General features: G+C 41.4%; 2 long non-coding RNA genes across 3 annotated transcripts; one reads left to right on the top strand and one right to left on the bottom strand.

Moving 5' to 3' along the window:
• Positions 1 to 26953: 26953 nt before the first annotated feature.
• LOC142101392 (uncharacterized) lies at positions 26954 to 68771 on the bottom strand. Of its 2 annotated transcripts, XR_012679000.1 has the most exons (5): positions 68630 to 68771; positions 65868 to 66075; positions 63101 to 63516; positions 62832 to 62950; positions 26954 to 27615 (listed from the first exon to the last, which is right to left on the bottom strand). It is a non-coding gene; the product is annotated as an uncharacterized LOC142101392 (long non-coding RNA). The 2 variants fall into 2 exon arrangements; XR_012678999.1 differs by lacking the exon at positions 26954 to 27615 and having other exon boundaries at positions 62751 to 62950.
• LOC142101393 (uncharacterized) lies at positions 68637 to 73421 on the top strand. The gene is made up of 3 exons (XR_012679001.1): positions 68637 to 68838; positions 69015 to 69087; positions 73282 to 73421. It is a non-coding gene; the product is annotated as an uncharacterized LOC142101393 (long non-coding RNA).
• Positions 73422 to 144179: the final 70758 nt, after the last annotated feature.

The raw sequence follows: 144179 nt of genomic DNA, 5'->3' as shown, positions 1-144179 counted from the left end.
AAGTGGCCTATGTGATTTCGTTATTGTCCGGTCAAGCTTTAGCATGGGCTTCCCCCTTGTGGGAGAGGGACGACCCCATTCTACATAACTTCAACCTCTTCTTGTCCACCTTCAAGAAAATATTTGATGAGCCAGGAAGGGTGTCCAATGCCGCTTCCGGCTTACTACGTCTCCGCCAGGGAAACCAGTCTGTGGGGCAGTATGCGGTCCTCTTCAGAACCATGGCCTCTGAACTTCGCTGGAACGATGAGGCTCTAGTAGCTACATTCTGGCAGGGCCTTTCAGACCGAATCAAAGACGAGTTGGTATCCCAGGAACTCCCTACGTCTTTGGACGACATTATCTCCCTCTGTGTCAAAGTTGATTTGCGTTTCAAGGAACGTAATTCTGAGAAGGAACAGTCGCGGCGTAGCATGATTCGCTTAGCCCCCAACTTCCAAACCCCTGTTCTTCCCCCTGAAGAGCCCATGCAACTTGGGAGGACCCGCTTATCAGCCGAAGAGAGGGAGAGGAGATTTCGGAACAAGCTGTGTTTATATTGTGGAGAGAGTGGCCATCTTCTGAGTTCTTGTCCCAAACGCTCGGGAAACGACAGGGCCTAACGAGTTCTGGAGCTGTGTCGTTGGGCCTCTTTTCTCAGTGTCAGTCAGTTCCCAATAGTAATGATTGCCTGTCTATTCCCATTTCCCTTCAGTTAGGACAAAAGACCTTCCCGCAGTCGGCTCTTCTAGATTCCGGAGCCGCAGGAAATTTCATTTCCGCCACAGTAGTTAAACAATTCGCTATTCCCACACAAGCCTTGGAACAACCCATCTCTCTGATGGCCATTGATGGGGGAAGAATCCCTGAGGGGTCCATCCTGGTACGCACTATTCCCCTTCTACTTCAGATAGGAGCACTTCATCGGGAGAAGATTTCTTTTTTAGTAATACAAAGATCTACCAACCCAGTCATCTTAGGACTTCCTTGGTTTCGTGCCCACTCTCCCACCTTGGACTGGAAATCTGGTCACATATTGTCCTGGGGACAGTCCTGCTTCTCTCGCTGCCTACAGAGAGTGGTTCCCCCGAATAGTCCCAGACGTACCCAAGAATTTCCTGTGACTCTCCTGCCTGAGCCATACCAAACCTTCTCTGATGTTTTCTGTCAACAAGAGGCCACTAGACTTCCCCCTCACAGAATCTGGGACTGTGGCATTGATCTGATACCTGGTAAACCCATTCCCAGGGGCCGTGTTTACCCCCTTTCCCTCCCGGAATCTAAGGCTATGGAGGAGTACATCCAAGAAAATCTAAACAGGGGCTTCATCTGCAAGTCTGCCTCCCCAGCTGGGGCTGGCTTCTTCTTCGTAAAAAAGAAAGATGGGGGCCTCCGCCCTTGCATTGATTACAGAGGCCTGAATGCCATTACCGTTAAAAATCGGTATCCACTGCCACTGATTTCTGAACTATTCGACCGGATCAAGGGTGCCACCATCTTTTCTAAACTTGACCTCAGAGGAGCGTATAACCTTATACGCATTAAGGAGGGGGATGAATGGAAGACGGCGTTTAACACCCGAGACGGCCACTTTGAATATCTGGTCATGCCTTTCGGGCTATGCAATGCCCCAGCCATATTTCAGAGCTTTATGAATGAGCTGTTTCAAGACCTCTTGTACCAATCTGTAGTCATCTACTTGGACGACATTCTCATCTTTTCTCAAGATCTAGCATCTCATCGTACTCATGTATTGGAGGTCCTCTCTCGTATCCGAAGAAATCAGTTATTTTGCAAATTGGAGAAATGCACCTTCGAGCAGAAACAAATTCCCTTCCTGGGATATATTATTTCGGGCACCGGTCTACAGATGGATCCCACAAAATTGAAAGCCATACTTGACTGGCCCCAACCTTCAGGCCTTAAAGCCACTCAACGCTTCCTAGGATTCTCCAACTATTATCGTCAATTTATCAAGGGGTACTCCTCTCTCGTGGCTCCCATCACAGCATTGACCCGCAAATCTGCGGATGCTGGTATTTGGTCCTCTGAGGCTATCCAAGCCTTCATATTATTAAAGTCTCTCTTTTCATCCGCACCCATTCTTCAACAGCCAGATTGTTCTCGTCCCTTTGTCCTGGAGGTAGACGCCTCTTCTGTTGGCACAGGAGCCGTACTATCACAGCGAGGTCCTTCTGGAAAACTTCATCCCTGCGGATTCTTTTCCCGTCGCTTTTTACCTGCTGAGAGGAATTATGGGATTGGCGACAAAGAGCTCCTGGCCATCAAATTGGCTCTCTCCGAATGGAGACATTTACTAGAAGGAGCGCAATTCCCTATCACCATATATACCGACCATAAGAATTTGCTTTACTTACGCACTGCCCGATGTCTAAATCCTCGTCAAGCAAGGTGGTCCTTATTCTTCTCACGCTTTGATTTCAACATCACTTTTCACTCAGGATCTAAGAACACGAAAGCAGACGCCTTATCTCGCTCTTTTGATCCAGCTGACATGGAATCCTCGGAAGATAAAAAATTCATTGTAAATCCATGTCAAGTATTGGCAGCTACACACCTAAAAAAGGGTTGTCCTCCAGGCAAAACATTCATCTTGCCACATCTACGCACCCGGCTCCTTCACTGGGCTCATCACTCACTCTTCTCTGGGCATGCTGGCATTCGCAAGACCTGGGACTTATTGTCCCGAAGCTACTGGTGGCCTTCCTTGCTGGAGGATGTGAAGAGATTTGTTGCTGCTTGTTCCAAATGTGCTCAACACAAGACCTCTAGGAAGAAGCCTTATGGATGCTTGCTCCCATTACCCATTCCTGATTACCCTTGGTCACAGATCTCCATGGATTTTATCACGGACCTTCCCCCTTCCAAATCCTGTACTGTAGTGCTTGTGGTCACGGATCGCTTCTCTAAAACAGCCCACTTTATTGCTCTCAAAGGCCTTCCTTCTTCCTCCTCCTTAGCCGATATTTTTATTAAAGAAATATTTCGCCTCCATGGCTGTCCTCAACATATTGTCTCCGATAGGGGATCACAATTCATATCAAAATTTTGGCGGTCTTTTTGCAATAAATCCGGGATCAAGCTTGACTTCTCTTCCGCATATCATCCCCAGTCCAATGGGGCTACTGAGAGAACCAACCAAGAATTAGAGAAGTTTCTAAGAATATTTATCTCTAGTAACCAAGACAACTGGGTGGACCTTCTCCCTTGGGCCGAGTTCGCCCATAACAACCATTTTCATGAGGCCATCTCTAACTCCCCCTTTTTTGTCCTGTATGGCTGCCATCCTAGACTACCCACCTTCTCTCAAGTCTCATCTTCGGAAGTTCCAGCAGTGGACTCTCTGGTTCGTAACTTCTCTGATATTTGGGAACAAACCAAGACAAACTTAAAACAAGCAACTACTCGTTCCAAAAAATTCTACGATAAAAGGAGAAGAATGACTCCAAGTTTTGCAGTTGGTGACAGGGTATGGCTATCCACCCAGAACATTCGTTTAAAGGTTCCCAGTAAAAAATTTGCTCCCAAGTTTATTGGCCCATTTGCTATATCTGAGATTATTAATCCCGTAGCCTTTAGATTGAGTCTGCCTCCCTCCTTACGCATACCCAATGTCTTCCATGTCTCCTTGTTAAAACCGATGGTAACCAACAGATTCTCCACCTCATCCAGAACTCCTCCTCCTGCTGTGGATCGGGATCAAGTGGAATACGAGATTAAAACTATCCTAGATTCTCGTAAAGTTCAAGGTGCCATACAGTTCTTGGTGGATTGGAAGGGTTACGGCCCTGAGGAGCGCTCATGGGTAAGAGCCATTGACCTACATGCTCCCCGTCTACTTAAATCCTTCCATAAAAAATTTCCTTTGAAACCCTATTAGGTGTTCGGAGTCCACCTTTATGGCAGGGGGTACTGTTACGGACTTACCTTATCCCCGCCGCTCCGTCCAGCCGCACTTCCGCATTCAGGACCATGTGACCGCACCCGGAGGCGGTCACATGACCACAACCTAGAGGCGGGGATTTTGAATCCCCTTCTGCATAAAAACCTCACTCTGACACTCGCTGAGTGTCAGAGCAACACTTACCTGTTCCTGGCTCCTGCTCTTCGTGGATTGCAGTGTCTTCCTGTTCCTGTGTCTCCTGTGTGCTGATCTCTGCCTGTTTGACTTCCCTGGCTCTCTATTCCCTGTGTACCGACCCGGCTTGCTGACCATTCTCCTATTCTTGTGACCCGTGTACCGAACCTGGCTTGTTGACTCCGAGTTGCCTTCTGATTCTGCCTGACTCCATTCCTGTGTACCGAACCGGCTCGTTGACTCCGCTACCACCGCTTCACTCCGCTGTACTACATCTTGAGGCGAACCTGGGGACCGCGACCTGCGACTCCTGGCAGCGAAGCCCACCCCGCCTTGCGGCGGTTCTTGGTGAACACCGGGGAGATCGTTAGACTCCGCACCTCAGGTAAGCCAGCGCTAATCAAGATTAGTAATATAGTATCCAGAATCTGTTACAGCAGGAGTGCAGATGCACAGAAAGAAGACCTGGCACAAATATGATGAGCTTCTCTATTACATCCTGAGGTACCTGAAGTACGATAATGAGGACATCAACCTGCAGGCCATCATCTTGTATGATGAAATAGTGCTCAGGTACAGGGTCTATCCCTGCAGCCATATCACCGCCACAGTGAAGGAGCAGTGCCTGACATTGATGGTCCTGCTGCACAGCTCCAATGCAGATATATCATCGGCTGCAGCTGTCTGCCTCTCCAAGTGCATCCAACATCTAGGCTGCAAGGCCATAGCACTGGATGGAGGCAGTGATTGGAGACATGCCATCTATAGTGCCCTGGCAAGGAAACATCTACTCAAACCACTGCTTATTGAAGGACTGCGAGGCCTCTCCATATTTATGGACAATGGGGCACTAGTTAGATTCATAGTAGAAGTACATGACTACGTGGGTGACAACGAGTTGAGTACATCAGACTGTAACAAAATACATAAGTGCCTTGAGAAAGCACGCAGTCACCCACACAGAGATATCAATAAACCTGCAAAGACAGCCACCATGTTCCTGGAAAGGAAGTGGAAGTGCCTGAGACCAGCGGTTGAAACAATGGCGAGTCATAGAGGACCCTGATGGAAGAGATGGAAGGTGAATAATGTGGAAAGGGACCAACTTCCCATTAAATGAGTAAAAAAGACAAAGAACTTGGAGATGCCAGGACCCTCTTCTATAATATGGCAATGCCAACAAGATTCTGACTCCTTACATTGCTTATATATACAATGACAGTGACCGCTGTACATGTCTCTAGATGTGACCTGGTGTCTGGCTATATACAATACCGCCAGCAGGGGGCTCTGTGTCAGTGACCGCTGTACCTGTCTCTATATACTCCTGGGGGATTCATTCTAATAATTGTAGAAAGATGGGTATGAAGAGCCGATTCTTAATAATAGTGGAGAACGTTTCCCACTTTGAGGAGAGGTTCCAGGAGGGACTGTGGAGGTTACATGATTATCCCCCCAGACTGTTAGTCTAGGAACACTGAGATAGGTAGGTCAGTTCTCATGAATCATTCTGCCTCATAAATGGTAAAATACATTTGCCCCAGAGAGCCAGAGGTCACTTAGTATACAGAACAGGGGCTAATTCAGAACTGAAGATTGGGCGTCAACAGGACCTCCAGCACACAGCCATAGGTCACCTACCTATAATGTACAGTATACAGAACTGGGACTAACTGAGGACTGAGGGTGAGGTGCCAACAGGACCTACACCAGACAGTCACAGGTCACCTACCTATAATGTACAGTATACAGTACAGAAGCTAACTGAGGACTGAGGGTGAGGTGCCAACAGGACCTCCAGCACACAATCACAAGTCACCTACCTATAATGTACAGTATACAGAACAGGGGCTAACTGAGGACTGAGGGAGAGGTGCCAACATGACCCACACCAGACAGTCACAGTTCATCTACCTATAATGTACAGTATACAGAAAAGGGGCTAACTGAGGACTGAGGGAGAGGTGCCAACAAGACCTACACCAGACAGTCACAGGTCACCTACCTATAATGTACAGTATACAGAACAGGAGCTAACTGAGGACTGAGGGTGAGCTGCCAACATAACCTACACCAGACAGTCTCAGGTCACCTACCTATAATGTACAGTATACAGAACAGGAGCTAACTAAGGACTGAGGGAGAGGAGCCAACATGACCTACACCAGACAGTCACAGGTCACCTACCTATAATGTACAGTATACAGAATAGGGACTAACTGAGGACTGAGGGAGAGGTGCCAACATGACCTACACCAGACAGTCACAGGTCACCTACCTATAATGTACAGTATACAGAACAGGGGCTAACTGAGGACTGAGGGAGAGGTACCAACATGACCTACACCAGACAGTCACAGGTCACCTACCTATAATGTACAGTATACAGAACAGGGGCTAACTGAGGACTGAGGGAGAGGTGCCAACATGACCTACACCAGACAGTCACAGGTCACCTACCTATAATATACAGTATACAGAACAGGGGCTAGCTGAGGACTGAGGGTAAGGTGCCAACATGACCTACACCAGACAGTCACAGGTCATCTACCTATAATGTACAGTATACAGAACAGGAGCTAACTGAGGACTGAGGGTGAGGTGCCAACATGACCTACACCAGACAGTCACAGGTAATCTACCTATATTGTACAGTATACAGAACAGGAGCTAACTGAGGACTGAGGGTGAGGTGCCAACATGACCTACACCAGACAGTCACAGGTAATCTACCTATATTGTACAGTATACAGAACAGGCGCTAACTGAGGACTGAGGGAGAGGAGCCAACATGGCCTACACCAGACAGTCACAGGTCATCTACCTATAATGTACAGTATAGAGAACAGGCGCTAACTGAGGACTGAGGGAGAGGAGCCAACATGACCTACACCAGACAGTCACAGGTCACCTACCTATAATGTACAGTATACAAAACAGGGGCTAACTGAGGACTGAGGGAGAGGTGCCAACATGACCTACACCAGACAGTTACAGGTCATCTACCTATAATGTACAGTATACACTATAGCACTATTACCAGATCTCAAGGACGTTTAAGGTGTCATCACCGTTACAGCGGTATAGGCAGCTAAATGGTGAGTACCCCTATTTCAGACGTCTATCTTATGGATAACCCAGGATTTGCTGGAGTTTGTTCTGTTGAGCAATAGATGTCATATGATAGCTACAAACATCTCTTATTATACAGGACAGGATTGGGCACTTTGGCTTTCTCCAGTTATTGTTGAACCACAATGTCCAGAGTTCTTCACCAGTTTACTTTCCCCAGATGTAAACGATTAAAGCAATATATCTATATTCCCATGTTCCATCCAATCCATTCATGTCATTGACTTGCAGATTAGCCAGCCTTCGTCATATTCAGTTGCGCATCAGTTCCATGCGTTGATAACAAGTTTTCCAATAAATTCATCTAGTCGACAACGGCTGTCGTATATCTAACACAACAATATTTTGTAATTGTGTATTTTCGCGCGTGACAGCAAGAATTTATATTTAACAGATCCTATCAATGTCCTCATTTCAAATTCTCTCCGTGCGTTTGATAAAGTTGCCATAATTGTGGAACAGAATCCACAGATTTCATCTCTCGGGCTTTGAATGACAATGTAGGTAAATACCGTTGACATAGACGTCTCTTGGCTCCGGCGCGGGCTTCGGTCTACGGAGAAGCTGCCTCCAGACAGACACTTGGCTTCATCGGGCAGTGGATTAGATTCCTGGCAATATTAACAAGAACAGGTGGGATCTGAATGAAATCAAGAACAATGATTCACAAAAAGAAAACAAGTCGGCTAAAAAACAGATCAATATGTTTTACTGGGTAATTTTATTCATATAAATATGTCTCTCGCCCTTCTCATAGTTCTTGAGATTTTTCAGCAAAGTTATGGAGTTTCCTTTCTACTTAAACCTAGAAATTATGACTGAGACAAGTTAAGGGATCCTAAATGGTCCAATCTAATGGATTACTCACCATCTATCTTCTATCACAATAGGTCTATTTTTTGCAATGGAAACCTAATGACCTAACTTTTGCCTTGCGGTATTTATATGGTTAACAATAGATTTCGGTTTGCTGGATGTTTAATAAACTGCATACGAGCGACCAGCTAGTCTGGTGCATTGTTCCCATCTTCGGAATAGTCTGAGAAATGGTCCTTGGTCTACTCGTCACACCGTAGAGGCTGTGATACGAATGTCGGCATTGCACGTTTTCAGCAACTTTCGTGATCACATTCATTTTCAAAATACATAGTTGCCAAGAGTACAATTTCAATGACTGTTTTCTGGGAACTTTGTCAACAAAAACCAGGAAGATTCATGGAAATGATGAACACAGAAGAGATTGTTTTTACTGCCCTATAGATGGCCCTGTGTGTTCATTTAGCTTACCAGTTTACATGCTTTAGACCAAGTTATCTTGTGTCAATCGTTCCTGGCCTAAAAGCCATTGGCTATTGCTATGATAGATAACCTGTGGCATTCCCTCCACTAATTCTCAGCTTTTATTAACCTACAGCATTGTATGAACTAAATCTAAGATCATTTCTATATTAACCTACTGTACAATGTTCCTTCCATTAATTCCAAACAAAGTTATATTAACCTATAGTGTTCTCCACTAATTACTAGCTATATTATATTACCTATAGCATCCTCTCTGCTCATTCTAAGATACCATGTATTAAAGTATATTGTTCCACTCACTTAGTGTATGCTAACTTATATATATACTTATCGCGTTTTCTCCCCTAATTCCAAGTGAAGTTATATTAACCCATATTGTTCCCTTGGTTAATTCCAAGCAACGTTTTATTATCCTATAATGTTCGCTCCACTAATTCCAAGCCAAGTTATATCAACCTATAACATTTCCTTCACTAACTCCAAGTGAACGTATATTAACCTATAGGGCCTCATTTCGAAGTTAATCCAGCTGGATGGTGCAAGTTTACTCATTGGCAAATCCATGGTGCGCTGCAGGGGAGGGGGCAAATTTAAAATGAGTGAACAGTTTTAGATTTGGGAGGGGGTGAACCCTAGCCCACCTTTAAATTGCTTTGTAAAAATGAAGTAGCAAAATTTGTGTATTACCTGCAAAAGAAGCCAGGATTTTCTTGCATGCAAAAATTAAAATAAAAATGCGTTTACCCCCCTTGTATCACCCCATGATCTGTCCAGGAGCAAATGTACACCTTTTAGCTTATTCCAAAATATATTAAACCTATATTGTCCCCCACTTAGTCCCAGCTAAGTTATATATTAACCTATAGCACTAATCCTAAAATAACATATATTAACCTATACTGATCCCTATACTAATTCTAAGTGACGTTATTTTAAGCTATACCATTTCCTCCACTAATTTGAAGCTAATTTATATATTAACGCTTAATATACCCTCCATTAATTCTAAGTGATGTTATTTTAGCCTGTAATGTTACGTCCATTGATTCTAAGATATATAATAATATATTCACTTATACTGCTCACTCCTGACCTGTCTGTATACAAGTTCTGTGTCTGCACTCTTTATTGTACCCTAATAAACCACCTGCATTGCTACATGTCACCATGGAAGTCACCGGGCTTTGTGGTCTGGAATAAACATTAATCAGTTACCCCTGAAACACTTTCAATTGCCTTAACTTCGAAATACAGTCAAATGACCTTTTCCAAACAGCTCCAGCCAAGTTGCTAATTATTATCACACCCCTAGTTAGGTAATAGCAGGAACATAGATGTGTCCAGTGAGATATATTTCCCGATGATGATAACATTCACGGAGCAGAAAATAAAAGGGAAAAATAAAGAAAATGATACACGTTACTATTGATTAAACAAAGATCCCCATCACCCTACCAGCTAACATATACATGTCCCAAATTCTAGGGAAAGTAGTCCAAGATCTTTCTCTTTAAAGTGCATTTATCCAAATAGAAGCAGGATTTAGACACTGAGAGAAGCTCAATACAAACAATACAAAAACGCGTTATACAAAAATCCCTTTTCTTGTTGTCCCTCTCAGAAAGAATCAAGTCAAGTAGAGCAACTATCTTAGGCTAAGTACGCACTGCAAGAACATTCTCCCGATGTGATAGTTTCACCAATTTTAGCAACAACAAAAAAAAAAAGAAGAAAAGTTTCGTTCAGCAGCCGATTCCTGTGAACACACTCTAACCATTATATAGCGATATGTGCTCTTCATCTGTCATTTGATTTGACACTTGTCTGTAAGTGAACGGAACTGGTCGAGGTACGTCAGTGCATTTGAGTGCTGCTGGGTCTGTGCTGTCAGTGTACAGGAGGTCTGTGCTGTCAGTATACAGGAGGTCTGTGCTGTCAGTGTACAGGGGGTCTGTGCTGTCAGTGTACAAGGGGTCTGTGCTGTCAGTGTACAGGGGGTCTGTGCTGTAGGACTGTCAGTGTACAGGAGGTCTGTGCTGTCAGTGTACAGGAGGTCTGTGCTGTCAGTGTACAGGGGGTCTGTGCTGTCAGTGTACAGGGGGTCTGTGCTGTCAGTGTACAGGGGGTCTGTGCTGTCGGTGTACAGGGGGTCTGTGCTGTCGGTGTACAGGGGGTCTGTGCTGTAGGACTGTCAGTGTACAGGAGGTCTGTGCTGTCAGTGTACAGGCGCTCTGTGCTGTCAGTGTACAGGGGGTCTGTGCTGTCGGTGTACAGGAGCTCTGTGCTGTCAGTGTACAGATGGTCTGTGCTGTCAGTGTACAGGGGGTCTGTGCTGTCAGTGTACAGGAGGTCTGTGCTGTCAGTGTACAGGGGGTCTGTGCTGTCAGTGTACAGGGGGTCTGTGCTGTCGGTGTACAGGAGGTCTGTGCTGTCAGTGTACAGATGGTCTGTGCTGTCAGTGTACAGGGGGTCTGTGCTGTCAGTGTACAGATGGTCTGTGCTGTCAGTGTTCAGGGGGTCTGTGCTGTCAGTGTACAGGGGGTCTGTGCTGTCGGTGTACAGGAGGTCTGTGCTGTCAGTGTACAGATGGTCTGTGCTGTCAGTGTACAGGAGCTCTGTGCTGTCAGTGTACAGGAGGTCTGTGCTGTCAGTGTACAGATGGTCTGTGCTGTCAGTGTTCAGGGGGTCTGTGCTGTCAGTGTACAGGGGGTCTGTGCTGTCGGTGTACAGGGGGTCTGTGCTGTCAGTGTACAGGCGCTCTGTGCTGTCAGTGTACAGATGGTCTGTGCTGTCAGTGTTCAGGGGGTCTGTGCTGTCAGTGTACAGGGGGTCTGTGCTGTCGGTGTACAGGGGGTCTGTGCTGTCAGTGTACAGGCGCTCTGTGCTGTCAGTGTACAGATGGTCTGTGCTGTCAGTGTTCAGGGGGTCTGTGCTGTCAGTGTACAGGGGGTCTGTGCTGTCGGTGTACAGGGGGTCTGTGCTGTCAGTGTACAGATGGTCTGTGCTGTCAGTGTTCAGGGGGTCTGTGCTGTCAGTGTACAGGGGGTCTGTGCTGTCGGTGTACAGGAGGTCTGTGCTGTCAGTGTACAGATGGTCTGTGCTGTCAGTGTACACAGAGCCGTAACTAGGGTGGTGCGGACGGTGCCGTCGCCCCGGGCGCAAGCCCAAGTGGGCGCAGCAGCCGCCCGCTACCTAGCCCTATCTTCTGCCTTTTTACCGTCCACACACGGACATCATGAGAGAGAGAGAGAGATTAACTTTCCGTAGTGGAACGCATGTGCGTTCCACCGACAGGAAGTTCGGCATTTGGAACGCAAAGCGTTCCAAATGCCGAACTTCCTGTCGGTGGAACGCACATGCGTTCCACTGCGGAAAGTTAATCTCTCTCTCTCATGACGTCCGTGTGTATTAGTCCCTTTCAGAAGCTGGATGGAATGCTGCAGTCACGCCAGATCCAGGAGTTAATCACCCTCCAATTTATATAGGAGAGGTAACAAGCTCTGCAGATAGAAACCGGACACGGAAAGGGATATACTGCAACTAACTGTAAGTGAACGTTTCCACTATTCCTGGACACCTATGCCAATATTCAGGATTTACAAACATTAGGAGGAATGTTCATTCAGGACATTGTTTATAAATAGAAGCTTTGTGAATTTTAACTGGTTATCATCTTTTAACCATTTCACATGTTTGCCTCAGTGCTGAACACTGATAAGAAATAACTTTCATTTCATGTGGTGCATAATATTACAGAGATTTATAAATGTATACAATTGTGTTTTATGTATGGTTTTTTTCTGGACAGAATTGTACATTATGTAAGTTGAATTTAACCAAACATTTGAAGTAATATGTAATTAATATCCAATAAAGGATAATGAATTGTACAATCACAGAGCCCTAAACTATGCGAAATGGATTTTTCTGAATGGCTTAGACATTTTTAAGTAATGTGGCCATTTAACAAAAGTCTAACAGGAGATATCGGAGATATCTTCCTCATTAAGCAAATTATCGCACAATCCAGCAGTCCCCATAATACTCAATGGGGACTGGGGTGTCCCATTGGTCTATATATATATATATATATATATATATATATATCTATATATATATATATATATATATATATATATATATATATATATATATATATATATCTCATGCATTTGCAAATATGTGTAACAGAGTTATTTCAGTAAGGTGCTAGCCACACCCCCACATTAGGTTGGCCACACCCACTTGTAAAATGCCACTCCCACTTAGATGGGGGGCGCCGGTGCCTTGTCTCGCCCAGGGCACTAAAATGTCTAGTTACGGCACTGAGTGTACAGGAGCTCTGTGCTGTCAGTGTACAGGAGCTCTGTGCTGTCAGTGTACAGGAGGTCTGTGCTGTCAGTGTACAGATGGTCTGTGCTGTCAGTGTACAAGGGGTCTGTGCTGTCAGTGTACAGGGGGTCTGTGCTGTCAGTGTACAGGGGGTCTGTGCTGTCAGTGTACAGGGGGTCTGTGCTGTCAGTGTACAAGGGGTCTGTGCTGTCAGTGTACAGATGGTCTGTGCTGTCAGTGTTCAGGGGGTCTGTGCTGTCAGTGTACAGGGGGTCTGTGCTGTCAGTGTACAGGGGGTCTGTGCTGTCAGTGTACAGGAGGTCTGTGCTGTCGGTGTACAGGAGGTCTGTGCTGTCAGTGTACAGGGGGTCTGTGCTGTCAGTGTACAGATGGTCTGTGCTGTCAGTGTACAGGGGGTCTGTGCTGTCGGTGTACAGGAGGTCTGTGCTGTCAGTGTACAGGGGGTCTGTGCTGTCAGTGTACAGGGGGTCTGTGCTGTCGGTGTACAGGAGGTCTGTGCTGTCGGTGTACAGGAGGTCTGTGCTGTCAGTGTACAGGGGGTCTGTGCTGTCAGTGTACAGGGGGTCTGTGCTGTCGGTGTACAGGAGGTCTGTGCTGTCGGTGTACAGGGGGTCTGTGCTGTCAGTGTACAGGGGGTCTGTGCTGTCAGTGTACAGGGGGTCTGTGCTGTCAGTGTACAGGAGGTCTGTGCTGTCAGTGTACAAGGGGTCTGTGCTGTCAGTGTACAGGGGGTCTGTGCTGTCAGTGTACAGGGGGTCTGTGCTGTCAGTGTACAGGGGGTCTGTGCTGTCAGTGTACAGGGGGTCTGTGCTGTCGGTGTACAGGAGGTCTGTGCTGTCGGTGTACAGGAGGTCTGTGCTGTCAGTGTACAGGGGGTCTGTGCTGTCAGTGTATTAGAGTATTAGTGTATCTCGGGCAGTAACAGCACAGACGGACATAACAGCTGCAGGGAGATGACAGCGGACACTTACTGAATGAGTCACACTGAGATCCACTATTGGCCGACAGTGGTGTAAGTGCTACATACTGCAGGATCGGAAGGTGATTGGTCGGAAAATATTAAACAGTACGAACAACCAAATGAAACAATGATCTGCACTTTGGGACGACTTTAGGTCATCGTGTCACTATACACACTCACATCATATCTGACCAAGAGGTCGGATGTCCCGATTATTTGCCCAATTATTGGACACACATGCTCACGTGTGTACTCAGCCTAAGTCACTGATCTCTTTAGTAATCAGATGACTGGAATGGGCAGAGCTGAGTCTCTATAACTGTTCCTGCTCTATCAGCCAATGAGCAGCGCTGACAGAGACTGACAGGCGGCTGAGTGTGGGCTGAGCTCGGCTCAGCGGAGAAATTAGCGAAGGTTTGCTGGACACACAAGATGCTGAACTCTCTCTGGGGTGGACAAAGGAGAAGGGAGAGCTCCGTTGTATTATATTATATAACGGTGTTATATACAAATCTAAACAAAAAAATAAAGATTTGGGGTCCCCCTCCACCAAAATCCCCCTTACCTGAAACCGAGAGCTGAAATACTGCAGAGAAAACCTGTGCTCTACAACAGAGGCTTATTATCATCATCATCATCATCATCATCATCACCATTTATTTATATAGCGGGACTAATTCCGCAGCGCTGTACAGAGAACTCACATGAGTCCCTGCCCCATTGGAGCTTACAGTCTATATTCCCTAACACACACACACACACACACACACACACACACACACACACACACACACACACACAGACACACACAGACAGAGAGAGACTAGGGTCATTTTGTTTGCAGCCAATTAACCTACTAGTAGGTTTTTGGGTTGTGGGAGGAAACCAGAGGACCCGGAGGAAACCCACGCAAACACAGGGAGAACATACAAACTCGTCACAGATATGGCCATGGTTGGGAATTGAACTCATGCCCCCAGTGCTGAGAGGCAGAAGTGCTAACCACTAAGCCAAAAAGGTACGGTATGAAGCAGAGTCTATCTTCGGGGGTTTGGGGTTATCCCTCCCCTAGAGAGTTAGAAACAAAAGGCTGCCGGTAATTCCCAGGGATTTGTGTGGATATTGCACCCTTGGATAAATGCTATAGTACAAGTGCCATATATACAGAAGGAGCAGGTTTTAGTACGTCATTTCACTCATCAATTAGCGCAGAATTGAGGAATCACCATCGTACCTCTTCCATGGGAATGCATGGCTGCAGCAATATTACTAAGTGTAATAATAATATACACTAAAGTCTACTCCACCTGCACATCATACTATATATCCTACCTTAGAAGGATGCCCATGTTCCCAGCGTTAGATATAATATAAATATATATTTATTCCACATACAGTGATTTCCCCCTGCACTGTGTCACTGGGCCGAGTGCATTCTCCTGCTACGTTGATTGATACAAGGATTTGTTTCACAGCAAAGAAATAAAACTAAATATATCAAGAGAATTAGAAAATGCTGTCGGGCTGCAGTGAAAGTGGAAAGTGAGAGAGGACAAAGCAACACGTTCTTATCATCTCTCACATTCCACGCAGGAAAAAAAGAAACATTCACCACATGTGTGACCTAGAATCGTCCTTAAGAAACGTTATGCAGATGCCGTACCTGTGGGGCCCCGGGGCCTTTCACGACGAATGGTCATGTTACCAACTGTCTAGGTGAGAAAACAGTGGAATAAATCTGTCCTTGGTAAGTGTAACTCATATTATTATTCCATGGAAATGCCAGGCTGAGGCGTAGAAGCAGAAAGAGCCGCGGGCTCAGGGTCAGGTGAAGGTTAATCAGAGGAAATGACAGGGGAACGGTATTCATGACTCTTGGTAAATTTTTAATCGTTTTACACCCTGTGAAACAATAACGAGTGACTGCCGGCGTCCCCTCCACGAAATCACAGCTCGTCAGACATCGGGGACATCACAAATTGCTCTCTTAGACGTCACTACGGGTCTGAATGACTGCAGTGACGTTACCCCAAACATCTATGAGGTTGTAGAAATGTTACAAATGACAGATTACATTTACTTCTTAATACTGCGCAGAGAAAGTGGCACTTACTTCTAACCATACAAGTTTAGAGTCTCAGTATAATTAAATATATCTGGCAATTATAGTCAAATTTTTGACAAGTTAGTAATTCAAATATTGTTATTTGTAATGACAAGCAACAACGGCAATGAGAAAATAATACAGAAAGATTTTGGGCCTAATTCAACAATGAGTGCAAAGTGCACGTACACTTGTATATAATAATGTAATATAATATAGGTGTAAGCACTTAGACAGACTGAACACACCGCAGGATACACACAATGCATATATATATATATATTTCACATCAGAACGCACCAAGAAAAATAATAGTATCAATAGATTAGTATCATTAGATTAGTATCATTAGATTAGTATCATTAGTATTAGGAGTATCATTTGCGTACGAAGATGAATTGCACGTACTGGCGCTCGCTGGCATTTGGTCCTTTTCTGAGCATGCGCTGAAAAAGTTTACCTAAAATACGGCACGCAGCGGTATTTACGTTCCTTAATGAATCAGACCCTTTGTGCTGAATTCAGCGATATGTCCACTATTGAAAGTGACAATAAATACTATTGGATATGGATGCCCAACATACATTATATTGTGCAGTTTTATGGATTAAATATAACATCAGCATATTCAGTTTATCTGCAGCACTGAGGATTAACTGTTTTTAAAAGTGCAGCAACATTGTAGCAACAATGTAAAATGTACTAATAGACATGTACCAAGTTCTATATTAGTAAATAAGCAACATAAAAGTAAGTCAGAACTCAGACTGTTATTCAATATATGTCTGTTGAGCATAACACAATTGTATTACATTCTATACACACTAAGGGACTACATCTCCCAACAGATTATAATATAATTGTATTACACTCAGTAATCATACATAAATTCTCTTACACATAATACATCACATCCCCAACCTGACCATAATACAGTTCTACCAGTGTATACGGATATAATGTCTCCACTCATTGTCTGTGGACCCAAATGGGGGGTGTCCACTGACACAGAGGGAGGAATGTAACTGGTTGTGTCCCACACAGGATACTTATTATAAAGCATATTGCAACGTCTAATACTGTAACAATAGGCAACCAATCAGATATCAGCTTGTAACAGTGTTGTGTAGACAGATGAATGAAAGGGGATATCTGATTGGTTGCTATAGGTTACAGCACATTATTGCTCTTTGTACCATGTCAATGGTCCAGACAGAATATTGGTGATACAAACCCAAAGCTGGTTTATAGGAGAGGAAAAGGTCTATTCCAAAAACATAATATATTCAGAAGATTTAAAAAAAAAAAAATTTGGCAGAATTGTCAGAAACATATTCTTACATTTATACAATATAACATCCGGTGATTCCTGTATGAGATGAAACAGTGAATACAGAGTAAATGTATTACATGACACAATTGCATTTGGCTGTAGCATTGTTGTAGCACACGAGGAACACTCAGTGGTTTTGCTCCAGTTTGTTGAGTGATACTTTGTGAGTCTCTGCATGTTGACAGAAGCATGGCAGGAGGATGGGGGGGGGGGGGGGGGCTGCTCCCCCAGATTGCGGCTGAGTGACGAGGTGACTACGGATATGGTCTCTGGAGCTCAAAGAGTGAAAACAAAAACACATTAAGATGCTATAAAAACACAGATCAGTCTCAGGATAACATTTGGTTTATTCTACGTGACGAACGCGTCATTCTGACATGAGGACATACATGGCCTCTTAAGAAGAAGGAGACACTGCAGACGCGCAGAGGTCCTACATTATCTCTTACAATCTGTGGACGTTGTACACGTTGGATAATTTACAGAGAAGTCTGTGATTGTTTTCAGCACTGGGAGGAAAGAAATCTCATTAAACAAATTTGTATGCAGCAGATATAAGCAATGGCTCCATTATTATCCTATGTGATTATTATATGAATATATTATCATTGGATGGCACCTGTCACATGGTATGTTTCCCATGTGATATCTATTTGCAATCAGATAGGCCACACATAGGGGGAGGGAGGGATGGATTTGTGGCCACTAGAAGGTAGGTGGCTGGTCCTGGGTTTTAAAAAAAAAAAGTAAACCCCCCCCCCCCCCCCCAAAAAAACCCCCCAAAAAAACAGCAGGCAGCCTCATTAGGTCACCGGCCTATCGGGAAAATTCCAGGTAAGGCCTATGACCAATCCGCCCCTGTATTGTGGTCACTAGGATGCTCTCTCTATTGTATGGCGATCACAAATATGTTCCCTTTATTGCATGGTGATCAGTAGGCTGCTCTCTGCACTGTATATAAGTCCTTAGAGTGCTCTCTGTATTGTATATTAGTCCTTTGAATGTTCTCCGTAACACAAAATATACAACTTTGGTCCAGAGCCATAAAATGTCAATCGCACAAAAAATATTATTTCTATACTCTTGAAGAATCATGGAAAGTGTATGCTTCCTACATTCCCCCCCCCCAGGGCCGGTGCTAGGGTCCATGGCGCCCTAGGCACTTTGTCAAAATCGGCGCCCCCCCGCCGCAGGAACACTTTGAAAATAGGCTCCCTCCCCCCTCCCCACGTCTTTCCTTACCTTGCCTGAACACCGCCGCCTCTCTGCTCCGTCTCCTCTCCTCCACTCACTGACACTGTCGGGCCGTGGTGATGATGTCACGGCCCGACAGTCAGTGAGTGGAGGGGAGGAGACGGAGCAGAGAGGCGGCGGTGGTGAGCAATAGCCTCTTCCCCCCTCCCCCGTGCATCTGAATGCTGTGCGGCGGCCGTGAAAGGTATGGTCAGCGGTCGCCGCACAGTTTTAAAGTAATTTTCATTCTGTGGCGCCCTCCAGAGCCCCGCGCCCTAGGCAAGTGCCTAACCTTGCATAATGGGAGCGCCGGGCCTGCCCACCCCCCCCATACAATGTCTATTCAACATAAAAGACTTATATATATATATATATCATATATTGTACTATACTACCTATAGACAGTCCTATTAGCCATGAATAAATACATTTTAACAACAACTACCTGCACCTAGGCCAAAAATGTTGACAGTATTCCTGGTAAAACTGACACATCACAGATTAGCCAGGTCGTAAGGTTGCAAAAAACAGTCTTCATATATTTTCTGTGATTATCGGCTCACACTTACACTCTCTGCAATAACTTTATTATCAGACGAGGCTGGGAGCCAGAAGAGACAGAATTTGAGAACATTGGCTTTATTAATATCCTAAGGCGACTTGTGACGTATAAACATTTGTGAAGAAAATTATTTTGAATATATTCTGCCAATGTGTAGAACTTTTTTTCCTCCCGTTTTTTCAGGATAATAAGCCATTATGTCTTAAAGAAAATAAAATCTACTATTTATATGTCACAGGCTCCGTGCAAGGCTATTGGTCTCCATGTGACATGATTCAGGCTGACTGCTACAACCTCAGACAACTTATAACACCCCGAGGCACCAACTGCTGGAGTTAGCAGGTCAGCGATTTCCGCGCTGTGGTTTCGAGAAATCTGGCTCCTTGTATCTACTGTGCGGGATTTAGGTTGACACAGTACGGTGCCAAGTGGGTCCTAGACTCAAAACTTAACAAAACATTACGACAATATACTTTTTCATCTATCTTTAAACTTTTATAACACTTCAAAAATTGTATCAGTACAATATGTATAAAAGTGACGTCTCCTCTCTATCATCATCATCATCACCATTTATTTATATAGCGCCACTAATTCCATAGCGCTGTACAGAGAACTCACTCACATCAGTCCCTGCCCCATTGGGGCTTACACGCTAAATTCGCTAACACACACACACACACACACACACACACACAGACAGACAGAGAGAGAGAGAGAGAGAGAGAGAGAGAGACTAGAGTCAATTTTGATAGCAGCCAATTAACCTATTAGTATGTTTTTGGAGTGTGGGAGGAAACCGGAGTATACGGAGGAAACCCACGCAAACACGGGGAGAACATACAAACTCCACACAGATAAGGTCATGGTTGGGGTCAAAGTCATGACCCCAGTGCTGTGAGGCAGAAGTGCTAACCACTGAGCCACCGTGCTGCCCTCTATGTCTGGTTAACAAAGTGTTGTCATATCCATCAGTACCGACCATTGATCACCGTATTCCAAGAGTTAGAGACTTTAGAGACAGTTTGTTACAATTGCAGTAGGATGGTACATTCGGAATCCCCGAGGGTAAAACAAAACACAACAGGAGGATAAGCAGTGGGGGGCAATAGAGGATAATTTATGCCAGCGGGTTAGTTCTTTGACTGTGTCTTCAATTGGAGACATAGAAGCCAAATGGGACTTACCTAACTCAGACATCTCGTGTTCTCTCCAGATAAAGCAATTCCTGAACCCGTAAGAGAACTAGAAAACTAGCAATGACTGAATTGACGTGTTTGTCACCCGCTTGCCCGTTTCACCTACTGACCATCATATATAAATGGGTAGTAGAGAATCTTTTTACTCAATAACAAAAATTCCCAAGGGATTGACAAAGGGACTTGGGTGGTCTAGTTAGACAATTGGCCTAAAATCTTCCTGACAACTCAAGCGTGTTCGGTTAGTACAACGGTAATGGAGACCCAATATAAAGTCCTTAATGGATGACATTGATGTCCTAATCTTCTTGGTGAAATTTAACAAGGGGTTCCAAATACATGCTGGAGATACAACGAGGCCCTGGGGACACTTCTCCACATTTGGTGAGATTGTCCAAGAATCCATCACTTCCGGGATGGAATGATTTCCAACTCAAAAGAAATTCTGGGAGAGGGGGTCCAGGTCAGGTTGTGCTTCTGGCTCCTTAATAAGACAACTTCCCAGTAACCCAGGACAATAAATGTCTATTAAAGCATCTGAGCTGTGCAGCAAAAGCAGAGACCTTGGTCCACTGGACACCTCCTTCCCCTCCAACGTTATAAGAACGGTTTGTGAGGATGGACGATCTTATATTATTCTCCACTCACACAAAGTCTAATTCACTATTTGTGGTAGATACTTGGAATTTGCTGGCGCTATATAAATAAATGTCGGTGACGTTGATGAAGATTTATGAATTCCGTGAAATACCCCTCATTAAAAAATATCCATCCCCTAGTTTGTATCATCCTATATCTCTATTACCCACTTTAACCCTCTTCCTTTCCTTCCTCCCTCTTCCTTTTCTACCCCGGTTACACTTTCTGTTTTCTTTTTAATTTAGTTGTTTTTTGTGTGTTTTTGCTTCCTTTTTGCCGACCTTATTAGTTGTTAGATGTTATTATTTCACAGTTTGTGTGAAGCTCTTTTTTAATTATTTAATGTTAGTTGGTTATTTTGATTCCAATCTGGTTTCCACCTTCATTGATGGCATAGAACTGAAACATTATCTCATATCATTTGTTACATTGTATCATCATTGTGAGGCTTGTTAAGTGCTACGTGGATTAATCCTGATATTACTTTATTGTTTTCTGTTTATTTGTTGACATTGTGTGGCATTGGTTTCTATAAAACTTTAATAAAGAAATATTACATAATTGGGTAAATTATAGACGTAAAATATAAAAAGGAAATAATTCAGCTGGGTATATTGTAGATAAAGGGAAATTACAGAACTATAAGAACACTTTTGGCCACAGAACTAAACCATTTCCCAGCGGTGTAAACAGTTGTGGGGTCTGTAGGATAATATACAGGAGACCTAGCAATGTTCCTGCTCATCCATGTAAATGATTATGTGATACTCTTTCTATATGGACAGCTTATATCCTGCCGATATACCACAGCTTTATTCTCCACTGCAGACTTTACATGTTTAAATAAATTCCATTGAACATTTATGTTTGAATTTTCTGATAATTGTGCATTTTGTTTTCACAAATATTAAATATGTAATATTTATATAGAATTATTGGACAGGGCGTTTTAGCGTTATTCATGAAGTTTATTGCATGAAGCAGAGCCATCCGCTGGAATGTTTCTGTTCATCAGTTTTGTCGCTGTAGTAATGTTTTCTTGGCGTGTTTATGTCCATACAATTCATATACTCTATTACTACAAATCATATCAATAACTAAAGAAAAATCAGTTGCCGTAATTGGAGAGTAGACTCTAATACGAGTCCTCTGACTAACCTAAGCCTGTATATATTACATACATAGTAACATAGTAACATAGTTGATGAGGTTGAAAAAAGACACCAGTCCATCAAGTTCAACCTATTTTGGATCTCCTGCGATCCTGCACTTATATTTGAAATTGATCCAGAGTAAGCAACCACCAATCTGTTTCAATTGTGAAATTCCCCCCCAGACCCAATATTGCAGTCCTATTTTTACCCTATATCCACTACTGTCCTTCATTTTAATTAACGGTCGTATCCCTGGATACACTTTATCACAAAAAATTTGTCTAACCCTTTCTTAAACATATCTATTGAATCTGCCATCACGACCTTCCCTGGCAGTGAATTCCATATCTTGACTGCCCTTACTGTAAAGAACCCCTTCCTTTGCTGGTTGCGAAATTTCCTCTCCTCTAACCTTAGGGGGTGACCGCGTGTCCTGTGTATAAAAGTTGGGGTAAAAAGTTCCCATGAAAGCTCTCTGTATTGAGCCCTAATGTATTTGTACATAGTAATCATATCTCCCCTTAGACGCCTCTTTTCTAAAGTAAACATGCCTAAACTGGCTAACCTTTCCTCATAACTTAATGACTCCATACCCTTTATCAATTTTGACGCCCTTCTCTGAACCCTTTCTAGTTCCAAATTATCTTTTTTATAGAGTGGTGCCCAGAACTGTACTGCATATTCAAGATGAGGTCTTACCAATGATTTATACAGTGGCAAAATTACACTGTCTTCCCTTGCATCTATGCCCCTTTTTATGCATGCCAATACTTTGTTTGCCCTTGTAGCTGCTGCTTGACATTGAGCACTATTGCTAAGTCTACTGTCTACGAGCACTCCCAAATACTTTTCCATTATAGATTCTCCTACATTAATTCCATTTAATTTATAGATGTGTTCTTGTTTTTGATCCCTAAATGCATAACCTTACATTTATCTATGTTAAACCTCATATTCCATTTGGCCGCCCAATCCTCCAGTTTATTTAAGTCCCTCTGTAGAGAAGCTGCATCTTGCTCTGATTTTATTACCTTACAGAGTTTAGTGTCATCTGCAAAAATAGAAACTTTACTCTCTAAACCATCACCAAGGTCATTAATAAATATATTAATAAGGAGTGGCTCCAGCATGGAACCTTGAGGTACTCCGCTTAAAACTTTTGACCATTTAGAAAATGTTCCATTTATTACAACTCTCTGTTCCCAATTCTCTAACCAGTTTTCGATCCAAGTACAAATGTTGCTTCCTAGACCCAGTTCCCATATTTTGTAAACCAACTCTTGTGTGGCACTGTATCAAAGGTATTTGCAAAATCTAAGTAGACCACATCTACTGTGCTGCCCTGGTCTAAGTTCCCACTAACTTCCTCGTAGAAACTAATTAGATTAGTTTGACATGACCTATCCCTCACAAATCCATGTTGATTCCCACTAATAATCTTATTGTGCAACAAGTAATCTGGAATACTGTCCCTTAATATACCTTCCAGTAGTTTCCCCACTATTGATGTCAGGCTTACAGGTCTATAATTCCCTGGTTATGATCTCGTCCCCTTTTTAAACAACATCATCTGCTATTCGCCAATCCCTTGGTACTGAGCCTGATGAGATTGAATCTCTGAAAATTAAGAATAGCGGTCTAACTATTTCTGAGTTTAGCTCCATAAGTACCCTTGGGTGTAGTCACACCTGCTCTTGTGGCGAGCACATCTCTCTGCATAGCATTATGTGTACACTTACTGCACCAGGGAGGTCGGACCTGGATGCTGCTATTATATACCGCATTTTAGCCTATACGTTGTACGGTTTTTGCACAATGTTTCTGTATTTTTAGAAATGTCTCTCATCAATTTCATATCTGCAGTAATACAGGTGTCACAGTGAGATTTGTAATATGTTTATTAGGAGAAACCTTTCTTATCATGTTCAATGTCTCAGCTAAATGAAGTGTTGTTGTTTTAACCTCACATCCTCCAGTTGATTAGATGATTTGCAATTTGTTGCCCTCAATACTTTTATTACCTTAGGGCACATCCAGATTGACTTTTTGAAGGTATTTGGCACTTCAGATAATCTCCTAAAACATCTCTCTGTTCACTTGAATGAGATTCTTAACAAAATATTCCTACACGCCTATTGCGTTTTTCTTTTTTTATTGAAAGATACAAAACGCAACAGTTAAAAGTATAGATTAAATCTGGGCAGCATCTGACCTCCTCTGCAAATTCTCCATCCTCTTATCTCATTTAAATAATTTTATTCCACAAAACAAAAATAACATATTTGGATGTAGATATAACTTCCCTGAGCAAAAAGATATCCAGACTCTCCCAATCCTTCTCATTGCAAACACAACCACACGGAAGCTGCAAATTCAGCCACTTCCTCTAAAACCGGACATAATTAGATGTGTGACGTGGCAGAAAAAACATTTACGCTGCAGTTTTGCATTTTTTTCGGTCTTTATAGACGGCTGATCCTGTATCTGAGCTTATCATCATCATCATCATTTATTTATTTATATAGCGCTACTAATTCCGCAGCGCTGTACAAAGAACTCACTCACGTCAGTCCCTGCCCCAATGGAGCTTGCAGCCGGAATTTCCTAACATGCACACACAAACAAACGCACACACACACACACGCGCACACACACACACGCACACACACGCACACACACACACGCGCACACACACAAACAAACGCACGCACACACGCACATACGCACACACTCACACACACACACACACACACAAACACGCACATGCTGGGTCTATTTGATTGCAGCTAATTAACCTACAAGTATTTTTTTTGGAGAGTGGGAGGAAAGCGGAGCACCCGGATGAGGGTGACATATGGATTCAGACTTATTCACAAGTGTCAGAAATGAGGAGTATTTAGATCTAGGGGTCGGTGGAGGGAACAGAACCAGTCTGGTAACAGAATAAAGTTTACTGACCAGGATTGGATGATTGCAGAAGACTCTCAGGGCTAGATTTACTAAGTAATAATATAGAACTAGTATCCAGCACTCTGAGGGGTAGATTTACTAAGCCGTGGGTTTGAAAAAGTGGGGCTGTTGCCTATAGCAACCAATCAGATTCTAGCTGTCATTTTGTAGAAAGCATTAAATAAATGAAAGCTAGAATCTTATTGGTTGCTATAGGCAACATCCCCACTTTTTCAAACCCACAGCTTAGTAAATCTAGCCTTCAGAGTGCTGGATACTAGTTCTATATTATTACTTAGTATCTAGGACTGAGGATGACAACTTATAACACTGGCACCCGGGTCCAGAGTTACATTCAGGGCCAGTGTAAGCCCTGGGGACGACCTAGGGAACACCCCCTGGCCAATCGGAAGTAGCGCCAACCCCCCTTGGACATTGTACCCCCCACACCCCAGCTTGGCATCATAGCTCAGCACCACAGCCGGCGCTCCATGTGAGGGCTCCACACTGGACGAGAGGCATGATGCCACTCATTCAGAGTTTTGGGCACCCCATAACCATTGGCGGACTAGGTGATCTGGTTACAACAACCTTTTTCACAGAGATAGTCCTGGGGTTTTTTGCTCCCGGGAAGTTATTCTTCTTATAATTCTCTTAAAGACATAATTACCGCTCAATATTCCTAACATGAAGGGTCACAAATATTTTTGTCTCATTGTATTTACTTGAGAGAAGACATAACATTTGTGTCTCAGAGCTTCCAGACCAGTTTGGAACAAGATGACGGCTGGAACGAAGTATTAACACAATGAAGGAATCAGACGAAGGGCGAGCAGAGATCAGCTCTCTGCAGGCAGTAATTGGCACAATTCCATTGTTATACTAATTGATCCCTTTTCTCCCTCTCTGTGATCCACATTTTGTTTTACACAAAATAATATTCTTCCAAAAATAGAAGCGGCCAAACAGAAAATGTCTAAAATCCCCCTGTCCGGATAATAACTGATAACAAGAGGCTGAGTCATTAAGGAGAGCAAAGCATAAAAAGGAGTAACTTTGTACCTATTGAAAACCATGTTGCATTAGAGGGGGAGGTTAATATAAACTGTGAGGACAGATTTATAGTTGGGGTAGGACATGTCCTAGATCAACTTTACATTTTAGTGTAAAAATAAAGCTATCAAGTATTTGTGCTCTACATGGAAAACAGCCGGTATTTACCTTACATCATAGTTGACTACACTCCCGAAATGTCCGGGAGACTCACGAATTTTTGGGAGTACTCCAGGGCTCCAGCGAGAGCAGAGCAACCACCTCTTTGGTGAAGTGGATAGGGGTGGGGCTAATTGAGTCATCCTGCTCCCGCCTCCTGTCATAATAGGCCAAAATTGGTATTGTATAGCAGGAGGCGGGGCCTAATCACACGGCAAACATTGGAGAACTCCTGGAGGGGTGATCTCCAAATTTGGCAAGTATATCTTATGTGCAAAATAATAAATTAAATTTGCACCCCTTGCATTGTAACATGGTTTGTCCTGGAAAATATTTACTCTTTGTTTCTCCTTAATAGTTTTGTAGTTATGTATAGTTCTATAGTTCGTTCACACACTGTACACAGAAATTTCCCCCCAAAGTGATAGAAAGGGTGATCTTTCGGTACAGAAACATAAATGAAGATCGTACAACTAATATATCCAAAGTCTGTATGCGACCGTTGTATACAGTACTTGGGGATCCCGGGTAATATAAGTCATATTTTACGTTTTTTTATGCCTGGCATATCGTCATAGTGTCAAACAATTCATACTTATTATTTATTTTAAAAGAAGAGAGGAAAGTCGCAGTACATATCTACTGATGATTTAATAAAACAATTTTCTAAAAATGTTCATCATTATAAAAGCCGAGATGCCGCATGAAATCGCAGAGTCCTAAGTCAGCGTCCTTGGTTATAGGAGAAGAGTTAGAGCAGATCTGGGTTAGATGTATATTAATTTCATCTCAAGATGTGAAGCTGATTCCCTCAGTATAGATACATTAGCATTCAGTAGCGGATTTGTAGGATAATAGTATTACATGCAACTTCCCGCACTGTTGTCATGGATTCCGCACACCCAGATACTTCTGGCTGTAAACCAACAGTCTTTGCACAATCTCATTTTTTATCTACCAATTTCAATTTAATTATGTCCAAAATTGTTTTTGCCACGCTGGAAATATATATATTTTTTCGCTTCCATCTGAGGAATTACGCTGTAAAGATAGAAAAATAAAAAGAGCGGCACTTTGTAACCCAGGACGGTCTCTTTAATCCCATCAACACGTCTCTCTTACGAGGTTATGAACTGAGCGCAGCTGGAGGCGAATGTGAGGCAAAATGGTGGCGGCGCGGCTAACGCTGGGCGGTCAGAGCTACGTCTGGCTGTAATTTGCTTCTTTGCTCAATCCCAGTATACAGTTTGAAATATATTTTTCCTTGCTTTGTAACAACATCAATACATGGGTGATATTCAATCACACATCATTTATATCGGCATTGATATAGTAGATTGTCAGCTCTTCACATGAGTAATTTCCAGGCTGGGAAAGTGAGGAGTGCAGAGGAAAATTGCTTCCCTGAAAGAAACAAATGAGTTTTAAAACCAAATAATCCATCACTAAAGGTGTAACTTGGAAGTTGCTTTATTACAAAATGATCCCAGCTGTGCGGCAATGGAACAGCGCCCCCCGGTGTGCAAATATTTGCTGTACTTTGCAATTACAATGAATAAATCATATCATTTGTATATGAATACACTGGCATCACAGAGCAAAGGCATCGCTGCACTTGTTTTAGTTGATTAGGGATTATGAGGTTGTAGTGAATTCGGTCGGGACATTATTATACACATTCAGTAATGACAACTACCCCACTGCAGCCTGGAATACGTACCTGGGGCTTCCTCCAGTATTTCCCTGTGGTGCCAGCAGAGATTGCAAAGTAACATCTGTATTCCCAGCGGAAGGAGTACCGTCTAACGGCTGCATGGGCGGAGGGCATCAGCCAGCGGGTTAGCCACCTTCAGTATTCACTGGATACTGCTATTGGAAGCCAGATTCATAGGTCATGTGATCCCCCACCTAATACCACATCTATACATATGTCTCCCCTCCCCCCATCTATATATGAACCCCCACCAGCCCCTGCGTTGCTCAGGGCCCCTCCATCTACTTCATACATCGCAGACCCTTATTTACCGCAAGCTGTATTATTGGTGACACTTATAAAACCAGTGCAAAGGAGACCCGAGTGTCACCAAACCAACCACTTAGACACTTACTTTCACTTTATAAATCGTACAAAAATAATGGCAGAATAGGAAAAGATTATTATGATTGGGGGCGGAGTTTGTGCAGATCTGGGGCGGGGCCCCAATTGTTGTCTTTATAAATGTTGGGAGGTATGAAACAAGATTATCCCTAGGGGGAGAAGCGTGGTTGTTACAGAAGATGTGAGGGACAGAAGATGTCAGTCTTCATAGGCAAACCGAGGAGGGGGGGGGGGTTTCCTAGTGCATGGAAACCCCCTCCAAGCCTGGGGCACTGTATAATTGAGAAGACTGGACCCTGCACCCGCTTCATATGACTCTGCTTGAAAAGGGAGAGCTGCGTGCACCTAACAGTAGTACACGCAGCATTGCCCATGTATATTATAGGGATAGGGAGAGTTGGAGAGCAGCTGAGCAAGGTCTAAAATTATAGCTACGCCCCCATGCATGCTGGTCACGCCCACTACAAATCCTGCATTTGCCCCTGGTCCTGGTCTAATATCTATAGTGCGTTGTCTCCATACGGAGATATTTATATCTACTGAAACTATGCAATAAAACTGGAGCTTACGCCCTATAGCCGACTACTGTCCGCTGATGCCAATAGTTAGATACAAACACAAATCAACCTAAGAATGAATGATTGATAAATAAAACCTAATCATTAATAATTTGTACCATTTTAATAATATTAATTCTCATTTGTACGGTAATCGTTATTTGTTTACTGATTTCTTCATTAAATCCGTTGCCATTATTACCATTACCATTATTTTTTATTGCATTATTTATTTAATACTGTTATTGTGTCTGGGTTTGGTCTGTTATTTATTTTTTCTTTGTCTGTGTTATTTGCATTATGGATACTTTATTTTAGCAAGGAACCCCTGATTCACATCCATCACTCTCTGTCACACATTCTGCGCCCCACTTTTGTACTTCTTTATATTGAATGCGAGTTAGCGATTTACTATATTAAACGTTCAGGGAAACACCATCTGTTATAGTTATTTTGTACTAGTACCAGTAATGTCACTTAAACAAGGAGGATAACCCCCAATATCCTCCCTCTTTTTATTAGTCTGTTAAATATCTATTTACAACACCGTGCAAAACTATACCCTAGAATATAAACTTTATCCAGTTAGTTACATTGTGTTTTAAATATAATATGAACATGTCAGTGTGCTGTTACATTGTAGCAGACAGTTCAGTACAACACGATCGCTGCTAGACGAGAATAAAACAATTGATAATCTTCGCAGGTCTTTAGCTAAATGATTATAAATCAACATACATCAGTCAGCAAAACCTAAGAGTGATATTATGGGTCTGGAAATGAGAGAGTCGTAGCCACTCCATCGAGCACCTGCTGCTAGACTCTCAGCCATGCAGAATAGGATGCACCTCTATGGCTGGGTGACTTTCCTTATTAAAAAAACACAGTAGGGTGCACAGTAGGATGCTCTAAAACAACCCTTTGTAGTCATTTCCTTGAAAGAAATTTCCCAAGATGATAACTTGAGAAGCGTCTAATCTTGTGACCGGCGAGATTGGAAGACGTTGCTGTAGGTGGTTTTCACAAGAGCCCATTAGATCACAGCTGATCACACCGACATGCAAAAAATCCTGATTTTATTTTGCAAAGGAATTAAGGATTTGTTTCTTCCGGTATAAAAACAAGAGACCTGTAATCACAGAGCTCCTTCCAAGGGAGATTGTTGTTGTTAATTCTCGGTTGATTGACATACTGGGATTAAATGGGCGAGGAACGAGCTGGATGATTCTTAATGAATCCATAGATATAAATGGATCTCATGAGTTGTACAATTACTGCGCCGTATGGTCGATATGAGCGGAACTGTGCGAAACGTCACACGAATGGGACTTTGTGGAGGAACACGCAGAGGTGCGAAGTTCTGGTAATACAACCTCCAAGCGACGCTTCTGATTCGCCGTTCTGCAGTATGATGCGTATTTGTAGCGTTTATAGTCTATGATTAGCCAGGGCCTGATTATAAGGTTCAAATTTCCCCTAGGTTACTACAATCATAACGTCCACTCGCGCTCCACGCCAGGCTAATATATGCTGTAGGTAAGAACAAACATCCTTCATTTCAAATTTGGATTCCCTCACCCACCAACCAATGTTTATGTTCCCAATACTTAGGAATTTTAAAAGGGTCATTGCCATCTCTGTCACTTATTTTGTTTTGATTAAAATCAGAATGGAGGCATCAACGAGCGCCACTGGTCATGACGATATAAAGCGGGAGGAGTGGCCACACCTTCTGCGCCTGTTGTCATCCTTCTCTCTCTACACGTTATCCTCAACTGTCTGCTCAAAGATAACATGTTGTTGTTTTCAGCCTTTACCATTTGAATACTTCTAGAAAACCTCGCTAAATTCGTCTTTTATATTTTATTTTTACTTTGGAAAACAACTATTCTCTTATATTTTAAATTTTTTGTTTATATCTCTCTGTCACAATTTTGAACCCTGACAAATGCTGTCTATTTACCGATGCCTATGATTTGCTCACAGACTGAGAAAACTATTAAACTGACAAACATTTATCCTCAAAGGCAAAACAAAGAAGATCACTAGATAGTTCTGGAACACAGAAATAACTCTGATCGCACTCTATGGCGCCAATAACTCCGATCTCGCTATCCTATCGGGATAAAGTCCTGGTAAGGAGTATGGACAAAGTGCCCCTGAATAAGGGAAATCTTGGGGAGGAAGACACACAGGTCAGCAAAGAGTTAGGGGGTCCCTATACACTGGTAGTGAGAGTGAGACTAATAAAGTGTTTATTGTCCAGATACCAGTGTACAGGAAAGAAAGAGATATATATCTACATCTCTCTCACAGTCCACAATCTGGATACATTAAACAATATATTACGCTCCCCCTGACCTGCCACCGTCCTGCTGGGAGACATTACTCCTATTTGTGCCCCGGTGTGACTGGGGCCCGATCACATATTACATTTACCTCACCTGACTATGTAATATTTATTGAACACATCTGCAGGGAGACGCATGGATGGGGCAGGAAGCTCAGTTCTATAAATTGTAACAGATTGGTACAACATGTTTAAGTGACCCAGCGGATACGTGATCCGCTTCTCATGTAACGGCACAATTAATCCTATATTTTATCTGCTCATGAATAATGCATCAGTTCTGCGTTACAAATCCTGCTCTAAAAATGATTAAAGGCTACTTCATAACCATTTAAAGATGGCGAGGAACCCAACAAAACATGTCTTCTGCAGGAGCCGGTACAAGGATAATGCAGACTGGATCTGGTTACAAGTAAATGGACACTTTGCCGAAGTCTAACGCTGTAACCGATTACCTGCAGGTGATCTGCGGGAAAAGTCTTTATAGAGTAAACTTTGTCACTTCATCTGTTGCACTACATCTGTCAGCATGACCCCTGCAAGCAGCTGTGTCTATAGAGGGGTAATCAGAACACATGTTTCGTTATCCAACACATTTGTGTGTGCAGAATTAGGGGCGGCCTCTGCACCTCTTACATTACTGCAGTCTTCTGTTTTGGCTTATTGGTAGCAGTCTGCTGCTGAGTAGGAGATGAACAATGGCGAGGAGCAAGCAGGACCCCCATTGTCAGCTACATCTAACAGTTATCACCGGTGCCTATGAAATCTTGGATGTAAATACTAAGGGGAAATGCAACGTGAGAGGGGGTCTCAGGCGGGTATAACCTTCACTAACAGTGCCCGTTACCCCACTCTCATCACAGTAACATATGTACATATAACTGTATGATATCCGGGATCGGGGGCCATTGCTGCGAGAGAATGTTTACTGGCGCTGTGGACATAAATGATACATATTATCATATTGCATATTATTGTGTTTTAGCAATGTGTCCCTATAACTCTGTAATGTACGTCAGACACTGGGTACATAATATATAGCAGGTGTCACCAAGCCAGAAACATTTACTTCTATTTAACAACAGCTTATTGTGGAGAGAACAAAAAATATTGTATCTTAATTGCTGTAAAAACTTTGTTGCAGATGTTACTGATGATTGTAATCAAAATACTGTTTTATGACCGAAGGTTCTCCCCACACAATCATAACTTTACCAATATCCACGCTTTTGTCAGTTTTGTTTTATACTTTTCCAATACTTCTTCTTCGTTATTATTATCATCAGTCGAGGACGATTGCGATGGATGAGTCCAACCTTTAGTATTCTTGGATTTAGTATAAAGTGGATCTAACAAACACTGATACAGCTGGATCAATAAGATCCTAGTGTCATGGATCTAATACCGCTGGCCAGCAGGAGAGGGCCAATGAGGATCCACCCTCCGCTGCCCTCCGGTGACCTCCGCTGCCCTCCACTAGGTGATGTCATTGCATTCATATCACAGACTTCCCTGCAAAATTAAATGGCCCTGATGTCTCCTCTGGACTGACAGACTTTCATTCACAGTAGTGGTGATAGCCTTTTGTCTGCCATATACATTATATATATATATTACACACACAAGCACACACACATATATATATATATATATATATATATATATATATATATACACACACTGTATATACAGTGTACATAGCATTGCTAGGTCCACAACACTGCAATATATATACACTATATCAACAAAAGTATTCAGACACTTGACTATTACACTAACAGGGACTGTAATGACATTGTATTCAAATACATATACTTTAATATGGAGTTGGTCCCCCTTTTGCAGTGATAACAGCTTCCACTCTTCTTGGAAGGCTCCACAAGATGTTGGAGTGTTTCTGTAGGAATTTGTGCCCATTCATTCTGTAGAGCATTTATGAGGTCAGACACTGATGTTGGACGAGAAGGTCTGGCTCACAATCTTCGTTCCAGGTCATCCCAAAGATGTTCGATGGAGTTGAGGTCAGGGCTCTGTGGGGTCAATCAAGTTCTTCCACACCGAACTCATCAAACCACGTCTTTGTAGTCCTTGCTTTGTGCACTGGGGCACAGTCATGTTGGAATAAGAAAGGGCCTTCCCCAAACTGTTGCCACAAAGTTGGAAGCATAACGTTGTCCAAAATGACTTGGTATGCTGAAGCATTAAGATTGCCCTTCACTGAAGATAAGGGGCCTAGCCCAAACCCTGAAAACAGCCCCATACCATTATCCCTCCTCCACCAAAACCTCACAGTTGGCATAATGCAGTCAGGCAGGTAACGTTCTCCTGGCACCCACCAAACCCAGACTCGCCCATCTGACCACCAAACAGAGAAGCGTGATTTGTCATATTAAAGTAATTCTATCGTTTTCAAATAAGCATTGCATAAACGATTGTATTGTATTTCCAAAGCACAAAGTAATTTATTTTAGCAGATGTAAAATTTAACAGTTCAATACATAATTATAATACAGTACAGCCAATACCAAAAGATAAATACACACGCGCTCCCACTGGCACCAGCGAACTGTATTTCACTCCAGAATACTGTGGTCAGAGTAGACTGAGGCCAGTGCCAGTGAGAGCTGTTATTATATACACTCAGTGTTACAGAGAGAACAATGCAGATGACGTGGCTTCCTTCTATAGGTCCAGGCTTCAGGTGGGTCCAGTGTAAACAGGTCATAGGCCAGTTCAAACAACCCCCTCCAAGGCTGAGGGTCAGCATTCCAGATGATTCTCCCACCCAGAAACCAGTTTAAGCGAGTCTATTTATATATTACAGTCAGTATCACTTTTAAGTATTTATTCCCTAACATCACTAACTACAGTATGCAATGTGCGATCTCTTCGGCGAATGAACCGGACAACTGCTGATGAATAGGGGATTAAAATGATATCAGACATGACACTTTTCCTATAACCTGAACCTTAAATAACACTAAAGCGTACATATAATCATAATATACAAACTAATAATAAACTAAATACAATCTGCTCATAAATCACTGTGGATTGGAATCATTATAAATATGAAATATAAAAATAACTAAATGTTGTAGTGCGAGTGGGAGAGTGCGTATTTTACTGTGCGATCGCAGTTGGCATACTGAATGCAATCGCACGATAAAACAATATTAACCAATATACTTTCGTTCATCCAATTATACGACTTCGACAGTCACTGCACAGAACACGTTTCCACTGCTCCACAGTCCAGTGTCGGTGTGCTTCACACCACTCCATCCGACGCTTGGCATTGGTCTTGGTGGTGTGAGGCTGCTCAGCCATGGAAACCCATCCATTAAGCTCCCACCGCACAGTGTTTGTGCTTACATTAATGCCAGTGGAAGTTCAGAACTCTTCAGCTATGGAATCAGCAGAGCGTTGGCGACTTTTACGCCCCATCCATCTTAGCAGTCGTTGACTCCGCTCTGTGACTTTACGTGGTCTTCCGCTTCGTGGCTGTGTTGCTGTTGTTCCTAAACGCTTCAACTTAGTATCACTTACAGTTGACCGTGGAATATCCAGCAGGGCTGAAATTTCATGAACCGTCTTATTGCAAAGGTGGCATCCCTCCCTTTAGATTGTTCGCTCCTTTGAGCAGGGCTCTCCTACCTTCTGTTTCCATCACTTTTAACTGCGCTCTCCAGCTACTCAGCTCACCTCCTCTCAGTCCCTCTGCCCTCTGTCTCCTCTCGCTTCTCTCCGCTCCCCTCAGTGACTCTCAACCTGTCATCCGTGCCCACCCTCTTGGGCCATAGTTACCTGCCTATACTCACTTTTCCCCTCCCTCCCTCTCTTTCATGCTGTGCCTGAGCCCCCAGAGTTATAGTGCTTACTGTTACTTGTACTGTGCTGTTTCACCTTGTACTGTGCCATTGTTTGTCCTTGTACGGCGCTATGGATACTTTGTGGCGCCCTATAAATAAAAATTAATAATAATAATAATAATATCACAGTACCCCGCTGGTAGTCACTGAGCTCTTCAGAACGACCCATTTTGTATCACAAAAGTATGCAAATGGGGACTGCATGGTTAGGTGCTTGATATTATGCACATTTGGCAGTGTATATTATACTGATTAATATATATATATATATATATATATATATATATATATATATTATATACATATGCAATCACGTAGTATTTAAGAAAATGTTAATTCAAAGTGATGTAAAGGTAAATAAACTAGTAAAAGCAGAGTAACTAACTTGCTACTTCAAATACTTAAAATTATAAAACCATTTTACACATTAGGAAAGTTACCAGCTGGGAGTCACCACGAAAGTCAGTTACAGCCGAAGATCATAGCTAGAACCCAGCACATCCTAAGAATATAATCAAACAAACGTGTTTAAGGTTGAATAAGAATTTTGCTGCTACAACATTTGGTTTCTCAGCCGATAACATCTTTAATTTGTCATTCCTGAAAGTCAGTGTTTAGTTGGCACATTTAAGACACTGGATCGACTTCACAAAGTCACTTGGAGAAGAGAATACTGTACAAAGATGAATATGAAATATAATGATGAATATGCCGGTCTGCGCTCTTTGTAAGTCAGAGAAAAGAGGTGGAGAAAATGGGAACTAAACTGAGCAGAGAACCCCAGAAAGTGAAGCTTTTGATTAAGTTGTTATATGTGGGGGTTTAGTTATTATTTTTACATATTGCTGAGAAAAGTCTTGAAATATGTGTCGTGTGGTAGATTCAGAGTGGACCTGTTTAGTACCTGTCTGAATACAGCGATCCGGATGTATCTTATAGTCGGTCTGTCTGTCTGTCACAGAGTCGGCTTAGATTTTATGAGCTCTGCTCCAAATTGTTATGAAAGCAGCAAATAATTTCAATATGAACCAACAATATTACTGGGAAATGTATTCTTCTTGGTGATGTGATAGCAGAATTTTCATATAAATGTATTCAGCCCAAGGGTGAATTTCTGATATGAAATGAAACTCTTCATAAATTAATTCCTAAAACTGACTCTTTAAACCTTTTGAGCCTTTGTGTGAGCTGGTGCCTGGAAGTCAGCTCTACGTGATCCTCCTGAAAACCAGACTACAAGAAGATGGCGGCCTCCGTGGTGAGCAGGCAGTGAGCACATTAGAAGTCATGTTGGTGATGGGAGATGCTGCTATAATTACGTAGAATTTCAGACAATGTGTAAAACAGGAAGAGACGAGATCTTTGTACATAATAAACTCTCTCCGAGCTTTATTTCCGGACCTTGCTCAAAGTTTCTGTTTTCCAGCTATAGCCGTGAACGATCGTCCCCCCCTCTCCTCGCACTTGTGTCATTCAGCTCCTCTGTTCATGATGAAGCTGGAAAGAATTGGGTGACGGCTCGCTGTAGGGATGAAATTGGTTCTCAGTAAATATCTAATTACTTTTTGCGTGCCCTGTAATTACAGTACAACACTGCACAATACAGGCATTTAGAAAAAATGTATCACACAACGCTGTACAAGAGCGAGTAATGGTGGGAATGAGAGCATTGCATCTCTGATATAAAATACATATTATTTTATAACAAGTAATATATTTGCATTTTATAGCCAGGACCTAATTGTGAGTAGGAGGGGCCAAAATGACAGTAGGCGGAGCATTGCTGCAGAAGTATTGCTTTTAGACCAGTGATAGCCAATCTGATACACTTCATAGGCCGCATGGGTGGCTCTAACCTTCTAAAGAACCACGCATTATCTTTATCTCAGTAATAAGTTAAAACATATATGCCAACTCTCCCGGACTGTCTGAGAGACTCACGAAATTCGGGTCGGTCTCATGGACTCCCGGGAGAGCAGGCAAGTCTCCCGCATCCCGCAACTGCCTTCCCAAAATGACACGATTTGCGGTGAATCGCGTCATTTTGGCCCCGCTCCTGCGACAAAACGGCATTGTTGTCACAGGGTGCGGGGCCAAAATGACGCTTTTGGCTGCGCCCCGCCCCCTCCCGCCATCCAGTCACGCCCCTCTCCCGGAAAGAACTTGCTGAAAGTAGGCTAGTATGAGTTAAAATAATACATTTAACCAGAGAAAGAGTCACCGATCTGTAATAATCTATCAGCAGACATTAACACGCTACAACAAACAAATCTGACAGTAATTCAGGGAGGATCTGGGGCCACATTTCATCAACTTGTAGAATTTACCAATTGCCGAATAGCAACACAAAGCATGATTATTTATCACCAGAACATCCCAGAAATTCCCACCTCTGCAAAATAGCCTACATTATCCTAGGACAGTGTGCAGCTGTATATGGTGTACTGATTGCATCTATATGTTCGATCCTAGTGATAATATAGGATATGTATCACATTGGCAATAAACTGACTTTTTTTAAAAAAAAAATAAAAAACTTTACTGCCAAATATAAATGTAGACACAAGGGTGGTTGGGGGTCGCAAATGCAGATAATAAAATCACCTGTGTCTGGATAAAACAATTTACAAAATAAGGTCTAGGTGTTTCCAATAAACGTGACTGTATTATCATTTTCTGTGGATATAATTATTTGTGGAGGACTGATCCGTGTGTGAAGGACATACATAGTACATATATTACCATGTTGGATGTGTCTTGCAGATAACCAGATTAAGTCATCTAGTTTCAGAAGAAAGATAATGACAATAATTCACCTCTGTAGGTTGACAAGGAGAGGAACCACTGGACTACCCACAGGGGCTAGCGCAAGGATTCCACCCTTATTAGTGCACCCCAATCACTGAAATAAACCCCTTACAAGGTTCGTTGTTGCTCCCAAATTCTTATGTCATGTGACACAGAACTACAGCCCGATTGTGTATGGACATAAATCTTTTATTTCAGGTAAGAAGTTTACGATTGATGTTGCCATATAAACCCATAGCCAGAGATTCCTCACTGTGGGGTCACCTAGAGATTTCCGCATTTGTACAGAGCAATAATTGCATGCAACAAAAGTGTGGACTTGTATATGTCGAGTCAGATGCATCTCAAGATGCGTTCAGTTAAAAAACAGCGGCATCCCCATCATCTTTTTGTATCGATGCTCCAGCCGCCATTATCCGCCAGACACACAGCTCCTAATAGGCGCATCGGAAAAAAGCCGTCCATGACCAAATATGTTGCAATTACGTGAACGCAGCCTTACAGTACTCAACCAACATTTACCCGCCGGCGCCCGTCCCCAGGCGTGTGTGGCCGCAAGTCAACAACATGTAAATTTATGGATATGGACGTATCACTATTTTTTGCATATATGTGGAATACATAGATGCGTACTGTACACGATCACTGTGGGGTACATCCAAATCTGAATGAGATTCTTAGAGAGTCCCCTTTTAGGCCAACCAGATCCACTGGTTAATAAGAGACACCCGTTTGAAACACGCAAGGACAGCAGCACAGGAATCATTGCGGTTTTATTGCGGTCCTGAACGATCAGACAGGATGGGCCCCGGAATTCTGCTGTCTAATAAAATTTTCTCACCCCCAACACAATCTGCCTCATATATTAATGTGCTGCTCACTCCAGATAAATATCATCACTTTAGCCATAATTACATCTACCATTAATTAGAACAACTAACATTTTTTATTTATTCCTTCTGATGTCTCCAGAACCTTCTCGTCTCTTCCTTCATTTACCCCTCGTAGGTGGAAGTGTTTTTCTGGAGGTCTGTGATTTATCCCTTTTTCGGGACCCTCTTACAGTGTTGGGTAAATCCCTTATCAGGAATACTATGTGGATATGGTAAGATACAGGACGCTGGATGAGGGGAAGACTTTGTTATCGCTCGGTCCCTAGATGCCCCTATAGATTGGCACCATCACGCTGCTGCCATTTCTGCTTCGTATCTACCATATTAGCCTTGAATGGTTGATGCCAAGGTCACCTCTGATCAGGGCCACCTTAACAACATTATGGGCCCCCAGGCAAAGCAGTGCAGCGGGGCCCCTACCTCTATATATGTGTATCATATATATATAGATAGATAGATAGATAGATAGATAGATAGATAGATAGATAGAGATATATTTGCAGGATTATTTATTTTACTTAAGAGCCCTGTCTATGGGGCCCCCTTGCCTGTGGGGCCCCTGGGCACCTGCCCATCGTGCCCAATGGAAAAGATGGCCCTGCCTCTGATCCCGGTGCAGCAGATAGATGGTTTCATGGTTGTTGATTCTTCTGAGCTGCTAATATGGGAACGACGATGGGGTCTATTCATTCAGCAGAAGCTGAGCAGCTTGATCAGCACCATTTGGGGTGACAGCTACTATTCATTTGCATTGCAAATCCCTTCAAAATCATACATCATAATTCAATGTAGAAATGCCCAATGTCCACAGAACCTGGTGCAATTTTACTGTGTGTTAATTAATGCTCATACACCCGACCACGCTATGTCTGGGCATGCAGTGGCCTTGTACCCACTTTATCACCACTATCTACATATATTCAGTTGTATCCAGCATAACATTTCTAAACATTATTGGTGCACACATAGATTTGTACACACGTTCTTTGAGTCTGACAAGTTGGGTTATTTTTACTAAGACACATTTTGGAGTCTGGATTATGTCATCGTTCCCCTATACAGGGGGCATCGGGTTATGACTGTTTCCTCTCCTGTAGTTATAAAGTGACAGTTTCCAGGGTAGAACCTAAAACAACTTTTCATATGAAAGTGTTGGTATGAAGTAGAGAACTTTTAGTTTTTCAGATGTGGGCTGAGCATCATGGGAGATATAGTCCATTAGCCGCACAAGCGATTTCATTTTGGTTCCTTAGAGACAGGAGGAAAAATATAGCTTCCAAAATTATATGGGGCCTATGTATTAAGCCTTAAACCATATGGAAAATGATTTTTCCACACAGATTAGGCATTTTTAAGTAACATGTTTATTTATCATGACCCTAAATATCACAGATATCTCCTGCTTTAGGCTTTGTTTCTCAATGGGGACTACAGTCTGAGCCAATTTAACAAGCCTAGATTTTCGAAGCTTGACCTGATGGCTGATGTCATCTGAAGATAGTGTTAGCCGCTGTGTCCTATCCTGAGAGGGGTCTTGGAAACCTCACACCAGCCGTCCTCCTCTCCCCTCCGTTAGATGGCTTTGTGCATGCCTGATGCCAGAGTTATTGTAAAAGTAAAGTCATCGCAGGACATCCTCTTCTTGGATGCGCTGTACCGGGATGATTTTTTAATAAATGGCCGCATTGCATCAAACCTTATCACTGCGATAACGGGGGAAATGCAGGCAATAAAAATTGGGCCCATGAAGTTAAAGATTGGGATTTCAGTCCCTGTTAAGACTTTCAGTGACGTAGTTTTACTATCAGTTCACTGAGCTTCTTGGACACACTGCAGACTACTGGTCATTGGGTGAAAACAACAATGGTCTTTGTTTCTAGTTCTTCATATACAGATCGTGGGATAGATCTCACAGGTGCCCACGTTTAATGTGCATCCTCCATTCTCCTTTATCATGCCGCATTTTGCTAATTTGATGCACTGAATGTTCTCCTTCATTTACTTAATCAATACAGGGATTGTCAGCTGTCTCCATTTGTATTACAGACGCCTCTCAATACATTTGTGTAAATGTACATTCACAGCATGTTTGCACCCCAAATTCAGAAGCAGTCATAAGGAGATTAAAACCTCACCAATTAATTAGACAGCCCGGTGGCTCAGTGGTTAGCACTTCTGCCTCACAGCACTGGGGTCATGAGTTCAATTCTTGATTCCTTATATGTGGGGAGTTTGTATGTTCTCCCCGTGTTTACGTGGGTTTCCTCCGGGTGCTCCGGTTTCCTCCCACACTCCAAAAACATACTGGTAGGTTAATTGGCTGCTATCAAAATTGACCCTAGTTTCTCTCTATCTGTCTGTCTCTCTATCTGTGTGTGTGTATATTAGGGAATTTAGACTGTAAGCTCCAATGGGGCAGGGACTGATGTGAGTTCTCTGTACAGCGCTGCGGAATTAGTGGCGCTATATAAATAAATGGTGATGATGATTAGACACAAAGGGAAATATGTAGATAGGACAGAGTTGCTGTAAACTGGGCACAAACTTCATCTGCTAATTCCTAAGATTTGCTTCTCACTGTGATATTTCTTTGCTGAGCAGGTTACTGTCTGGGCTATGGATGAAACGTTACCATTGCCCGGATTGGGAACGTTTTAGCGATGTCATCTGACCTCGGGTCATTAGTGAGATAACGATCTACCAATGTATCACTGTTTTTACCAACTTTACTTCAGTGGAACAAGATATTTAGAAGGATGGATAACACAGTCATGATCCCTATGTACTGGGGGTCAGGGGTTAATTGACACTTCTGAAGATTGTTTGAAGGTTTAGGCCCCAGCACTGTGCAACATCTCTGCCATTATCAGTATTGTTTTAGATCAGACACCTCAGCTGCAAACCTCACAAGACCTCAAATCTAAGCCTGTGTTCTTTCTGGGAGACCCCCTTCCAGCTAAGACCCCCCCCCCCCCCCGGCCCCCGAAACGGGCGTGAAATCCCTGGGGGGGTGAGGAGAGTTTAAAAACGTCAGTGCTCAGTGTCATATTTACTAAGTAACACAACATTAGTGGAAATTCCACAGTAATTATAAACTTATTATCACTAATGAGCAATTGCATATTCATTCTCTCTGTACTCATCCTACATAGCACTAAATGATATTTAAATGAGCATTTAACATTTTCATTACAATTTCTTATGCTAAACATTAATCTCTCGGTCTATACGATAAGAACATAAGAGATACTATCTTATTCTACACTGACATCGTGACATGGTAATCAATATATTAATCTGACCAACCAATCACCATCATCATCTATTTATTTATATAGCGCCACTAATTCCGCAGCGCTGTACAGAGAACTCACTCACATCAGTCCCTGCCCCATTGGAGCTTACAGTCTAAATTCCCTAACATACACACACAGACAGACACTGACAGAGACTAGGGTCAATTTGATAGCAGCCAATTAACCTACCAGTATGTACCCGGAGAGAACCCATGCAAACATGGGAAGAACATACAAACTCCACACAGATAAGGTCTAGAATTGATCTCATGACCCCAGTGCTGTAATGCAGAAGTGCTAACCACTGAGCCACTGTGCTGCCTCAAAACATGACAAAGGGGATTTGAACCAGGGACCTTTCGATCTACAGTCTAATGCTCTACCACTGAGCTATATCCCCTTTAACCAATGTGCATTTACATAGACTGTTCTATATTATTGATTATGGGTCTCATAAAAGATCTCGTATGTCACAAAAACCATCTGTGTATGAGACGATATTTTACATTTTAGAGGTTTGTGATATGTGACAAGTTGGGCTATGTAATAAGTTTAATATTCTACTATGCTGTGAGAGTGTATTACACCACACATTAGTATTAATTACAATAAATGTTATTACATTAGTTACAGCAAAATTTAATAGACTGAATGATGGTTTGGACTACACAATAGCTGCCGTTGACGAGTCCACTTTGTACATCACTGATCACCATTCTTACACAAATCACATTTTGGATCCTCTTCATCCAACCACTCCTCCAGCTCCTCGTCTGTGAGACGGTCTGCGCTCGTTTTACAAAGTTTCTACACGGTCATTATACGGAGCAGCCACTTAATATTCTCCGTAAAGCGCTCTCTCCCGGCCCCAGCTGACCTTGCTGTGTTAGGAGAGAGCCGGACCCTATGGCATTTCCTCTCCTCTACAAAGTCTTGAGTTCTGACCATAATTAAACTCTCGAGGTCTCTGAAAGTGCCCAGACCCCCCCCATCCCACCCCCCTCCTACTTTCCCTTGTAAAGCCTAAAATAACGCTGCTATTCTGGGGGTTTTATCTGTAAGATTTATTTATTAAGTATAAGTATTCTTTAGCTACATAAAATTATTTGTTAGGGAAACACGAATACATTTTATCTTCTATTGTTACACAGCATCATTTTATTTTCAGATTTCTGAAATACAGACTTCATTTTTGGAATATTTTGTCGAAGGCAAAGGCCTTCTTGTACACTCACCCGACCCACCTGTCTGTCTGTCTGTACTCAATCACCAGGACCTGCCCTCTCCACATGAGATAATGTATGACAGGTTAATGGGTAGAGATGGGTGAGATGCAGGGCCGGACTGGCCATCTGGCACTACTGGCAAATGCCAGAAGGGCCGATGGCTAGATGGGCCGATCAGCTGTCACAGCGCTCACTCCGCTGGTGACTTCTTCGATGTGGAACCTCCCCCGCACGGCAGCCCAATGGACCTGCAGCCAGGACCAGTCACTCCCTGGCGTTCTTGTTAGGAGTCATATGGTTTGACTCATAACATATGCACACTTCCCTGGCTTGGTTGGCTGGCTGTAATCACATGGTCTGCGTGGGGGGAGTGGTCAGCTGCAGCGTGGACTTCGGGTGTATGTGTATTAGCAAGCAGACAGCAGAGCAGTCAGTGGCACCTCACACACACACCATGCAAACTGTGCCCTGTGCTGTGAGCAGGAAAATAAGGTGAGGTTAGTGTACAAATAATATTTCATGTGTCAGCTCTGTGCCTCTGTATTATAATCTGCCATGGAGCAGTATAAGAACATTAGTGAGCCTAGAGAAACATTGGATGGATGTTAGTGAAGATTAAACTTGCATTGTCTGACTATTGGTAAGCAAGTAAATGAGCACTGTGTATGTATATTATTTATTAATGATCATGCAATGTGGGTAAAACTTAGTGATCAGATAAAGTGATCTATTTTTATGATAATTACCATTTTTTATATCACCGCTTATCGCAGTTTCACTGCTATTTATGAACTTTATCTCTGGAAGACCAGCAGTGAAAATTGTCATTTTTGGCGAGACATTTCTCCACAGAGATCACTTTTCCTGCTGGCTTACAGCAGTAGCAGAAGTGCTTCAGTAGCTGGAACAGTGATGTTGCAGCTATCCCAAGTATGTTCCCGAGAAGCAGTATGTTAATATTATGTGTGTGTGTGTGGGCGCAGTATGTTAATATAGTGTGTAAGGGAAGGAAAGATCTTAAAAAAATAAATAAAAAATAAATAAATGTGGGACGTGAGCTATTTAAGGGTGGAGTGTAGGTGGGGGCTAATTATTTAAGGTGCCTTTAATTTAATGCTGGGCTGGTTTGGGGCTATTAATTGAACATGGGGCTGATTTTGGGGAGGAGGGCTATTTATTAAATGGGAATATGAATTATTTAATGCCGGTGATGGTTTTGGAAAATATTTATTAAAAGTAAATGCTATTTAGTTTATTGCTGGGACTGTTTGGAGTGGGGGGGGGGGATTGGTTTTGGTTAAATGGGTATACTGTTAATTTAATGTTGGGGCTGGTTGGAGGGAAAGAGGTCTTCTTATTAAATGTGATTATTATTATTGTTGAGAATTGAGGGAGGCATAATTACAAAACGTGAGTGCTATTGATTTAACACCGGGGCTGGTTGGAGTTTTCTAAATCTCATGTACCCATTTTTTTTCCCAAAATAGGGCATCCAACATTTCAGGATCAAGACTAGCAGGAACTGAGCTAAAGACACCAGCAGTCACAGGTGGTGAAAGTGACCAAGACAGGTAGGAGAGAGCAGGAATCTGTCAACTGTCCTGAATCTGGTGGGACAGTCCTGAATTTAAGTCACTGTCTCGCTTAGTCAGGATTTAGTCCGACTGCATGGACAGTTGGGAGGTTGTCCCGCTTCACAACGTACTGCTGGTGAAGGCAGAGCTGTGTGCATCTAACAGTAGTGCACGCAGTATTGCCTGTGTATTTGTCTAAAATGATAACAATGTTACATAATAGGGGCCCTGCTGTCTTTAAAACCCTGGTTTCCCCCGAGTGTTAATCCAGCTCTGGTTAGCAGGAGGGAGCTGATAGCTGCTCCCAGTCCCCTGACAGGACACAGACTGCAGATCAAACTGAGGAGCTCTAAATCTCACAACATTTGGTAATCTCGTGAGACTAGGAGTTTCCCTGCTCACTCTACAGGAAGTTCCCACCCTGATGGACGTCAGCAGCACCAGATGCATAGATAAGGACAGTGAGCTGGGGGTGTCATAATGTGTCTGGGAGGGTGTGATAAATGTAATGTTTTATTATAATGTATGTATCAATGCCCCATGTTGACCACACCCCCAGCACAATATGGCCACACCTATTTTGGCACCGTCGCACAGCGGCGGCGGCACAGTTTCTTTGCTACTCATCTAAGGAGGGGGGTCCCAAAAGTTCACTGTAACCAGGCCCCAAATTTCTCTTCCTGTCCTGTACATACCATTATCTGATACTGATAAGCCCTATGCTGCAAATAGAGAGTCAAGCTGTGTATAATATATTTGTATCTCACGGGACACCGTATAACAATGACCTTTGCAAAAAGTACTGTAATATTATTATCATCTGGACCTGAGGTGGACCTGTGTGCTTTAAATGCCAGGGCGGATTTTTAGTCCCAGTCTGGCCCTGGTGAGATGTAAACTTGTATAGGTTATAACCCAACTAATATCGTTTGAGTAAATTATCGCTCAGCTATAAGCAGGGCCTCATTATCCAATAGGATGACTAGTCTGCAGCCTAGGGCGCAAGGCTTTTGAGGGGGCGCAACATTTTTGAGTGTGCAAAACTGTGACTGAGACGTATAAACTTAAATTCATTCTAGTTTTAATCTTGACGTATTTCCATGGTAACGGTTGACGACAATTAGACATCCTTGGGCGGGCGCTTGAGGATAAGCGAATAGGAGAAGCAAGGATGGCGACAGACGCGGCCATGGCAGCCCCTCCCCCATCCTCCTCAGCAGCGCTGGTTCATATCTCCACTCTGCTTTACTTTTCTAATTTTAATGAAAACTAAAATAAGTGACAAAGATTCCTGTGACCCTTTTAAAAAGTAGAACACAGGAACATAAATGCTGATGGGGGAGGGTGAATAAAGACTGATTATAGATTAAGGAGGGGTTTATTTTACCTACCGCGTATTACCCTGGCGAGGCAGGTGAGGGGGTGCTGAGCGAGGGGAAGCCGATATTCCTTTTGGCGGCCCTGGTGCTACGAGTGTATTAGCCTAGGACGGCCTGAATCCTTAATATGGTCCTAGGTATAAGTGATTCATCCTAACAGTCAAATATATTCAAATGAATACAAACCTACAAAATATTGTGCAATACAAGTGTATTATATCATGAGCAAATAAAAGGGCTTAAATATGAAAAAGCCCCAAAACGACCGTCTGTTAAATGTCTTACATTTTCTTCTTAACATTTTCTAACTTTCAGGAAATTTGCAAATGTTGCAAACAATTTGGAGTTAGTAACGGCCCAGAAGCATTGGAGGCCATTAACTGATGTTGTTATTGTATAAGATGTATAAAGCCTTCTGCAGTATTGGTTGAAGTTTGTGAGAGAAGTGTCAGAACTCACAGCTCTATTATAGAGAGAGGGGAGACGTACAACATATACAACATTTATACAATATTTGGTTTTGCTTTACTCAGATGTTAAAACATTGCGGGACTGATTCCTCACACGCAATGTGAATGCAACTTGCGTTTAATAAAAAAACGCACGCAATTTGCACGAACATCTGCCCACATTCCAGCACAGCCATTTGAATCTGGATATAAAAATAAAATAAATGTAAAACTATTAATAATATAATCATTAAAAAAAATAAAATAAACTTACACCCGACCTGTAGCTGGTGCACGTGATACGGCTAAAACTCACCTACCTGAGAGATGCCCAGAACTTGAAGCGAACCAATGTGTGCGCCCCCGCCCCCGCCCTTACTGCACATCTCCTCCGTTCCGCTCTTCACGTCATAGGCTGTCGAATGTGTCATTTGCGTTTTGACACAGATTTCATGCACTTGCGATCATTGGTGTAAAAGCCGCTTTGGCGCAGAGCTAATTCACGCAAGATACGGCTCGCAACGGGACTTACGTCCGAAGATTAATCCGGTCCTTTGTAACAATATCTTTAGATACCTTCGCAAGCTCCAGGTTTAAGATCACTTTTGAGGTTTTCACTCAGAGATATTGGAATTTGGATTTTCAGACAAAAATTACATTAATAATACTGTTCTTTTTTCTACAGTTTTGTGAGTGACAAAAGGGGTTTAGAAAGTATAAAAGTTAATTGAATGCAATCTTAGACGTGTCCTAAACAATAATTGAAGAATAGGAAATTCTGTTGCTTCAAACAATAATATATATCCATTTTTGTAAATACCATTGCTAAAAACCATCATTATTTATAATTTACATTTGCTTAATTTTTAATTGAAGTCACTAAGAAGCAGTTTTTCCTATTAAACAACTTAAATCTGTCAATACTGTAACCTGCAAACTGATCATAATGGCGTTTACCAAGAACAATCTTTATCTAAATATTTGGTTTGAAACCTTTTTTTTTTAAGACTTTAAGACCTGCTTTTCAGCCACTCCTGCCGTAAACAGTGTAATATTCAGTAATGTATTAAGAACAAATGCTTAATCAGCATATTCGATAATTGTCATCATCATCGTTTGTTTGATTGGTGCCACAGTTTCCGTCACTTTTGTGAATTTGGCCCGGTAAATAGGTGATTTTATAAATGAATGTAATGGATCTAATGTCTTACCACCTTATGCTATTTCACTGAAACTATAAGCTCAGCTGACTGTATTCAGCCCAATTCTCCTCTAGAAGTGTTGTGGTGGTCTCGGGAAATGAGCATTCGTGGGAAAACAAACTCAGAAGATCCGTCGTGCAGGAAGATCAATGAGAGACTTAACAGACTCCAAGTGCAAGAATCAAAGTGTCGGACTCAGAACATATGTCCAACATAACGCAAACGTCTTTCTTCCAGTTCCTGATGCACCTGGTTTTAATTGCGTAGACCAACTATGAGCGGATTGTCTCAGGTATACAAATCCTGAACCTCTAAGAGTCTCGCTCACCCCTCAGGTCTGCAGTGAGTGAAAGTCATTAGAGTCTGACATTCACTAAGTGACACAGTCAAAGAGAAGCCGGGCACGGGGGTTAATGTGCTTTACGTTGATGTTTAGATTATGACATCTATGTAAGTGACACTAAGTAGCACCCGCGATATATGGAAATGTTTACGAAGAACAAACTCAGATGAGAATTTCTCTCTCAGCCTCCGTGTTCCTGTAACAGCAGACATGGGAGAATTCCCTATACTTATACCCATATCTATCCGACAACACCAGCTCTCCCAACCAACACAACTTGGTGGGTTTCTATGAACAAGAGATTTACCTGTTTGGGGAGATTATTAATTCCAGAAAACTGGCACATTAGCACGGGCGCGGTACAGCGACATGACGTCATAGAGTCGGCGCTGTGACATCATCGATACTATCCTAAATTCACAGTTAGCAGCAGGGAGAAAATACGTTTTTTACGTTCATTTTTCACGCAAGACAAACGTCATATAATATCCTATCTGTTGATTAAAAAAACGATCAGGTTTTAAAGAAGGTTAAACGCACGCGACACCCCCATAAATAAATATATATATATTGGGTGTTTGACAATGACGTTTTAGAAAGCAAGCGATGCATTTAGCATCACTGGCAGCTATTTCAAGGCACCTATTGAAAAATAATTTAAAACCTCATTGCAGACAATTCAATTAAGATGATCTGATATGGGAGAGGCGTTTGGGAAACTGCAATTGGTTATTTGTTAGTGTGGAATCTAGAAATATTCCATTACTTGTATTGATTGTCTTTATTGTATTTTTTTAATCTTCTGCAAATACTGATGAAGGGGAGGGGGGGGGACTAAACATCTTTTCATCCATGAAGTCATCACATTAAAGATCTATATATTTAATAATAATTTTTTTTTATTTTTTTAAAAAAACAGTTTTCTGTCCAGTTCCTTGAAGTGTTTTCCAGCAGGGAATTGGTTAATCTATTTTTAACTAAAGCTTACTTTTGTAATCTATCCATTGCTTACAATTCTGTCATTGATCTATGATTTATGTGATTTTTAAACCAGCTCCTGGCTGCAACATTGGTTTTCATCCAAGAGACTGACTTGAATACTAATTAGCAGATCAAATTTATTCTGTGGGCTAAGCAGCTTTCCCAAGCAAGACTCCGAGCTTAAACCGGGGCATTGTTCATTTGCTGGGGAATATTTGCAGAGGACAATGGTAAAGACGAGCAGAAAAAAAACAGACATTTGCGTTCCCCGTGCCCTGTTCTAAACGTGCCCATGTGGACACGGAAAGCCGCATATGGACAGACAAATAGATTTTATTATGAGGAACTGACATGAATAGAGATTTTATTTGCATTTTCAAAGCCTGCTGGTGAAAGCTGTCCAGCACGGCACCGGTTAAATCACCCTCCCTGCGCCATTCACACCAATGTTGGACGGTTGGGTCCAACACCGACAAAACGTTGGCAAATCCTTTGCCTTCCCATCTGTAAAAATTTGGTTGAAATCCAAACAAAACAGTTTGATTGAGACATATTGTACTGAACGTGCTGTGCAGCTTCCAGCGGGGTCTCTGCAGTCTGATAGCGAGGGACCTCTTATTTACATCATAAACTCTGACACACCGCACCGCGGGAAGCCTACTCCCGCTCACAAAAGAAATGGCAGGGGCTCTGCATGAAAAGGTTCTGCAGATCCACGCTCAGGCTGGAGGGTAGCGGTGGCGTTTCAGAGATAAAACTAAAACAAACGTGTAATATCGCACACAACCTATAGTAATCCCAGCAAATCTTTTTAGTCATGTTAATTACCCAGGCCAAGGAAGGGTTGGAATTGTAAGCGATGAAAACTAGCCACAGACCTGGGGGAATTAGATGGGAAAGGACGTTACAAGTCTCTGGTGGGTAGCGCAGGGTATTTTCAAGGGTTGTGTTGTTGTAAAATGAATATTCATGTCTCGCAGCACAGGACCTATTAAACAGCAGCATAACAAGGAAACACAAGGAAAATCAAGTCTGGCATTGTTACACATGACACAATAACGTTCGGTGTCGTACGAACGCTTCCTTATAAGCTGCCATTTCCAACGTCGTCCTTTATGCCTGTTATGTCAAATGTCTTTTATAGAATCTGGCCCAGGTATTTCCAGGATCATTTGCTTAATCCTCTTTTTGTCCATAGCGGCTTTTTTAGCTGCACCAAGATAAATCGATGGCGTTTGCTGCAAAATTCTTTGCATTCATTTTAAATACTTGGAGGTGTTTTTAAAAACCACAAGACAAGATCTCTAATGTTACCGACATAGTTCTAATATTAAAGGCAATCAATCATTAAAAAACACATGACCAATATTCATCATATGTTTGGTAAACAGTACAGGAAATGATTCTGAAAGTTTGAGATTTTTTTGAATTGCAGGCAAATAACTTGACAAAGACTTGTCTGCAACAAAGTCCGATTTCCAAAAAGTCATCTCTAAAACAAAACAAATACAATATTGCGATAGAATAACAATTGCTAGAAAACAGTTTTGTTCAGGTATTTTTACAAAAATATTTTTGCAGCAATTTTGTTAATCCGTAATTGCTGAATAAAATATAATTAGAATCTAAGAAGAGATTTTCTGGGCAGTCATTGCTTGCACATAAATACATTTACAATTTTCATGGAATTTTTTATTGAATCTTGATATTTTCTTGCACCTTGGCTGGTTAGGAATCGTCAGATATACCACCGAATTGAATCAACACAAATACACAAAGAAACAAGGTGTTCTGTACATGATTACATTATAATTTCTATTGACTAATTATAAATTCAGGGGGAAATCACGCAGCACTGAACTGCCTTGTGGGTAGGGGAGGACGAAAATAAATTTTGTTGGGTTAGGACTGGAAACGCTTAAGGCCAAACTCAGCTGGTAACACAAGCGGTCAAATGCTCAAAAAGACTAATATTCTGCAAAATAGTTTTGAAAAGTTTGTTGGACTCTACTTGACTTGAGTAAATCACGTCTGGATTATAAATAGGGGGCAAACGATTGATTATCGGGTCATAAGGTATTTACAGGACACTCACCGAAACCTCAGCCGCAAAACACACAGAATTAGTATATCAATGTCCCTTTTATTGAAATAAAGGTAACAAGTGATTTTGAAGGGATAAATCCCACTAATTTCTATTCATAGGTTTATATGTGACTAGTAATAAGTACACTGACTACTTCATATGTACCATTTGTACTCCAGAAACAGGAGATACCTAATACACCAGTTATGTCACAAATGTTTAATTATTGGAATAATCTTGTGATGGCAAAACATCAATAAGGATTAACAGGCTATGGAGGGAAATGCAGCAAAATATTACAAACCTCCCCTTCCAAAGTCCCCCGGGTACAATTAGTGGGGGCTTCATTGGACCGTTAATGTACACGTAACATGCCAAGAACACGAGTTGTCCTCATTGGTCATTCAGAGTATTGGGAGGTCAGTTCAGGACTCTGTATCTTGTAAGGGATTGTGAACTTATTTCTCTAATTCTTCTCATTGTCTCAACGACACTGTCTCCAGAGCGCTGTAAAAGATAACTAGAAGATCCTGTCTTTCACTGAGGAGTCCCAATAAAGATAAAACAGTCAGTCCCAGCACAAGCTTGTGGAATTAACTCAGGTGGTGCCATGCAAATGGTGTTTCCCAGATGGGGATTTTGCGGAAGAGTTGTAGCTTATTTGAGGGCTGGAGTTAATATAATATACTCTGATAGGAGCTGACATATATACTGTCCTCCCCAGGGTCCAACAAAGCAATAATGACAAGTTTATTTTTGCAGGAAGAACCTGCATTTTTCCTTCCTCTAATCTACATATCGATTCTACTTACAGTTATATCAAATCCAAATACAATGACTATTCTGCTCAGCACACAAGTCCTCTCTCTGTATTATGTAGTGTCTGTAAACCGAAATCTGCTACTAATATTAGAGGCATTGGTGGATTGTAATAAGGGTGACTGGGGGTAACCTGGGGGTAAGAGTTACTACTCCACCCATAGTGGTACAAGTGAGAACTTGCAAAAACATTTATATCTGTAAGATGGGACATCTGACTCAGACCCAAAGCAGAAGAACCTGAGCCCAGAGGAGCTCAGTGTTTGTCACAGTTGTGTCACCCGACGAGCGTCCAGCAGACTAAACTAAGAGACCAGCTTCAGTGAGACCGGGGAATGACCTGTATTACAGAGGATGCTTCAGCAGAGAGACAGTAGAAGGATGACGGAGGACAGCCTCAGATCCAGTGCAGGACTCAGAGGAGCGAGCATCTGTCTGCAAAAAGACTCAGCCCTATGTAACATTGATCTGGAGTTATGGGGAGAGGTAGGGGCCGCCAACCAATATATTACTTTATAACTATTTTATATTATTTTATTTCATTACAAATTGGAGATGTTACTGCCGCTCATACTTTAGTTGGTGGATCCAATAACGGTTGAAATTATGATTTTTCTCTTTTTATTTGTACAATTCATTAATAGAAATATCTATGGCAGTTTGTGTATACTGATATATTAATATGGGATCACTCTAGAGTAGGGCTCCGGAGCCAGACATACAGTATTTCCTCCCAAAGTTCCAGAACCTCTGCCATTGAGCATCAGTTTTAATAGGGAAATACAGTATATAGAGGCCATTCCGGTAAATTCTTGGCAAACTTCACTGATAGAGTCATGGTGGAGTAATCAGCATCCGCTAATAATCAGACAAATACTTGTAAAGTCAGACAGATAATATCCGAGGATGGCACAATAATCTCTATAGTCAGTGATGCCAGGAAAATCTCTAATGAAAACCTGTAGAAGAAGAATATAAAGCTCCGAAACTAATAATCCCACTTCTCACACCATTTAATGCACTATTCATTACATTGTCTTTATTCTGCTTAACTTTCATTAAGTCAATTATTTGGTGCACAATATTCAAAGCTAAATGTTTTGGAAGAACTTTAATTCTAATGCAGAGAGAAGCAGGTCATGTGCTGACACTTTTAAAAAAGAATTTCATCAAATATTATCATCAGTTATTATGATAAATTCTAATCAGGGCGATTGTCATGTTAATCCTAAAATTGTGATTACGAATCAAATAATCCATGGTTAGGAAATAGTATAAATCATTAAAATATCATAGCAGTTAATGACAACATTGCATTAAAATAATAGGTAAACTTATTTACGGACATACATTATATATAGATACACTTGGCTCTCAAACTAGGACCATACTCAAGTTCCTAAGAAAGGCTTTGAGAGCATGATTGCATTAAAATATGGCGTGTAAAATGCATTGATTAAGGTTTAGAAGAAAGACAGATTTCAAGTGGCTCCCCCAGTTTTGCTGCTCCTTCCAAAGTGCCCCAGCCAGCAAGGGATCCCCCTGCGGCCATGGATAAAAACAGATTTATGTCCTGGTTAAAGGGTCTTCAGCAGTAATTCCTGCTCAGTCACCGCGTCACTTCTGATACCGGACACATGATACATTGTATCCCTGAGACACCTCCTGAGAGGAACCCTCCCATCGAACAGAGGCCACATCCAGACATTCAGCTATTTATTTTTAATCTTGTGTTTTAATTGAGATTAATAAAAGTGCAAATCTTTATGGCATTTCCCATTACTCACAGAAGTATTACCATTATCATTTCTTTATGTAGCTTTGGAAGTGGGCTGGTATACAGCGGTATGACATACCGTCACTTCTCCACTGCTCAGTCTACCTAACCACATGGTGGTCAATTGTCACAATCATATGTGTCTCCAATGCAAAAGTCACAGTGGGGGGATCTATTTACATAGGCTTCAGTGTATTTAGGTCTACAGAAAAATGGCTGCCACTTGTATAACTTAATAAATAATAGAGACGCGCTTTCAGATCTTATTTATTTCACCTGAAACTGGTGTTCTGTAAAATCTTTATTTAAGAGTTTCACTAAAAAAATTCTCAGCATCTTGTCAGGTCTATGTGTCTGTCTGTGTGTAGTGTCTGTGTGTAGTGTATGTGTGTGTGTGTGTGATGTGTGTGTGTGTGTGTGTGTGTGTGTGTGTGTGTGTGTGTCATGTGTGTTCCATTTACGTATATATCCAAAATGTCAGGCACAAGCAAAGGTAAGTAATGTATAAATAGGGTAAAACAGAAAACATATTCAGAATAAAATGTTGTATTCAGTGTCTGCTGTGAACACAAATTGCTGAATACAAAGGAAACTCCATAAAATGCAGAGAGATAGGACCCTGGTCGACCAAAGTTCTGTAATATATCTGTGCTGACATTCAAAAGGCTGGAAATACACCCAGAGCATTGCTTTTATCTTCAATGTAAGCAGCTTTAATCATTGACTTACCAATATATATACATACATACATACATATATATATACAAGTTAACCCGTGCATGATACTCATGCATTCTAGTCAAATCAAGCTACTTAAGGTCTTAAAAAGGTTCTTGTCATGCATTTGGGCCTAGCCCAGGCCTCCTCAGGGGAAGAGCGTTACTTCCCGACGCAAGCGCCCTTTTTTAATGTGTGTTCATGAGGTAAAATTACCTCACGAAAATGAGTTTGACCCCTCAACTCGTAAATTTAGCCTTTACTACCCCTCCCACGGGGGGAAGGGGGGATGATGGAAGTTAACTGACTTGACTATTCTAATTTTTTTGTCAAATAATGTCAGTATACCAAATTTCAGGTCAATTGGATGAGCCCTTTCTGAGAAAATAGTTTTTTACACACACACACACACACACACACACACTAACGCACGCCTCTACACATGTGTGTTCATGAGGTAAAATTACCTCACGAAAATGAGTTTGAGCCCTACCAAATTTCAGCCCTTTTTGAATTTTTTTCCCCATACACACTAAGAATTTAGTAGGTCAGTGTATAACTCTGCCCAGCAGGTGGCGCTGCAACTTGTTTTTTTTTTTTTCACACACACACAGACAGACAGACGCCACTAAGCATTTATATATTAGATATATATATATATATATATATATATATACATACATACATATATACATACATATATATATATCTATGCTGAATACTTCCTCCTCTCTGTCTACACTGTCTGAAATTGTCAGGATTTTTTTCAGTTCTGTCAAAACCAGGTGATTAATCATCGAGAACTTCACTAAGTTATTAACGTCCAATGGGGGATATCTGATCTCAGGAGATCAGACTGTCCTTAATTACAGGAAATTCATGACAAAAGTCATTTTTATCCTGGATACCAATCTATGGAGAAGAAGGGATGAGATTTATAGAAATACACACTGGTCTAAATTCATTAAATCCAGTGGAATTAAAATGTCATCTCTACGAATCAATGTTGTTTTAACATAATGCTGTAAATGTATCTTATATTTATTTGTTTATAGATTATTTTGCCAGGAAAAAAATACAGCGAGTCACCTCTCGTTTCAAGTGCAAGGACTATAAAACGTCTACACAGCCTTATTGATATTGCAGGTGTTGTACTATAAAACCTGAAATGAAGATATGTCATGTTAGACCTTGGTCCACCTTTGATGTGACTTTTCCACCGGCAAAATTCAAGCGAAAAAACAAATAGTAAATTCTTGGAATGGTGCAGTCACATCCCAAACTTCAATCGCATTGAAAACCTGCGGAATGATTTAAAAAGGGTCGTGTACAGGAGATCCCCTCACAATTTGATAGACCTTCACAGGGAAGAGTGGGATATAATAGCAAAGTCTGAGTGTGTGATGTTGACAAAGACTAATTCAAAAAGACTCACTGTTATAATAAAAGCTAAAGGTGTTTAATAAGATTGTGTAGACTTTTTATATCTATTGTACACCCTAGATACATCATATAGAGTTCTGACCTAATACAGAGAAGGCCTTAAATATTACAACTACACACGTTTATAGAAGCGAATTACTGCGGTATGATAAAACTTCAGACAGCAGTAGATATTAGTGTCTCTGGTAAGTTGTTCCAGAAATGTGGAGCCCAGTAGGGGAATACAGATTGTTCAGATACCTTAATGAATTTAGGAACCATTCGCCGGCTTCTGGAGGTAGATCGTAGGTGATAAGCGCGGTGAGCTGAAAGCATAAGTAGTCTGTTCAGGTAATTGGGTAGCTTGGTCGGAAAGTATTTGAATGACAAATAAGAAAAAATAACTCTATGTCTGGATTCCAAGGACAGGCAGCTTAGACCCGATACCGGTCACAATGTGAGTTGCAATTACACAGCATAAAAAATTGTCAGATTGAGCTGTAAAGTGTATGAAGCTTCCTAAGGTGAAGTTATATGAGGCCAGTCTTGCAGGGTATCACAGGAATATAGACTGGTAGAGAAGCTGTTCTGGGAATCCTGTTATTTAGACCTAAGAACACAGAGTTTTTACAGATTTAAGTAGTAATTGCTGTCGAAGTTTAGCTTACTTAACGATGAAGGACCCAATAGGACATTTTTATGTCCCGCTAAGAAGCAGCGTGATGGGGTCTTTCTCTCCCCCTACAGACCAGATCCTTTAACTGATTTTATTAAGGTTTGTGTTGCTAGGGGCAAAATGACCATTTTCACTGCATGGACATGCTGGTGTTTGTAGTTCCACATCAACTGGAGTGCCATGGGTTGCCTAATTCTATCAGATGGTGATGGGCAATTGATTTTTAGATGTTTACAACAGACTGATTATCATTTAATGTCCAGACCTATTAGTCCTTTAATACAGTACTGATAATTAGTAATTACGAGTGTTACAAACAGCGCTCCAGGATAATATTACTAAGCGAGCATGCAGCATCTATGCACTTTTATCAATATAATTAAAATCACTAAAATACTGCCAGGGCAGCCGGGAATCGCCCTACTCCTATATCACACACAATGCAGAACTGTGGCACAGTTACTGACAAGTATTATGTATTGTTACATTATGTAATACTGCAATCTCTTTCTGGCTGTCCTAGAAGAATCTGCACTGAAATGCACAAATGTTATAGTTTAGAAGCCCCACATTACATAACTGATTGACTTTAAAGAGAATTGTATTCATCCATATTTGTCTGCTGCCTAAACGGTTAATGCAGTATCGTTACCCGGTTGTAGAACCTTATCCAATGTACGTGAATTAATAAGAGCAGATTGATTGCTATTACAAAATTGAGAAGTAAAAATATTATGTCTCACTATTTTCTCCTAATCTGCCAAATCCAGGGGAATTTCTGGCCCCGAATATAAGGGACTGTTTGTTTTTCTAGTTTTTCTGGTCCAAATTATGACATTAACAGTTATAATTTTCTCCATTTAGTGTGTGAGGTTGTTGTTGTTACCAACGCAGGAAACACGATCGCAATATAAGACGACGGACATCACCGATCAGTCCACGTATGTGAGAGTTTCACACGGATATATTACTGCAGGTCAAAATTGTTCCAAAGCATTTGCCAAACTCCATGGTTAGAGCTGCGATGTAAAGGGCTGGATTAAATAATTTTCTAATCGGGCATCAGACCATTTTGTAACTTCACCACCTAAGGGTCAGATCAATTCTCCTATGGTTGTGTAATATAGAAGAGTAAACCCTCTTTGTTGCAGCTAGTTTCAGAATTTGTTTAAATGAATATGTACAAATCTGAGGTTTATTCCCAAACTGATCATTTGCTAATGATGTTAGACAAATCTTAAACCAGTAATTCATCACAAACCTGTCCATTCAGGTTAGCGGATACATTGAGCCGCAGTGCAGAATATCAAACACACATAGACACAAGCACACACACAATCAAGCACACTGACAGACACATGTACGTACACAGACACACATAGATATATAATTTTATATATCTATATACAGAGATTGAAGTGAAAATTTAGAGCGACAGCATGAAAAATGGAATGGAAATGTAGGTGAATGGAATATGATAGTGTTACAATGAAGGCAGAAGGGGCGGTATGACATACCCCTACTTCCACACATATATATATATATATATATATATATATATATATACCCTGATCTGAAGGCAAGAGATCAGGGGTACCAGCCCAGGTGCACCAGCAAGGGGGTACACTAGCAGCGACAGTTATCCAGGAGGAAGTGGTTCTGAATGCCGGCTAAGGAGTCCAGTGGTGGCAGCAGCTTAAGCCCCTCCTACTGCGGTTAGAGGGCGCATTTGGGAAAATGGAAAGGGGACGGTGGCAAGCCAAACCGGTCCACAGCAACGCAACAGACAGGGTGGCATAGGTGGTTCATCCTGTCACAATATGTATATACTGTATTTATCAGATTGTGCACACTGCCATAGTGGGGAATGTTAGACACCAGTTAGCTATCATTAGGAACACTCTAATTACTGCACTAATGGATGATGGAGACAACACCAGCTTGTTCAATTTGCAAGAGAGAGAAGAAAAAAAGTCATTTTTTTAAAAATAATATAAATCATATATAGTCCTATGTTAATATTAAAAAAAGTTCACCCAGGATCGAACCCAGCAGTTGTTTGAATTTGTTAACACATTTTTTAATTCCTAAATTTTAATATCGACAACCAATAGATTCCATAGGAATTTATTTAATTCTCATGGCTAGGGATATCCTTAAGTTGTCGGAAAGATAACTAACTATGTACTTGTACATCATATAATTCATGTGTTTAGGGAAATCCCATAATTTCCACAAGCCCATGAGAAGGACGAGATCACTAGAATTGCCCATTGGATCCTCCAAGTTTATAATACATTGATTTAGACAATATGATAAAAACTCTTTATACATTCATCCTGGAATGAATCTGGTAAATATGGAAAATAAGTCAACTCTAGACCCCACTAATGTTGTTTCCAGCCTTTAGGAATATCAGAGAAAAAAAAACAGAAGTCGTAACCTGGAATTGTATTTCTGTTTAACATAAATAGTAAGTAACATACAATAAGTACAGGGGAAAATCATATAAAATTTGTAATCTATAAATTGCACTTTATATTCTTAATTTGAGGATCATCGTTCAATATGTAGACTCAAAGCAAGAAGAAAATACTAGACCTAAGTGTTTAAACCTACTAGAGGCGTCAATAAATGGGAATGATTATCAACTATAATATCCCTGATTATTCCATATTAACCACAAACCTCTGACCAACATTGCATCACACAGCCCACTCAGTACTTTTACCTTTGCGTTCTAGCTGGTCCATTGTGCAATATGATGTAGCACATGCCCTTGTGTTTCTAACTCCCATTGTCCTATAGATTGTAAGCTTGCGAGCAGGGTTCTCTTACCTCTCTGTCTGTCTGTATTACCCAGTATTGTCTTATTAATGTTTGTTCCCAATTGTAAAGCGCTACGGAATTTGCTGCGCTATATAAATAAATGTTGATGATGATGATGATGATGATGATGATTAACGCTATAGGCAGGAAAGGTTCCAAATTCATCAATTGATTTTAAATTATAGGAATATCACTGATCTGAAAGTTGTAATAATACATAATCGTCATACAAATACAATTTAAGCCGTCTTGCCGATATACCGATTGAGCCAAGAATACCATCGGCCGCCTCATCTCGGACATTATATAACAGAATCTAAAGTTAAGTTGGCTGTAGCCGGTAATAACATGTTACGTGATTTACAGATGGCAAGTTGTTGTTTTGTTTTACAGAAATCAGAACAGAGGCATCAGGTCTCCCAGTTCTACTGACAGATTTAGGAGATTAATCTCTATGAAATAACCGTGAAAGAAGATTTCCTGCCTGACTTCCACACCTTACAAATCTGCATTTCCTTGTATTCAATATCCTACTTTCTATAAATAACATTTACTGTTCCATGTGCTGTTTAGCTGATAAACATATCTCTGTAGTAGCCTGGTCACGGCTGACTAACGAATAATTATTTTCTAATTTAGCAAATTTGCAGCAAAATTTAGCTGAATCGAGTTTTGTGGCAGAAAAGGTAACTTCACAGAGGTGCATAGTTCTGATGATAACAAAGTTGAACTATAAATGTTATGAGATTTTATTTGGGAGTTTAGTTTTTTAAACTCTTAAGTTTACAATGTATAGTTTACAATACTTTCAGGTTTCAATCACGTTGATTAAATTCCACCTAGATATTTTTAAGATATCAACATTTTGAATTATTATTACCCCTAATAACTAATTAGAGAAATCCTCCATCCTTTCACAATAAATTTCTCAAAGTCTAAATCTATACTAGAAAAATAATTAAACCCCCTTCTTATGGTTCTGCATTTAAATCCAACACAACAGGTGAATCGCCAAAAAATTAAATAATTTATTGCAAAACTATGACAAAAATTTTATTATAAGTGTAGATAATAAAAATAATCAATTCTAGACAAGACATCCTATCTAGATGAAACATGTATGTATTTCTTGAATTTTTGAAACCGTCATAAAACAATGAATCACAACCATTTGAACTTTATAACACCTCAATTTTGCAAATTACGCAATTATCCTGAATGAAAAAAAAATCCAAATTTCTATTCTGGATAAGAATTAAATCTCCGGCTCAAATGAAGAAAAAAGAATGGAAGGAAAACATTGACTGGGAAGGAAGTTCCGAGAACTCTTTCTTCCATGAGTTTGGTGCATATAGATTGATAACACTAATCACTGCCTTTCAATATATAAAGAATATATGTACAACACAGGGATCAACCACAGAGAGAAGACATTTATGAATAAGGATAATAAGCCCTTTTTTCCGGGAGCCACGTCTTGAACACGGGGGGGAGGGTGGGACGAAGCGGATGGTCCAGGTCCATCCAAATTAATATCGCTATTAATTTCGATGCTGAATATATAATAGATCCTTGTTGAGTCTCCACTCACAGCTTGGTCTAAAAAACTAGGTAGACAAACTTTGCATTTTTACTGGGTATAATTATGTATATAATTAATTGAAAAGTTTCCTTTTCCTAGCGATATCAGCTGAAAAATCCTGAAAGATGAGGTGTTACCTGCCCTTGTCATACGAAGTGGAAATCTTTCTATATGACTATGAAATATCCATTTTATCTTTGTAATTCCAAAGTCTATAAACAACTGGGCGAGATGGACAACAGCCAAGACTGTGCTCTGGGCCGTCTCCATCATAATCATCTCTATCTTCATGTTTAGCATTTTCGGATGATTGGAGAAAGAGTCGCAGGTCTTTATCATTGATCTCTTACAACATGATCTACTCTCCAACTCCTCTCCTTATTTTGTAAAGTTTCATTTATGTTTTCTAAATATATCTGTTTAATATATATAAGGCGGCTCGATCATCACTATATCTTCTTATATCCAATTCTGATGGAAATTTGTCGGTATACTAATTTTTAATACTTCTAGATCGCCGTGGATCATATCTAAAGAGACTTTCAATTTACTCACAACTTGGCTTGTAATAAGCTCTGTCAATTTCTTATCTCTATTCAATTCAACATCAAAATCCTCTAATCTTAAATAATCTGCAAACCGTGATGAGTCGCACATCCTTGAGACGTCCTTTATATCTGTAAATTCAGATTTTTTTTAAACTTTTTCTAGATTTTATGTAATTTTTCAGATACAGCTTTACCGCGCTACGACTGATGGAGAGAACATATATTTTTTTTTTCATTAAACCATTGAATAGTGATAATTATGGGAAAAAGTCATTATGTCTACTATCTTTCCAAAACAGTCTATATCTTAATTAGGAAAAAAAAACTAAATCCAAAACAATTTATATTTATAAAATAACACTTTTACATTAGACAGTGCAATTAGAGAGTTTTAGATATTACTTAAAGTGCTATATAAAAGTATATTCTTATATTCCAGTCTTAAGGATAGTGGAACAATATTATATACATATAACTGGGCAATAATACTAACAAAAGTGCAAATGGAACTCGTAGAAAAAAATACCAATATACCGGTACCTTGCTAGTTATCAGTGTTAGGTGTTATAAAAAGTGCAGTTCTGGTTCAATATAATTAAAGTTATAAGTTTAGTTCAAATAGGTTCCGAAGCTGCTCTGTGAATCCAGGCTCTCTTACATGATTTTAATGTTACAGTATGACAATAGTTATTAATAATAATAATAATAATAATATTATTGTTATCTTTTATTTATCCAATGCTGGCATATTATACAGCATTGTACATTGATCATGATACAGACAAATTACATACATGACATAAATAAGAATGAGAGTGTAAAGGTGGACCAGTCCCATGAGCTTACAATCTAAAAGTGAGAGAAAACTTGATACACAGGTACCGTAATAAGCATTGTTACTGTTCCTGATTCTGGACAGTTGGTGGTTAGTTATATAATAACAATACATTTATATCTGTATCTATAAGATCTATAAGGTAACCTCCTGACAGTCAAAGTCAATCTTGATATAATATTAATAATAATGTAATATCAATATGTATATATATATAAATTATTTCCCTTTGCAAGTATTTGATATTAATATATTATAGTGTACTAAAGACAACAAGGCAGAAGACTGATATTTCACTTACCGCTCATCTTATAGTATTCTGGGGTGTATCCACTGGGAGGATAAACAGCAGACGGCAACTACAAATCTCCTTTTCTTTCAGTTTCCCCACTCTTAGGGCTTTTCTCAGTAAGTTAGTCTCTATTGGAGATGGAGCATAAACTGTAATATATAAAGTTATAAACACCACAAAGGCAGGAACTCTACAAACCCCTGCCCCAGACCTATACAATGTAGACAACTATTTATTTATCTGGTGCATATATATATTATATATAAATGTGCCCTCACCCAGTGGTCTAGTTGGAGTCCCTACAGTGACCCAGGGAGAACCCGGCAGGCTGCTGATCCTGCGGTTCCACGTTCAGTGGCTGGAGACCAGTAGTCCTGTGGTCCTCTCATTAGTTACAATGAGCCTGGAAGTAGTGTGGCCTTTTTGAAGCTCCGGCTGCTGGGCTACGTTCCAGAGATCTCGCTCCCAACCTCCTGGAGCCATATTTGGATCAGTAGTGGTGCTAGACCCTGGTGACAAAGCTTTGGAAGGAAGATCTCCAACCCTATATGGCGCCAGTGATTGTGTGTTCATGTGATGTCACGTCTCCTGCTCTGTGGCCAACAGCTAACACTTTAATCCACCATCCAGCTGTCCTGCATTGCGCTCGGCAATATAAGAATCAGCACTTTGCCAGCACCCAATCAGTGCAGTTCTAGAGTACACAGTCAGGAATATAATAAAACAATCTAATAGCATATGTAATATAGACAATATCCAATAGAGAGCAGACAATGTTTATAGGAGGAATTGGCCAGTGGTAACCAACTAGAGGTTGATGATATTAAAGATAAATTAAAATATTGGTTAAATAAATTAATCCGAATCGCTTATAAATTGTTTTCCCTATGTGCGATGTGATTGCAGTTTGATGAGACTAGCGATTGCAGGTCACGGCTAATACGGTCTCGTGTAGTGGAGAGATGTAACTGCATTGTTTGTTGTATTAATACCACTGTTCCATCACATTCCCATCAATACTTATTTTTGTAATAGGACATGCGTAGGTATTTCTATTGACAATGTTTCATCAAGACCTAAGAGGTCTACGAAGTCTAAGAGGTCTACGAGGTCTACGAGGTCTTAGAACAATGAGAATTGCTCTCCCATTGAATATAGTATTTACTCAAAAACAATCTGTACTACGGCTATACCAACTAAGACATTATATATACTTAAGCTGTACCAATTTATTCATTTAATGAGTCTTTGTCCAGATTCAAGATTATCTTAGGATGTTAAACATTCTTTATTGCCTCTCACTATTCTACATTCAACCTTACATTTGGTTAGTACAGAATTCTGTCTTTGTCTGTGCTAAATTCACTAGCTCTTATCCAAAAATCCGCATTGTAACAATGACCATTGTCCTTGTATGATTTGATTACCTAAAACTGATGTTGGTATTAATATAATTTATGACCCTATCTCAGTGAATACATTGTACTGCTCTGACCACTGGAACGCAGAGTATTTCAGTGAATCTCTTGCGCTGGCTGCGCAGACCAGTATTGTTGATATATTTTTGTTCTGTTAAATTTTCCTGCATCTGATTATTATTGTAAAATCTGTTTGATTTAAGTTTGTGATCACCTGGCATCTTATTAAATATTTTTTCTGCTTTGGAACCACAGTGAACAAATCTGACAATCACTTAGTTACATCCCTAATAATGACATGCAAGTTCAAATCATGTATTGGAAGAAATTAAGCAACGCTACAAAATACAATGACATCAAAAGAAAATAATCAGTAGTGGCTGAACTGGGAAACAAAGGAAATGAGTAAACACGCTGATAGGAGATTACTGGACATATTACCTGATGTTAGGTCGTTACTGCAGGACCGTAACTAGGGCTGTGCGACAGAGGCGAACGCCCAGGGCGCAACATTGAAGGGGGTCGCAATTTAGGAATATTTTAGGTTTAAATTGTTTCAAATTGAGGGCTAGGGGGCGGCATTTGTCTTTCTCGCCCCTAGGCGCTAGAATTCTAAGTTATGGCTTTGCGTTACTGGGCATATTACATGATGTTAGGTCATTACTGGGCATATTACGTCTTCGGAAATTAAGGGAAGAAATGATTGGTAAGTAGGACGGGGATCAAGGCCTATGGTAAAAGTATCTTTATTAAAACCGCCAGCAGTTAAGATATCAACATGTTATTAATATTTTAATTTTAGTTTCCCCTTCAATTGGTTGCAATTTAGGGACCCAGCCAACCAGACAGAAACCATCAGTCACAATGGGCTCCTTAAGCTGCAGATAGCAATCAGATACATCAGTTATTAATCATAACATGAATGTGTTATCATTAACAATGCACCAGCGTCATTTATGTAGTTATAATGTGTGTGTACCAGTGTGTGCATGGTTTTGGTATGGGACAGATATCTCTGTATGGGGGGTTTATCTTTAGCATATGGACATATTTCCATAGGGCGCAGATATTTTTAGTTACATATATTTTCCTATCTTGCACCATATCACACTCACCATTCTCCCTCTATCCTTTTATGTTTCAACATCACCTATTGCTACCACAGTATTAGCTTCCACAGGTCATATTATCCAGCCATATCCCACTCCACCCCCAATCTTACCTCTCACCATTATATCACCCACGGTCCAATCACTCTTATAATATCCTTCATCGCACCCAACCCCTACCTGTCCCACTCACTGCCATCTTGTGTCACCCCGATTCCTTTTACACCTGTACACCCACCCCTGGCACAGGGCAATAGTATATATATTGCTCACTGCACAGTTAGGACATCCTACTAAAGCTGCATTAGAGCAACAAGACCCCAGGACGTCGGACTCCTTCCTACCTTCCAGACATAGAACATCCATCCAAAAGCAAACATTATGGGAAACCCCAGTTACTCTCTCCAACGCTCCATGGCAACAACACGCTTCGTAACAGTTCCAAAATCATCTGTCTTGAATTATTTTACACCTAAGCTTCTATAATTTAATTTAATATGTGAAGAATTTGTACTGACCTTCAGGCACTTTTAGTTTTTAGAATTAGTCTATTTCAGCTGTCAGAAACTTTCTCCCAAAAGTAAACGTCGTCTTACATTAAACTCCTCCGAAGAGATGCGGCTGACAACATAACGCCACCGAATCCGACACAGACCAAACCGTCCTTCTTGCGGTATTCAAATGAATCCTCTGTTTATATTCAATCTGATGGGTCGAAATTCATTTCTATGTTCATAAAGACAAAATACAATTATGTTATTTCATCTGCGTTCAGATATGGTTCTATTTAATACCAGGATACATGACTTATGATGCTGTCACACAGAACGTATCAGCATCCCGACTCATTGTCCAATATTTTGTCTCCATTCCCGGATGAAAGTTTAATCAGCATTAGGAAACATTAATGCCAAGAGGAGACAGCTGTAACGACTGAGAACATGGATCATAACTAGTAGCAAAGGAAAAATGCTTGGCCTTTATCGCATTTGCAGAATCTCTGGCAATTATTCACAGAATGAAACAAACTGTCAGCAAGTAATAGGCAAGATTTGTATCGCTATTTTGCATCCAAGGCTTTTCAAATTCTCTGTAGGTTTTATTTGGTGAGACAATTCCAATGACCTGATATTGTGCACTAAGCTCTCTAGATATTGCTACATCGCAACAGGGTTTAATGCTTCTTAAAAACTACAATATAATATAATGGGTCCAGGTGTATAAAAAGTTTGTCTAGACTAAGGCTGGTGTGGTGTTATATCGAGGTTTTGCTAGATTCTTAGACCCAGTTCTTGACTCTAGCTAACCACAATCGCTGGATCCTACAGTGCGCTTAACATAAATGTAGCAGCAAAAAGTTATTGTAACTTTATTGGTATTGGGGCCACACAACCGTTTGCTTTCAATCAGTTTCAAACCAAAAAATAAATTTTAAAAAAAGATCTGGGCACTGTGATTATGACTCTGGTCCGCACCTCTTAGGAGTGGCCCCCGATATTATTGTAGCTTGTAAAACGTGGCAGTTGTTTTTTATTTATAACTTTAAGCCAATACCTGGCAGATAAGTTGGAGAACTGACATACGGGTGTGTAGATGAATGTGGCTCAGTAAGGAAAGACAAACTCATTTTGCCTATACCCTAAAGTAGATGGAGTATTAAAGTGCACTGAGTTCCACGCTCAGTAGAGGCCTTATATAGAGGTATTATATATTATACCAACTGACGGGCTCAGCAGAGATTTGTGGGGTCTTACAAATAAATGATGATGATGATGATGAAGACTGATTACTGTGATGATGACTAATTACGATGATGATGATGACTGATTACGATGATGACTGATTATGATGATGATGATGATGACGACTATGACTGATTACGATGATGATGATGACTGATTACGATGGTGATGACGATGACTGATTATGATGATGATGATGACTAATTACGATGATGATGATGACTGATTATGATGATGATGATGACGGATTATGATGATGATGATGATGATGACTGATTACGATGATGATGATGATGACTATGACTGATTACGATGAAGATGATGATGATGATGGTGATGATGATGATGATGACTGATTACGATGATGATGATGACTGATTACGATGATGACTAATTACAATGATGATGATGATGATGATGATGATGATGACTGATTATCATGATGATGATGACTGATTACGATGATGATGATGATGACTGATTACGATGATGATGATGATGATGACTGATTACGATGATGATGACTGATTGCGATTATGATGACTAATTATGATGATGATAATGACTGATTACGATGAAGATGATGATGATTATGATGATGATGATGACTGATTACGATGACTAATTACAATGATGATGATGATGATGACTGATTACGATGATGATGATGACTGATTACGATGATGATGACTGATTACGATGACTAATTACAATGATGATGATGATGATGACTGATTACGATGATGATGATGATGATGACTGATTACGATTATGAAGACTGATTACGATGAAGATGATTACGATGATGATGATTATGATGATGATGATTACTGATTACGATGACTAATTACAATGATGATGATGATGATGATGACTGATTACGATGATGATGATGATGATGATGATGACTGATTATGATGACTAATTACAATGATGATGATGATGATGACTGATTACGATGACTAATTACAATGATGATGATGATGATGACTGATTACGATGATGATGATGATGATGATGATGACTGATTATGATGATGATGATGATGACTGATTACGATGATGATGATGATGACTGATTACGATGATGACTGATTACAATGATGATGACTGATTATGATGAAGATGATTACGATGATGATGATGATGATGACTGATTGCGATTATGATGATGATGATGACTGATTACGATGACTATGACTGATTACGATGATGATGATGATGATGATGATGTGGATGACTGATTGCGATGATGATGATGATGACTGATTCTGATGATGACAATGACTGATTACTACGATGACTGATTACTACGATGACTGATTACGACGATGAGGACGATTCACTAGGATTTAGTAGTATACATGAATATTTGGTCATAGTTTGCTAGTGATGTCACTGGTTCCTAGTGAACTGATAATCTGCATTTTCCTGAATACTACACATAATGGCGGCCTCCAGTACATGTCGGTGCTGATGTAAATCCTTATGAAAGTATTTAGCTTTGAGTGGAATTAAGTGAGATAATATAAATCTTACCTGCGCTCCTGCAGGTTCCCCGATGCGTCTGCCGGTCTCAGCGACAGACCCTCTCTCCTGCTCGGACAAGGAATATTCAGCATTGGAAAGTCATATTTGGGAGAATTTTGTAATCTCATGTGAGAGCTTTGACAACATCACTGTCAGTGAGAACGTTCCTCCCGCTCGTTAGATGCATCAGAGGAAACCACTGAATCAACAGAGCGCAGGTTAATAAGATTTCATTGTATCTCATTTCATTTCATCCCAAACTACAATTTTATTATTCAGTGGAATTAGCCCTTAATGCAGAAAGACTCTTTGTTAATGTTCCCGTAATGTAATTATGATACGGGAAACATCCTCTGATGAGATTTACTATCCTGTTTATTTTCCTCACTTTTAGTGTCACCTTCAACTTTCCTTACTTTAGTGGTGTCAAATGTTTAAAAGTAACGCAGCTGATTCATGCGCTGAAGGTCAGTAATAAATTACGGATATAATACATGATTTTCTGACACTTTTATGTCCTACACATTTGATATATGTTTCACTCTATTTTTTACTTTCTCTGCCAAAACATTGTCTGCTCCCTATAACCTCATTTACTTAACTATGTTCTTTGCTGAATGGAAGAAGGAACATTATGGAAGATGGCGGCGGAACACAGACGAAGCTGCTGTACAGGCTGCCCCCATCTGCAGAGCTGTTGTGAGACATGGCGGACAGAGTATATAGTCACAATGTTCCTGTAACTAAGTGTATACAAAATAGTCACAACGTTACTGACATCAAGGGGTAAATTTATCAAGCTGCAGGTTTGAAAAAAGTGGAGATGTTGCCTATAGCAACCAATCAGTTTATAATCATCATTTATTTAGTACATTCTACAAAATTACAGCTAGAATCTGATTGGTTGCTATAGGCAACATCTCCACTTTTTCAAACCCGGACCTTTATAAATTTACCCCTAAGTGTCTACAACATAGTCTCTCTTCACTGGCACATTCCCACCCTCCTTTAAACACACTCATCTCATCATTCCTAATGAAATCATCTCTTCTCCCAGCCTCTCTCTCCAAATACCTCCGTATTTGGAGAGATCCTTTGGAATCCTTCAGCGAATATTGTACACCTGCCTGTCTCCCTTTCTCTCCTCTCACTCCTTTCTTGACTCTCTCCAATCAGATTTCTGCCCCCAACATTCCACTGATACTGCTCTCATAAAAGTGATCAATAATCTACTTACGGCAAAGTCTAAGACTCATTTCTCCATACTCATTCTCCTGGACCTCTCTGCTGCTTCTGACACTGTTGATCACCCTCTTCTCCTTCACACCCGTCACTCCATTGGCCTTAGTGACACAGTTCTTTCCTGGTTCACTTCCTACCTATCGAACTGCTCCTTTAGTGTTTCTATATCTGGCATATCCTCCCCTCCATTCCCACTATATGTTGGGGTCCCACAAGGCGCCGTTCTTGGCCCTATACTTTTCTCACTTTACACCTCTTCTCTTGATGATGTAATTCTCTCACTCTACCTCAAATACCACCTCTATGCTGTCAACACACAAATTTGCCTCTACAACTCTCTTTCTGCGATCTCCACGTGGTTGTCCCAACGCTACCTAAGGCTCAACATGTCTAAAACAGAGCTTATCGTCTTCCCTCCTGCCAGAGTCACCACCTCCCCTCAATTCTCCCTCACTGTCAATAACACCACAATTACCTCAGTCTCCCAAGCCCTCTGTCTTGGTGTCACATTTGACTTTGCCCTCTGATTTATTCCTCACATCCAGACTCTGTTCCAGTCCTTTCCACACCAACTGTGAAACATTGCCAGAATACACCCTCTTCCTGCCCAACATCCCGCCAAAACTCTTATCCTCTCCTTCCAGTGGAAAGAGAGAGGTTGAAAAGGTTAATTAGAGGTGACAGGGAATAGGGTTGAGGAGACAGGCTGTAGGGTGAGATGATGAGATGAGAGCAGAAATTGGGATAGGAACGAGATTTCTGCAGTAAGTGGGTCAGTTTGCTGTGCCATGGTTGAATCATCGGAGACTGTATGTGGCAGCAGGAGCTTGTCTAGGGCTGAAGTGAGTGTTTTGTTGTAGAAAGAGGAACCTAATTAATACATGACAATTCAGTCATATGAGAAAGTAGTTGTTTTAGGGAAAATGAGTGGATTGGGGCTAACAGTTTATGGTGTAGCTTTGTAGGTGTGGGTTTGGTTGGAGTGGGGAGGGTATGAGTTACGGTGAGCCCGAAGGAAAGGAAGTTGTGGTTGGAGAGGCGGGAGGCTAAGTTGGAGAAACTAGAGTTGGAGCAGTACCGGGAGAAGACAAGGTGAAGGGATTGTCCATCAGAGTGGGTGGGAGATGAGGTCCACTGGGAGAGACCAGAGCAGGAAGTAAGTGAAAGAAGTTTAGTGGCAGAAGAGACAGTGGGATTATCAATGGGGAAGTTGAAATGGTCTAGTATGTACACCCTCACACCGACCCTACTCCCACCTATACTACACTCACTGGTACACCCTCACACCGACCCTACTCCCACCTATACTACTCTCACTGGTACACCCTCACACCGACCCTACTCCCACCTATACTACACTCACTGGTACACCCTCACACCGACCCTACTCCCACCTATACTACACTCACTGGTACACCCTCACACCGACCCTACTCCCACCTATACTACTCTCACTGGTACACACTCACACCTACCCTACTCCCACCTATACTACTCACACTGGTACACCCTCACACCTACCCTACTCCCACCTATACTACACTCACTGGTACACCCTCACACCGACCCTACTCCCACCTATACTACTCTCACTGGTACACCCTCACACCTACCCTACTCCCACCTATACTACTCACACTGGTACACCCTCACACCTACCCTACTCCCACCTATACTACTCTCACTGGTACACCCTCACACCGACCCTACTCCCACCTATACTACACTCACTGGTACACCCTCACACCGACCCTACTCCCACCTATACTACACTCACTGGTACACCCTCACACCTACCCTACTCCCACCTATACTACTCTCACTGGTACACCCTCACACCGACCCTACTCCACCTATACTACACTCACTGGTACACCCTCACACCGACCCTACTCCCACCTATACTACTCTCACTGGTACACCCTCACACCTACCCTACTCCCACCTATACTACTCACACTGGTACACCCTCACACCTACCCTACTCCCACCTATACTACTCTCACTGGTACTCCCTCACACCTATATTTCCCACACTATAGCCCCCTCTCACCTACCCTACTTCCATTTATACTACCCACACTAATGCACCCTCACAGTTGTCCCAGTCTTCACTCTGAGCCACACTCGCTCCTCTTGTTCCAGCTGTGCCCTCTTCCACTTAGAATGTAAGCTCTCTAATGAGCAGGGTCCTCCATACCATTTATTTTCGTATCTGCATTTATTTTGTCTACCTTGTATGTCCCTGTTTTATGTATGTCCTGTTTTCCCCAATATGGCGCCTTACAAATCAATTGTAATAATAACATAGTTACAACGTTACAGTCATTGAGTGTAACCAATTGGATTTTTTATCTAGTTGAACATGAAAACATTTAGAGGTTTCAAAATTTTGAATCAGTCACAAATAATTAACTGAATGTTACTCACCAGCTGAACACAGCAAATGCAATTTTAAAATGGGGATTATTGATGTTTTTTTCTAAATTTGCACACATTAAAGAAATAGAAATGATCATTTTGAAGGGTGTTTTGGGAAGGTGAACTGCAGTTTATTTTATGTATCTATTTCCCACTTTAGCTTTGAACAGTTCCTGAAACATTTTCATGTTGATTTGAGGTTGCAGATATTTGATATGATACTTTTGTTACAAATTTTAACTTTTAATTTTAACTTTGCATTATTTTGTGCTGAAATATAGCATTGTGTTCATTATATGAAGATGTTACAGAGTCTTCATGTGCAAATATTTCATTTATATTTGTTTATACCTGTTTTAATTGTACATTTTTTTACCCTGAATTATTAAGCTGAGCAAAATGGTAATTCTGTAAAGATCAATTACAGCCCCTTTTAAATATATATATATATATATATATATATATATATATATATATAAAATGCTGTATATTCCTGAGCTGAATAATACACATAAAATAACTGCATTGTTTATACTAAATTTGCTCACTGTACTCTCTCTCGCCTATCTGCGGTAACAGAGCACAGACGCCAAACCTCACATTCCTGGAGAACTCCAAAAGCACAGTATTTTACACTGTGCAGTCACCACAGGGTGACTGACAGTCTGGCAGACTTGCTTTACCGAGATACATAATGTGAATGAATGGATTGGTCCACATATATAGGCTTGGGCCAATGATGTCACAGTAGCTCAAACTACTGCACTCTCAGTTATTTTACTCTTCCCCTTATGATTCTAACACTGGCCCTGATACTATGTATTAGACCAGGGCAAGATTCCACTTCCTCCGAACATTTCCAAGGATCTTACATTTGAAAAGTGTTTGCTAAACACACTGACAGAAATTTGCTAAACCAGAATGACTATTTACAACTTTCAGAAATTCTACATGCATTCAATGTCTTTTTTCATTCATGGTAATTTTAATTATGCCAGCAGGGGAAGAAGTCATGGGAAAGGACCCCGGCAGAGAATGTTGTATTGAAAATGCCAGAGAGAAGAAAGCAGGATCCTTGTCTGATGCCGCTATGATGGAGGGGAACGTGGGGGGGGGGGGAGTAATGTGCATCTTGATACTGTAGTGTAAGGTAACATCCCTTATATTACACCTCGCAGCGGGGGACCATCGAGCTTTGTGCTACAGACAGCGATGCAGGTGTTACACCCAGGAACAGTGGGTGACAGACGCCCCGCGGAATAAAACAATATTTTGATATTTATGAGGCTAGGTTGAGATTGGTCAATTTAAGTGATAAATGTGCAGAAATGGAAACTCTAAGTAGCTTTGTAGTCACCGCACAATGCACAAAGGAGTAAGCAAAATATATTTTAATCTGTTGCATAGACCTAATGTTGGGATTTATTCCTCTATGATAAGGTGCACGTATCATTATTATATTTTCAGTGTATTTCGGACATCCTGCTTATAGACTGTATATTGGCATTCTGCAGTTGGGTAAAAATCATGACTTTCTGCATGTTAAAATTGTGTGATAGATGGAAACCGAGAGAACGTCTTACACGTAGACGCATTTCTCTCTCTTCTAGCTCATTTTATTATCACTTTCAGGACAAAAATCAAATGTTTTTCAAATAATTGTGTCCACATAAAGAGTCATCATTACCCCCAAACTGCCCGTCTTCCAGGAAACACACTCACCCTTCGCATAATGTGCAGATCACGGAGCAACAGGCAAAAACAGGCCAAATAACCACATTTTAGGACAAAATGTTTTTTGTGTTTGTCAGCAGTTCCGGATCTGGCTGTAACTCACTGAGAACTCTAAATAATGAACCTAATTTATAATATATGAAAAATAATCTTTTTGGTTTGTTAGTTTAATAATTTATTAACTATAAAAAGCCACATTCCTATGATTAGTTTAGAAACTACAGTCACTTACAGAATTCATTCTAGAAGTTATGATAGCATTATATTATAATAGTTATTATTATTATATTATTATTATTATTATTATTATTATTAACTTTCCAGAAAATAAAGAAACTTGTGATGGCAAATTTAACAAACTAGAGAACTTTATTTGATGCATATACAACACCCTGATTTCGTTCATACTGAGTAGTGATGGGTGATTGGATTCAGCCAATTCTATATTTCAGTTTAATCTCAGCTACATGTAAAACAATTAACAAATTGTTCTAAAATCTCTTTTAAATTTTACAGAATAATTTATGTCTTGGAGAATTAGGCCAATTACAGCGCAGAAAGAAGCCAATAGGTAAAGAAAAGTATCCACACATAAAGTGATAAAATTCTAAGACAAAGCCATGGATTTGTAGCTGTTAGTCAGACACAGGAAATGACGCAGTGGCGGCCATGTTGTCAGATCAGATACACATTAACTCTCATTACAAGCTCAAAGCTGGTCAGATGAGATGAGAGTAAAATGTTACCAGCAAGCGATTAGCATAAATTGTCATGGGCACAAAAGAGCAAATGTTCTCAGACAACCCCACAATGTTAAACCTATTGCACATGAAAAGAAACAATGCCAGTGCCAGTGGCAATGAAGATGAATCATCCTCGTCCACCTTATTTAGAATTTTTTTTAAAATTGCTATGGGTGGCAAACATTTCTCAATTATGTGCAGTACAAATCAACATGTGTTTGCAGATTCTGGTGAGATAACTTTGCAAAAGGAAATTATATCAGGCCACCTATTTTTAGAAACTATTTATAAGGTTGTATCACATGGAGATGATGAACAAGGAAACAGTCACACAACTAGATGCAGGTGCCATTCAGCAGGTCCATATGTATAAGGAATATTTCCTACTCCCCAACAAACCCATCTCAGAAGCATAATGTTCCACACAGCATCCCCACCGAAAATCTATACTGAAAGAGAGTGAAATTTATTAGTCTAAACTATCAACGCAGTATTAGACAGAGATACGACAGCTAGTTCTTTATCACCTACAGCCTCACAAATTAGAATGAAGAATGTTCCCAATTTAGGAAATAAAAGTCATACACTAAGTAAAGGTCCAGTCACCATTGGATGACAAAACTTCCTGCTTCGGAACTGGTTTCAGAGTGACGCAGATAATGTGTTGATGTTTACAAAGGGTCAGTCAAGGTCACATGGGAACAAAGCTTGGAAACGTCATGGCTGATCCAACCCGTGGAGAGTCATCATTGTCTCATTTACGGGAATCACACAAGGCCTGACAACCCAGATGTCCGTTACAAAATTACAAGTGAGCATATTAGCGATACATCCAGCACTGTGGTCCTTGCTGATGGTGATGATGATGATGTACATGGTGATTGTTTTTGGAACTGATGCTGCACCTGATCACAATAAAAATAAATACATTTTGCCATAATTTTTTAATTTGAACCGAAACTTGGCAGAACCGCAGCAGAAACTTAACTTAATTTCTGGGGCTTTATACAACCCTAAGACTGACAAGATGAAAAGTAAAACAGCATTTTAGCATTGGAATCATGACTGTCTATATATCAGATGGGAGGTTTCTCAGACTATAGCAGGTAAATCGAGCAGTTATCTCACATTTCATCCTGAGCTCAAAGCCGCAATCATCAAACCATTTGTCTCCATTGTGCTGATGAGCATTTTGGGAAGGAGATTGGACAGGAAGAGGAATGAACAGATTTCACATATTATGTCAGATCGTCATTTTTCTTCTTGTACTCTAAATCAAAAATACTCGCAGGTTGGAGAATCCTCTGAGCCCGACGTACAGGAAACCTTGTTAACAATCTATTATACTTACACAGAACGGAGCTAGGAAGTTAGGTCCTATTCAGGAACTAGGCAAATAGACTGCACAGAGAATGAGTAGAGTCTACATCAAGTACAAAGCATTTAACCCGACAGAGTCTGTTTCAGAGATAACCGCAGCTTATAAATCAGACTGATTGACTAAGACTCCAAAGAAAGAACCGTTTTAATTTCACGAGAGATATGAAAGTTGACAGTATAAAGTTACATTTCAAGCACAGAGCAGATTATAGAACCTTCTGAACAGCCAAAAAAACTCAATGTCAACTATAGGAACGATTCAAAATTTCCCATAAAAAGAAAAAAGGAATGGATCTGATTTCAGCAGAGGGGGTTGCACATATTGCTCTAATTTTAAAATTAGTTCTGTGTCCTGAATAACGATGATTAATGATCCTGTCATCCTGCATCACTGGCATGTACGACACATAATTCCTTTAAGTAGAAACAAGAACATTTTGAAACTTTGAGGGACGGTTTTATTGTATTAAACGGAATGATCTAAGTCAAGTGACATGGGGACATGATACAATGACGTTGTGTTTCACAGCAAGTCGTTAAGGGAAGAACACGAAACTGTATGTTAGAAAAGAGGTTAACAAGTATTATTTATTAATATGTCCCCCCTAGAGCTGCACGTTGGCACCTGGTGACCGTACAAACCCCCCAGGACAATATAGATTTTCCCTGCACAAACTAAATGGGGGAACTCTATATAATGAATGGAACCATGTTTGTTCACATTTACCTATAATGCTGGAATTTAAATTGGGTGAAAGAGCTGGAATTTTACAGCATAGACAAATAAGAGGAAAAAAATATATTCTCAAGATGATCGGTGCAGTAAGTAAAAACCCTAAATATAGTAATAAGTCGCCTAGCGGTTCATTACACTTTTACCTTTACCCGAGTTACTTTACCCCAAGGAATAAAGACACGTGACACTTGTTTGGTGAACGAAAGGTGACAAAACGGATTGAAAATTAAAATAAAGTGGTGGGGACTAAAAGCAGGACCAATCAGCTATCAGCCACTCCAAAACTTGCCGACCAGGCAGTGTACCCTTAACTCCCCGAGGGGTAGTATTACTAAATTAACCTCCATGTTAAGGGAAAGAGACCAACCGCCACCCGAATGTGTCATTATGGCTGCTGATTGGCTGCTCTTCCACCACCTAGAACCTTCAGGGGTGCAAAACAACAGTCTAAGCAATATAACAATACCAGGGAGCAGGCGGGCATGGGCAAAAGATTGAACGAAATTCAAGCCTTTCTTATAAGCCGTCCCCAGCTCAGGCCATCTCTAGACTCCTTTACTGATTGGCTGTTTTCCATATAAGCCGTCCCCAGCTCAGGCCATCTCTAGACTCCTTTACTGATTGGCTGTTTTCCTTATAAGCCGTCCCCAGCTCAGGCCATCTCTAGACTCCTTTACTGATTGGCTGTTTTCCATATAAGCCGTCCCCAGCTCAGGCCATCCCTAGACTCCTTTACTGATTGGCTGTTTTCCTTATAAGCCTTCCCCAGCTCAGGCCATCCCTAGACTCCTTTACTGATTGGCTGTTTTCCTTATAAGCCTTCCCCAGCTCAGGCCATCCCTAGACTCCTTTACTGATTGGCTGTTTTCCTTATAAGCCTTCCCCAGCTCAGGCCATCCCTAGACCTTCTTTACTGATTGGCTGTTTTCCTTATAAGCCGTTCCCAGCTCAGGCCATCCCTAGACCTTCTTTACTGATTGGCTGTTTTCCTTATAAGCCGTCCCCAGCTCAGGCCATCTCTAGACTCCTTTACTGATTGACTGTTTTCCATATAAGCCGTCCCCAGCTCAGGCCATCCCTAGACTCCTTTACTGATTGGCTGTTTTCCTTATAAGCCTTCCCCAGCTCAGGCCATCCCTAGACTCCTTTACTGATTGGCTGTTTTCCTTATAAGCCTTCCCCAGCTCAGGCCATCCCTAGACTCCTTTACTGATTGGCTGTTTTCCTTATAAGCCTTCCCCAGCTCAGGCCATCCCTAGACCTTCTTTACTGATTGGCTGTTTTCCTTATAAGCCGTTCCCAGCTCAGGCCATCCCTAGACTCCTTTACTGATTGCCTGTTAAATTATAACAAATCCTATCATGTAAACTCTTGCCAAGCTCAAATCTTTTTTCTTTATCTTTTACAACTCAGGCTCTTTCATTCGCTTGGACCAATTCCTGCCCTCTGTTATCTCTAAATAAGAAATCCATTTCAGCATTATTTATATGATAAAGTTTTATATTCTTTTGTTGTGAAAATAAACAGAACAAGTTTATCACGTAAAAATCTCAAAACTTGGAAAAACTAATTATTATCAGTGTTGTGGTTGTTTCTAAAAGGAATAAATATTTATATTGTCAGTTAGGACATTGCAATGTATTATTCTGCAAAGCATAAACACACAACATATACCGGGTGCGTCGTTAATTTCTGTCACAAATTGTCGAACCTTCTTTCTTCTCTAATTTTACTGATTGGCTCAAGCCGCCATATGTGTTTTCAATATAACACTAGTTCCGGTGACTGGATGATGCTCGGTTAAAATACTGACCTGGCTTCTGCTCCCCAGCGCCCGCTACAAGCGCAATGGAACAGCGTATATTATGTAAATACTAGCGAAGAAAGGGTTCATGTACAGTTCTGCAGCAGTGCATAAAACAAGAGACGTGTCTATGTGGGAGAGGATAGCGCCATCATAGGTCTTTGCTATATTTCTTGATAATTTGCCCACTAGAGATACTGTTTCATTCAAGTCTATGGGGTAGCGTTACTAAAATTTCTAAAAAGGAAAAATGGAGGTGTTACCCATGGCAGCTAATCAGATTAAAATATCTAGTGTATCAAGTTTCAGATTGGTTGCTCTGGGCCACACTTATAACACCTCCACTTTTGCTTTTCAGAATATTTATTAATATTTTTATTTTCAAATCAGCATAAATAAATCACAAGTAGAAAATGAAAGTACAAATAATAAACTCAGCAGAAGCTTTACTGCCCCTTCTGACAGCCATGCAGGATGTGACCCAGCCTCCGTGAGGCACAAATGGTCGGATTTTCTGTGATTTGGACACCTACATCCGTGATCAGACGGCCATCGCCTCACATCTGGTCACCACCTCTCACTCCCGAGTTCAAGATTTCTCCCGTGCTGCCCCCTTTCTCTGGGATGATTAGTAAAGACCTGATGAGTGAGGGAACACAGTTGAGAAGAGTGACACATTTCAGTTGTGATAGACCCCCTCAAAGTAATGAACACTGTACTACTGATACAAGGGATTTTAAAACCATTTCTTGTTGGCTCATCACCCCCCACCTTAGGAATTTAATTTTAACCTAAGTTAGATGGATGCCCAAAATGACACAGGGCTCTCAAAGTAAACTATGGATGTCCTAAGACCTGGCATTTCACAAGACCTGAGTTCTCACCTCTGCTCGTTGGGCCTGGCTAAGTCTAACTCCTCTGCATACACAAACTACTCAGAGATCTTATCTGTCTCTGGGCCTGACTACTTTCACAAGACCATTGACACTTGCCTTGGTCAGACTCAGGTCAGTTAACAAAATACACTTTGAAAGGTTACATAAAATAGTCAGGGTTTTATACATAAATCCAACAGAAAATAGCAATCAGTCATTAGATAAACTACATTTCGTCACAAGAAGACTTTGTGTAGTTCTGAAAGAGCTGATGTGGCCAGAACTAGCAGGTGATTTAGCGGAATTATTTTATTGCTTACATATTGAATCTGTCAATAGTTGCCCCAATAAGGAGAATTCAAGATGATCGGACAAAAGGCATTACATTTTTCACCATTAAAAAGTTTGCCATAGAACAGGACTATCCAGATATAAAAGTGTTCTGTCTGATCGTCTGTCTCCCCCGGGCACATCAGGAAACGGATCATAGAATCTGAAAGCTTCTAATATAATAATATAATACTAATGGTAGTAGGTGGTATACATGGCTATCACTAGCTATAGGTGGTCACCTTAGGTGCCAACTCATCCGGTGTTTTTAATGCCCCTGCAGCGGCCCCACATTGAGGCGGTTTATTAAGCTGTTAATCTGTTGGTCGCTGCTCCTTAATGTCAGCAGCACGCACAGAGTGTGGTGCTTGGCTATGATATGCCACAATTCCAGTCTGACATCCCCAAACAGGGGATGTCCCTAACCACCTCCCGCCCAATAAGGTAAGAGGCAGATAGTATATACATAATTATCAATCAACAGATATAAGGAATCTACTTTTGCATAAACTGATATTTTACTTGGCAGAACATTTATAGAACATTTTAAGAAACGGGCGGCCAATGTCCCATGAATACTGAAACGACTGCAATGCTGAGGAATCAGATCTCCGTCTCCTTCCACCTTGTACAATCTATAGGGCTGTGATCTATACCACACTCTGCAGGAGTTTCTCCAGAAATGCTCATACTACTGTATTTGTGCGAAAACTGACAACTTATTTGCAGACAGAAAGTAAATAACAGTCTTTAGCATTAAGCTGTCTGATTACTGCATTAGAAGGAGGGCCGGCTTGTAGCTGTGATTACTGTTTATAATTCGGGGGGGGGGGGGGGGGGGGGGGGCTTTGCTGCACTGAAGACTCTTACAAAGAGTTTCACAATGAGAAAACAATATAGAAAGAGGAAGGACAGAGAGTATTAATGCACATTATAAATCTCCAGGGGGCAGGTTACACCTACACCTACTGCCAGCACCCCTACATCTACAGCCTCTTATTGGGACATAAATGGTCCTCTGTACTCTACGATTCAACATCAATTCCACTCATGGATGTAAATTTGTTAAGAAAAACAAGTCAGTGTGTTCAAATGGCAACGCTGGGTTTGTGTGACCTAAATCTCTACTTTGCATTGCAAACATTGATTAAAGACAGGATGTGGGGTCAGTTTATGTAACATTCATGGGATACGTGGCCACATGTAGCGTGTAAAGGACGCTGTGGGTGTTACACGGGTACAGTAATCAGTCTTCTGGGAGAGGGGAACAGACGTGACTTGATTGTAACAATAATTTATTTTTTATTATTGCAGTTTGAATCACTTGTAGTACTGAGGAATTTGACGGATGGCCCTCTGTACCTGCGGGCCAGGTACGGAGGGCGTTTAAATCTCTGTCAACCCAAACGGTAAATACAAAGTGTCCTCAACTAAAAAGAACTAACTCTACAGATTGTACTGTATATAATGTATAATATTTTCACAATTTTTAGTAGCAAGGAGTTGTGAGTTAACATTAATACAATATCCTTATAATAAAGTCAAAGAATTTAATATTAATAATAATTAAACAACAAGATAATAGAGCCCATTAGATTGTAAGCTCCCATAAGCAAAGAGAACCATAGCTTCTTATAACCTGCATTGTCTATTAGAGCTGAGCGGATCTAGACCCGTATTCATCACCAGACGTATCTTTGTTGAATACAGACGTACTTATGCCTGATTTACCCGTGTTTTACCTTCGTTTTGCGCTCCTTGCTGAATGAGGTCTAAAATCCTCATAATTTCAACCATTTACAAAGTGCTCCCCGGTCTGAACCACTATTCTTCAATACAAACTTCTTTTATTTTTCCCAAAGACATAAACAAATTGCAGCATTGACATTTTATGTCTTTGGGAAAAAGAAAAGATATTTGAAGTATAAAGTTCTTCATTAAACGTAAACACATTAATTAATCAGGGAACTGGTTCCTCAAGAATATACTGCAGTAATGGCTTCTCTTTATACATTGTATCCATCAGGCGGATTCGGGGAAGAGCAGATGTTTAAAATGGGCTCATTATTGGCACGTTACATATCGGTGGTACTTCATTATGTATCGCTGAGATCTGCAGTGATATGTAATGATACATAGACCCCCAAGTATCACAATGTTTAAGCTGGACGTACTGAACACTATCTCATAAAAGACCAGACTCCAAACTGGCATCTCTCGGGTACCTTGGCGCGCCGTCTTGGCCCGTAACCATTAAGTGCCGGATTCCCAGACCGGACACATCATCTAGATAGACTCTGGATGTCAGCTGTAGAGGTCACAATGACAACAGATAACCAGGGAGGGGGGTAATTACTGCACATGGAGAGAGACCCACAGCCCAAACTGGGGTATGAAAAGTTTTTTGGCCATTTAATATTACTGGACATTTCCCTGCTTGTGACTCGCTAACTATCAGACTCCGTAAGAGAAGAGGAAGATTTATTTATTTATGGAAACGTTTTTATTCGGGTTCAAACACAGAGCAGTGATCAGTCGCTGATACATTGTATTTATGGTTAGATGCGACACTACATTGTGTCACTGTGTAACTATCTCAGAGAATATACAGGTTTTAGTACTGGAACTGCAGTTACATAAGGCATGATATTATATGATGTGTAACTAATGAAAGTATCGATCCTCTAAACATCATAGTACTGAATATTTCACTTTGTACTGGTTATATTTTGATAGATATTTTGGTAATAAACTTATCAAGGTGAATTCACGTCTGTTATTTGTTTCTAATAAACACTCATCAGATCATCACATGGTTCATATATAGAATTCCCCCGTCTGAATGTTTAGGTGCTGACGGAGAGTTGTCCGCAATTGTGCCACAAATCATAGCTGCAAATTGCACTTACTATAAAATCTGCGAATGCAGCCATGTACAAAACTGTAACTATCGCAAGATCTGTGCAGATCTGTACCAGGCAGGAGCATATTCATCATATTCCATCTTTACCTTACCAGTCATTCTCTGACAAATTTTATATATATATATATATCTATAATATAAATGTCTAGTGGCGTGTGTTAGTCTGTCTGTGTGTGTGTGGAAAAAATAAAACCAAGCTGCAGCGCCACCTGCTGGGCGGAGTTATACACTGACCTACTAAATTCTTAGTGTGTGTGGAAAAAAAAATTCAGAAAGGGCTGAAATTTGGTATACTAAGATGTTTTTAATTTGTTAATTTAATTTGTTAATTGTTAAAAGTGTTTATAAAGATTTTAAAAAAAAATATATATATATTTCTTGAAGGAGAAGTGACAGTTGGGAGTGGTTGGTGGTTGCCGGGGGTGACAGTGGGGAGTGGTTGGTGGTTGCCGGGGGTGACAGTGGGGAGTGGTTGGTGGTTGAGGCCTGGGCTATGGCCCAAATGCATGACAAGAACCTTTTTAACACCTTAAGTAGCTTGATTTGACTAGAATGCATGAGTATCATGCACGGGTTAACTTGTACATACATATATACATATATACACATACATGCATACATACATACATAAACATACATACATATATACACACACACACACACACATATATATATATATATATATATGAGTGTGTGTGTGTGTGTATATATATATATATATATATATATATGTATGTGTATATATATATACATATATATATATATATATATATATACACACACACACACACATACATACATATATATATATATATATACACGCACACATATATATATATATATATATATATATATATATATATATGCATACACACAAACACTATTTTTAATACATAATAACAATGTTTGAGACTGACAGCCTGCTGGGTTTTGTAGTTCCACAACAGTTGAAGAGCCATTGGCTGCCTACCTCTGATGCCAGCCTTTGCTTCTTGGTGGGTATTTGCTCCGTCATTCGGTGTATAACATCTTTACAAAGACCAAAGTCATAAAAACAATATCGCAAACACTGTAACACATTCAACTTACATTTAATAAAACGTTTAGTAAAATTTGCCTCCTATAAACATTTCTGCTCCGTGAATTTATCTATAATTACAGTTCTCTGCTGTTGTGTTTCTCTTTGTTATCACAGTTAATGGAAATCGCCACCTATGGTTCAGCGCAAGACGTGCGCTATACTATGCTCACTAATGTGTTGTTGGTAGAATAGTGCGTGGAAGCAGATAGGATGCATTTTAGAAAGTAATACTTTGATTTGATTTCCATCAGGAAACAGTCATAGGTTCAGACACATTTCCATAGTACGTTCAGTCTCTTCCTCACCTTACAGGTCTATTTAATGCCCTGAAAATTACCTAATCCGATTCTACGCCTCAGTAAAACAAGGAACACATTCTTGCTCTTGTCCTGCCTCCAAACGGTTAATTTACACCATTTACTGATAGAGGAGAGGGAAGACCTTGTCACCCTCTCTCATTTTAGAGTCTGACACCAAGCTTGTCAAAAGAGACAGCTGTTAAAGTGAATTATTGTTGACATGTAGACAGACTAGCTGTTGCCAGATGTACAGACATCTGCGGGAAGGTTTCGCTACACTGTGGTTGTGTTGTGGTGTTTGAATAGAACGTGCGCTGGTATTAACACACAGCCTTGACTTAAGATTGAAAGCAGGAGTAGTGGAGACCGCCGCAGAGAAGACGCATTTATCTTTTTGCTTGTTTGGCTTCATTTTTTTTCATTTCACAAAAGTCAACGTCTTGTGCAAACTCAAATTAAATTCTGACCACGGATTAGATTGGAATGAATGGAAAGAGCGACTCCGAACGCACGACAATTGTTCATACACAAATAGCGAAAGGCATTAGGATCCTAAGCGGTTTCCGTCTATGTCTTACTAGTAATTGTGACGGAGGCTTCCCCAGCGTTTTATTCATAGCACACAAAATAGGATAAAAATGGAAATATACGGACGAAGAAATATCTTTTCAGTTGTATCCTGGTAGTTTAAGGAGATCTGCATAAGCCACATTAGCTTCCCAAATTCATTTTCTGGAAGCAAAAACATAACGTGATGAATATTTTATCATCCTGAAATTGAATTAGCTTTGGGCAATCGAGGAGGATTTTCGAGGCCTGGAGCATTTACTGAAAGGTTGGGAATAGTATATATTGGTAAAATACCATTGTAGAACTAGAGAGGCATACAATAATTAAATCTAGTTGAAAAGAAAGCATGACCTTTTCTCATTATATATTGATTTTACCAGTCAATATAACAGAAGAGAAGAACTTGTGTGGTAGAAATGACAGAGGTTCAGAAGCGCTGAGGAGAGGACAAATTATATTTACTACAAACTACGCCCAATACGGGGGGAACCTGCAGTTCTCAAGCTGAAAATAACGGAGGTGACCATCGTTTCTGGATAGAACCAGCAATGAATGACGTCGCTCAGCGCGGACACTGTTTTCTAGTGGGTTAATGAGCTGCATTGTCGCTAACATGGTTCGGCCTCCGCAGAAGCCCCGGCGCCCCTGCAGGACAAATGCTGTTTGCAGATACTGTTTGTGCAAATGTTCTGATTTCATGCAGCGCACGTGGAGTCTGTACATCATGACAGAGGGAGATGCAGCTCGGATGCTGGGCGGATCAGTGGGGTCCTAGCTAAATGTGAACTAGACACATTCACGTTACATTCACATGAAAAAATTAGATTTTTTTTTAAGCGGTGATTTCTTACAATCCTCATGGTCGACAGAAACCAGACCCTTGGCCTATATTTTCAATGAGATGCCTTTCACACCTTCTTTGCACCTTATACAGATTTTTTGACACATTCCTGCCAATTAAATAATAGTCAAACTATGAAAGTTTCCGGTGTGCTAAAGACAGCGCCCCCTCATTTTAATGATTAATTTAAGATAGAGATGAGGCTGAACTGGGCAGTATTGTAGGAGAAATTGAAGTAGATGTACTCAATGTGGAGCGTGGTCATATAAGGGGTTCTACAAGAGGTCCTACAAGAGGTCCTATAATGGTCTTACAAGGGGTCCTATAATGTTCCTAAAAGGGGTCCTATAATGGTTCTAAAAGGGGTCCTATAATAGTCCTAAAAGGGGTCTTATAATGGTCCTGAAAGGGGTCCTTGAGGATGGACAATGAGATGATGATTTTACCATTTCTACCCTACAGATTTCTTCCCATATTCAGAATCCACAAACAATTACACAAATGATAAATACAGCTTTATAATGTGGGTCCTCTCCAGCTCATGAACTAGATAAATATTTAGATACATTTGCACAAGTTTCACTTTAGTTATTATGGTAACAGAAGTGGACACACTAAATCCAGCTAGGAAACACTAATTTGCAACTTGATAAAACAATGTTCTCTGCGGAAGAAAGAAGGGGGGAGAGGTCAAATTTGTGTGTCAATTAAAGAATCATATAGGAAAACATTTTATAAAGCACTATATATATATATATATATATATATATATATATATATATATATATATATATATATATGGTTTGTGATGGAGGGCCCCTCCATCACAAACAGTTATAGCCCCCTCTGCAGCTCAAGGAGACTATATAACGTGATACTCTCTTTTATTTCCTTAATTCTATCTGTCGTTCACCATCAATTGATCGACTTACGAAATCTAGACAAACATATACATTTCTTTAAAAATAGTTTTACATTGTAGTATAATATTTTATTATCTTAGTGAATGTTTACTCCACGTTCGGCCAGATAAAATGTGGCTACTCCCATCTGAGAGATACTTTGATAGAAAGGCATTACACGAGAACATTCTGTTTTACACAATAACATAGCTGGAAGTTTTAGATACAATATTATATATTATATTGTACATTATATAAGAGTTTAGATATTATATGTGAAAGGTTATTTTGTAATGAACTTGTGCGTTTTATATAACACTACTGTAATTCTAACAACAATAATGAAAGCATTTCATGTTTAGCTGTTTCCTCCAAATATACAAAGGTCAGAAAATAGATGTATGCGCTATGCAGTGTATATACCGGGGCTTGTTCACTGTAACCTTCCCTCGTGCTTGTTTTATTAAACACAGAGTACTGCCTTGAATAGACGATGTTTAATGACACACCACTGGTTAAGAAATCCCCCAGTAAACGTTATTATGCCGATCGCCCTGAATGTGAAGCACCGTTACTAGTCTGTACTATGCAGGATTTAGACCAGGTTATCTCCTAAGCAGATTAATGCATAGCAAGGTTACGCGTTTTGTTAAACAGTGACAAATTATGCAAAATCACGCATGACTGACACGGGCTGCACAAATAACCATCTGTGGGAAGAAATATTCAAGAAATTGACACAGGAACATGGCAATCTAAAATACAAAAGTCAGCAAGGAAAGACATAAGGGGGAACCAAAACACTGAATAAACAATAAGATACAGATCAGCATTTTAATTATCATATAAATCCTATACCTGCTTTGCTCATGAATCTATAATCAGTGTGTCCGTGTATAAAATGCCTAGTTATTTTCCTATACTATAAATCAGTAACAATATGATTGCAAGCTCTGTACTGATTGGTATTATGGTAAAGATCCCTCTTATTTATTGAACGGCTACCTTTTATTACAGGAAACAACGTTACTCTATTGCTTGCTATAGACATTTGGTTGTTTTTCCTTCTACCTGGCTGTAACAGGTTAGATAATGATCCTATTGAACTGAAAGAATTATCGGATGTCTCAAAGTGATTTTTGACACCTATATTCTAAAGTATTGGCCACAATATTTGCGTGGGTTTCCTCCAGGTGCTCCGGTTTCCTCCCACACGCCAAAAACATACTGGTAGGTTAATTGGCTGCTAACAAAATGACCCTAGTCTCTCTCGGTCTGTGTGTGTGTATGTTAGGGGATTTAGACTGTAAGCTCCAATGGGGCAGGGACTGATGTGAGTGAGTTCTCTGTACAGCGCTGCGGAATTAGTGGCGCTATATAAATAAATGGTGATGATGACAATATTATGTATGGTCAAAATTAGACAAAGACAGGTGTTTGGAGTCACTTTGTAAACAAAATAATTTTACTTCAGTCTTATCAGCTGTTGTTTGTCCTGAATGTAAAGCTGGGCACACGCCTATGTAATCATACTTCAGGTGCAATGGGCAGAATTCATTAATTAAAGGTAAAAATATGAGTAAGTTTTCTCCTGGGCAAAGCCATATTACAATACAAGGGGTGAACATTAGTTTATTATTTTGCACAAAAGTTAAATACTGGCTGTTTTTTCCATGTAGCACACAAATACCTGATAGCTTTATTTTTACACTGATATTTAAAGCTGATCTAGGACATGTCCTACCCCAACTATAAATCTGTCCCCACATTTTAAATTTACCTTCCCCTCCAATGTAACATGGTTTTGACAAGGGGCAATATTCCTAATTTTTTGCTTCACTTTCCTTAATGATTCAGGTATTTGTGTCACACATGAAATAAAAGTCAGTATATATCTTATGTGCAAAATAATAAACTAATTTGCACTCCTTGTATTGTAACATAGTTTTGCCCAGGAGAAAACTTACTCATATTTTTTCCTTAATTTAATTAATGAATCAGTCTCATTGTCTTCAGTTACTGGAGATAATGAATTGAGGGTTGATTGGGGAGTGTAGGTGAAGATGGATGAAGTGGGTGAGTGTACAGTATGTGGTATGAGGAAAATCTATTACACTCTATACAGACATTGGACACTACACCCCCAACATGACCTGACCACTGGACATGATCATAATACAATTCTATTACACTATATACAGACATAGGACACTACACCCCCAACATGACCTGACCACTGGACATGATCATAATACAATTCTATTACACTATATACAGACATAGGACACTACACCCCCAACATGACCTGACCACTGGACATGATCATAATACAATTCTATTACACTATATACAGACATAGGACACTACACCCCCAACATGACCTGACTACTGGACATGACCATAATACAATTCTATTACACCTTATACAGACAGACATAGGACACTACACCCCCAACTTGACCTGACCACTGGACATGATCATAATACAATTACACTATATACAGACATAGGACACTACACCCCCAACATGACCTGACCACTGGACATGACCATAATACAATTCTATTACACTATATACAGACATAGGACACTACACCCCCAACATGACCTGACCACTGGACATGATCATAATACAATTCTATTACACTATATACAGATATAGGACATTACACCTCCAACATGACCTGACCACTGGACATGACCATAATACAATTACACTCTATACAGACATAGGACACTACACCCCCAACATGACCTGACCACTGGACATGATCATAATACAATTCTATTACACTATATACAGACATAGGACACTACACCCCCAACATGACCTGACCACTGGACATGACCATAATACAATTCTATTACACTATATACAGACATAGGACACTACACCCCCAACATGACCTGACCACTGGACATGACCATAATACAATTCTATTACACTATATACAGATATAGGACATTACACCTCCAACATGACCTGACCACTGGACATGATCATAATACAATTACACTCTATACAGACATAGGACACTACACCCCCAACATGACTTTAAATACCAAAAATCATCATAAAGACCTCAGGTCCGTTCATGATTAGTAATGATCACCTCTAGACGATTGAAGACTCAAAGGAAAAACAAAATAAATTATAAGTCATATAGCTATAAAGCATAATAGAATTATAACATTGCTGTCACGAGCCGCGGCGGTACGCTGCATCCTGGCGTGATCTAGCAGCCGGGCGTGTGATCTAGTTTCTATGCTCTGTTTTTATTCTTTGGGATTATCCTTGTGGCATAGATGTAGGAGGGTGTAGGGACATCCTCCAACTCCAGGGGGAGCTCTCATATGATTTAAACAGGGTTCATTTATACATGCTTCCCGGTTGTGATATGACCTATGCTAGTTCTAGCTAGTAATTAATTAGCAGCCTCCTGAGGCTGATTGTCAGCCCTGTCCTCCTCTGTCCTGATTGGCTCTTAGTACTATTTAAGGCAGTGAGACCTGAGCCTCACTGCTGGTTATAGCTGCCAGTTCCCTGTCTGCTAACCTGCTCCTGTGCTGTTTGGTGTTTACCTACTGGATTGAACGTCTGTGTATGACCCCTGCCTGTACCTTGGACCTTGTCTGCTTGCCTGTGACCCTGATTCGTTTGCCTGCACCTTGGACCCCGCTGTATTGCTAGTGACCCCGACCTTTGGCATATTGCCTGATTATTCTGCTTGCTAGTGACCTCTGAGCGCTGCTTTTGTCTGCCCATCCGCTGCCATCTACGCTGCCTCCTGGCCTGCCGCTACGGTTCTGTATCACAAACTTACACTACATCTGGAGTTAAGTCCTGGGGGCATCTGAGTACCGGTGAGCATATAAAGCTCTATGGGAAAGGCGGCTGCTAAAGGTGAAGACCTCCGCCTACTAGTTCTGTGAGTTTGTGAACAGACCGTCAGCGTAACAATATAACCGGCCACAAGGATAATCCCAAAGAATAAAAACAGAGCATAGAAACTATAGCATGCACCCGGCTTCTAGATCACGCCAGGATGCGGCGTACCGCCGCGGCTCGAGACAATTGCATATGAATATGGGAACATTATCTCTACCATATTATACAAAGTTTCGGCCGTCTAACATGTTTTACTATAAGCAAAAGCTTAAAATAAGAGTAACATCTTACAGCGAGGTCTTGGCCTTATGTAAAGGTTTGTAGACGTATGATCGCGTACGGATCTCGTACCGCTGCCGGCACACTATATGCGTCGCTGACATTTCTCTGCACTAAGTCGAAGTTCTGGTGGAAATTTTCATCGTCTTCTAGAGAAAAGAAATCGTCTTTCAGCATCAATAGTATTACGGCTCTGTCTCAGGCATCGTTAAACGTTTACAGTTGTTGTGTAATAATCATTTGTACTGGAGGTTTGATGATTAATAAAGAATAAATGAAACCAAATGAGTAAGAAGCAATTACACAAAAGACAAAACTAGAGGTGGATTTAGGATTTGTTAAAGAGAAACCCCAGTAAAATATTTCATTTTAGGATATAACCCCTTTCCCTCAAATGGTGATTGAAGTAAATACAGCGGAGGCAGAGAAATGTAGTCCATCAAATCACTAGGAGTCAGCATCTTGTGAATATTAGTCAGGCCTCATGAATATGACGTGATGTGAGGAGGGGAATGGGGGCAGCAGGAAGCCACAGACTGAGAGTTATACAGTGGAAGGAGCAGGGTCCCTCAGCAGCACAGAGTATATCAGGAGATGAGTGATGTGTTAGTGAGGACAGGGCTGCATGTGACAGGGGCAGTGACATGATGTGAGGAGAGGAATGGAGGCAGCAGGAAGCTACAGACTGAGGTTATATAGTGGAAGGAGCAGGGTCCCAGCAGCACAATACATATCAGGAGATGAGTGATGTGTTAGTGAGGACAGGGCTGCATGTGACAGGGGCAGTGACATGATGTGAGGAGGGGAATGGAGGGAGCAGGAAGCCACAGACTGAGAGTTATACAGATGGAAGGAGCAGGGTCCCTCAGCAGCACAGAGTATATCAGGAGATGAGTAATGTGTTAGTGTGGACAGGGCTGCATGGGACAGGGGCAGTGACATGATGTGAGGAGGGGAATGGAGGCAGCAGGAAGCCACAGACAGAGTTATATAGTGGAAGGAGCAGGGTCCTCCAGCAGTACAGAGTAGTGATGCTGACTCCTGATGTAGAACAAAACAATATAAATGAAAACATTACTTATACTTAATCTGCAATATTCAATTATGAATAATTCTACAGAAATTGATTTTTATTATTACACTAGATAATATTTACAATATTCTGTTCAAGTTAAACAAATACGGACTGTATTAAACATTATAAAACTCCTTCATACCCTCATTTGATATTACAGCACTGGTTGTTTTTTACTCAGTTAGGAAAACAGCAATTTTCTTTCTTAATCTGTATTATTTTATATATTAAAATATCTTCACAGTGTCCTGTGCGATTGGGGTTTCATAGTAAAGTTATTGGAGAACAAACAAATGATCAAACAGGGGCCGCGGTTTATGTCAGGTAGGAAACGGAGAGACGTGGTCGACCTAAAGACTTTTATCTCCCATGAAAGTTTGAGTTTCCCAGCGTTTGCCAAGACTAACAGCAAATTGGGGTCTTTGATGAATGCTGATGTTAAATAAACTGAGATTAAAATACGTCCTGCGTTCCTCAGGATACGTTTCCTGCATTTTTATTTGACATGTTCCAGCATTTTCATCAAGTGAGTTTTACACGAGGAATTTTCCTGCAATGGAAGTACGAGAAGAGGCGGAATGTTTGGGGACATTATACCCGGTAAAATAATGACCTCCGGTTGCTGATACCGGCAGTAAGTCCCTGCTCCATCCGTGTATGTGATGCCTGGAATTGATATGGCAGCCCCCAATTTTGATAAATGTAAACATGAGAAGGAGCAGGGTTCTCAGTTCAGAATAAATTAAACCAAAGTAATTTACTGAACTTTTATACAAGTAAAAAAAAACACGCTACATAAATAGAAGATATTTTTCCATTTCAGAGGCATTCATTATTAAATGTGGAAGAAAACCCCACATATCTTATATGTTATGCAAGGGTTAATTATACTGTTTTCCCTGGCTTCGGGTGTCAGAAAAACAGACTAGCCAGAAAACTAGCCAGAAAACAAAGAACACTACACATTTCCATATTTCAGTTAAAGTCTATCCCACATGCCATAACACAGACAATGCTCACTATACTGCGGACTAGTGGTGTATTCTACATGTTTTTCTCATGTTACATATCACACATACTCAAACATAAACAACCAAACTGAATGTGTCTCTTACCATAGGACAGGGTTTCCCAAACCTAGTCCTCAGGGCTCCCTAACAGTGCAGGTTTTCCATATCTCCATACTGGAGCACAGGTGTATTCATTACTGACTGACACATTGTAACAGATCCACAGGTGGTCCTGATTATGTCACATGTGATCCAGAAAACCTGCCCTGTTGGGGAGCCCTGAGGACTGGCTTTGGGAAACCCTGCCATAGGACTTTCTTTGCTGTCAATACTTTTTGTCCTACAGTTTGCAAAACCAATTACCTATTTTAAAATGTATTATTTATTCTATACACCTTCAAACATACATGAACCTGGAGTAATATCACATGTGAGATGGAGTAGATCTGACAGCAGTTCTCAGTTCTATGGCTCCTCTATAACAACTGTGTCAGATATCCCTTGCTACAGAAGTAGCCGACACAGAACCAAAGGAGATCAGGGGGTAAATGTATCAAGCTGAGAGCTTTCCGGCGGGTTTGATAAACCAATCAGATTCTAGCTATTATTTATTTAGTATATTCTACAAAATGACAGCTAGAATCTGATTGGTTGCTATAGGCAACATCTCCACTTTTCAAACTTTGCCAGAAATCTCTCAGCTTGATACATTTACCTCCAGGAGAGGTCCTGGCTGTAAAGTGCCGGGACCCCGCTAACTACAGGGAGTCGTTGGGGTCACAATGGAGAAACATCCCCCAAAGTACTAATATTTGGAAGGGATTAGGGGTAGAAAAAAACCACTTTTAAAAAATATAAAACACCCAATCTATGAATCTATTACTTAATTTCAGTGCTAAAGGTTATTTTGGTAGTGTAACAACAATCCTGATTTTAGATATATATATAATTTTATATAAACACACAACATACAAATATCTATGTACGTACATATACATACATACACATACATTGACATATACACTTACATACATGTACAAACATACATACATATACACATGTTGATACACATACTTGCACATACCAGTATTCAGTTATTATGTTGTTCCCATTTGAGAGTTCCCATGACACATCCTGGACTGAGTGAAGCTCAGTGATGTCACCAGGTGGGGGGGATCAGGTCTTACACATTTAGGGTGATTATGGCTGCAGTACGTCCTTCTATCCAGCAGCTGTGGGGAGATCCCACTTACCACAGGTATGATATAAAATCAATATAAGTCTGGATAACATCCTGCTAATGCCCAAAGACACAAGAGCAGAGAGAACACAATATTTGCAGCTGCCTCAGAGAGTAAAATCTCTGACTGCAAAATAATGAAATCAAGTGGCTTAAACGCCCTGTGATCTCCAACAAGTCACTTTATCCCCAGATATCTCTTTATAAAAACACACACAGGTTTTCTCTAGGTGAGAACAGTAGAATTTAAAGACTGAAAATTGAAACGAGCAGATTTGTCCATCTATTATCTAATCTGACACATTTAGTGCTTATTTTATATTTTGTTTATATTTGAACGTTTCATTTTTGTACAGGGCATTGTGGGTGCGGATTGGGGTTATAGTTATAATTAAATCACAATAACCTTATGTACATGATCACTCGTAAATCAGCAGAAAAAGTCATAATAACTTGCAATTTAATCTCAAACCCTGTGTCAGGTAAAATCCTAAATATTCTGCACAAATCTGTAAATGTTTATCTATTGGGGAGGTTCTCTGACATTATTTTATCACCTGTTATGTTTGTAATATGAAATTAAGAATAACATATTAGAATAAACAAATGTGATTGCTGAATTATGTCGGTAACGTGTACATTGTTTTCCAAATATCAAATTTACTGAACGAAGGATTAAATGTTTTTAGAGGGTTTATGGAAACTTTTTTTTCTCTTATTTCTGCTGCCTATTCTCTGAGCTATAGGGATAATAATGTACCAGAAGCTGACGATTGCTGAATGAACATTAGTGAGTCCATAACGTTCCATCACTATATCATAAGAAAGCCGGTCGGACATTGAATCCCCGAGTCCCATAGCAGTATTTGGGTAGGGTGCTGTTCTAACCTCCCAGGACCCATGGTCTGATCTAAAATGCGAATGACCTGCGCCAGCCTTTGGTAGAGGCCTCCGTTCGGCTCTTTTGAGCCCAGAGTGTCGACCATCGGGGAAGGGGAGAGCCCCCCGACTCTGTAAGTCTACCCTTCCTCCAGGCCTTGTAGGGTCACAAACCCCCTGCCAACCGGGCAACTAATCGGAAGCTGGCAAATCCCTCACACGTTGTAGTCTGCCATTCTGATTAATATGTTATTATATCCCACCCTGGAACTAGCTGTGATACAATGTAATGTCTTGGGAATAAGTGGACGATGGAGCCACCAGTAACTGAAGTCAGTGTTCACGGTGTATATAGTTAATATTTCCTAAGTTAATGCCATTGAACTTCTATGCAGATGGTAGAAATAAATGGGGCTCTATCCCCAAGCAGTTTCTGTAATTAATTGCACCTAGAACAGAGAAATATATATGATATATATATATATTGGGCAACACGGTGGCTCAGTGGTTAGCACTTCTGCCTCACAGCTCTGGGGACATGAGTTCAATTCCCAACCATGGCCTTATCTGTGAGGAGTTTGTATGTTCTCCCCGTGTTTGCGTGGGTTTCCTCCGGGTGCTCTGGTTTCCTCCCACACTCCAAAAACATACAGTAGGTTAATTGGCTGCTAACAAATTGACCCTAGTCTGTCTGTGTGTCTGTGTGTGTATGTCAGGGAATTTAGAATGTAAGCTCCAATGGGCCAGCGACTGATGTGAGTGAGTTCTCTGTACAGCGCTGCGGAATCAGTGGCGCTATATAAATGATGATGATGATATATATGATGGACCAATCCATTGTCAATGGGTCCCACCCCACCCCAAACTTGGCACTCATTTCCAGTGATGGAGCCTAAATTTAAAAAATAATTAGAAAATCCACAGAACAGTGTCATGATAGCTCACCCACTTTATATATCTCTGTGTACAAGAAAAATAAGTGGAAAACCAGTGGTAGGAAAATCATATTTATTACTATTATAGATCTGTCTAATTAGCAAATTCTACATATATGCAAATACTGTGTCCAAGATGAGCTTGATTTAATTTCCAGGTATAAGAGACATTTCCTGTACATTGATAAGACACATACACATCAATTGTAGTAACTGTAAATGAGTTGTGAATCGTTGAGTCCTCTCTGCCGGTGAAAGGGTTACAGCGCAGAGCGGAAGATATGCTAATAATTATTGGAAACAAGACAGCCAGAGAGTCCCTGGATCTTTCACTCCTTCAAATTACCGTCATACTTGAAATAGATCTTTCAATCTCTATCCAAAATTAATTGAAGAAAAAATTAAGTACTTGTTACGTAATTCTGGCAATGGATCTATTACATGAAAGCGGAGCTCAGCCTCGCACCTAATTAAATATACAATCGCAGCATGTGGGCAGCGAGCGGCGAGCCCATCTCCGCATGGAAATGAAATAATGGCACTGGGGAATCTCTGCTTCTTGCCCATAGGCAGAAAATGCCAGGATCACAGCTGGAGGTTATCCCTAATTTAATAAGATGTTATTATCAGAGGTGCATTAATAGCTCAACACAAAACTATATTTGCATAAATAAAACGTGGATATGAGGTTTCCTGAATCGTCTCCTCGCTGGGTGGAAGTCACTGTAACAGTCAGTTTAACTTGCAACTTTGTTTCATCCAGGAGACAACATTGGTCGTAGTGTCCTGTAGACCAATAAAATGCTTCCAAAATAACTCATCCACTAAACAGGGATCAATGTACAATTTAATAAATGGAAATGGTTGCGGAGTATTGACACACTGGTACTGTAATTAGAATGGATCCATCATTTGGAGGGATGTAAAACATCTTTCTTGTACAAGGACATTTTAAAGGCAGACAAGAGCCAGGAACTAGATGTCACATTGTGTGATTAACTAATGGTGGCGTGATTTATATGGAGGTCTGTGTCACTGCTGGGCGTACATGTGAGGAGGCACCTGAAACTACAGCTAGAGGCACGTGGTGTGTGGATCATGGAGGAGTACATAAAGAGGGGCATGGAGGGGTATCTGATAGGAGGGTGAATGCACATGGGGGGGTTTGTGGAGGGGTGCCTGCATGGAGGCTGTTGGAGGAGTGTAGTGTAGGAGGCTGTTGGAGGACTGCCGTGGGGAGGCTGTTGGAGGAGTGCCGTGGGGAGGCTGTTGGAGGACTGCCGTGGGGAGGCTGTTGGAGGAGTGCCGTGGGGAGGCTGTTGGAGGACTGCCGTGGGGAGGCTGTTGGAGGACTGCCGTGGGGAGGCTGTTGGAGGACTGCCGTGGGGAGGCTGTTGGAGGACTGTCGTGGGGAGGCTGTTGGAGGACTGCCATGGGGAGGCTGTTGGAGGAGTGCACATAGGGAGGCTGTTGGAGGACTGCCATGGGGAGGCTGTTTGCTTTCACCTGCATCCCCCAGCTCTTATTCTAAGACTAAGCTCAATGTGCGGCCACTCATGCAGGTATCACTCAGACAAGTGTTCACTCACTCACCTATTTTCTTCACCTGCTTATTACAAATCTTTCCTACAACAGGTGCAATTTACATATCTCTGCTATAAAATTTCACTGTCTCCCACAATCCCCCTGGATGGGGACATTAATTATGCAGACTAGATATGTAAATAAATTCGGTTATAAGGAGCTCGTTGCCCTCATTTCACACTTCTGGCTTTTTGGCTCCTTTTAGCCGTGACCTTAATAGTTTTTCCGTCTAAACTCAAAGGCTAAAACGATATTTGGGCCAAAGGGCGGCGGGCGAGAGATAATCCCCGTCCATTCAGGACGCTCCCCCAGCAGCGCTTTGTCTTATCTTTTAAGGTCTCATTTGTTATCGCCTTCTCAGATGCAGAAATTCAGCCGTTCCAGCCCGGAGTGAGAGAGGCAGAGGGACTGGCAGGGAGAGTAATAAGATTCATCCAATAAATCCTGCGGCTCCCATGGTTACAGCCGGAGAGGGTCTCCGCACCAGGACGACATATTGGTCGCTGTGCCTGGATTTCTCAGATTAATCTTGGCTGAGGAAACATTTCACGCACGGCATTGGGGCAGCAGCAGAAAATATTTACTTAAAGGATAGATATAAAAGGGGAGTGCTGGAATTTTAAACAAGAAGCTCAAATATTCTATAAAGTAAATCCTGTCTTCATAGCAGGACTTAAATCTGTGCAATGGGAGAGATCCGGCAGAGAGCCCGCAGGTAATATAATCAGTATGTATATACATATCTCTCCCTAACTGCATGGGGCCAGGACAGCAGAGTCTATTATTAATTCTACACAGTGTGTCAGGAGCCCCTGGTCGCACCCATCCTCTCCCCTCCTCCCTGGGGGATATAGCTGAACGTGGCTCACAGCCGAGGCTGTACGATGGGAGACTCCGTGTTGCATTTCTTAGAGTAGATTTTAAAGAGCGTACACTAGGATCACATCTGTCATTTTAAAACATTTATGCTCATATTTATGGAGAGGTTTCATTACCTGAAGCAAAATGTCATCTGCTATTTACAGATCGAGATCCAGGTATGTATGGAAGGTGAACTGTCTGCAAATAATAAACCAGGAACATTGTAGATCTCAAGGGCCAGCAAGAGAGCAGCGTGCTGGGAATGTCAGCCAGACAGGTGTCCCTGCAGGGAGGGGACAAACAGTAGGGAATGGGCAGGGCCAGCAACATACAGGGAATAGAGATGGATGGGAAAATGTAGGGAATAGGGATCGATGGAAAAATGTAGGGAATAGGGATCAATACAAAAATACAGGGAATAGGGAGGGATAGCAAAATGTAGGGAATAAGGAGAAATGGCAAAATGTAGGGAATAATGAAATACACTTTTTTGTGCATTATTCTGTGTTCTACATTTTGAAAGATCTTATTATGATTTTAGTAACAAAATTTGACACAATATTCTTGTGGTAAGTAATATAACATGAGCGTAGCCGTAGTTGCTGCCTCAGAATGACCAGGAACACGTAGTAAGTTCATTTATGAAAATACAAAACTGTGGCCCATCCCCACAAACCCCGCTGCCTATTGGTCTTATGTACGACAGGATGGCGGCCACCGCAAGGGTGACATATTTTGCCGCTTCTGATAAGAGGAGTTTGCTGGATAGTGATCACCATACTGCACCATGATCTAAAGAGCAAGATTCATGTTGTGAATCTCGATATGTATTTATTGTGATAAAATAACAACATACGTGATCTGTGGGGCTGATTCTCCACTTCTGGTGTTTTTAGCGTTGGCTACCTAGACAGACGCTCCCTAAAATGGGAACACCTCCAAACATGCGCGGTCTCCACACCTCTGAATTTCATTACATTGTCCAAACAAAATTCATTCATTCATAAGCAGAATCCAGGACATTAATACGGCGGTCACACATCTTACATAGAACGCCATGATCACATGTCCCGCTATCTCAGCCAGACACAGCTGCAATCATTACCAGACCTGACAATCAGAGCTCTCCTGTCATGGTAATGTGCCCTTATAGTAAGGGGCATCAGTGCAAGAGCGGGCGCACAATGCCACAGCGCAAGAAGAAATGGCTTTATCATCCGCTGCACTAAACTTTCCATGTGCGGGAAGGAAAACAAAATTGCTCTCGGAATAATTGTATTACATTATATATTTACTGACCTGGCTGATAGAATATAAATTAGAGAACATGGATGAGATTCCCATTAATTGCCCAAAAGCTTTCACAGGACAAGACCAACCTGCAGCCAATCAGAGCATTAGAACAGTCACAGAACCAGACCAACCTGTAGCCAATCAGAGCATTAGAATAGTCACAGGACTAGACCAACCTGTAGCCAATCAGAGTATTAGAGAGATGTTCCGCATCGGCCCACGCTATAATAATGGGCCAGGTGCTTCTGATTATAAAGTTCCCGGCTGATTCACAGATAGAGCAGTGACTCTACTGTTGTCCGGTTCCAAGAGTGATTCATTATATTAAGTTCTATTTTTGACAATTTGATTCACAAATCTCTTGTTAATGGCTCAAAAAGCCATTTAAAAAGACAATTTAAAGAGCACCTGTCACATGGTTTGCACACTCAGTGACCATAAAAAGTTAGTTATAATTCACATTTTTGCCACTTTTCTTAATATTGAACACTTTAATTTTCTTCCAAATTTCAAAACCATTTCCAGTGTGACCTTACCAAATGAATGCACCAATCCTGAAATGCTGATTGACACTTGATTACTACTGACAGAGACATCCATGGTGCGGGATGTTTAGAATGAGTGCAGTACCTACATTTGGTCTGCAGGTGTTGCTATTTGTAGAAAGCATTTGAATGACAGCTGCATCCATGGGTATCTGCTAATTAACTCTTCATTTAAAAAATAAAAATAAATACCAACTGATTGATGGCTTTTGAATGATGCACCAGATAGAAATGTCAGTACTTGTGATGTAATCACTGAGAGTAACTCTACAACACCTTCACTACAGATTCACCAACTGGCTTTTAGTTACACAGCGGTTCCCTGTTGCAGATCAATTACAGCCAACCCGGCTCTGGGGTCATTGTTGACTTTGGATGCACGAGGCTCAAATGAAACATTTTCAGCCACAAATCACCAACGACGGTTTTGAAGTTTGATGAAACCTATCAGGAGTAACCCGAGTTGGAGCATTAATACAACCGGCTGAAACTGTTCCCCGTCCTCAAACAGAAAAACAAAATGTTGGTAATGCAAGAAAAACACCGTCCTGTTGTGTAAAAGTCCATCACGTGTACACGTGAACAGAGGCGGAAATTTCTCGCAGCTGGTTAGAAAATTAAGTGGGAAGGTTTTTGATTTAAGCAAATATGTAAATGGAACAGATGTTTGACATTTCGGCATTGTTTAAGTGGAGAAAATGTCACTTACATACCAGCATCACAAACGCAGAGAATGTGTCCATATAAAGAATGGAAGAATTAATAACACAGCGAGGAGAGTGCCAAGGCCGATCCTGATTGCATAATATATCCTCTATGAATGTAGAAGGAACTAACCACCTATAATGTACAATATGATGTGTCCTACGTGGATGAATAGAAATATTGCAGTTTAGTAATAACCTAAAAATGTGAATTAAGATACATGTGTGATGCATATAGTGGTGTGACTCTCGTTATTACCTTTTTGGAATAAGTTTCATTTAGATATAACGACAGACAGAGTCTGTGATCATCATTCCCATCACTCGGTGGTCCAGGCGATACTAGAGATTTTCTATCCACAATAGATTTCTGCATTTTATGCCTCACAGCGCTGGGGTCATGAGTTCGATTCCCAACCAAGACCTTGTCTGTGTGGAGTTTGTAGAAGGTTAATTGGCTACTATCAAATTGACCCTAGTCTGTGTGTGTGTGTGTGCGTGTGTGTTTATATCTGTGTGTGTGAGTGCGTGTGTGTGTGTGTCTGTGTCTGTGTGTGTGTGTGTGTGTTAGGGAATTTAGACTGTAAGCCCCAATGGGGCAGGGACTAATGTGAGTGAGTTCTCTGTACAGCGCTGCGGTATCAGTGGCGCTATATAAATGATGATGATGATGATAGAACTGATCTTTCTGATCACATCCTTATTGGACATCAGCGGGAAGATCATTTGTACTTCAACAACTCGCCCAATATTTGGGGGGAACGGAAAGAACAAGGTCCATTTATAATCCCATAACACAGACAGTCCTGGAGAATCTAAAAAACAAGATTTGAAGTATTATTTTACCCACATCTCTGGTATCAGTTGGTCTCCAGTGATCCGTCTGTCCTCGTTGAGAAAGACACGTTATTGTCCGTGCATCTGCCCACCGGGCCGGTCTCGTAGTGAGCCAATCCCCCCTCCATCCAGCCCCTGTCTGCTCTTATGGGATCTTTATACATATCCGACCCTGAGTAGGGTTTACAGAAAAGATTTATCGGGTATAGTTTAATTTACTCTTCTAGGTAACGTGTTGAGATTTAGTGACATGTACATTGCAGAGGTAGAGTTCTCATAGGTTATTCTGACCAATGGACGGGAATTGAACTCATGACCCCAGCACCGTGCTGGTATTTGCCTGAAAGAAATAAGGAGCGTGGAGAATCCAGAAGACATGGCGGGACCCTCCTCAGTCCCACCCAGCCGTCCAATCTCAGACAACGACATACCCGCGTGCCCCACAGTGTGCACAACATGTCAGTTTACCCGCAGGATGGTGTAAAAGTGGCAGAACGAACTTTCAATTTTGGGTTGATATATCCTTTGTGTAAAACCCCATTTAGTTCCTGGAAAGTAGAGAAACAAAAAAATGTCACAATCTTGTAGAGTTTAAGAAACTCATTAATTTCCTGGTAGAGGTGCTAGTGGTTTCATGGTCTATATCTGAGCTCATGATTTCCTTGTACTTATAAATCAGATCTGCTAAAAATGGCCGACCACACTGCGTCGCTTAGACATCGGTGTGAATATGACGATATCTGCGTAAAAACGACACCATTTATTGCACCTTGAAGACGGAGCAGCTTGCGGTTTGCAGATGCTGGATTTACCCCATGCATTGCTATCGGACCTGCAGTCCCAGGATAAATGGATGTAAATGCTGTGCATGTATTACACAAGTCTGTGTAGGTTGTTGGGCTATAACACACTTCACAGTTAAACCCATTACTCTGAGGTCTGATGCAATTCCTCTTTTCTAAGCTGCAATTATTTTTTTTTGTATTCCCTCACTAACCTGAAAAAGCATCAATCCAATTTCAGTGAGCAATGTGTGGGCACAGAGCTGACCCCGAGCTGGACTCTTTACTCCCAGATCCCCTGACGCCCACAAGGAACAAAGCAGCCCACTCTCCTTGTCCGTCCTCTCTCTCTTTTCCATTATGACTCTCTCTCCCTTTAAGCAAATGGGAACAGATGCCCTCATCACAACTGATGACCTCTCTCATTCAGGCAGCTGCAAGTCTGCTTTAAACAGTCACAGAAATTCCCAGGCAGCCATGAATATTCATCGCCCATACCCCACAAGAGCCGAAGCTTTTATTTTATGCCAAGTATTGACATTGCAACAAATCTTGATACAAGTAAAATGTATCTTTAGAGATACAAAATTCTCATTGCAAAAAAACAACAACAATGAAACTAAGATAATAAAAGAGTGATGTTTTTGTTTTTTGTTTACAAATCTGCAGAAATAAAATAAATGTTTTGCTTGTTGCAATACATCCAGCTACTAGTGCTCCCTCTCTTACAGGGATACCAGCCTCTCCCTCTAGTGGCAGCAATCGCATCAGGACTCTTCCTTATAGGAATGACAACTGACGTGACCCCTCGGCTGTAGGAGAGACCCCCAACAAATGGCAGAGCTGCGGTTCTGTAAACAAACAAGTCCCCGGTGTCAGCAAAGTGCGAACGAATTTCATCATCAGCGAAAACAAACTGGAATTCTCCACACAAGCGTCTATCACAGACCCTGAAAGAAAATAAACTTGTTCTCTTTTTGCAAAAGATTATTTATTAAAAGACTTATTTTACTGTTATTTATTTAAGCGTATTTATAAATGCAACCTATACAAAGGTGACTGGTTGCATTTATACCATAAACAACTGTGTTATTAATGCAACAAAAAAAATAAAAAAATATGAATTCAACATGTAGCAAATGGAAATTAAAGATTATATATAATATAGTAACATGGTCCTGGCTTTTCATCTTGAAAAAAGGATAATATTTATAGGGAGAAAGTACCTAAAGGTTATTATAGTAACTATACTTTACTTTCAGAGGGAAGCGACTCAGGATCATGTGATATAAGCTTATCGAACTGATTCATGTATTATTAGATTATATTATTTATCAACTTGAAGGTAATGATGTTCTCAAGAAATCTGCAGGAGTGACCATTTAGGGCCTCATTCATTAAGAAGTGCAACATGAACGTAATGTGGGCTTTTTTTAAAAAACTTCACATACATCAGGTACACGCACGTCCGTATGTAACAAGGAGCGGATGTGATGATACGTCAGGTGATGTACACGGGTCTAGGTCCTCTCTGCTCTAACAAACAATACACTGCAGGATACGTCCACTACATATGTGGGATATAAAGTCACAAAAGAACACACAGAAAAAAAATTCAATTAATGTCACCTGTTATTAATATAGTCAAAATGACAAAACATTAAAAAAATAAAAAAGTGTTTTATTTTCTACATTCCCTCTGATAAAATACATTTATTAGGATATTATTATTGTCTACTGTACATAAAATGCGTTTTAACAGTTTCTCCTGATTGTAAACACGTTGTAGCTGTATACACAGCTGTCATCATTAGCCATCAGCACTTACACCCGACCTGTTGATGGTGCAAGTGATACGACATAAAGTCATATCACTTATACCACCTACCTTAGAGATCCCAATGCTTCAATCGGACACTGCTGCATGGCTCCAGCTTTATTATTATTTTATTAATTTTTATTTATAGGGCGCCACAAAGTATCCGTAGCGCCGTACAAGGACAAACAATGGCACAGTACAAGGTGAAACAGCACAGTACAAGTAACAGTAAGCACTATAACTCTGGGGGCTCAGGCACAGCATGAAAGAGAGGGAGGGAGGGGAAAAGTGAGTATAGGCAGGTAACTATGGCCCAAGAGGGTGGGCACGGGTGACAGGTTGAGAGTCACTGAGGGGAGCGGAGAGAAGCGAGAGGGGACAGAGGGCAGAGGGACTGAGAGGAGGTGAGCTGAGTAGCTGGAGAGCGCAGTTAAAAGTGATGGAAACAGAAGGTAGGAGAGCCCTGCTCAAAGGAGCGAACAATCTAAAGGGAGGGGAAGACAGACAGACACATGGATGAGACGGAGAGACGGGAGAAACGGAGACGTAGTCGAGGAAGGGGGAGAAGGGAAGAAGGGATGAGAAAGAGAGGTAGCCGACCGGTGGGAGTTTAGGCATGAGACTGGAAGGCTTTAAGGAAAAGGTGGGTTTTTAATGTTCATTTGAAAGAGGACAGATTAGGGGAAGTTCTGATGGAGCGGGGGAGCTTGTTCCAATGGAGGGGAGCGGCGCGGGAGAAGTCTTGGATACGTGCGTGAGCTTGGCACACCCTTACTGTACATTGAAATCGTAGGCTGTAGTACCTGTTCTTTGCGCTCGAAAATGAATTGGACGTTGCTGCGTTCTCTGGAGTATGGTCAGTTTCTAGACATGAGCAGAATAGCAAACCAAGGGCGGTGGGGTGGGGGGGGGGGGGTTTCCTAGTTCCTGGAAACCCTTCCATGCCTGGGGCACTGTATAATTGAGGTGGCTGGACCCTGCCACACGGCTCTGCTTGAAAAGGTGCACCTAACAGTAATACACGCAGCATTGCCCATGTATATTATGGGGATAGGAAGAGTTGGAGAGCAGCCAAGCACTGTCTAAAATTATAGCCACGCCCCCATGCATGCTGGTCACGCCCACTGGTAGCATGGTGTTGAAACCCCCCCTCTGCAAATCCTGCATATGCCCCTGCCTAGAGTAATTTTACGCAAAAGACGGCGTGTATCAGCATTTACGTTCCTTGATGATTCAGTTAGACTTAGACAGTTCCGCTGGAGGGAGGGGCTGGAACTACGTCACATGATCGCGCAGAATGGAGAGGATCCTACAGAAACATAACGCTCAAATGCCGTGGTCACTTGTACAGACTAATGGGACCTGCGCGGATACTGGCTACAGCTGAGCGTGATATCGGGACTTCTAGCCAATCACAGCTCACTACAGGGAATATAACCGTAGAACTGTTTGGAACCACTGGTTTCTATGGCTGATCTCTGTGACTGAGTACACTGTGTGGACATTGGGTTGTACATTGTGGACAGGAACATGTTCTGATGTAATGTATATGGCGGGAACTGCTGGGCTGTATTCTGGGCAAGGGGCTGTATACAATGTGTGTAGAACACTTGAGATGGGCATCAGGGGTATATTATGGGCATTTCTGTGACTCTGTATCGCTACCTGATGGGTCCCCAGGATCCAGCTGTTGGATGTCTGTAGATGTGTGGGGGAAATGATAATAGGTATTATCTGTTGAGTGCAACAGTTCTGGAGATTTAACTAAAAGAAACAAGATAACACATGATGTCCTTGTCTCTGATATACAGAGCAGATCGATGGGGGTATGGCAGCACAGTGGCTCAGTGGTTAGCACTTCTGCCTCACGGCGCTGGGGTCATGAGTTCAATTCCCGACCATGGCCTTATCTGTGTGGAGTTTGTATGTTCTCCCCGTGTTTGCGTGGGTTTCCTCCAGATGCTCCGGTTTATCCCACACTCCAAAAACATACTGGTAGGTTAATTGGCTGCTATTAAATTGACCCTAGTCTGTGTGTCTGCGTGTGTGTGTCTGCGTGTGTGTGTGTGTGTGTGTGTGTGTGTGTTAGGAAATTTAAACTGTAAGCTCCAATGGGGCAGGGACTGGTGTAAGTGAGTTCTCTGTACAGCGCTGCGGAATCAGTGGCGCTATATAAATAAATGATGATTATGATGATGGGAGTCTCTTGTGATAATCGCTGGTAGCAGAAACCAGTTATAACAACTACAACCCTGATCATCCTCCTCCTGGGAATTGCACAGATATTAGGATACAAGCACAGGACAACGTGCTGATATGTGTTTAGTACTGTTTATGAAGCAAGAAAGTGTGATCCGGTTACATGCACACACGTGGCTGGATAACGTGTGCACCAGGAGCCGAGCACGCTCTTAGCGTGTCTATCTGCAGAAGAGTCTATGACTCCACTAAATGTTAGATACACCCTATAAAGAGTATGATTATAGCAGCTGGACAGGGCCGTAATTAGGAAACATGACGCACAGGGTCTGCTTCTAGTAAATCTGTCACGTTCCGATAAGGTGGGCTCACCCTCTCATTTATAGCTTTGTGCCATCATGCATCTTTTACTAAGCATGGTGCTATATTTATTTTATTACAGTGAAACCTTTACGTAAAGTCGACAGATTTGTTTTTTGTTGCCCTTTCATTTAACACAGAAGAAAAGTGGAATGAAAAATGGAAGTTAGTAAAAATTGCAGGAAAGCACATACAAACTAATAAGTTAGAGTCACCGGAAGGTGCTAAATCCACGTGAGTTATAGATCCAACGAGGCAATGTCAAACTGGATGAAATATTAGAAATAGTGGATGCTTTTTCGGTGTGCACCCTGTGGAATTCCCTCCCTCCTACAGTAAGACTTTCCTCCAGTCTTCAAACTTTCAAGCGTTTTCTGAAAACCCAACTCTTCAGGCAAGCTTATAGTATTCCTCTACCACCCTCTTAATCTCCCTAGGTTACCCTATTACCACCCTCTACACAGCTAACACAAGACAACAGCCCTCTGACCAACATTGCTGTGTGACTGATCACACAGCCCACTCAATACTTTTTACCTTTGCATTCTAGCTGGTCCAGTGTGCAGTATGATGTAGCACGTGCCCTTGTGTATCAAACCATTGTCCCATAGATTGTAAGCTTGTGAGCAGGGTTCTCTTACCTCTCTGTCTGTATTACCCAGTATTGTTTTATTAATTGTAAAGCGCTACGGAATCTGCTGGCGCTATACAAATACATGTTGATGATGATGAGGATACACAGTACATGCATAGCTATGGGTATCATATCATATAACTGCCTCTTCCTGCACCAACACAGGATGTAGAAAGAGAAAACAAGAGGTAAACACTAGTGGGCATTTATCCTTGTGGGCACAAGCAGTGTTTTGCTTAATATAAAACAACGAATACTGATAAAACACCCTGTGGTATACATTGCAATAACAGATTATCTGTGCAATTATGGAAGAATTTTGTGATATACAATAAAAAAGTTTTTGGAGATGCAAAAAAATCTTAAAAATATGTTTAATGTTCAATCACGTTATATCTAATATGTAGTAACTGCAGCATTAATAGAACTTGGATAATTTTCTTTGCTGATACAGAACAATCAGCAGCTAATGTATTACTGCAGAATGTGATCACTTGTGATTTGTTACATTTTATTTACTTTACTGGTAATTCTCCCACTTATTACTGGAGAAGCCTCATCCTGTAAGATGATTATGTAACGTTATCTACCTGCGGCTCCGATACACCCTCTTATCTGAAGACTCAGCGCTCAGGATGGTTAATACTATTTTTATTTGGGAAACATTTGTTGTGTAATGTGCAGGAGCGACACTATTAGTTGTATTATTTCAATAACTGATGAGAAAATTGAGAGCTTGCGAATGTTTCATTTTAATTTCATACATTGTGAAAGGGACATGCAAATTTAAAGGGTATAATGGTGGCGATTAGAAGTGGAAAGTGTTCTGGCAATTATTACAGTTACGTGATGGTAAATTGTCGCACTTCTGCCAACTAGAGAGCGGCGGCTATTTACAAATTTAAATAATCGTTTTAGTGAAAGAAAGCAAATTATCTTTATCGCAAATTGATTCTAGTGATTCCTTTTGTATTTATTGTAGAGCCTCAATCTTTTATAGACTTCTTCTGAATTGAAACAGTAGAGATGAGACGATGGCCCCATTGTAACAAACAATCAATGCTCTGCACAATGCCGTCTCCTTTGTCTGCTTACTCCTGGTTGCTGGAACAGAACACGTGAGGAGGTTTTGCAGGGAACACGCAAGAAATTAAAGCTCAGAGCGCTTAAACGTTCATGTGAATATTTAAATCAGGTCTATTAATTAGCAGAATAAGATATCATCTACATATTTGGAAAAATTCACAAACCTGTGTCCGAATTCTTTTCATATTTCAAATTTTTAAATGTCTGTTTTACAAACACTGCAATCTACTGTGTGACTTTGGAGTTTATTATTCTATATTAATCATTAAACATAGCTGATGTTGATATTAGTGTATCAGCGATCTTTATAAGGTGTTTCCATTGGAGAATTAATTAGTAACTCTCCCTTCTTCATCTAACGTCAGCTTTGTGAATGTGAGCAGCTTCCTCTTCTATTATATTAGTACTCTCCCTTGTCCTATTATTATTAATAGTTTAAATTATTAATAATGTTATAACTATAACTTTTATCAAGTAATTAGACCATGAGATATGAAATGTGTTCATCAGCTCAAAAAGAATCCGCGTATAGAGCATACAGCGATCAGGAGTACAGAGGAGACATTTGAACCAAGAGATGATGTTAGATACACTCTGATACAAAGTGTATCTAACATAAGACAGCGGCAAGACAGGGGGTTTCATTAGGAAACAGGGCTATTTTGGTCGATGTAAACTTTATATATGTGAAGAATAAAGAATCTGATGTTTGGAATCTATATTTTGCTCTGTTTAATAATTTATACCTATTTATATAGCACTGTTGAAATAAACAAGGCTGGAGATTAACAAGCACTAAGGGGGTGTCAGTCCCAAGCTTGCAATCTGTAAAACAATAAGATTTAGATATATCATCATCATCACCATTTATTTATATAGCGCCACTAATTCCGCAGCGCTGTACAGAGAACTCACTCACATCAGTCCCTGCCCCATTGGAGCTTACAGTCTAAATTCCCTAACACACACACACACACACACACACACATAGACTAGGGTCAATTTTGATAGCAGCCAATTAACCTACTAGTATGTATTTTGGAGTGTGGGAGGAAACAGGAGCACCCAGAGGAAACCCACGCAAACACGGGGAGAACATACAAACTCCACACAGATAAGGCCATGGTTGGGAATTGAACTCATGACCCCAGCGCTGTGAGGCAGAAGTGCTAACCACTGAGCCACCGTGCCTCATATTGAATATTAGTCCAAACTAATTTCATGGGGAAACACTGCTAGTGGACAGGGGAGGGCTGGCAAATAATAGCCCCGGGGGGCAAGACCCAACTCAGCAGCCTATTAGGAACACTTTAAAGGAAAACAAAATGAAGATGGCCCAGTGTCCCAGTCCAAGGTAGCCCACAATGGTACCAGTCCACGGTGGGGGGTGGGCAGATATCCCCTTCCCCGCAGCCTAGCTTACCTCTGTTAGTGGGCCTGTATAAAGCAGTCACACAGTAATGTTGGTCTGGGGGCCAGAGGGTTATGGGAGTTCTGTATGAGCTGTGTAGAGGGGGGTAATCGGGTAGGATAGACAAGTAACCTCCGTTGACTTCAAAGATCATACCGTCCCTATAGAAAGTAACAGCGACGGCGCCCTTAGGAGGGCACATTTTCAGGGTTATATTCTGCATTAATAAGACGATAGAAACTCCCCACTTTTTTATAAGTAGGAAAATTTTCCACAACAAATGATTTTGACGTCTTTTTTCAGCAGTGCAAAGGTCAGACATTGTCCAAAACGTAAAAGAAAAATGAAAAAAATACTGCTGTAGTTTCCAAAATAAGTAACAGCAGAACTTCAATATTGTACTTTTATAAAATAAAGATTCCTAAAATGTTATTAGCAAAACTAGAGTTTAGGAATGTTCCTTATAATGTACTAGGAAACTAATAAGTCAATATATAACATATTGTACCTGCAAAAATACTTGGAAATAAATAAGTTTGTATCTGATTATGAAGGCGTTCTGTCTTGTATCTGTGTACAATCCCGGGGATTATGTTAAACCCCTACAAACAGATATGGGCAGTAAGACATGTTAGATACCTAATTTATTTATCTCCGTCTTCAGATTCTCTCTTTCTGCTACTAATTCCTCTCCGTATACAACCTGGTATCCGACCATCCCCATTGTCTGTCTCCTGCCACAGTGTCTCTAGGTTCAAAGATGTTGTTAATGCCGTTAATTCTACATTCAGTTTTGGGATTTTTGAGCCATGATTTTGTATTTTATTATCAATTAAACTGTAGCTGCCATGATCTGGACTATTCTCCTAGTCTACCTAGATCATGGGCACCTCCAGGGTGTTTACCATGGTACATATGGTGGTGTCATCTACATGCTTAACCTTCAGTACCAGTAGCAATTTCACCAATAAGGATATTAAGGTGGACCAGTCCCGGTACAGATTCCAGAGATCCTCCACCAGTGACCTCTCCTTCCTCTGATTGCACTCATTTAACTACAAATCTGTTGTTCATCCTTTAACCAATGTCATATTCACTCAGTCACATGTAAATTAAATCAAGCTTTCTGATTCATTTATTTATCAATGTTTCATGTTGGACAGGGTCAAAGGTCTTACTAAAGCCTAGATAAGCTAAATCCAACACCCCCTCCTGATCTTAGTCAGCTGGTCAAAATATTCTAGATCTTGAACTCCCATCAGTAGATCCAACGTTGCTCTGGATCTATAATTCTTTCAGCAGTGGTAACATTAATTTCCCCACTACTTGTTAGGAAAATTAATGCAATATAGAGGCAGGAGAACTGTTCAAACAATTGTTAGTTTATTTGAATATATAGAAAACAACCAGACTAACAAAGTCAAGTAATGAATTAAAGATCTCCAGAGACACTGGCAGTCCGTAGTACTTCACGCAGAATATAAAAGATCAGATGCAATCTTGGTTATGGAGAGTATCCAATATTCCTGATGATCTGAAGCGCAACTGAGACCAGCCCAGAGCCCCTCAGCAGGCAGAGTGATATATAAAGATATTATTTCTAGCCAGCAGACAATAGTTCTTTGTATGCAATTCTATGTTCAAGCTGCAGTACTCCGAAAGAGAATTTAAAGCAAGCTGGATTCCAGAAGGGTGAGTTGGAGTAGTAATGCTGTTGGCCAAGGATTTAGAGCCTGTCAAACAGTCAATAACTCGTGCTCACCAGAGTTAAAGAGGCAGTTCCATTATCCTAAAACATCATTACCTGTCTTTGTCACTGCGGCAGCCTGGCACCTAGGAATGTCAAAGACCCACCAGGGTGTTAAGATCAGGGTTTAAGGAAAAAGCCACAATCGCCAAAACTTTATTTAATACCGATAATCACATCAAGAAGATTCTCACGGCTCCTCTCAGCTGTAAAATTTGTTATATTGTGGGAGTTCACGATTTTGGAATTTATTGTCACCCCTGATCATTTCCCATTTGCAATAAAATTCAAAGTCTCTGTCCAGCTCGGGGCAAGGTTGACGTTTCCATTGAGATTTGATTTAGAAAATGTGAATTGGATCAATTTTTTGTCTGAAAGCTTCGTAATGGCGAGTTAAATTCAATAATGCCAGCAATATCCAGTGCACAATGGATGGAAATAATTGTATTTCCCTGAAACTAGCTGGGCTCTGTTGTTAGGTTGTAATAAATATACTAGTGTCCTGCATATAATTGTGTGATCTTATGACAGAGCAGAAGAGGCTCAGAAATGGATGGAGGAGCTGGATGGAGGAGCTGGTCATCACCAGCAGTCATCACAATCTCAGCCAATATGAGCCATGTTCTGTTGAAATTCACCTCTCTACCCCAGGAGAATATTTAACACAAATGTGGAATTTTATTGCTATTAGTCTCAATTCAATTTATCAACTATATATATATATATATATATATATATATATATATATATATATATATATATATACAAGTTAACCTGTGCATGATACTCATGCATTCTAGTCAAATCAAGCTACTTAAGGTGTTAAAAAGGTTCTTGTCATGCATTTGGGCCATAGCCCAGGCCTCAACCACCAACCACTCCCCACTGTCACCCCCGGCAACCACCAACCACTCCCCACTGTCACCCCCGGCAACCACCAACCACTCCCCACTGTCACCCCCGGCAACCACCAACCACTCCCAACTGTCACTTCTCCTTCAAGAAATATATATATATATTTTTAAAATCTTTATAAACACTTTTAACAAATTAAAAACATCTTAGTATACCAAATTTCAGCTCTTTCTGAATTTTTTTTTCCACACACACTAAGAATTTAGTAGGTCAGTGTATAACTCCGCCCAGCAGGTGGCGCTGCAGCTTGGTTTTATTTTATCCACACACACACAGACAGACGCCACTAGACACATATATATATATATATCATGCAGATTATTAGTATGCTACATAAAATTCATATTTTAGTTTTGCAATAGCGCATATTTCCAACTTGAATAATGCACCCCCCATACGCACAAAGCTGTTTCATAAACCCCTAATACTTCTCTTACACCTTGAGGAGCACTGCATTCTCCCACAAGAACACCCCTTGCCCACAAGAATGTGCAGGTCTGCAAACTATCATCAAGGAGCTGTGTTCTGGGCGACTTCAGTCTGCTCACAGATACCCATAATTGCACAAATATGCAAATACAGATGTAGTACTGAGCGCTGGCTGCAGGGTGTGTCGATCGCCCCTCGACCCCAAACCAACAGTATGTGTGGGGGGTGGGGGGGGATGTCCCATTACTGTAGAGTTAAAATGTGCTTCCTATCTACATATATATATATATAGAATCAAGAATCAAATAAAAAGACCTGCACAGACATGGACAGTACCGGACATACAGCTGATACCTAGATCTAATCATTTACCGAGACCAGAACTTGAAATCCTGCGCAGTTTGGTAATTATTCAGCTGACGGACTCAACTCTTATTGTATCAAACTGTATTTCTTTGTATCACATTAATGTTCCCCATGGAAGACATACATTGTACATAAACAACACCATATGCCTATATCTTATGTGTAACTCTTGATAAGTAACCTTATGAACGGATTTAAACCGTCTTTGCTTGGCATCTCCGGGATCTGCCATGAGACCAATTTAAATCTGCATACAGTGTGCCCAAAATGACATTCTGGCTTTTAAAGCACATTAAATATTTGTGGCATTTACTGAGTAACTGCCAGGAGTTACCACGCAGGAATTCAGGTCTGCGTTTGATGTCTACCTTCTGGCTGCGTTCATTCTTACCGACCTTATTGCAGGCCAGAAATGACCTTTTGCTCTGGCACGCTGGGGTTTACAGAAATATATTAAAATTCAGCATGTGTGCTTCACACGAGATGTGCAGACGCTGCTGGACTAACAGATTACAGTGCGCAGATTCCAGCAAGCGGAGAGGTTAACAAGAGCTCAGTTTTCTTTCCCATGAAATGTGTTTTATTCAGGCAGCCCAGCAATGGAATGATTTACTGCAAAGACATTTAATAAAGAGGACACGCCTATGCCGATTTAATAAGTATCATCCTGGTTAGTTTTATGGGGACATAACCAGATTTACTTTACTTGCAGGATCTGAACACACAAAATAATACACAGATTCAAAGCTTCAAGAATGTCCACTTTATTTCCTGTACGTTAATTTACAGGTTATTTGCTATCTATACACTGAAGTAGCAGGAACAGATCACATCCCCAGTCATAGGCTGGGTACACACTACAAGGTTTTCAGACAGTTATCAGGCCACTCACACGATAAATGACCGTACGGCCCAATATCACATTAGTATGTACACTCGTTCAGTGATGCAACAATGTCGTTCCAATTCTGCAGTGTCTGCACCCAGGACCGGCAGTGTCCATAGGTCTCTCTGCAGTGTCTGCACCCAGGACCGGCAGTGTCCATAGATCTCTCTGCAGTGTCTGCACTCAGGACCGGCAGTGTCCATAGGTCTCTCTGCAGTGTGTCTGCACTCAGGACCGGCAGTGTCCATAGATCTCTCTGCAGTGTCTGCACCCAGGACCGGCAGTGTCCATAGATCTCTCTGCAGTGTCTGCACCCAGGACCGGCAGTGTCCATAGATCTCTCTGCAGTGTCTGCACCCAGGACCGGCAGTGTCCATAGATCTCTCTGCAGTGTGTCTGCACTCAGGACCGGCAGTGTCCATAGATCTCTCTGCAGTGTCTGCACCCAGGACCGGCAGTGTCCATAGATCTCTCTGCAGTGTCTGCACCCAGGACCGGCAGTGTCCATAGATCTCTCTGCAGTGTGTCTGCACTCCGGACCGGCAGTGTCCATAGATCTCTCTGCAGAGTGTCTGCACTCAGGACCGGCAGTGTCCATAGATTTCTCTGCAGTGTCTGCACCCAGGACCGGCAGTGTCCATAGATCTCTCTGCAGTGTCTGCACCCAGGACCGGCAGTGTCCATAGATCTCTCTGCAGTGTCTGCACCCAGGACCGGCAGTGTCCATAGATCTCTCTGCAGTGTCTGCACTCAGGACCGGCAGTGTCCATAGATCTCTCTGCAGTGTCTGCACTCAGGACCGGCAGTGTCCATAGATCTCTCTGCAGTGTCTGCACCCAGGACCGGCAGTGTCCATAGATCTCTCTGCAGTGTCTGCACCCAGGACCGGCAGTGTCCATAGATCTCTCTGCAGTGTCTGCACCCAGGACCGGCAGTGTCCATAGATCTCTCTGCAGTGTCTGCACTCAGGACCGGCAGTGTCCATAGATCTCTCTGCAGTGTCTGCACTCAGGACCGGCAGTGTCCATAGATCTCTCTGCAGTGTCTGCACTCAGGACCGGCAGTGTCCATAGATCTCTCTGCAGTGTGTCTGCACTCAGGACCGGCAGTGTCCATAGATCTCTCTGCAGTGTCTGCACCCAGGACCGGCAGTGTCCATAGATCTCTCTGCAGTGTCTGCACCCAGGACCGGCAGTGTCCATAGATCTCTCTGCAGTGTCTGCACCCAGGACCGGCAGTGTCCATAGATCTCTCTGCAGTGTCTGCACTCAGGACCGGCAGTGTCCATAGATCTCTCTGCAGTGTCTGCACTCAGGACCGGCAGTGTCCATAGATCTCTCTGCAGTGTCTGCACCCAGGACCGGCAGTGTCTATAGATCTCTCTGCAGTGTCTGCACCCAGGACCGGAAGTGTCCATAGATCTCTCTGCAGTGTCTGCACCCAGGACCGGCAGTGTCCATAGATCTCTCTGCAGTGTCTGCACCCAGGACCGGCAGTGTCCATAGATCTCTCTGCAGTGTCTGCACTCAGGACCGGCAGTGTCCATAGATCTCTCTGCAGTGTCTGCACCCAGGACCGGCAGTGTCCATAGATCTCTCTGCAGTGTCTGCACTCAGGACCGGCAGTGTCCATAGATCTCTCTGCAGTGTCTGCACCCAGGACCGGCAGTGTCTATAGATCTCTCTGCAGTGTCTGCACCCAGGACCGGAAGTGTCCATAGATCTCTCTGCAGTGTCTGCACCCAGGACCGGCAGTGTCCATAGATCTCTCTGCAGTGTCTGCACTCAGGACCGGCAGTTTCCATAGATCTCTCTGCAGTGTCTGCACCCAGGACCGGCAGTGTCCATAGATCTCTCTGCAGTGTCTGCACCCAGGACCGGCAGTGTCCATAGATCTCTCTGCAGTGTCTGCACCCAGGACCGGCAGTGTCCATAGATCTCTATGGAGTGTGCAGAGTCAGGATCTTTACCTGTAAATATGGCAATATGCTTTCAATTATGATCTGGGAGAGCTTCCCGAAGGAAGGGTAATGCATGGGGCTATGGCGAGACAGAAGAGTCACTTAGACTAAGGTCCCATAAAATCTAGTGTACCCTTACTTTTAGTTCTGTACTTCCATAAATGAAGAAAGCCAATGGTTTGGAGTACACCTGAAGGCCACAAGATCAGAGTTGGTGCAAAGTTAAAGTCATTTTGTGCGGTGGAAAAGTTCTTGTACAGCCAGGAATAGTCCTCTCCACTGACAGAGTATAGTAGATTGACTGAGGCCTCAAGTACTGAACAACTGTGATTCCTGCAAATGACTTCCTGCAAAATATGTAATTATTGGTTTGTTAAATTTTCCATACATTGGCAGAACTTGGCAGCTATTTGTACTTCTTGCTTGGTGTATAAATCCCTATAAATAGACAATGATTGGTTCTTATAAAACTCACCTGTTGCAAATATTACAGCTCTCACAATGTATATATCTGCAGAACGGTGAAGAGCCAAAGTCTCAAACTATTCCACGAAATATTCCCCTCGTTCTTCATCAAGCTGTGAAATTTTGCACGTTTCACAGGCAGAATTTGGCCTTAATTGTTCTTATTCCTGCTCCAATCCCACCACACAGCAGCGTGAATTGTTCATTTTCCTCCCAGATCTTCTCGTAGACTATAAATCTCTGAAAAGCGAGTTTGCAAATGCAATGTGGGGAAATCCCTGAAATTGCAAAACCAGATCCCAAAATTGTATCGCCAGAGCTTTGCACCTCTACAAAGCGGCTTCTTCAGTCATAAAACTCGAATGACGCGAAACTTCACTCATCTCAGAATATAAATAGGCATTGAAGGTTTATTCTATCCACACACATAAATTATTGGTGTTTATTTACGTCATAAATAGTTCATCGCAGATTGTACTATATTTGTCCGGACCCTGATTCACATATTACAGATAATTTCCCCTTTTCTTATGGAGAGATTCCCGTCAGCATGTTAAGAATAACGGTTTTCTCATCCATTAATAAATCACCACCTGTAGACCATGCGAACGGGATCCTCTTTAGTGATCTTACTCTCTCTATCCTCGTTCTGTGAGGAATATTTAGCTAATCCCTAAGGGTCAGACATCCCACCAAGATTCCTGCATTCCTGGTATCTAGTGATGTAAGATGACCCCCGCTGCGTTAAGGTGCAGAGATGCCGCAAATAAGCGATCATGCAATGCTCGGATCAATCTATATAGATTACAAACTTAGATAATTATCAGAATGAAGATAGCCCCAATGTCCACTTACCTTCGAAACCTGTTTTAAACTTATGTGAGAGTTAAAACTGCAGAATCCCATAGATTGTAAGCTCTGCGGGCAGGTCCTTCCTACCCCTCTGTCTGTATTACCCAGTATTGTTTTATTACTGTGTTTGTCCCCAATTGTAAAGCGCTACAGAATATGTTGGTGCTATATAAATAAATGATGATGATGATGATGTCATTGGGAGAAAAATGGAGACATTGAAAGGAACGACGGGGGATTGGCACAGGTTTGATAGCAAGTGATGCTTAGTTGGGGTGTTATTACTTTTGCAATGCCCCCGCCTTTATGACCCATCTTCCATGACCAGGCTCATGATGAGCAGATTCACGCTCCTGGTGAGCTAGACGCGGAGACAATAAGCTCAGCTGCGGATATAAATATGCGCGGTGTAAGTCGTGTTATTCATAAATGAAGCACATTGCAGGTAGATTCACATTATGGTATTATCGCACCTACAGTTTTATGCTGTGTGCAAATGAGTCTCAATGCCTAAACACAGGGATGGGGAAGGTGACTTTTACCAATAAATTAACTTGTTATTGTCAATTGTGAGTGCAAAGTTATGTACAATCGCCTGAGTGCAAAGTTATGTACAATCGCCTAATCTGCTCTCAGACAGGAACAGTCGCATCACATTTGCGCAAAAGCAATTTGCAGCTTTACAGTCAAAAAACGACCATTATGTTCTAATGGGATCTGATACAGGTGATGAAGCTGGGGATGTATTAATTTAAGATACTCCCCCTGTGTATGAGTCAATCAATCCACTGTGCATTTCTACAAAGCAAAACTGGCAAGCTGTCAGTCACTCAGTGTCTACTCTGTTAGTGAAGCTCCTCCCCCTAACTTGGCCGCCTGCTGCGAGAGCGCAATGAGTGCGTATAAATCCTCCAGTTATTTCAAGTATATTATTCAGCTCAGGAATACACAGCCTTTCATATATATTAATATCAGACAGAGGATTTAATTGCTTTTGCTTTTTAAGTTCCCTATTCCGTCATATGCAGCTGAGGTGCTTTCTGCTATAACGGACAGGATTAAATATCCTCAGTTAAAACAAGTTTCTGACACTTTGTAATATTGTTACATTTGATTATGTTTCCAGCAGCTGATTTGTATACAGTCAGGTGTTTGTTTACATTGTTTATCTAAGTAACAGATTATTCCGAGGAGATTACATTCCACACCCTGTTCAGACACTTTACCAGTCACAGAGGAGAGATTTGTCTTTTTTGGCAAATGTGGAAAGTTTACATGGAAAACATGGTACAATATCCAGCAATAAAGAAACAGCAACCAACTATTAATGTTCCTTATAAAGAGGAGTTTTAACAAAGTAAGCGAAGCGGCGATTCCCCAGCGAGCTCTCGGTAAGTAATTAGGATAGACCAGTGAATGTCAGAATCAGCTTGTTTATTGTCATTATTTTATCATTTTAAAAAGCCTCTAGGTGATGAGACATGCAGTATAGAACATAATTACCATTATTAGCATACTAATTGGACACAAAAATAGGCCAAGTACAAGGTAGCCAGCTGAATAATTTCACATTAATCAAACAGCGTCGTGAATAAGCCTATTGTTAAATTGACAGCATCCACAATGGGTCATATTTTCCAGTAAAATATGGGTGTCTTCCGGGCCCACCTCCCCCGGCGTCATACATTACTAGTCACACGTTTAACGCTTCCATCACGTCAAGTTCATCAAGAGGCATCTGCATATATTACAGCGTAATTGTGGATCAATAATGCAGTGGCCCAGGGAGCAGCCGCTTTAATTGCTTTCTTTCTTAATCTGGTTTGTAAACCAGATGCCTCTACTGATGGTATTATTGTATCTGTGTCCTCCACTGCAGGCTGACGTAGAGCTGAAAGCGCCACCATCTGCACAGTCAGAGCCGACTCCACTGATACAACTACAGTGTTTCTGCAGATATAACATTGCTGGGACATACTGTCATGTAGCAGCATCTGGCCATAGTCAGATATCAGATATAACATTGCTGGGACATACTGTCATGTAGCAGCATCTGGCCATAGTCAGATATCAGATATAACATTGCTGGGGCATACTGTCATGTAGCAGCATCTGGCCATAGTCAGATATCAGATATAACATTGCTGGGACATACTGTCATGTAGCAGCATCTGGCCATAGTCAGATATCAGATATAACATTGCTGGGACATATTGTCATGTAGCAGCATCTGGCCATAGTCAGATATCAGATATAACATTGCTGGGACATACTGTCATGTAGCAGCATCTGGCCATAGTCAGATATCAGATATAACATTGCTGGGGCATACTGTCATGTAGCAGCATCTGGCCATAGCCAGATATCAGATATAACATTGCTGGGACATACTGTCATGTAGCAGCATCTGGCCATAGTCAGATATCAGATATAACATTGCTGGGACATACTGTCATGTAGCAGCATCTGGCCATAGTCAGATATCAGATATAACATTGCTGGGGCATACTGTCATGTAGCAGCATCTGACCATAGCCAGATATCAGATATAACATTGCTGGGACATACTGTCATGTAGCAGCATCTGGAGATAGTAAGATATCAGATATAACATTGCTAGGGCATACTGTCATGTACCAGCATCTGACCACAGTCAGATATCAGATATAACATTGCTGGGACATACTGTCATGTAGCAGCATCTGGCCACAGTCAGATATCAGATATAACATTGCTGGGACATACCATCATGTAGCAGCATCTGGCCATGGTCATATATCAGATATAACATTGCTGGGACATACTGTCATGTAGCAGCATCTGGCCACAGTCAGATATCAGATATAACATTGCTGGGACATAATGTCATGTAGCAGCATCTGGAGATAGTCAGATATCAGATATAACATTGCTGGGACATACTGTCATGTAGCAGCATCTGGCCATAGTCAGATATCAGATATAACATTGCTGGGACATATTGTCATGTAGCAGCATCTGACCACAGTCAGATATCAGATATAACATTGCTGGGACATACTGTCATGTAGCAGCATCTGGCCATAGTCAGATATCAGATATAACATTGCTGGGGCATACTGTCATGTAGCAGCATCTGGGGATAGTCAGATATCAGATATAACATTGCTGGGACATACCGTCATGTAGCAGCATCTGACCACAGTCAGATATCAGATATAGCATTGCTGGGACATACCGTCATGTAGCAGCATCTGGGGATAGTCAGATATCAGATATAACATTGCTGGGACATACTGTCATGTAGCAGCATCTGGCCACAATCAGATATCAGATATAACATTGCTGGGGCATACTGTCATGTAGCAGCATCTGGAGATAGTCAGATATCAGATATAACATTGCTGGGACATACTGTCATGTAGCAGCATCTGACCACAGTCAGATATCAGATATAACATTGCTGGGACATACTGTCATGTAGCAGCATCTGGCCATGGTCATATATCAGATATAGCATTGCTGGGACATACTGTCATGTAGCAGCATCTGGAGATAGTCAGATATCAGATATAACATTGCTGGGACATACCGTCATGTAGCAGCATCTGGTCATAGTCAGATATCAGATATAACATTGCTGGGACATACCGTCATGTAGCAGCATCTGGCTACAGTCAGAAAGCTGTCTACAGATATTACATTGCTGGGACTGTAACGCTGCATCTTCCAGTACCCCTGGGTGTATTATTATACTTAGACATAAAGAGCGTTACATTATTTTAAGAGTCTCAAACCGATGCAGATATTGGATCTAAAATTGGCACTAGGCAGAACTATTGCAAAATAAATTCCACCCGTAAAATTGACCTGTGTCCCTGTTGTGTGTTACATTTATTATACTAATCTGTGGCTCTGCCTCCTGACCACTCTGTTGCTGGCTCGGATGTGGGGACACACAGATGTCTCCAGTTTTCCAAGTATTTGCTTTTAAAAATAAAAATAAAAATAAAAACATGAATACAATTAATTAATGCATGTGTGTGTATTTACAATGTTTGGTGAATTGAGGAATACATGAAAATGTAATTGCTACTGAAATTCTTTTCTCAGGTTTGGAGGATCTTCTAATCTCCCAATCTATCCGTACAGTCTACAGGGCACCTTCACTTTAGAATCCTGGATATTTGGGCAACTACAATCTGCAGGAAAATATTGGTGCACGAATATTGTGTAAGTCATTTGTTCCAGCAGACTATGAAACAGTCTGTTTTCCAGTAAGAAATATATCAACAACCTCTCCCAAGCATAATAAACGCTCCTTCTAGATTTCTATCCCCCTGAAGCTGGCATTCCCACCGCGGCGAGTGAGGCGGGCGCGATAGTAAGCGGCCAGCTGCCCATTTATGTAAATACTCCCCAAACATTTTAGTAACTCTTCAACCTGATGTTATTGAGAGAGCTGACATCTTGGACCAAAGTCTATATAAACCACCGTTAGCGCAGAGTGTACAGGGAACAGCCAGACGGTTGTTATCTGAGCTAATGACCGGCCAAGATGACTAACAGAGCAAACATATAAACATTTATGTTGGAAGGAGGAAGTATTAATAAAGCTATTTTGTTTTTAACTATATAAAAAAAGAGAAATTTGGCTTTTTCAAAGCAATTCGGGGGCCTACTGGAGGCAGTTAGACGTCTGTCCTGACAGGGCAGATACCTTGTGTTCTTTGGACGGGCTCCCGGCTCCCCCGCAGGAGAGCAATCTCCCCATTTACATATCAAAGCATCGGAATAATCCAATCCCAGTAGGCCTCAAAGAGGGAAATGAATGCACTATATATAGGATTGAGCCGCTGAGAGCCTCGTCTCTCTGCTGTTCTTACCTCTCCAACAAGGAAAAAACCTCTGTTGTTTTAACCTCACTTGTCTGATGAAGAAAAGACTGAGTTTAGGATTTTCCTTCAGCCGGTTATAACAACACGAGGGTCTCAAGTGGCGCAACTGGGGAGATGTATTAAAAAACGAGATATAAAGAGGAGCGAGAAGCAGCGCAGTGAAGTGTCCGTCACGATATATAACCGTCTCCTCTCTCTGTAACCCAACTGCTTCCATGTTCTGAAACTTCCCAACAACAAAACAAAAGATGCAGAATTCTGCCCAGTACAATTATTAGGAGACTAGGACGCTGTGTAACCAAAGACACTGAATTAGTTATTATAATGTTACCAGCAGAGGCTGGAGGGTCCAATCTCAGATCCAAACCACTGGCAGTGTAATCAAAACCGTCAGAGAAAAACACCAGGAAAAAAAAAGACGTCTTTTCTCTCCCACTGAGACGTCACACCTGAGACAGGTAATAAACCCCTTCTATTTATAAAGACATATCCGGGTCTCGTCGTTCTGGTCCTGAGTGCAGACACACTGCAGGATTGAGACGACATTGTTCCATCGTTGAACAAGATTTTCAGTCCATATATAAAATCAAATGAAACGATACAATGAGCTTTGGAACAATAATCGTCCATCGTCTCAGCGTACACACTAATGCCATATTGGGCCTAAAGGTCGTTTGTCGTGTAATTGGCCCAATAATTTAATGAAAATCCTGTAGTATGTACTTAGACTAAGGGCTAGATTTACTAAGCTGCGGGTTTGAAAAAGTGGGGATGTTGCCTATAGCAACCAATCAGATTCTAGCTGTCATTTTGTAGAAGGTACTAAATAAATGATAGCTAGAATCTGATTGGTTGCTATAGGCAACATCTCCACTTTTTCAAACCCGCAGCTTAGTAAATCTAGCCCTAAGTGTGTAAATTTCACTCCTGATAATGGGGGGGGGGAGCTGTATGGAGGAGAGAGACCCCCAAGCCTCAGCGCTGTCCCTCTCTTCTGCCCACCTTATGGATCTTCATAGATCTCTGTAGATAAAATTTCAATTAACTCGTAAATATATATATATATATAACTTCATATACTGAGCACTAACGGCCTTTGTCATAAAACTTCATCTCAACAATAAAATCTCACAAAAACTGCAAAAAACTTTTGGAAATTTGTTGTGATTCCAATTTCAGAGCCGTATTCCTGAGAAAATAGAACGTTTTTTTAGTGATATTTGGAAAGAAAACAAATAAAGATTTTTTTACTGCCAATTAGCAAATTAGCAGTAGATGATAAGATGTTTCCTGAGTCTGGTGTTTGGTGGTTTACCGTGTTGTATTGGAAGAATGACGACTAATGATGATCTTTATGATGGACATCACATTTAATATGTTAAAAAAACAAACAGTGGAATTTTTTTTATATATTGTTTTCCCCACAGCTATTAAATGAAACCCCGGGGGGTGGGGGGGGGGGGCAGTTGGGATGAGCTCCCATATGTACCCGCTGGAGAGGAATGTTCCGGGGGTGAGACGTTGATGGAAGCTCCACTTACTGCTGACGTAGCAGCTCGTCCACCTGGCTCCACCTCTTTAGGGCTCACAACCGGTAATATACGAAGACTTCATCCCCCCAAGGGGTCATCCCAACACACAACATGGACATAACTGGACCCCAGCCAATGTGACACATTTATTACAGGGTGGGGGAAGACTGGAGACTGGTGTAAAGGGTCAGTGAGGGGGGGAACAACGGGACCGAAAAAACGGGTATAAACTTCAATACAGAATTATAGTCATAATAACAAGAGATTTGTATAATGATATAATAACAGTCTCACTCTGCGATGGGTATTAGTGAGTCTCTGGTGGTGCATTCACTCAATGAAATCTCAGACCACACTCATTAACACACTAACACACTCACATGTACACTTTCACACATTCATACAGACACACACACACACACACACATTTATGAACACTCAAACTCCCACACACACTCACATGCATATTTACATATGCACTCACACATGCACACACTCACACACATGCACTCACACGTGTACTCACACAGACACACTCACACACTGACACATTCACAGACACAAATACACACACTGACACATGTGCACTCACACACACACACTGACTCACAGACACACTCATACACAAACGCACACACATTACACATGCACACTCACACGCACACTTACAGTGAAGCAATCTCTAGTAACATAACTGCGACCAATCTGTTAGTGCACTTTGAACTATGGATAACGCACACTGGGCTCAGTCTCCTCTGTCTCTGGGTAACACAGATGAGAGGGCCCCTCCTGGTAGTTTTATCTCCACATATAATAACGAACGAGTGTTACACATATTACAAACATGAAGAATGATTCTCTGTGCTCACCTTTGGCCATATACTAAGAAGCAGGAAGTGTGTTTTGCTATAAACCTACTTTATAATCACTCTGTATTAATTCCAGGGAATGTTAGTTCCGTTTACTGAAATACATGTTACTCTGCCAGCCGCGCTCTGTCAGTGGGATGAAAGAACTTGCGCTAAATGTGCATTTGAAAAGACATTATGACCTGCGGTAATTATATGGTAATTAGGTGGGAAGGAAAATAAAGATTTTGACAATGAAAGATGACCTTCCTGAGTACGGCTTTCAATGTAGAAATATTCTAGTGTTTCATATAAGTGGAATGAACCATCTTTTTATTGTTTAAAATTAAATGTAATTGACCCATAAGGTTTATATTGAAACTAAAGATATATTCCTCCCCAAATTGCAGCACTGGTTAGATACATTCTATGACAAAGTGTATCAAACAGTACCCACAACGGAAGAGTGCATTATATGCGCGAGATCTTTGCTTCCATGTATACAGAAGAATCCTCAAATGTTGTGTTTCGGGTACACGCCCGTATCTAACCAGTATCTAACCAGTATCTAACCAGTGCAGCAAGTTGGGTCTTATACATATAAATCTAAGGAAAAAATGGCCACACAGGTGATGTAATTTCATCCCCTATTACTTGTCTATCAGTGTACTCCAGCCTATACAGCACATCCTGGGCCTCATTCATCAGGGAACGCAAACTGAACACAATTTACGTTTTTATTACAACGGCAGGAAGTTATACGCACGTATTCAAGTACAGGCGGATCTGACGATGGATACAGGTACAAGTACACTCAGGCTATATATATGTCACTTGCCGTATGCAGACATTCAGAACACACATGTGCAAGGTAAAGTCTCACCAGAACAAAACATTAAATACATTAACATGTCAATACTAAAATCATTAATAAAAACACATTTCAATTTTTACATGAAATTCATCTATCAGGATGTTCCTGATGTCTATTGTACATAAAATACATTTTTACAGCTTGTCTTAATTGCAAACACATGTTCTAGCATTTATATGTGTAGTTATAACCATCACTCGGCACTTACACCCGACCTGTAGATGGTGCAAGTGATACTGTTATAAATCACCCACCTTAGAGAGGCCCAGAGCCAGGATCGGATCAATATGGGAGCGCTCAGCTTTGGCACCTTGGCACGTCCTTACTGTACATTGTCTACGCCCATCCCCTCCCCCGTTCCGCCCGTCAAATTATAGGCAGATGGAAGTGTCATTTACGTTTGGACTTGAATTGCATGCAGTTGTATTCACTGGCGTACAGTCAGTTTCTGAGCATTTGCAGAGCGAATTCACGCAAAATACGGCACACAATACGTCCAAAGATAAATCAGGCACCAGGACTCACGACTATTTCGTTTTTTTAGTTTGCCCAGTTACGTACCTGGATTACAATTCTGCGTGATCTTTCCAGGACCGTTCCCAATTATGACCCCAAGTAGGTGGGGGGGGGGGGGGGATAAGTTAATAAGGCTGCAACAAATGATGTTCTGTTTGGTGGATCTGCCTAGTGAACTGTTAATTGTAAAACTGAAAGACATTATGTTCAGCTTTCTCTATCACATCTTGTGTTTTAACAGTGACACTTCATTGAGTGCAATTAACAAAGCCTACGAGATTTATTAAGACACTTCTGCATGGCCAATGATCCATCCCACTTAAGACATAACACTGTAAAATGCACATTACCTCCTCTCGGCACTTACAATAATGCTTCATGAACTAGGAAGGCATATGTTAAAGCAGATAAAATAGCATTATTAGCTGACAAATCTTACAATTTATTAGACAGTTAATTTATCAGCTTAAAAGACACTTAAAACAGCTGTGCATTTAATGCCTTTTTAATGTATCCAGTAAAACTTGCATAATTGCCTGTGGTGCAATTTATTTTTTAGCTATGTTGCAGATTGTCTACATTTACTGTTTACATTCTCGTTCATTTCTCCCACAAGGTTCATTGTGTCTGTGGATGTGATCCGGGGACGGATGGATGTGGGGACATGAAAGAGTTCGATGGGGGGTGGGACCCGAGAGAAAGCCTCATAATCACACTGTAAGGAAGGACCTGGCTCTGAATGTGGGCAGAGAGGAAAACAATAGAACCTATTCTGTGTCTGAGCTGAGCTTTGTACCTCCACATGTAACATGGCTGAAGGTCAATTATACACCTGTATTATACCTGTACCTCTCGGCATGGAAACTAGTGAGCTGCTCTATTAACTGGAGTTTGTTTCCTCCCCAGAGCGTTATCATCCATCAGACAACCTAAGCTCCAGGCCGGTATTAAGCGGCCACCAAGTGGCCTGTATTACACTAATATGTTTTTATGTGTCTTTATTTGGCATAACAGAGGAATGAAAGGGGCCTGATCCAGTATCTCGCCTAGGGCCCCAATGAGCTCTGATTCAGACTCTGTATTCAGTTCCGAGCCTTATATAGAGGTTGGATGGAACTCAGTTGAAGCTGCAGCTTGCGATGGCAGCAGTCAGAGGGGGCAATGTATAGACAGGCGCCAGCTGAGCAGAGGGATCCTGGTAACTGATGAATTACAGAGCAGTCACTGAATCCATGGGTAGTTCAAAGTATTTGTTATTACTTGTACAACCCCTATAAAAGAAAACGTAAAATATAAAATAACCTGATATAAAACATGTTCTTAGTTGTAAGCACCACCCTGCGGCACAGAGAGGGCAGAATCGCAGAGCTTTGCAGCCAGTGGTGTCTCTATAATGGGTGCATTGTTCCCCCCCCTCCCCCCCAGGGCACTGCAGTCATGGCCAAAAGTTCTGAGAATGACACAAGTATTGGTTCTCACACAGTTTGCTGCTTCAGTGTTTTTAGCCCTTTTTGTCAGATGTGTCTATGTTATACTGAAGTAACATTACAAGCATTTCATAAGTGTCAATGGCTTTTATTGACAATTACATTAAGTTTATGCAAAGAGTCAATATTTGCAGTGTTGACCCTTCTTTTTGAAGATCTCTGCAATTCGCCCTGGCAGCTGTCAATCACCTTCTGGGCCACATACTGACTGATGGCCGCCCAGTCTTGGCTAATCAATGCTTGGAGTTTGTCAGACTTTGTGGGTTTTTGTTTGTCCACCGCCTCTTGAGGATGGACCACAAGTTCTCAATGGGATTAAGGTCTGGGGAGTTTTCTGACCATGGACCCAAAATTTTGACATTTTGATCCCCGAGCCACTTAGTTATCAATTTGCCTTATAGCAAGGTGCTCCATCATGCTGGAGTAGGCATTGGTCATCACCAAACTGTTCTTGAATGGTTGGGAGAAGTTGCTCTTGGAGGATGTTTTGGTACCATTCTTTATTCATGGCTGTGTTCTTAGGCAAAATTGTGAGTGATCCCACTCCCTTGGCTGAGAAGCAACCTCACACATGAATGGTGTCAGGATGCTCTACTGTTGGCATGACACAGGACTGATTGTAGCGCTCACCTTTCCTTCTCTGGACAAGCGTTTTTCCAGATGCCCCAAACAATCTGGAAGGGGATTCATCAGAGAAAATGACTTTACCCCAGTCCTCAGCAGTCCAATCCCTGTACCTTTTGGAGAATATCAGTCTGTCCCTGATGTTTCTCCTGGAGAGAAGTGGATTCTCTGCTGTCCTTCTTGACACCAGGCCATCCTCCAAAAGTCTTCGCCTCACTGTGCGTGCAGATGCACTCACACCTGCCTGCTGCCATTCCTGAGCAAGTTCTGCACTGGTGGTGCCCCGATCCTGCAGCTGAATCAACTTTAGGAGACGATCATGGTGCTTGCTGGACGTTCTTGGGCGCCCTGAAGCCTTCGCTTGTGGCTTCTTAGACTGTAGGTGAATATTTGCCACATTATGTATTTGGTTGAGAAATTTTGAACGTTTCTCTGTTAGAATTTGGCTGTAAATATATTTTGCGCCGTAACATTGTCCAGGTCCTTCTAATGTGGAAGCAAAAGTAGAACTCGGTGATCATGTCGCAGAATCTGTGACATCTCTGCAAAACAGCCTTCTCTCTTCTCTGGTGACACATCAATTAATTAGTTTGTATCAGAATAAAACACGTGACTGCAACTGAAACTGGGGGGGAGAAGCAACAAATATCCAGCTGTGGTTATAAACATAATTTGACCCAAATTTCATCTGCACAAATCACTGATCAAATGTAGGTTACGTTTAAACGTAAATAGCAATTACATTCAGTTTCCATACGCGCCCTTAAAATGTTAATAGCTATAAACAATCAAAAATCCCACATTATTTTTTACCAATCAGCTTAATGCTTAATAAAACCTCAGAGGTCTTCTTCACGTTTATATTTTTGCAGGTCCGAAAAGTGAACGTCGTTCTGTGACAAATCTTATTCCCTAATACCTGTCTGATTTATCGGGAGGAAGCTGGTTCTGGAGGGGTTTTGGGAACAGGAAATTTGATACATTCTTTCCCCTGTGATGAGACACATGTTACACAATGTATCACTACAGGAAGACTGGAATATTAAAGTAATACAATTCGGCATCTGTGCTTACTTCAGAAATTTATCTGCAAATATTATATAGGGTCAGCTTAGTGCTCCGGGGCTGGCAATCACACATGTCACAGGCGTGCTCCAGATATGTCCTAACAATGTACCAAACACGAATATATGATACCCTGTCACTTCATGTAGCCCAGGGTTACCCCCTGTACCCTCCAGTGTCCCCCACTGTACCCTCCAGTGTCGCCCCTATACAGTATCACCCGTACCCTCCAGTGTCCTGCCCTGTAACCTTCAGTGTCTCCCCATGTACACTCCAGTATCCCCCTGTACCCTCCAGTGTCTCCCCGTACCCTCCAGTATCCCCCTGTACCCTCCAGTGTCGCCCCTGTACAGTATCACCTGTACCCTCCAGTGTCCTGCCCTGTAACCTTCAGTGTCTCCCCCTGTACACTCCAGTATCCATACCAGTATCCAGTATCCGTACCCTCCAGTGTCTCCCCGTACCCTCCAGTATCCTCCTGTACCCTCCAGTGTCACCCTTGTAGCCTCCAGTGTCCCCCCCTGTACCCTCCAGTGTCCCCCCTGTACCCTCCAGTGTCTCCCCCTGTACCCTCCAGTAACCCCCCCCCCCGTACCCTCCAGTGTCCCCCCTGTACCTTTATGTCTATGCAGCAGCATGCAGCCTATGAAAAATCATCACCATCATAAATAGGGCACCAATAAGACAAATTCTGTCCAACAAGTACAGATACAAAATGTCCCTATTTTTTATTATAGATTTATCTATGTAAATATTTTTCCCATTATCCTGTATGCCATATATAATCATTCTCTGCTTTTATTCTGGTATAAAGATACATGATATAATCCTGTAGGCACATAACAAGTGGCTCCCTAAGCCACGCCCACAGCGTACTAGAACAGAAGTCCTTAATCCCCCCAATACTGCAGTTTTTGGGGGTCTACCGCAATATTAAGGATCCCAGCTACTTATTACTAAAGGCCCACTGTTATTGTATACAGAAGCAGTAACAGAAGCAGTCCGTATAGGTTTCTCTGGAACAGCTATTTAGCGCAATTTACCAAGTTGTGCCCGATGGCTAATGCCGGCTGAAACTGGAGTTATCGCTTGGAGCCTATGGGAAGAGCATTGCGGTAGCGGGATCTTCGGATCCGTCACCGCGTCTTACTGCTCTCCCCTCCGGTCACTAATGTAAAGGCGGCCACTTTGCAATAGTCACCATAGAGGGATCATTGCAGGATCAGCAGTTGTTCGTGACTGCTGTTAGGACATTTTGGCGCATATTTAAGAAAAAACGGTAGTGCACTATCGTGCACTTACCGTGAAATTAAGGTCCCACAGTGTCCTCCGGATATTTATGAAAGGTGCATCGCAGCAGATATCGTGGATATCTGCTGCTTTTCACTCCTCTTCGTTTTTGGGAGCAGTCACCATTCTACAGTATGGTGACTGCTCCCAGCCGCAATCTAACAAGTTCCGAAACAACATTTTTTTCGGAAACTTGTCTTGATAATGTAGCAGCTAAAGCTGCCGTACATTATCAGAATTGTGAGATTTCAGTGCTGTCAGCTCTGCTCCGAAGAGCAGAACTGGACAGCGCATGTGTGGAGGGATCACATGATCCCTCCCTGTCACTGATCACATGATCCCTCCCTGTCACTCACCACTCGCTCATTGCAGAGACAGAGCAGGGATCTTTGTGCGCATGTGCAGTGCACAATTAAAGAATGAAGAGGAGCGAAGAACATCTGGAGGAGACCCTGAGACAGCGGTTCCGAGTTCAATGCGATAAGGATTGATAACTATTTCTCATTTTTGGCGATGATTGATAAATGTGCCCCTTTATGAGACATACTCAGATCTTTCAATCCTTATCGATAAGGAATGAAAACGATAGTGTGAAAAATTCAGTTTTTCTGTGTGGATGAAAGGAAATAGGGGACTCAGTCATACTAACATTTTGCTGATCGTGCCCAGTGTCACATGTGGAACTGCGGCAAATTCAAGATATTTGGGAAATTTGTCTCTTTAATTCTTCTGACAATTTGTACTCAGGCTGTCAGTATGTGCCAGGGGATTATGGTACCGGGGTAAAGTGTTTGCACACACCCTGGTTCATTGTATCTAGGGCATGTGACTGTACGCTCTATATAACAGCACATGTATTTATATTGAAGCTACAGAGCTAGAACTGCTCCATGTACGGCGATTACAGACTCTGCAACGCTGTCCTCAGAATCAAACAGTGGATTAGTAAAGACGCCGTCCACAAACCCTAATCCTCCGCACACCCAGGGGTGTCAGGGAATTCAGCTTGTTATTCCGCTGGCAGTAAAAGTCTGATACCATCTCCACACTGTGTAAATAATATTGACAATTTCATAGTGCTAAAATCTCATTGAGACGTTCCTTCCATTCCTCCTGCCTTTATTACGCTGCTGATTAGAGGTTGCAGTAATATTTATTATCTGTATATCAAATTTAATGCATTTTGGTGACAAAAGTGAAAGGCTATAGTAGTTTATGAAACTACATTTAATTTATCCTTAATTTAATCCTGTTATTCTATCCTTGAATGTTGTTTGAAAATCTTGTGTTTTTGTGATTATATTTTGGGATTTAACCATTGCCAAAGAAATAACAAATATAAGGTTTTATCTTACAATAATACATATCACTGATAATAATTACATTAATTAGTGTCAGCAGAAGCTACTCTGACTAACCTGGAACCATCAGGGGGAGCTATCCAACATACCACTAACGACTAAGCTGCTTGGCCCGGAGAGGACGGGTGATGAGGGACGAGGCTGAAGTTGATGGTTTGGTGAAGGCAGAATCTGGAGGAACGAAGCCTAAGGGCTAGATTTACTAAGCTGCGGGTTTGAAAAAGTGGGGATGTTGCCTATAGCAACCAATCAAATTCTAGCTTTCATTTATTTAGTGCTTTCTCCAAAATGACAGCTAGAATCTGATTGGTTGCTATAGGCAACAGCCCCACTTTTTCAAACCCGTAGCTTAGTAAATCTAGCCCTAAGTCTCTAAATGGACAAACAAAACAAGACTTTTGAAGCACCAGCAGAGAAACAAATTCCAACTTTTGGCATAGAGACCTCGGGCCTGATTCATTAAGGAACTTAAATTTAGAAGTTTCTTATTTCAGTCTCCTGGATAAAACCATGTTACAATGCAAGGGGTGCAAATTAGTTTTCTGTTTTGCACATACGTTAAATACTGACTGTTTCTTCATGTAGCACACAAATATCAACTTTAAATTTCAGTGTACAAATAAGCTATTAAGTATTTGTGTGTTACATGAAAAAACAGTCAGTATTTAACTTATGTGCAAAACAAAAAACTAATTTGCACCCCTTGCATTGTAGCATGGTTTTGTCCAGGAAACTTAAATAAGAAACTTCTTAATTTAAGTTCCTTAATGAATCAGGCCCGAGGTCTCTTAATGTAAGTGACTTGACCTTTAGTAAAGTGCTGATTGCAGTAAGTGAAAAGGAATGAACAGATGTCAGTGTTGGCAGGTGCACTGCCACCTGTCGTCTGTAGCTGGTATTGCAGCAGATCCATATCTTGAAAAATGAGATGTTAGCTCAAATAACAAAAAAAAATCACCAAATACTAGCTTTGTACGGTAATAACATTGGCTCATACTATTATAAAAACTATTCTTATTTATTAATAAATGCTCATGCTGTAAAATTTTAAATTGTATATTACATTGCTGATAGACGTCCTGATTGAAGCGACAATATTTGTGTTTGATAGTGTATATTATTTGTATATAATCTGTATAGCTACTTTGTTACTAGCAGGTATCAGAGTTAAAGTAATATCCCAGGGCAATAATGGCAGCACGGTGGCTGGCACTTCTGCCTCACAGCACTGGGGTCATGAGTTCAATTCCTCTCCCTGTGTTTGTGTGGGTTTCCTCCGGGTGCTCCGGTTTCCTCCCACACTCCAAAAACTGCTGGTAGGTTAATTGGCTGCTATCAAAATTGACCCTAATCTCTGTCTCTCTCTCTCTCTGTCTGTCTGTGTGTGTGTGTGTGTGTGTGTGTGTGTGTGTGTGTGTGTGTCTGTGTATATTATAGGATTTAGACTGTAAGCCCCAATGGGGCAGGGACTGATGTGAATGAGTTCTCTGTACAGCGCTGCGGAATCAGTGGCGCTATATAAATAACCGATGATGATGATGATGATGATGATGATGATGTATCCTTTCCATGAAGAATACATTATTGACATTACTATTTCATTATTGTTTGCACTGCATAGGGGTGTCCGGAGTCCATCTCATACAGAACGTAAAACAAATATACGAGGTTGAAGTGTTTATCTGCTCTTATTCAGCATAGTTGCCATCATTTGGGATAGGTAGGCGTGTTTAAATATTTCACCCAACAAACATGGGCCATGTCTACAGTAAGACACACTTATATACAACACACACAAACAAACGTTTTTGTTTTTTCAATATCACGCTGGGCAATGACTGGATGATTTTGGTAGTTTTCTTTTAAATTATATTTAGATGATCATGTTCCCTCATCTAGTTGTATTAAATGCAGCATCTATACAATAGGGGTTATATACACAGCTGAACCAGTCATTGTGACATGACTGTCACACACTTTACAGGGCTGCACTCATAGGTACAAGGACTGCGCACGGATTTGTGGCAGAATGACCACATCTTGCTCTTTCTGAGCAGTAGGTGCCCCAGGGTTTGCCAAACCCGCAAGATGCGGCTAAAAACTTGCATCATGGAACAGAATATTTGACTGATCTGGAAGGTGTGGAAATTCCATATATTTGGGGGTATATCTGAGTTTACTGGGTGATAAAGGCTTTTCAGATCCAACCAGAACCAAAACTAAATCTCAATGCCCATCTAGGCTTTGTACCTTAGTACACAATAGTATACCGCAGCATTACATTAAACCAGTTGATATAATTGACATATAACATCATTTGTATTTTGCATTTAGCAATGTAATTATTTACATTTAGTTCAGGAACGTGTAACAACAGTTGCATAACAGAATAATCCCCGGAGAAGTACATTTTGTGTTTTGCTTTCTTAAGTCTTAAAAACAAAATAAATCAGAGCCAACGCTGCCTGTTCCCTGATCAATGTTTTAAGTCTACAGTATACTCTTATGTCTGGTGAGAGAGCGATATTTCAGTATTAACCAACATATTCACCGAGCCCAATATGTGCCCTCTGGGGTCAGAGTTCAGGATGAATGAATTTATCCACGGGCAATGGTTGTAAACGCTATTTTATGTCCCCCGGGTCATGCTGGGAAACATGTTGAACCAATTTTGATTTAACCTGTTCTCCGTTGTGTGACAAATGACAGGTGCTATTGATTTTTCAGAAAGAAGCCGGCTCTCTCTACCTGTCATAACATCTGGCTTTAAACAATGATGAGGCAAAGTACTGACTAAGAATTATTATGTGTATAATATGGTCTGGTCCATGATTAAATACAGATTGAGGCCTCTTAACCCACCGGTGTTCAAACGTTGCGCCTAACGTTTCAGCAATGCAGCCACATATGACAATAAGACCCATTATACTCTGCGCGTGGGTGTCAATGTGTGTTCATCTTTGTGTCTGCATGTGTTGTGTTGACGTCGGATTTCTATGTGTTGCTTTGTCCATTATTATTATTAACATTTATTTATATAGCGCCAGCATATTCCATAGCGCTTTACAATTTAGAACAAACACAATAATAAGACAATACTGGGTAATACAGACAGACAGAGAGGTAAAAGAGCGCTGCCTATAAGCTTACAATCTATAGGACATATAAATGTCCGTTCCTCTATATGGGAGTGCAATGTGTACATATCAAGTGAGGTTACGCCATCTCTGTGCCCCCCCCCCCCTCATTTCAATGGCCCACTCATTTCAGTGGGGTTGAGGGTCACATGCTGAAAACCCATTAAAATGAATGGACCATTGCTAACTGGTTTTATCCTATATCAACAGAGATTCAATTAGTTTATGTTGATGTTACATCAAAGCAGAGAGTGCCCGCACTTCCCCTTCACCATCAATCGCGGGGAGGGTTGATTCAGGGAGGGGACATGCTGAGCTGTGAATTGTTTGGAGCACAATCACCTCAATATAATAATAATAATAATAACAGGTTCAACAATGAGCAGAGCCCCATTGAAATGAACAGTAACAGGTCTGTACCACTTTCCTTCTCGTCACAATTGCAAAGTTGTGTCCAAGCGCGTGAACGTATCCAATCCAGATCAACCTCAAATACACTGTATATCTAACGGTGCCACTAACGCATTTATATGCATTTCCCATCGTCTGGAACTTGTGTTCTTTTTACCCATACGCAACGCCAGTGGGTAGGGAGCTTAAGTGGGCAAATCTTAATTTTATATCTTATTAGGCAACAGACTAGGGAACAAGCTTTTTTTGGGTGGGGAGCGGCAAGATTTCTGGGTCTGCAAAATTGTGATGAGAGGTAAAAGCTGAAATTCATTTTAAATATAAGAAATAAGTTGTTCTCTAAAGTGAAAAAATGTAGTAAGGTTTTAATCTTGACACACGTTAACGTCTGAAGACGATGAGTCACCCTCAGGTGGGCGCTTGAGGTTAAACAAATTAAAGTAATACAAAGATGGCAACAGGCGCAGGAGCGACAACCCCCCCCCCCCCCCTCCCCGTGCACCTTCACCCTCGGTAGAGTTTGCTCACAACTCAGTTCTGCAATACGGTTCTGATTACAGTGAAAACAAAATGAGTGACAAAGATAGCTGTGACTGTAATAAAAAGCAATGGAGCTGAATTTCGAATATATGCGTTCGTTTCTGCCCTTAGAATGGCGTGAAGGCGAAGGTGCACTACGTGTGTATAACCCTAGGGCGGACTGATCCCTGGTTTCTACAGAACAGTAAACGGTAACTGGTTAATGGTGTGTAAGGTTAATGCAGGAAATGTTCTGAACTTTGCCATATTTCTTACAATTATATCAGTTTATGTCTATAAATCTTTGTCTATTACGTTCCCCTACAACTGCCCAGTTCTATCCTATGTCATACGTGTGCCTCTTTATTTATACAGTCAGTATAAGCCCTTGAAATACGGAAAATTTAAATAAGTAAGAGACAAAATTCACCAGACATCAGCAATTTGTTACATACTGTAAATGCTAATGGTTATTTTATGGTTTGTTTTTTTACAAACTTACTGAAACTGCAGCCTATCCAGTCACTAGGAACCAGTGACATCAGAGTGCAGCCTATCCAGTCACTAGGAGCCAGTGACATCACTGAGAATGCAGCCTATCCAGTCACTAGGAACCAGTGACATCACTGAGAATGCAGCCTATCCAGTCACTAGGAACCAGTGACATCACTGAGAGTGCAGCCTATCCAGTCACTAGGAACCAGTGACATCACTGAGAGTGCAGCCTATCCAGTCACTAGGAACCAGTGACATCACTGAGAGTGCAGCCTATCCAGTCACTAGGAACCAGTGACATCACTGAGAGTGCAGCCTATCCAGTCACTAGGAACCAGTGACATCACTGAGAGTGCAGCCTATCCAGTCACTAGGAACCAGTGACATCACTGAGAGTGCAGCCTATCCAGTCACTAGGAACCAGTGACATCACTGAGAGTGCAGCCTATCCAGTCACTAGGAACCAGTGACATCACTGAGAATGCAGCCTATCCAGTCACTAGGAACCAGTGACATCACTGAGAGTGCAGCCTATCCAGTCACTAGGAACCAGTGACATCACTGAGAATGCAGCCTATCCAGTCACTAGGAACCAGTGACATCACTGAGAGTGCAGCCTATCCAGTCACTAGGAACCAGTGACATCATTCAATTATAGACTGGAGTTTTGTGACTACTCAGCTGTCTCCACTATGGGTATAGATGCCCTTTAATATTAACTAAAGAACATGACAGCGACGGTCATTCCTGTATAGTTCGTCTTGCATTGAAAATCCAGTGAAGAATCTCAGATAATAATGCTACATGACTTTGTAATGCCGGTTGTATTTTCGCACCCTTGGTGGATACACAGTATAAAGACAATAATTTATTCAGTGTCTGTGACTTTCTCCCTGTGGTCTCCGGCTAAGTGTTCTGGGAATAGAAATGACTACAAATTAATTACTACAGACCTTTTACATTGATTGTAGCTGGATGTCTCTGCACACCCTGAACTCATTTCCTATGTGAGGGATTTCTCTTGTTAGGACACTGTACCGATTGCTGCAACCTCAACCTGAATGTCCTTATCTGTACAAGTAGCAGCACCTCTACCTTATACACACTGCAGGGAGTGCTCCAGATGCTTAAAATAAGACCAAGGTGCAATTTCTCCAAATAATTCAAACTACCCATCTAATGATTTGTGTAGATTAAAAAAACAAAAACAAACATTTTCTTCATTAGCCTTTGGCCCGAGGCTACGTGTCCATTCTTAAATTGTAAACTACTTAATTACCTATCAAAGTTGTTTCCTAATTCTTATTCTGTCAGAGCCACTGACATTATGATGGGAATGGCTGGCAGATCATATATAGGTCTGATTTAAGGAGTATTATCCTAGCCAAGCTTTATAAAATGTTGTAAATAGTAACGGAGAACAGTTACCTGAAATATAATATATAAAAATATGTTATGTAAATGAGGTATAATCTATGCAACAGACATCAGGTCAATCTGACTAGATTTCGATAGTACTGTTATAGAGCACAGGGAGCATTCTAGTGACAGATGTACAATACAGAGAGCATTCTAGTGACAGATGTACAATACAGAGAACATTCTAGTGACCTTTTTACAATATATAAAACATTCTAACGATTTCTATACAATGCACAGAACATTCTAGTGATATATTTAAAATAGGCGGAAAGATTTTAGTGGCTGATATACAATACAAAGAGCATTTTAATGAATGTTATATAATAAAGAGAGTATTCTAGTGACAGATATACAATACATACAGTATAGCACTATCACAGAATATCAGAGAAATTCTGCACGAAACACTTAAGGCCAAATTCCAAATGTGAAAATCATCATCATCACCACCATTTATTTATATAGCGCCACTAATTCCTCAGCGCTGTACAGAGAACTCACTCACATCAGTCCCTGCCCCATTGGAGCTTACAGTCTAAATTCCCTACCATACATACACACAGACAGATAGAAAATCCACAGCCAAATACAGATTGAAGCCGAATATTCTTTGGAACAGTTTCGAAAACTCATCTCTATGACAGAAACTCCATGAAAACATCCTGATTTCCCATAACTCCGATTCAGATGAGAAACAGATGATGCATTCTACCAGTCTTATCCCCACTCCTGCTAACTATCATACTTGTCAATACATTTTCATTTGCTGAAATTCCCACTGAATATTTGTGAGATTCTTCACAGATCGGGGTTGAAGGTCTTCTCACGTTCCTGGTGGTGTCAGAGGAACATCTGGAGCACCTGAGGTCATATTATTATGGTGTCACAGCCTATCAGCTGGTGAGAGGAGTGATGTGAGGCTTCGGGGGTACAGGTCCTCACATCCCCATCTCGTTGCTGTCTGATTTATAGGTTATGGTCCCACAGAACTCGGCTCTTACGCAAATACCTCTTTGCATTTCTACAGGAGGAGGTATGAACTTTGTGCTGTATAGAGCAAGGAGAGCTGTACCCCTCGCACGCAGTAACAGTTATCAGTAGTGGAATGATACTATAAATGCATATTATTGTGTGTGTTAGATTGCGAGCTCCAATGGGGCAGGGACTGATGTGAATGATAAATGTTCTCTGTACAGCGCTGCGGAATATGGTGGTGGTATATAAACAAATAGTAATAAATAATATAATTTGCATTTCCATTGGTACAAATTGAACAAAGTTTGCTCTACAATGATCCTCTTAGCAGTGTGTGGTGCGAGTGAGCGCCAAGACCTATTGGTGGCTGACGCCAAGTGACCGTGCATTGTAGGTGTTAGTTAATTCTGCTCCGTCTGTACAGTTAATACAGTCACTTTTCTGAGATGTAGGGGTATGTGTACTAAACTGCAGGTTTGAAAAAGTGGAGATGTTGCCTATAGCAACCAATCAGATTCTAGGTATAATTTATTTAGTACATTCTGGGGCTGCACGTGGCTCAGTGGTTAGCACTTCTGCCTCACAGCACTGGGGTCATGAGTTCAATTCCCAACCATGGTCTTATCTGTGAGGAGTGTGTATGTTCTCCCCATGTTTGCATGGGTTTCCTCCGGGTGCTCCGGTTTCCTCCCACACTCCAAAAACATACTAATAGGTTAATTGGCTGCTATCAAAACTGACCCTAGTCTCTCCCTCTCTCTGTCTGTGTGTGTCTGTCTGTGTGTGTATATTAGGGAATTTAGACTCTAAGCTCCAATGGGGCAGGGACTGATGTGAGTGAGTTCTCAGTACAGCGCTGCGGAATCAGTGGCGCTATATAAATAAATGATGATGATGATGATTCTATGCTACAATCTGATTGGTTGCTATAGGCAACATCTCCCCTTTTTCAAACCCGCAGTTTAGTAAATATACTATTCCTAATATGTAATTGCTGATGTGCCCTAATCGGTTACATTTCAAAACTAAACCATTTAATTCAAGGACTGGTGAGGTTACTGCTGAAAATTGGGTTGGTTTCAATTCAGATGAATTGATATGATTTGTTGATCTCTATTGAGAAATCTTTTTTTATAGCATAAGGGGGACACTATTGAAAAATTACACTACTTATTTTAAAAATAATATATGTTTTGCACTGAATGTGTTGCTGTCTGAAATAAGAATACTCGAGTCTAATAGATGCTTCCTGCTATTCACCATTTGTCCACTAGAGGTGCTGTTCTGTTGAATTCTGTGGATGACACGTTGTTCTATCCTGACAGACAATCAATAATATATCTGTCACTAAGAAATGTAATTATGCAGAAAACTGAGGTAGGCGGCCTGTGGTTCACCAGCTGCTGTGGAACTAAAACTCCCAGCACGTTGGCGATTGTAGTTTCTACAACAGCTGAGAACTAGATGTAACCAAAACCGACTGTTGGGAATAACAAGCTCTGTGATTATATGATATGAGTCACTGAACGTTTATTATAAAACAAAGACCCCTCCTCTAAATATGTTATAGTCAATTATACGCCGTGCTCCTACTCACCTCACATTAATCTGTTACTATTGAGAAATAAATTATCTTACACGTCCTATTAGCTAAATAACTAATAGTTTAATGTTTATATGACAGGATTTAGTAAGCAGATACAGTCAGCCTAGGACAGGGGTCCAGTGTCCTGTAGTTTATCTGTACAGTTTAGGAAGCATTAGCAAACCGAGGGGGGGTTCCTAGTGCCTGGAAACCCCCTCCAAGCCTGGGACACTGTATAATTGAGGTGACTGGACCCTGCCCCTGCTTCACACGGCTCTGCTTGAAAGAAAGAGCAGCGTGCACCTAACAGTAGTACACGCAGCATTGTCCATGTATATTATAGGGATAGGAAGAGTTGGAGAGCAGCCAACCACTGTCTAATATTATAGCCACGCCCCCATGCATGCTGGTCACGCCCACTGACGGCGTGGTGTGGAAACCCCCCTCTACAAATCCTGCGTTTGCCCCTGGGAGGGGCACCCAGCTGTTATGGAAAGTTTGTAAAGTCTGTAATTTGGGAAACTTACAGATGGGTAAATGGTTTGTACAGAGCTGAATCCTTTGTTGTTCTGAATTCAGAGCCCTTAGATGCAGCCTGAGTAATTAACACTGACATTAATTGGCCAGTGAAGTAATTTATTGGAAAGTGAGAGGCTGCCTGGAATTGCTTCGGGGGTTTGGAAAACAGAGAAACTCAGGTCCTTCTGGAAGAAGTCGGCATTCTATATATTGGAAGATTAAATATAATCTGATTCCAAGTCATGTATGGGAAGAGCCGGTATCTGTACCAGGTATACGGATGAGAGAGATCTAACGCTGCCTACGGGGGAGGGGGATATATGTACAATGGAGCATCCAGCTACTTTCATTCCTCTGATGCAAAATAAACCAACAGAATAAACAGGGAAAATAGTTACAGAGAAAAGAAACGCAACTGAGATCCCCTGTCCGTGGCTGATATTCAGTACAAAGGTTTCCACGGTCACCAATGTAAAAGGGGCATTTGTGATACAGTAATATTGTTCTTAACCCCTTTGTGACTTCATTGGGTACCGTGACCAGACCAAACTTCACCAGATTTTACTGTGATTCGTTATCAGAGAAGTCCCTGCTATGTGCACCACATATAGAGGCTCTTTCTCTGGATCACATAGTAGAACAGGAGCTTAAGGAAAGATAGATTGTATATAGAAATATATATATTTATATCCATCACTCTTTCCAGAGTTACTTTTACCTAATTAGTTAAACCTTGGAAATGAATTGACGAATTCTCCCAAATACGGGGATATAAATATGTGTATGTTATATAAGTTATGATGGGCAAATAAAGCTTTTAGCCGAAATTCAATCAAACGTGATGTTTTGTAGGAGCCTTGCGCGGCGTGCAGCTGCACACACTTCTGGGTATTGTTATAGTACTCAGGAGGGGGAGATGAGCAAGAGGGTAGTATGAGGAGGATAGAGGGAGATGAGTGAACGAGGAACAAGAAGAGACGGGAGGGGGAGGGGACAGAGGAGGTTAGACGGAGGAAGGGTACGCTGTCCTGGACAGGTTGGTTTTGAGCGTTTGAAGATTTGCAGGCTAGGGGACAGCCTGATAGAACGAGGGAGATTGTTCCATAATAGGGGGGCAGCCCGGGATAAATCTTAAATACAGGAGTGAGACGTGGTAACCAGATGGGAGGTGAGGCGGCGGTCGTTGGCAGATCGTAGAGGGCGAGTGGGAGTATGAGTGGAGATGAGGGTGCAGTGGAGTTGGAGAGGGCCTTGTAGGTGAGGGAGAGGTGTTTACAGAGGAGGGGCGGCCAGTGAGGAGCTTGACAGAGAGCGGAGGCAGATGTAGAGCTGTAAGAGAGGAGGATTAGAAGGACAGCAAAAAATCAGCAATGTTTCGGGTACTGAGTATCCCACAGTGACTCATTACTGGAGGTTCCAGTGGGACAATGTGAAGAATGGAGTTGGTTTCTATCATTTTATAATGTCAGGATGTCTAGTTATTAATCGGCAGCACGGTGGCTCAGTGATTATGACTTCTGCCTTACAGCACTGGGGTCATGAGTGCTGCTATATAAATAAATGATGATGATGATGATGAGGGGTCCACACTTCCCGCACTGTGAGAGCTATGCACAGTGGTCAGAGCCATAAGTAATGATTCCCGGCCATTTCCCAGGACCACAGACAGTCACACTCGGGGACTGATTCATTAAAGAACATAAATGCTGATTCGTGACGTATTTTGCGTTAAATTACTCTGCACATGCCAAGAAACGGACCATACGCCAGAGAACGCAGCAACGTCCAATTCATCTTCGAGCACAAAGGACCCTACTATAGCCTACGATTTCAGGGATGGAATGGGGGAGAGGAACAGTCGTATTGACATTGTCATCGTGCAGTAAGGGCGTGGCAAGCTGGAGCGTGCGCGGCAGCGTCCAATTCATCTTCGAGCACAAAGTACCCTACTACAACCCACAGTTACATGGGTGGAACGGGGAGAGGACTGGGCGTATGCCTGTAGTCAGTGTACAGTGAGGGCGTATGCCCGTAGTCAGTGTACAGTGAGGGCGTATGCCCGTAGTCAGTGTACAGTGAGGGCGTATGCCCGTAGTCAGTGTACAGTGAGGGCGTATGCCTGTAGTCAGTGTACAGTGAGGGCGTATGCCTGTAGTCAGTGTACAGTGAGGGCGTATGCCCGTAGTCAGTGTACAGTGAGGGCGTATGCCTGTTGTCAGTGTACAGTGAGGGCGTATGCCTGTTGTCAGTGTACAGTGAGGGCGTATGCCTGTAGTCAGTGTACAGTGAGGGCGTATGCCTGTAGTCAGTGTACAGTGAGGGCGTATGCCCGTAGTCAGTGTACAGTGAGGGCGTATGCCCGTAGTCAGTGTACAGTGAGGGCGTATGCCCGTAGTCAGTGTACAGTGAGGGCGTATGCCCGTAGTCAGTGTACAGTGAGGGCGTATGCCCGTAGTCAGTGTACAGTGAGGACGTATGCCCGTAGTCAGTGTACAGTGAGGGCGTATGCCTGTAGTCAGTGTACAGTGAGGGCGTATGCCTGTAGTCAGTGTACAGTGAGGACGTATGCCTGTAGTCAGTGTACAGTGAGGGCGTATGCCTGTAGTCAGTGTTCAGTGAGGGCGTATGCCTGTAGTCAGTGTACAGTGAGGGCGTATGCCTGTAGTCAGTGTACAGTGAGGGCGTATGCCTGTAGTCAGTGTACAGTGAGGGCGTATACACGTAGTCAGTGTACAGTGAGGGCGTATACCCGTAGTCAGTGTACAGTGAGGGCGTATGCCCGTAGTCAGTGTACAGTGAGGGCGTATGCCTGTAGTCAGTGTACAGTAAGGGCGTATGCCCGTAGTCAGTGTACAGTGAGGGCGTATGCCTGTAGTCAGTGTACAGTGAGGACGTATGCCCGTAGTCAGTGTACAGTGAGGACGTATGCCCGTAGTCAGTGTACAGTGAGGGCGTATGCCTGTAGTCAGTGTACAGTGAGGGCGTATGCCTGTAGTCAGTGTACAGTGAGGGCGTATGCCTGTAGTCAGTGTACAGTGAGGGCGTATGCCTGTAGTCAGTGTACAGTGAGGGCGTATGCCTGTAGTCAGTGTACAGTGA

The sequence above is a fragment of the Mixophyes fleayi genome, chromosome 9, assembly GCF_038048845.1.
Source record: "Mixophyes fleayi isolate aMixFle1 chromosome 9, aMixFle1.hap1, whole genome shotgun sequence".
NCBI classification, from domain to species: Eukaryota; Metazoa; Chordata; class Amphibia; order Anura; family Limnodynastidae; genus Mixophyes; species Mixophyes fleayi.
Note: the sequence above shows the minus strand (reverse complement) of the source record. Positions and strands in the feature narration are given on the sequence as shown.